A 141,857-nucleotide genomic window follows, 5' to 3' on the forward strand; every position below is an offset into this window, starting at 1 on the left:
CGAATCACGCTGCCACACGTGAGTCGTGTAATTTCCCCCCACGGAGGTCGCACGTTAGCGGCACCTATCCTTACCAAACTTGTACACACACACACACACACCTTGCCCTGGTTGGCTGGCGAGTCAATACTGCAATGTAATTTCATATCGGTATGGGCGGTTTGTTGCTACGAGACTCGCGCACGGCAGAAGGTGAAAAACTGCTATTCCAAATACGCCAAAACACTACGCGGCCCGCAGGGGCCAAATGATTTGCTGGCGTGTGTAGCTGTGGCGAGCGTGATGGCTATCGATCAGGGTAAAAGCTGGGCGGTTTGAGGCGGTGGGCAGATGGGAGATCCGGTGCTACCGGATCCTGGCAAGGAGCAAGGCGTTGTGTGAGGAGTAGCTGCTGTTTTTATTTCGCTCTGTACGCGCACGTGAACTAACGATTCAAAGTTCATTAGCCATTTTATATTCAGGAACGCGGTCGGTTCCTCATCGATGGTCCTGATCCCCCATCCTCACTTTCTCGCCCCTTTCTACCAATTTTATGTAATGAGGTGATGTGTAGTGCTTGGTGTAAGGGAACCTCATGCTTCCTGGGGGGACTGGCAGCTTGAAATTATGGGAATTTTCTCAATCAAATGGGTAGAACGTAATCGAGTAGTTCGGGTAGTAGATGCTTATTTTTTCCTTACACTACTTGGCTATTTGTAGAGGGCATGGAATGTACAGTAACGGGCAATGGAATAATACCACCTGAAATTGTAAAAGTAAGGTTATCGCACAGATGTACAACGAATCGATTAAGGTTTTTTTTAGTAAAAGATCTTAGAAAATTTCTCATTCTTTTTCCTAAGGATATCACTCAAGAAAGTGATCCCAACGATCACTCAAGAAGTGAAGAAGGGTCACTTCTCTATTATGCTTTAAAGCGGTTATAGTTGGTAAAACAAACCTTATTAGATGAGGTATATTACAAGTTACAATTTGTGCTTTAAAGTTCACAGCGGTAAAAAGAAGAAGGAGAAGAAGTACAAGAACAACCTAACCTGGATTTGGAATTGTAAAATCCTAACGATTCAATAAAAATCATTTAAATTTTTATCAAAGAGGGAAAAACTCACCCTAAAACAAGATATTACTTTTTTCCTATTCAACCATCCATCCACATGATACGAAGCTAATTTGAAGCCAGAACATCCGCCTTCCTGTAGTGTTTATTCATGTAAATTATGTGTGAAATAAAAGTGAAGCAATTTTTGTCACGTCATAGATACCCAATTTACCGTGCTGATAGCTTTTCGGTTTTCCCCGATGCACGATCGAAAACGTGTTTGTCGAGTATATGTGTGTGTGTGCGTGTGTGAGTATTTTCCTATTCCCCTTTCCTATTGCCATGGGGTACATCATTAGGAAACATTACAGACAATTAGAAGGCTCCAACCCAGAAGGTATCCTCTACTGCTCGTCGGCGCATATACGGTTTATGCTCACCGAAGGCTCCAACCAAAATCATGGGCAACCAACCTAACCTGTGCTTGATGATGGTACGCGACCCGTCCAGCTCGTTGGTCGAATCATGCCAAGTTGCCTCGCCATAACCGCATAATGGTATTGATTTAATAAAATAATCATACTCTCTACTGCAATCGCTACTCGTGAAGGGAGGGCAATGTTTTTTCAAGTTTTTTTTCCTGAAGCACACGGAGGGCTCCGAGGCATTCCATCGATGGGTGAAAATGTAAGGTTACGCTCATGCGGATTTTGTACGGAAGGTGCAGGAAAGGAAAGCTGATGGATGCAGGTGCAGCTTTGGTGCGGTCAGTCGTCTAATGCCGTTTTTCCTGCTCAAATATTCAAGTAGAATTTGTGTCTTACACTGTGGATTAGGAGCAGATTTTAATACACCTTAGCTAGGCTAGTAATTGAGAGGCGGTGCCGTTAAATTCAATTAGAAATATTATATACAGTGAACAATGCTATTCTCAAGATTCAATAAAATAAATAATCTTTCTGAATTTTTTTGAATGATATACGCGCGGTTCAGGCAAAGGCTTTATCGTGGAGACGGGCAATATCATTTAAAAGAATCTCTTATGAAAATTAAATTTAACCGTCGGTTTGGTTATTTAAAATAGCTGTAGGGTCTGAAATTTTATGCTTTGATGCCTTTTCGAAGAACAAATTCGAGTAATACATGCTGCTCAATTCAAATCAACAATTTTCTCTTTAAATTAGATAATTTTAAGTTAAATTACGCAACGAGTCTGCATTCGTTCCTGTTAGCATCAATGGGAGCAGTTTTCGAGCAGTTTTAACGCAACTGTGAAAATGGGTGAAATATTTCATGCAATTTCACGAAATCTTTCATTTCAAATTCTTTAACGCTTTTTGTTTATTGTTCTGAACTATGGGTGATTGTTGTTTTCTATTGAAATTATTTTTCATGTCCTTTTAATAATTTTTAGTTGATTATTTTAACTGATTATTGTAATAAATACGGGAACAAATCTTTATAATTTATAATTTTGTCAGTTTTTACCTGCGCTTAATTGCCGAATTCAATTAAAAATGTTAAAAATGCTGTTAAATAATTTAAAAATCTATATCAATAGATGATTAAAGCGAAGCTTATCTCATCGGACCGTAATACTCAATAAATAAATAAATAAGATGATTAAAGCGAAGCGATTTGAATAAAACTACCACGTGTAAGCAACTCCAACATCTCTTCAAAAACCAGGTTTTCCGTATCGTATAAGCCCGTAAGTGCTAATTGTAAGCGCTATCATCGTTATGCGCAATACGTAGGGGGGCCCGGAAACGGGCGTAAAATCGATTAGCAATAAATCTCCGGTTATGCATCGAGCTGGACAGACACATTTATTCGTAAAATAAATAAGGAGATTTGCGAAAGGTGCTGGCGCGTGGTGTAGAAAAGGGATCCAAGCTGAATAAGTACCACCAGCTGTGGGTTTTTTTTTTCTGGCTGATCGACGAATTTCCTGATTGCGTTGTCCCGTTCGTGGGTTTTCAAACTAATGTTAAGCAATGTGGGTGCAAAGCATAACGAATTATTTATGTTTGCTGAGCATTAACACTTTTTACTGCCATTACTAGAGAGTACGATCGCGAATAAGCAATTTCACAGCGTGGTTAATTCGTAGCACAGTAAATCAATAAGGAAAGTTTGTGCTGGTGATTAGCATGAGTTAGGTAGAATTGAGGCCATAAAGCTGACATCCAACTGGTTTAGGAACTGGGAAAAAGGCTTGTAAAAAAGCCTCACAGTTACGGCAAACTTCTGGATTATTCCTAACTTTTACTTTACCTAAAATAGTTTTTTCCTAGGAAAGAAGAACTATTTTTTAGAAGAAAACAATTTGAATAGATGTTTTTAAATTGTTTTATGAAAATTTCAGAGCAGAATGCAATCAAATGTCTACAGTCTAGCTAATAGGTCTACAGTCGCTAGAGCTAAAACAGGTCGCTTCATATTCGTCCTTTTATCGGGCATCCGGCAACTCGCTGGGTTGATTAAGTAATCAATCATACCTGCGCTGGTTAAATATTCACCTTTACCTCAACCAAACGATCCACTGAAACCGTTCAATGCACTCTGGTTGATTTCACAGAGAAGTTTTTCTAACACACAAAGACCAAACGAGTCATAAATCCAGCTCCCAAATTTTCGATGCCATTTTTTCGGGTTTTGGGGTAGGCCTGTAGCACTCCCCCAGCACGTCTTAAAAAACGTGTCAACAAGCACCAACGCGTTTGAGAAAGTGCGCTGTCGAGTTATTGTGGCGAGCGTGAGCGTCGGCTCGCAACCCTGCGACGGAGAGTGGCCAGTGATAACGCGATCTCGAAAGAGCGATTTAATGCGCTCGCGTATATGATGGTCGCGGCCGCCCGATGGTCAGTTCATTGTTGCGCGATCGCGCCAGGTGATCGGTTCGGAGTGGCGATCGTGCGTGTGGCGTTTTTTTGTGCCAAAAAGTGATCGTGAACAGCAGTCCAATATTTAAAGTATTAATGTGAGGTGGATGTGATCTTCAGTTATACAATTTAATGGTGAAGAAAAAGGAAACAGCCTGCTAGTGGTGTTTTGTTGTGTACTAGGAAGAAATTTTAATACCCAAGAGTACTTAAACGAATCTACGGTGTGGTGAATCGAGTGCGCTTCAAGTGATCACCGAGTGGTGTACCCAATCCCGCGAGGTTGGTGCGGCTCAGTGTGTGAGGCAGTAAAGCATACGCGGTTACTTAACAAACATCCGCCATTGTTGGCCAAACAGTAACATAATAACAGTGCACGGTCGTCGGCGCACTTGGTCGGCGGCGGCCTCCACAATTTTCTTGGTGCGTTGCGGAATGTCTTGCAACAAGCTTCAACGGGGTGGTACTCCGCACCGGTGGTAGTGCGTTCGCGCGTGGCCAAAAAGTGACCTCGTACAGGAAGTTGTGATACAGTAAGTTGTGTGTTGTGTGTGCAGACAAAAACAAAAGCGTGAGAGTGTAAGCGAGAGCGACGACAAGATTTTGATGTTAACCTTCAAAAAGCGTGGATGCATTTGCACACGCATTATGTGCATCCCAAGTGCAACGTGAGTGTGTGAGAAGCGAAAGGGATCGATCGGACAGCTGATGCAGTGGTGAAACAATCTAGTAGCCTTTAAACTAAAATCGCTATCGGGTAAGCAGCAGTTTAAGGGAAGATCGTTCGTTACCATAGTTACCTTTGAAGCCGGCGATGCAACGTGTGATGAAGAAACCCGGCCCATTTAGCGAAACAAGGAAATGGGAGAAAGAGAGAAAGAGAGAGGAAAAGCAACTTTTATTTTCGTTTGGTTGGCTTTTTTCGGCACCTTCGTGCTTCTTCGGGTGACCTCATTTCTTTCCCAAACGGGACAACGATTTCGGTGTTACGTTAAGCGACGAACCGGACTTATTGTATGGGGGTTGGTGGAATCACATGGAATCAATCGTGGGCTACGTGTGCTTTGGGACCGTTTGCGTTTATGGTTGGGGATTGTATGAAGGAATATTGCATATTTGGGTGCGATGGGTTTCTTTTTTGTTCATCTTGAATTTGATGCAAAAAGATGCGGAAATGATTTTACGAGAGAAAAGTGTGATTTTTGGTTTAGCGTTTTATTGCTTCACTTTCTTGTCAAATTATATTAAAAAAACGATCACCACTGGATCTTACAATCTCTAAAAGTGATCATGAGTCTTTTAAAATCTTTTTAGTCCCATCACTTTCATGCACATAATACAAGAACTGCGTACGTTTGCTTCTCCTCCTAATTAGAATCGTTAAGTAGAAGCAAATGCAAATGTTTAACGTACGCTTGTTTCGTAAATGGTTTGGCTAATGATAGCCCAGCAAAAGCAAAATGCAGATTGAAGTGGATAGCTTGGTGGTTTTGTGGGTTCCGTCTGACGGTTGCCCTTTTAGACGGAAATGCTGTCCGTGAAATGAATATTAGGCAAATGAGTTGTGACATCTCTTGCTTGGGCAGGCGATTTCCATTTCCAGGTTGCCGCGTGCTGCATTCTAAATGTGATCAATTATTTTAATCACAACCACAAGTATAAGATCATTTAGAGCTGCAGAGGAAAGCAAGGGAAGCTGAACGTAGCTAGGGAAAGTGTAGTTAATTTGTTTTTAACTGCACGACTGTTTCTATTCTAAATACTAAACTGCACTGGCGAATTGAATTTAAATTAATAAGTCATAAGATTTCAGCCAAACGTATAAGAGAAGGAAAATAAAAATAAATATAAAGTTAGATGAAGATGAACCTGCTCTTCAGAATTTCAATCCTTTGACCTTCGCACTGGTGGGTCATTCAACTGTTTGCGTTGGAATAAAATCATCGAGAGTCTGGAGTAGATAATTTTAAACTCATGATACATCTAATGCATAACATCATTAGGTCAGAGAATAATTATAGATCGATTCACGCATTTATACGATGGAGCTGCGTATGACATTGTGTGAAGTTTTTTTTAAGTTTCAAGTTTCGGAAAAAAGATGTTTTGTTAATCATATATGCGGCTCAGTAGTGTAGAAGCCAACTTGATTGGAAGTAATTGGTCGAATGGTCTAGAGAAGATGTCGAGTCAGGGTTCCCTTATAAGCGAATCTAATTTTTTATACTACTTTTGCAATGTTGAGACTTGCATTGTCATGATGAAACAGGTAGCTTGTAGTTTTTGGTACTTTGCATGTTTTCCAATGAGTCCAATGCTTCTCAAAGGCTGTTCATGCTTCTCAAAGGCTACATTTGCTTTGGGAGATCATAATGCATGTTATTCAAATTGGGCCATAATTAAAATGGATGGAGTCTACTTATTGAAATGAACATAACATTATTTACGTATGAGATGTAGACATTTTTCAGCATTAATCTGCTTCCTAGTCGGCGTTAGTTAATTTTGAAATTTTAATTATGTTCTTAATTATAGAATTCACTGGTGCTGAGCAATCTTAAGGTTATTTTCTGACGCTTTGTCCATAGCATATTCAAAATATTTGCCTTTTTTATCTTTCACTTAGCCTAAGCGATCAGTTGATACTTCGTCTTCGATAAAGTATGATTAGATCTTGAATGCTTCAAGATTATGCTGAGGTCAGATCGAATGAAGACGCACCCATCATCTGAAGATATTTTTCTCTAGCATCGAAATCCACTCATTCTGAGAGCTTATCAGTGACGGACTGCATCGTCTGTTTATAAAAATGTTCATCCAGTCTATGACGTTTATCCCCATTTTGACGGATTTTATAATCGCTGAATCTAAATTTTACGAAGAATTTAAATAATCAAATAGTTAATGCTTTATCGGACCGTCATAATCTTTGGTTACCTGTTAAATTCCTGCAAAATTAGTAGGCTCTTGAAACCCTGTAGGGTGGTCGATACTGTCCTTATAGATTCATTATTAGGGACGGCCTGGCCGTATTGCTAGATCAGCACTTTATAGATTTAGAATTCAATTTAATCACTCTAGCTGAGCTCTTCATGAAGTAACAATTCCCACGCCGAATCAAGATCATGATTCACAAATCGTCGTTTCCGAACAATCCTCCTGTCTGATTGATTGTTTGACCCATATAAACCACCACTTGTTTGTGGCAGTGGGTGCGCACTCTCCGCGAACGCAAAACACGTCGCAGCGTCACCTTATCGCTCTACCCTTTAAGAGTCATTGACTTTGCGCTGGTACGCTGGTTACGAGCAATTAAACATGCAACGCTTATCAAATGTGGGCCAAACAATCTCGCGACTAATCCAGGCATTCTTATCTCGCATTTGGAACTAACGCTCCACTTCCTTGCCTTTCGGATCTCCCCAGAATTAGCCATTTATCAACACCCTCGGCAGCAAGATGATCATCAAGAAGCCACCGGCGACGGACGACGCTTTCATCGAGAGCAATGTTGTTAAACGCTTTTCTCCGCTTGCGCGTCAGGTGAGTGTGTAAACCGGGCTATTGCCGGGGTTATTTATGGCGGGGTCTCAGACTTGAAGTCAAACAAACGGGAGCTAACGTGCAAGATGTTGACCTAATTCTTTCCCATCTTTTTCCCCTGCTGCCCCAGGTACTGGCCGCCTCGGGTCCCATCATCAGCAGTGCAGCAGCCGGCATGACGAACGGTTTCTCCGCCATTCTACTGCCACAGCTACAACAACCCGGCAGCAAGCTATCGATTACCGAAGATCAAGCATCATGGATCGCGTCCATGGCACCGCTGCCGATGGCACTCGGCTGCATTCTCGGCGGTCTGCTGATGGAACGCTGTGGGCGGAAGTCTGCTCACCTGCTACTTAACATTTCCTTCGCCATTGGTTGGTGTGTCCTGTCGATGGCTGGCAGTTACGCACAGATACTTGCTGGACGCTTCATCACTGGGCTCAGCTGTGGCCTGGTTGGACCACCGGCGTCCGTGTACATTGCGGAAACGAGTGATCCTCGCTATCGTGGCATTCTGCTGGCCGGTGTTACGTTTGCCGTGTCGGGTGGAATTCTTCTTGCCCATCTGTTCGGTACATTCTTCCGGTGGCAAACGGCCGCACTGCTCTGCTCGCTGTTCATGATCGTTGCCTATCTGCTGATGGTTGTGTCACCGGAAAGTCCGGCCTGGTTGCTGGCACGGGGAGCTCGTTCCGAGGCTGAAGCATCGTTCCGCTGGTTGCGTGGCTTTGATCCGGCCAGTCGACAGGAGTTTGATGCGATGGTGGCGAGAACGGACAAGACTGTGAATAGTGGCAAAGCTAGCGAAGGACAAGCGGATGGCACTTCCGATCAGAACCGATCGCCCTATAAGCGACGCGAATTTCTTATGCCACTGGCAACGCTGCTTGTGTTCTTCGCCACGATGCAGTTTTCGGGCGTGAACATCGTTGCGTTCTACTCGATCGCGCTCATGAAGACTACGATCGGAAGCGATAGTTTGAACGAGTATCTTGCCATGCTGATTGTGGATCTGGTGCGCGTGGTGACATCACTCGTGGCCTGTATCCTTCTCCGTTCCGTCGGGCGTCGTCCACTGGCTATGGCGAGTGGTGTCGGCACGACCGTATCGCTGATCGGGCTATCGATCTTCCTCTACTTCCAAACGAGCATCCCACTGTACCGGAACTATTCCTGGCTGTCGCTCATCTTTCTCATCAGCTACATCGTGTTTGTTGGGATCGGTCTCTTCCCATTGCCCTGGTGTATGACTGGCGAAATATTCCCGGTCGCGACGCGTGGTCTTGGTTCCGGGCTGACGTCATCGTTTAATTTCGTGTGCTTCTTTGCTGTCATCAAAACGGGACCGACACTGTTCGCCACGGTGGGCATTAATGGCACGTTTCTGGTGTACGGTGTAATATCGCTGCTCGGCACACTGCTGCTGTACGTGATACTGCCGGAAACGAAAAACCGTACGCTGCAGGAGATCGAGGAACAGTTCCGACGGGGGCGAAGGAAAGCGAAGGACGCGGAAGCGTCGGCGGGAGAGGAAGGTCCTTCGGTAGCGCCAGCCAGAATTGCAACAATCTCTTAAGTGTTATTAAGTTAAATAATTACTTAGGACCCACTGTGGGCTCAGTTAGGAAGGAGTTTTATAAATCGTTGCATGGAAATAGGATTGTTGCGTCGTTACTATTATCTCTAGAAAATGTTGCGTTTTGTTGTTTGTTAAGTAGTTTTAAAGTAAGATTACTTTAGCTGTCGTGTTGTGTTCAGTGTTCAGTAATATAAATAATACGTTAATAAATCCACTTGTTGCTTAAAAATTAAACCTTGGCGATTAAAATTCTCATACATGAACAAGCTATGTAGGTATTATGGGAATAAATTATTATTAGTTGGTGATTTTAAGGCCTTGTGACTAATATTCTGGATAAGCTTAAAATTTATTGGATTTGTATCCAATGATTTGCACGAGGGTTTTCTTGTGGGCTCACAGAATTGGATTGAGGATCAATGCGATGGAGAGGAAGTAACTGCTTGCCAGAAGCTCTGATTGCAATAGAGTTAAATTGTCTTCCGTTCCCAGGAATTTTGCCTAGTATTGGCCCCAGCAACACCAAATCTAAAGCCAGGCTACATGATGCGAGATGCCAAAAAGGGGGGTTTATGCGAAATCTATCCGTCAAAAAGTTTTCACCTCCTCGAGCTGAAATCTCGGAAAGATTTCGCTTCTCTCTAGCCCTCTCTGTCACTTTCCATGCGTTGCCATGGTAGTTTTCGGTTGAAGAGAGAGATAGCATGAATTGCTCTAAACAACGCGGGTAGATGAACCGAGAGGATTTTGACGGAAAATTTTCGCAAATCCCCCCCTTTTTAGCGAAATCTTTTTGGCATCTCGCATCATGTAGCCTTGCTTTAAAATACATATTTCGGGGAGCCCGAGCGGAATGGCAGTTGACCCCCTCATAGTGACTCGTTTGTGAGTAAGATCAACAGGATTTCCCTCGTCGATGAGGCCCCCCTAACCGATGAGGCCCCCCTAACCGATGAGGCCCCCTTTCCGATGAGGCCCCGAGCGGTCAATACAAAGTTCCAACTCTTTGACTACAACCTCTTGCTAACATCCTGTATGAGATATCTCAGAGGAAAACGGATTGCAGTGGACAGTTGATAGCAGAGCTGTCACTTCTACTTTCGTCTCTTTCTTATTTACATACAATTCGCCCCTATCCACACCGGGATTGGCCTTCCAGGAATCAGTACACTCCAGCAGGTCGCCAGTACACTTGACCTTGTCATTCGGAGTTTACGATGGCAGCACACTCGTTCCAATGAAATGGAACACTATCGTTCTCATTCCTCACCCTTGACTCCTCTACTTAATAGCGCCTTATTTATAGCTAATGTAACAGTTAGTTGTAACATTAACATAATTGTAAAACCAGTTGGATTTGTAAGGGGCAGTTCGGTCTCGGTCAGACGGCAGGACCGAGGTTCAAAGTTCACCCATCCAAAACGCAATCCCGTTTTCAGGGTTGACTTCTTTGATGTACTAAAATTGAAAATCGTCCACGTCCACAGGTAGCTCTACGGACCATAACCATGTTTAGAGGGGACGCAGCTTCTGTTTGAAGAGATATCCTTATGAGGATCCCCACTAGATAGAGCTCGTTGGTTAGATCACGCAGAGTTGAACCTGCCTGATATCGGATGGTTCCTCGGTTGGAGGAATGCAGTCCTGGAGCGAATTTCTTGAAAAAAAGATGAGTGACTTGGGCATGTTTCGACGATGTGCTTAACCCCTAGAATGTCAGGACTTTCTTAGCATGGAGGATGCCTGTATTGGTTGTGCCGGATATGAAAATCGCTCATTGTTTTAATCGTGGAGACACTTGCTTTATCAACCGAGAAACACTCTACTTTACTTTATTTAGAGCTACAATTTAATTCATACTCACCTAAACTCAACGCAACTCACCACAAAACTCCCATACGAAGGGTGTTCTTTTTTTTGGTTTTTTATTATTTCAATCAAAAAATCGTTTATTTAGGATCATAAAATTAAAAACATAACGTGACGTACAACATTTTGCGTTTTCTTTTCCTCTGGGGCCGCACTTTTTGGTTTTTGTTTGTTTGCTTTGTTTTGCTTTGTTTTGTCTTGCTTTGTCCTCAACTTCCACTTGCCGCCTTTTTTTTTGTCTGCCTTTGCGTCCTCTTCCGTATATATATATATATATAGATATACCGTTTATGTATATGTATATTTTGTGTATATATATATAATTTTTCGTTTTCTCGTTTCTTTGCTTCCACCGCTTTGCTACTGCTGTTCCGTTTTTCCTTCCTTTCACCATCTGTCTCATCTCTCTCTTGCTTTTAAGTTCCATTTTTCCCTCATTAAACATTAAATGTTTTCTTCTTCTACTTCTAGAACCCATCGGTTTTCCTTTCTCCCAGGTCAAAGTTTTGTTTGTTCTGCCTTCGCTATACACTGTAGCGCACTTATAGAAACGTTTGCATTTTTAAGTTGTGTTTTTTTTCTTGCTTCCTTTTGCCAATTGGTTTGTTGCTGTTGCTTATGCGCTTACTTGCCTTTTTTTTCTTGCATCATGCTTGTTCAGCTTAGTGCTACTACGTTGGTTTGTATTTGTTTTGTTTTAATTTTACTTTCGCTTTGTATTAAGTTTCGTAACTGCTTTGCAATTGCTATATCGATATCATGCTTACGCGCCGCTCGTCGTCACTCACAGCAACGGTAACGCGCTCATTACTCGCTATCCTTACACCGGGTTGCTTGAGTTCCGTTTGTTCTTCCAGCTAGTCAGTTTACAGTGTGCTTTTTTTAGTGTTTCGATAAATGGTAGTAAAAATGTTGCTGTCAAAAAGTTTAAGCGGCCTAAACTTATCCAATAATAACCAAACACAGTCATCGCTGCGGACGATCGCAAAACTGATTGTGTGGATTGAACGTGGTTTTTTCGGTTTGTTGTTTCAGGCTGACGAGTCGATCGGTTGTGGGGTTTTTGCTTTGTCACGGGGTGGTTTTCTCTTCTTTTTTTGTTGTTGTAAATATGTGTAAGTGGTGTGTATCACATTGTAAAAGGAGTAAAAGATCGTGCGTTCTGATCAGGTCCAGGTTTCATTTGTAGTTGTTAAGAAACGGTAGTACAACAAGAGTGATAAAAAAGCGATCAAAAGTAGTCGAAAGAGCACACAAGAGAAGGCAATGAAATAGATAAAAGGAGGAGAAAAAATCCGTGTGTTTTTAAGATTAAATTACTTTACAACTTAGTGAACTGTGCACGAGAAGCGACCTATTTCTTTACTGCAAAATTGTGTTGTTATGTTTTCTTCTTCTGTTCGGCACACTTTTAGTGTGGTTTTGCATAGCGTCACCCTTCTTCTAGTCATTGTGGAGAGATTTGTTTTTGTTTTACATTTTTGTTACTAACTGTGCAGACAAAAGCCTTCTCTTTCACTCCCTTTTTCCGGATGCTTGGCTTGTGTTATTGCAATTTTCCTTTGCCTGCTGTGTTCCTAAACCAAGCCTAAACCGGCCCGAAAAGGGAGGGTTTTGAACAGGTAATTACACTATGATATAGGTATGTATATGTGTACATATACATATATATTGGTGTGTATATATATATATTTTATGTATAAAAAAATCATAGCACGCGATCGCTAGTAAGAGTAGGAGCTGACGGCATTTAGTTTTGTTTTCTATTTCCCTTGTTTTGCGTTTTCAACCTGACCTGGAGTTCTGCTGTGTACTTTAGCTTGTGATTTGTTCTTGCCCTTGTTTCTTACTTTTTCTTTTTACATCTTGTTGTGTGGTATGATTTGCAAAGTTTTGTATGCCTTTTATGTGTTTGTGTGTTTTCTTCTTTGTTGCTTTTGCTCTGTTCTTTGCTTATGCAAGCATTAATTTGTTAATTTATCCTTTTTCTTGTGTTTTTCTTTCACTTGTTTTCCTTTTCAATCCTATTTTTCCTGTGTATGTGCTTAGGTTTTGAAGCTTAGCTCTTTTGTTTCCTCTGCTGTTTGCTTTCGTTTCCCTTTTTCCTTAGTGTTGCGTTTTAATTGCGTTATTTTTTGTGTTTTTTCTCTTCTTGTTTTTCTCCTTCCTAAGCTTGTTTGTTGTATGTTTCTACATAGCAAAGTTTTATTTGTTTCTTTTTCTTTCCTCTTTTGCGTTATAATTGGTTGTTCCCACCCTCCACTTCCCCTTGTTACAAAAAAGAAACCCCCTTCCCCCCCTCCCCCCTACAACTTCTCTGGTTTACTTTGCGTTTGCGTTTAAAGATACGGCGCGCTTGCTGCGTACGGCGTCGCACCCATCTACGCACACTTACTTATTACCCATATTGTTCGAACGTTAGTTGTTTTTTGTTAGTACATTTTCATTGTGTGTTGTGTATGTGTAGGTGTGTGTGTGTGTGAAGGTGTTAGAATTATGGCTTTGTAATTGATTCTGATTTGCCCCACCCTTCCGGGACATTAAATGGTGCATTAAACTAGCAAAATCGATTCTTATTTGAAGTTTCTTGGTGTGTGTGTGTATAAATTTGTGATTAGTGTCGTTTTGAGGGTTTGGAAATGTATGGCTTTACCTACGCGAAATTGTTGCACACACACTCGCATGTTGCATCCGAAGCAGTATCGATGTGGCACGTGTCGCTTGCATTTCAACTTGTTGCAACGATGCGCAACGTGATGCGTGATGCGCTTCAACCATTAGCTACTACTTCTACTTCGACTACTACACTATTAACAACTCTTTTGCTCTGTTGCCGTTAGAAACAGCTTGAGCGTTTTTTGTTTTGCCTTATTTCGGGTTACCCTTTACTAAACTGTACAACTGGTAGTAATATGCGGTAACGGGATGCGTGGATTTTGTGTGTGTTCGCTGTTTGCCCGTCTGCAGAATTTGACTGTTTTGTTCGTAATTTCGTATAAAACCTTTTACCCTGAATTGCTTTTAAATTTGTTCGTTTTTTTTCTTGTTGTCTGTCTGTCAGCCGATTCGCTCAAAATGTATCTTAGCCGTTTGTGCTTATGTTTTATCTGAAGCAAATTTGAGAAAATAAATTAAAATATGAGCAAAATTTTGAAAAGAAGGGAAATTTCTTCTGTTTTCTTATTACTTTCATCTTTTGCACTGGCAAAGAAATGATGATTTATCTAATTTCCGTTAAATAAAGAAATTTAAATTAAAGCAAAGCCTACTGGGAAACAATCTACTGTGTGTTGCTTTGCTTTGCTTTACACACTCCAGTAGTTTGATCTATCATTTTAAGTTACTTTTCTTGCTGTGTTGCTTTTTTTTCTCTTCCCCTCTCTCTCTCTCTTTGCTTTCCGCCTGTCTGTTTTGCTCAATTGTATTAAATTTTACCACCAGCAGTTTCCGTTTCTGTCTTGCTAATTTTATGCAATTAATTTATCTATTTCATGACATGAGGCTGGCTGGCTGCTGACGGTTCAACGTTTTCACACCACGCCCGATTGCTTGCTTTTTTTGTTTGTTTTGTTTTCTTTGGTTGGGGTTTGAAAGCCGCCGGCTTCCACTAGTTAACGTTCAAAGCCGCGCGTTGCTCGATGTTGCACGACAGTCACTATAGCAGTCGCACCCGCACGCTGCATCGTCTCGAGGGGTCGTCGTCAACGTATTTTGGTAAATCACAATCTTAGCTGAGCTGTTTGTTTTTTTTTGTTTCGTTTACTATATTCATTAGTTAAACCGTATGCTTGTACAGGATGGTTTTTGTTTTGCTTATGGGAGTTTGGTTTTTTTTCCTCTTTCGACTGGATGTGTTTCTTTGTGTTTGTGGTGTGCACTGCTGTCGGGGTTAGAGAGCGCTTTTTCTTAACCATAGTGAAAGAAAAGGGAAGCAAAGTTTTTTGTAAAAAAGCGAATCGGAAAATGGGAAAGAAAAGGAAAGGAAAACTTGAGAGGGAGAGAGAGAGAGAGAGAGAAAAAAACGTTAAGTAGCTTAAACAAGAAGTATTCTAGTGAACGATCGAGCAGAGTAAAGTAAGTGATTTTAAATTTAATTTGGGGGTAGAGTTTTCCAGTGTGTCTTGTGTGCAACACGTGTGTGTTTGTGTGACTTAACGTGTGTGTGTTAGAAGGAGTAGTGTTACATACTTATGATAAACTTTAAAAAATATACCTCCTCTCCCTTCAACCATCCGTTTCGAAGATCGGATGCGGCATTAGTTTCGTAGCTCTTCCGACTCTGCATTAAATACTTTTTACATACGTACAGTAATTGTTCAAATGTTGGTTTCGAGTGTGTGTGTGTGTTTCCCTATATTTATATCTATATATATGTATGCATAAGCATTATTATTCGTTAATGTCTTTTTGGGTTTGGTTTTTCGAACTCGCTTTTGCTTTGGACTTGCTTTTTCATCTCATGGAAAGTAGGTGAGGTTGGATGTAGTAAATGTGGTGTTTTTTTAAACGTAATTTAACAGCAAGACAACAATTTCCTCGATGGAAAATTGCCTCAACTGTATTTACCATCCGTTTTTTCTTCCTTCTCCTTATCTCTGTTGCTAAAACTAGTCGCGTGTGGTTGTGTGACAGTGTTTAGAATTAGTTTAGAATAGTTACGTTCACTAGGCGTACTTTACGGCGTGTAAGACAACAACTAGTAGTGAGAGACAATGATGAATTTTACTCGTTGAGCAGACGGTGAGTGTTTTAAATGAATCTCTCATTGCAATCATGATGGGACAGACGATCGTACCTGATCGTGCATCGTGGCCTTTCTTATGCTTCCATGTACATCTTCCATGTACAACACCACCACCACCACTGTAGTTATGAATTATTACGATAGGTTTGAAAGGCATTCAAGCGATAGATTGTTTTAGAGTGGCGTTCAGTAGTAGTTGCTGTTTTTCTTTATACTCTTCCTTTTTTGTTTGTTCTTCTTGCTTAGTTTGTTTAGCTAATTTGTTAATATCTTTGCTCGGATTTTAATGTTTTAAACATTCCTTTCCGTTTTTACCACCTTTTCACCTTCCATTTGTTTGTTTGTTTGTTTGTTTTGTTGGTTGGTTTACCAATTTCACTAGCATTTTCATTCTCTGGCGTCCGCTGCTTCACTACGTTTTTGATATGTCAAATGATGCAAAATAAGCACTTGGTTTCAGCGTTTTTAGGTTAGTGTTCATTACATTCATAGATTGGTTTTGCGTGTTCTTTACGGGTTTTAATGGTTTCTTTCTTCTGTTTTTTTCCTTTTCCTTCTATTTTATTTCCTTTTCCCTTTTCTTCACTTACTTTCAGTAGGAATGAGTTGTTGAGTGTTTTGGTGCTTTGTGAAAGAATTTCTAAAAACCATCCTATTGAGGGCTAGAAATAATAGTAGCAAAATATCCTACGGTTGAGCGTTTTCCATCCCCCAATTTGGTTTTTGCTTTGCTTGTTCTTGCTACCGACTTTCAGACTTTCCGCTCGATGTTTGTACCACGCTTCGCTTAATGTTGCATTTTATGTGAGCTATTTTGAAGGTGCAGTTGGCAAATTTAAATCTCCCTGCTTGAGGGTCCTATAAGCCTATAAGAATTATGAAATCCGAAACGAAATCATGATACTATTCACACTAGCTACTGGAGTATAACATCGAAAACTTCACACCACCCATCACGATCGGTGCTTTGGTGATGCTGGAAAGCGACGGATGGGGCGAAGTGAGAAAACGGAAGTAAATTAAAAGCACGCGTGGAACGTTTGCTACTGCACTCGTTTTAAGGCCAAAAGTGATCGTTTCATCGTCCAGTAACGCAAAAAAAAACACACACAAAAACTCCTAACCGTGCTATCTAGCTGGCTTATTTGCGTGATGGAAGCAGCGACTTAAACTAACTTTGGTCCGAACGTCCGAATTATCGAAGGCAGAATCTTGCATTAAAACCCCTTCCCTCGGTGCTTGTACTCCACCGTAGGGGTTTTTTGCTTTGAAAAAGTGTAATAGACAATTCGGGAAATTGATTGCGATTTCCTTCCGGTTTCTAGGTGTGGCATAAAAAAGCTGTGGAAATTTGAGTGCGTGTGTGTGTGTGTGTGTGTGTGTCTTCGGTAATGAAATAATGCTCTTCACTAGGTTAACGAGATCACAGAATAGCCTCAGCATTAGAAGGGAAAGGATCACTCGGATCCCCGATCCTGATCCCAGTCGAAAGGAATCCATCCTTCTGTTCTCCGATCCGTAAAGCTGCCAGTTTGAAACGAGAGGCGCAAATAGGCGTGTAAGAGTGTTGTGTGTGAGTTTGGTTGGTCGTTTAGCAAGGAACTTTGGTACATTACATTACACTGCTGCTGCTCACTGTGCTCGTGTTTGAACGTAGTGAAACTATTACGATGCATTGAATTGCCTTCTGTGGTATTATCATTTTCTAACCTAGCCTAATGTTCTTCTTTACGCATCAAACCTTGAATGAAATATTGCGCCCATTGTTGATAATTATTTAAATTACCCTACTTATTACAGTGAGATTGCATACGGTGTGTATTTAATGTGTGTGTGTTTGAGGATGTTTTTTTTTCTCCTGTTAGCTTTTCTCGTGATGAATATTGCTATTGGCATTTAATTCGTTACGTTGATAGCTTGCTCTCTCTCTCCGCTTTTCTGTTTAGAGAAATAGATGATTTAGTTTAAAGATGGCCTTGTTTTTTTTTGCATCGGAACTGTCTACATCCAGCTGAGCTATTTCGCCCGTACTTCCGTCCGCTATCGCATTTGTGCTTGTGTAAGATTAAACTGGCTGGGCGCCAGTCGCGTTTCGCTCCAAACGGACAATTATCTTCCAGCGCTATTCATCGTTGAATTGGGAGAAATCGTAAGCCATTCCACTCAACTTCTAATCCTTGCCCAAGGATGATGGTTGCGATGGAGGATTTCCGTATGAGTTGTACGTATGCCGCACAGACAGCTTTTCGCTCGTATCACAAATCAATCGAATCGGCTTGCTGCATCCGGTGTGCAGCTCGAATTTATGAAAAAAGGCAGTATCCGTTTGGTTTGATTCAGCCGCTTGCAGTTGATCGTGGGGCCTTCAGAGTTTGGGGTGATTTAAATGATGTGCGATGCTTTTGAAGCTTACCGAGCCCGTGTGCCGAGGACTTTGTCCCCTGCGAGGTGAAAAAAGCGCACGAGATGAGTGTCGGTTTTGGTGAACGTGTTGATGTGGCATCCGAAGCATCCGAGTTATGGTTTTAGGAACATCGGCCGCGTTTCCTCACATCGGAACATCGGCGTGCTAGTAGTGGTTGCTCGGTAGCTGGATAGCGTTGCAGGCTCGCTCACCCCAGGTGGGAGCGATGTTCTCTAGCAGGTGTGATTTTATGTGGTTTTCATGTGTTGCTTTAAGGTCGTCAACTGGTACCGATACCGTACAGTCGGATCCTTCATCACCATCGCACATACTCTGCGTGCCAACAACAACTCGCGCGGCACTGGACGCCGCGTGCCCACCGCCGCCGTCGGGACACCCTCCGTTACAGCAGGTTGTTGGTGTAGATCTTGTGGATGAGTGACTTCTGGATCGTATTCTAGGAGAATCCTTTGTAGTGGATGAAGAAAAATATCAAAAACACCGCGTACGCCGACGGGAAGGTGATGCGCGCGATCACGTCGATCGTTTTCGCGACGCGTATCGGATGCGGCGGTTCCTTTTTGCGCACTTGCACGAAGCACGTCTGGGTGAGGGGGGGCGTTCAAATGTGTGTGTTTGGGGGAAAAAAAGAAAAAAAGAGGAAGGGAATTAGTTTTATAGATACAATTTGCGTAAATATTAAACAGAAACCACATGTGCTAAACAAATTGCATAACTTCAGGCGCTTGTTGCCTGTTGTTCGTTTATGATTTCCTCGTGAAATCCGGGGTGCCTCAATAATGTAGATGACCACAAACTCCCTAAGGAATCGACGTGCACATTCTTTCAGCTTAGGACCTTCAAGGGGTTTGATCCGCCATTGCATCTGTTATTAATATCTCTTTCAAAACTCTCTCGATCTCTTTCAAGATATTTTTACTTATTGAGGATCAAAGCTTTAATTTTAAATAAATTCTAGAAATTGATTAAGCTGAGTAAGTTGTAGGCTTCCTCTTACATTATAATGGGTGTGTGTCAGTATACACATGCATACTTCGTGTCGCAAATAAAAGCGCCTGAATGTATGCAAACTTTTAAAGAAAGTTTCTGGGTTTGAAAATTTTCCTATTGAACTTGGCAATAAGGTACCAAGTTATGTTAAAATGTTGCTCTTACAATTTTCTTTCACCTTTTTGAAGAGTCTTCATTGAAAAATATTTGTAATAGGATACTTTCAGGCGTAACAGGCTAATACTCTATGATTATGTCCTATCAAATTTTGCCTCTTAATTCAAGTAATACTACTCAACATTTTTCCTAATTCAAACGTTACTAAAACTTAATCTCTGCTTACCTCTGTTGCACAGCCATTGTTCGCCGAGTGTGTGCAGGGGCTCGTGCCGCCCGCACAACTGGTACACGCGACGATCTCGTTCGGTCCGCCGGATTCCCGCTTCTTGACACCCTGTCAAAGGGAGCACCATTAGTGGAGTTTAGGGAGTAAATTGTAAAAAGCGGCGCAGCTCAAGTAAAAAAAAAACCAAAACAGCATAAAATCAAACTCATTTGCTTTGAGCGTTGTTAAGTGTTTAACGACGTTAGATAGTAGTAAAATCAAGTTCGAAAAAAAACTCAAAGCATTTAAACTCAAACCAAAAACGGATTAGGAAAACCGAATGTTAAACGGAAGGGAAGAATTGTGTTTAAATAGAATCAAATCACAACCACTATATTCTCTGTTTTTTTTCGGGGGGCGGTGGAGTTTTTCTGAGGTTCACGCGTGGAAGTTTGGAAGATTATGCTTGAAATGGTTGGGTGAGTGTGATCGTGCGTACTGGTACGAGGGATCGGTAACGCGCAAACGATCAACGACACAAACAGTTGCACTCAAAACACGGACAACAGACACAAGATAGCGTAGGGAAGAGAGGTAGAGTTGCAGAAAAAAACCATGTGTCACAGGGCAGGTCACAACACTCGGTCAATCAAAATTGGTTGAAAACACACGTTGCTCTCAGAACACAGAACGCAATCACTCAAAACGGAGTGGAAAGCCTTTACACACGTGTACGCCTTCTCAAACACACAACAAATCGCGCGGACACTAACTTTGCTTGTGCATCGAACAAGCAGTTGCACGCGGCAAGCGGTTCTAGGATATGGCTAAGGCTACATAACATCCTAGTGAGGTTATGGGTACAAACAACTTGTCAAGAAGGGTATGTGTGTGTGTGTATCTAACCGGAGGAGTGTACAGGGAACTAGTTTCCCCGTTTTGGGCAAAGGGGATTTCATTTCAATCTTCATTTCTCTAGATGCAGGCATAGAGTACACAGCAGGGAGAGAAATAGAGATAGAGCGAGAGAGAGAGAGAGAGAGAGAGAGAGACAGAGAGGCAGATAGAATAGGTGACAGAGAATTGCTAGTAGTAGGGACATTCATAGTGACGTGCACGGAGTACATTCATGGAGTACAGGGTGCGCTAGGTTCTATTTAAATTTTGATCGTCTAAATTGTTTGCAAACTCAAAATTTAACGAAACGTAACTTGACAATACACAACACAAATGGAAAAGTTAACAAACAGTCTAAGATATAAGCGTGTGTTGAGTAGTGTGTATGTAGTGGTGCCAGTTATTCACACAGTTGTTTTAAATTCTATGTACAGTTGGTTTATGTCGTTATGTGTTGTGTGTTTATTATTAGTAAAGCAGATTTTTTTATAAGTTTCTTTCTCATTTTTAGCCTAGAGTACCTCAAACCGAATTCTGAACAGCTTAAAGTTGTCAATTTTCGGGATTTTGTGGAAGATTTTCTTAACCAAGGATTGGACAATCATAATTATTTCTCGACCCGTAAATTTGCCCCAAAATATTCTGAAAACAACGAATTCAAACTAGGCTTTTAGCTTTGCCGGAAAGTGAAACAGAGTGAAAGAAATCCGATATTTGCTAGCCGAACGGAAAATCTGACGGCTGAAATCTGAACTATGTGTTCATATTCGTCAGATATTAATTATTTAAAAATGGACTAAAATTACTATCAAGCTTCTATGGGCTTTGAAAGAAGATTTTGATTATATTAGAATAATTTTTACAGAGTTTTTTTCAAATTTAACATGTTTTAGTCGTCTGAACTCTTTCTGGTTTATTTGTTGTTGGTTTGAGTATTTTTAAGAGATGATGGCAATGTCAGTTCCCAAACAAAGACATAAATTTATAACACAAGGCTGGAAAGATCTTTTGGTAAGATCATTTACGCAGGATTACGGTCCTAGCACAATGGAATGTTCTGGGATACCCTGAATTTCTAGATCATTATTCAAATTTGGTTAGAATGTTAGATTTTAGAATAAGTTAGAATAGATATAGAAGTAATCTTTTTGTATCGACCGTATGCTAATAACAAGCTATTCGCTATTAGGATTTTTAGTGTTAGGCTTTCAATAATAGATGCTTGTCTTGAAATATTTTCCTTTATTTTGAGCCTCACGGTTTTTTTTCTATTGTTTAAAGGAGTCCTTGTCACGTATTGTTTAATTGCGTATAAACCTCTGAATAAAAAAAGGTGAATAATTTTTGTTGCATTTTAAATTACTTTATGATTACGATTGTCCAGCCCTAAGGTAAACAAAAATGTCTTCAAAGACAAAGAAATGTTTGAGGCACTGTATTTCAATCTCTTTACTGTTGTACCTTCTCTCAGGTTGAATTAAGTTTCCCATAAACCTTCAACATATAAAATAACGCATAAGCATCCCGAAGGTGTTTTTTGGATTATCGTGTCACCTTTAAAAGTTCATCCACTTAACACAACCGACACCAAGCACCATCGCCGCTGTGTTCCCTCCCCGGATGAAGGTACTAAACCCTCACATCCCGTCCGATAAATTACACATTCTAGTGGCATGCTAAAACTGTCCTCCTTTTGATTGGTGCCCCTGGCGTGTGTTAACCCCACCCCAACCAAAAAGGGGTGATAATACAATGCACCGGAGTCGTACATTGAATATAAAATTGCCACCCAGGTACGGGAAAAAAAGAGAGAGGACCGGGCCTGTCCTTCTTTCCAGGTGGTAATCATTCATACCGGTTGACGGTATTTCAATTATGCTAGCAGCACGAGCATGTGGATGGGGAATGCGAATGGGAGACTGAGACACTTGAACTACACTCACGCCCAAGACAGGGTTCGGGCAATGTTATCTTAATGTTCAGTCTCGCATCGTTCGTTCGGCTGTGGCGGTTCGCTTTTATCGGAATCTGAACCCGGGAGCGGTGTCGTTGGCATTTAGTGTGCTTGTCCTGGTGGATGTGTGTGTGTATGGGTGTGTATGTGTGAAGTCTTTAATTTTATTCCGTTAAGCTCTTAGTAGTGGACGGTTCGTTTCGGGTGGATAACAGGACACACTTACCGGCTACGATAGGTGAAAGGCATTTCCACGAAGCATTAGAGCAGGAATGATTGGAGCAGTTTTGAGGCGATGGTAGAGGTGTGTGCGTGTGTCAGGGGGAAAAAAGCATCCATGTTGACCATCCATGCCGGAGTTTGAGAGGCAGTGTGTGTGAAGGGGATTTTTTTTCGGGTTTAAATTTTCACACCGGCCAAAGAAACGTGTTAGCCACGGGAGAGATGGTTTTTAGGGATAACGGGGATAAACACACACACATATTCACACACACACACACACAGATAGGCGCATACATAGACGGCGAGCGGGTTAGTTAGAACGGGTACGGGAAGAGAATAGAACATGAAACTAATTATTACACACGTTCCGGGCTGGCGGACGACGACAGACAGGCAGAACGCTCGTTAGAGGGGCTGTTAAAGGCGTCGTTTAACAGCTAGCACGTTAGGTGGCGCATCTAGGACGAGGATACATTTTTCTTTCCCTTGTTGCTTCAGCACCATATTGCATTTGTGAAGAACAATTCAACAGGGAAAAGCATAATTTAATCAATCCAAAGGTGTGCCTGCAAACTGAAGCACAATGGTTTGCTTTTGTTCGAAAGAAAAATCTGCTCATTGCATACATTTAGGAGCAACGGGTTTTAGTACAAAATTTAGCTTCTCTTCAATGTATCCTCGCCGTCGCTTTGACCTTTCTAATAGCAGAAGTATAGTGATGTGCAGAATGCTCTTCTATCTAGCTAGATTATGAGTAGTTGTAGTGGTAGTAGTGGTAGTAGTATGTGCACATGGAATTGATAACGACTGCAGGGGGGACAGAGAGAGAGAGAGAGAGAGAGAGAGAGAGAGAAAAGATACAGACGGGAAACGTTTGGGGTGGAAAGAAAATGGAAATAGAACAGAAAAGGAAAAGCATGGAGCTGGATGATTCGGTATCGCGTTCTTTGTACGCTTCCTCGTAAGTCGATTTGCGACCAGCTCAGAACGACTACTCATTTACAGCAATGCAATTAGCTAACTATCCGTCAACCAACCGCCGGCACCAAGTGGAGCACATTTTAGTACACAGCACGGGTACGAGCAACAAGGTTTGAGCGGTGCTCCGAAAAAGTGGTTCCCGTCGACGAGTTGACTGATGGTGACAAAAAAGAAAAAATAAGAGAGAGAAGGAAGGATATGGGGAGAGAGTGGGGAAGTTGGGGTAGCTGTTTTGTTCCGCAAATATTTCAGGGTAGGTAAGATGGCTTCCGTAAAGCTTGCTTAAAAATGGGCGAAAAAGCACAACTTAGAAGCACGTTTGGTTTTTGAATTTGTTCTGGTGAAGGTAAAACACAAGCGTATATTTACATTTGTTGGGAGGTTTTAAGATACTTGTTTTCTGTTTGGTTTTGTATAATTGGTTATTTTTGTTGAGTGTTTTTCTAATGTAGTGTTTAAAAAACATTATGGAGCACCAGGCGTCTCCATTGTGTGTTTGGAGAGTCCTTGAAAATGTAATAGTTTACTACATTTTATTCTATACACTTTTCAAATAGACCAAAATGGAATAAAATGCTTTTCTTTTGCCAAATCTTATTGCTCAAAAATAATTTGAGACTGACGTTTCGATTTGGCACAGTTAGTTTAAATCCACTTCCAGGTTTATTTCTGATTTTCTTTTGCTCAATCGAACCACCTCCACCTCCCTACAGTTACTTTTAGATTTTATTGTGCTTTAGGAATTTAATTTAAACCAGCAACAAAATCCCTTCTTTCCCACGGTTCATGGGATATGATTAATGTGCCCGGGTGTAGCTCCCTAACCTTGTCACCGTTTGCAAAGCTTGCACTCCATCTAGAGCAGCACCCTAGGGTTGGTCGCCTCGCCCGGCAATATTTCCGGTGAATGGTAATCATCAAAGTTTTGGGCAATGTCGTTAGCTGTAGAGTTTGCAGACAGGAATTTACACGGCCAGCCGTGCCTTGGCGAGAGAAAGAGAGAGCCTACCCGAAAACAAACACGGCCAGGCACAATAAAGATGATGAACGATTGTTTGTCGGTTGAAAATGGTTTCACCGACTGGTTGAGATTGTGAATAGAGAGAGAAAAAAAGGGAAACAAAATGGCAAGATAGATCGGATTTGACTGTATCGTAATTTCATCACTTGAACCAACCGTACCGTCCTCTCCCATGAGGGACACCGTCCAAAGTTGACAATAGAACCAGAAACAATGGGCACCGAAAATTCCATAATCAACTTCCGTACCGATCATATTTTCTCGCTAAAGGCTCGTTCAATGTTTGGCGTGGTTTGGCATCCATCCAAGCTTTGCGAGCGTGGAACATAAACAAGGATGGCACCATTTGCAAGGGGGAACAGAACAAGCACTTCCGGCAGGGGGATGTGGGCACCATTTGTCCGCCTGGCCGATAATTTTACCCGTGTTGATTGGAAAGGTACGTCGAGCAGCCCGTCGACAGCAGTATCATCGACAAGCAGCAAACCACGACGAGCTGGCGACTGGCAAATAAACTCGGTCCAGGCCCAGCATTGGTTTAGATTATGAAGGCCACGAGTGGTGTGTCGGAAAGGGCGGCCGGCGAACAGTCGTACGCCGTGGCTTGATTGAAGCTGTGAGCTGTTGCATGTTGCCGTGTGTTCTGTCGAGAGCTTTGCGGAATTTAAGGTCCGTCCGGGTGAAATGTACCGTGAGAATGCGAGAGAGCTTGATTTGAGTGTACGACGATCGACCCAAGCGTGTGTGTGTCTGTACACGCCGGCCTTGCATTGGAAATGCTGAAGATAATTGCAGTGATCTGCGCTGCTGTACGGATGCAAATTTTATCCTTGTTCTGGTTCTGGTTCGAGTTAGGCATGGCGCACGCTGCAGCACACGAGCGATGATGTTGTACAGCTGTTACAACAAAACCCAACAGTATCGAATTGTAGCTGGGCACTACTACGGGGATGTACATGTTGGGAATTCTTATCGGGGAATGCCTGCACTGAATATTCGAGAATAAATCGAACAAATATATAGATTGCGGGGAATTTTAATCAACCAATATAAATGGATAAGGATGCGTTCTTATTGGATTCCTTAAGAAAAATCAGCATCAAGTACCAGGCGTCTCCATCGGGATAAGGACGTCTGGAAAATATTTTAAATTATTCTATTTCAATTTAAACATTTGTGTACAAAGTTTAAATTCGATTTCGTTAAAAATTGTTTTGAAATATTTAAGGCTTAATAAAAAAAATATTTCAAGTGCCTTCACACAAAGTAGCTTAGTAAGCAATTATTCGTGTAAGAGATCCGGATGCAATTTTGTGTGCTGATTTCACTCCGATTACAATTGAAACACAAACATTGATGCATGATGCAAAGTTAATACCGTACTGCCGTTGCAACACACGGGGTTGGTTGAGAACAGCACTGACTAAGTAATCGATCGGTCGCAAACGGCACTAATGGCGAAATAATCCGTCCACGAGTCCAATCGCCACAGCTCAGCTGGATTCATTTTTAACTGTAAGCCACTACAAAAGGTTGGTTAGTGATTTGGTACTGTGGTGCTTTCTACAGTACCATTTGCGCTATGAATTTTTCATCAGCTGTATCGGCAACCGTTTTGCGGCAGCTGGCATCGTTCCGCAGCATAAACGGATTAGCATAAACAAAAAATCGGTTCAGTTAGTCACACAACATATCGACAAAAAAAAAGCACACAAACACACACAGACAAACAAACAGCACGATTGGTTAGTCCCGATGCCCCGTGGATCCACAGTCCCAGGTTTTGGGGCGATTCGCGTGTTCCGATACGCGGTTTGTCGATTCGCGCATTCGCAAAAACCACCCTGTTCAACTTACAAAGCTCGTTTCCATCAGGCCAGCCTCGTTAAGCTTCGTCTCGACCGTGGGACGTCGGCGGGTTAGACCGGGCTCGGGCGCATCCGTCCCATCCGGTGCGTTGGAAAGTCCTTCCTCGCACAGCAGCACCGTGGCTTGGGCCGGTCGCTGACCGGCCGGGCCAGAAGCGGCTGCGGTTGTTGCGGCGGGTGTGGCTGGCTGTACATTGCGATGCGGTTGCGTAGGCGCAAGGCGACCGGCGGTTGCGGCGGTAGCAGCGGAGGCCGTGCCGGCAGCGGCTGTGCCGGGAGTTGTCTTCTCCGCGGCAATGGCGGTGTGAAACTCGCGGTCAATTGTTTCCTGCTCGGTTTAGACAATGTTTGGAGTTTACCAGTGAGGAAGGTTGAGTTAAAACTTCAGTATCGACTTCTGGTTACGCGGTTTTTACGGTTAGTTTGAGGCGAACGTCGTTAGTGTTGTACACGAGCTGGGTACAGAGCGGAGCGAGCTTGGTTAAAAGATGCCGTGGGGGTTGTTGTTGTGAGGTTTTAGCTGGATGTTTCATGGAACTCAGAGTTCGATACAACGGACAAATGAGTCGTTGTGTAAACGAGCCGATCGAAAGCTCACATGTAAAATGTTTCAAAATTTAGACCCCTGTGTGTTATTCCCATCGGTTTATGATCGTGTTGAATAGTTTATGCTGAGTTTGGTATTAAAAAAATCTTTTAGAATGACATTTGTTTACGATGTTTAAAGAAACTCGAAAATGCTGTAACACAATTTGAATGTTTATGTATGGAATGTTTCGTGTGTACTTGTAAAATATGCTGTACGTAATGAGAAAATTAATGTTGTTTTTTGTAATCGTTTTTCTACAGCCATACGACAATGTTCTTCTAAACTCTACAAAAAAAGCTTTTACATTGTACTATTAAAGCTCCAACTATGCATACATCTATTCACAAGGTTTCAACCATTAATCATACAAAGTTTGATGTTAAGTATAAACCAACAAGGTTCCAGATCACCAAAAATCAGTCATAAGCATGCATTTGACGCTCAATTACACTTCTTAATTGATACAGTATTCTAATTAGTTTAAAAACGTTCCCGGGCAATTTTTTGTACAGGAGCATAAGAAAGTTGATTTAAGAATTAATTTTGCCTCCGATTTCTCGTTGGCTGAATGGAACATGACTCAGGAAAATATGTTACCGTACAATGCTTTCTTAGAATGTTGAGAGTTAGTCAAGTTAGTTTTTTCCAGTAGTTCGTTTCGGTTAAATTACTTATAAAATCTTAAACTTTATACCGTTGTAAGCACCATTTGTATTTTAAACTTACAGTAGAACTAGACACAACAAACTGTACAACCAGCAGTAAAGCTACCTACGCTACTAAGGCAGGCCGAACGGAACACTATCTATGCAGGGGGCCATAACGAACGAAAACACGGACAAGCGTCAACCAAGAACACAAACAAACAACATGAGTCCAGCAAGAGATAGAGATAGAGCGAGAGAGAGAGAGTGAGCAAGAGACAGCGCAACGAAAAGGATGAATGTAAGTTAGAAAAGAAAAGCATAGAACAGAGGCGGCGATGGCAATAGGCGCGTGATCGTGACAATTACAGCGTACTCAACAACGACGCTCAGAGAACGTTAACCGAAACTAGTGTAACAGGAAAGGAAACCGATCTAAGTGAAACTATCGATTTTCTATACAGAAAGAAGCATGTTTTTTTTGGCTTATGTTTGTTGAGGATATTACCGAAAAGAGTCTCGAGGACTGGTTGGGCATCGAGAGATTGGAGCACGTGGCATGTTCGTAAATCGGAGCGAGCGTAATGTTTGAAGAAAAGTGGGTAGGGGTGTTGTGTTTTTTGAAGGCGTTTGTTTTATATTATTTTAATTTAAAAGAGATTGATCGTTTTATATTTAAAATTCGTTTGTTTAACCGATCAGTTAACGTTTAACATGCCATTTAGAGGAGGGTGTTTTAATTAATTTTTGTTTTATTTTACAGAAAACGAATTGCACGTTTCAATGGCGTTTAGTAATGTAGCGGACAGTGGAAGAGAATAAGAAGAAATAGAAAGAAGAAGAAGGAGAAGGAGAATAAGAAGAAAGTAATGAGAGAAGAGCAAGTACTTGCCAAATGAGTGGTATAATGAAGTTAAAAATTTAGAAGACGTAGAGCGATCGTACAATTTGCCCTCACTGACAGATTCGTTCCAATGGGATGAGATAATGGAGTTTGAAATAACACTTAGTAAAGCAATGGGTTGGAAAAGAAAATCAAGCGATGATACTGATCGAAAAAAGGAGCTTCCCAAACTCAAAGGGGAATTCTTTCCCTGCTCAAGGATTAGTTCCTTTTATATTTTACAAATCAGCATTATTAGGAGCTGAAAACTGTTACAAATTTTGGAGCTGAGCTCCCTTTAATGCGAACATAAGTAGAAGCGAAAACTAAGAAAGGGTTAGAGAAACGAATATCTGGGACGTTAGATAGCCTTCGGGGTAGCAATGCCCTGCATTCAGTAAGAACAGAACAGGTATATCCATCAAATCGAACACAGGCTGAAAGGCTGTACAGGGGATGATTGAAGGAGGAAAAACAAGGAACCTTAGGGAGGGACTTTAGCCATAGATGGATCGCTCTATCAGCAAATCAGCGGGCAGCAGTACAGCAAGACAGCGGGCGCTCAGCAGACAATCAGAGCAAGAGCCACCGAGTGTGGTTAAGGATGCGCTAGCCAGACACCGGCAGGCCACTACAGATACACTGGTACAGGTTCTATACGCGGTACTGTAAAAAGGCGTTAGGACAATAGCACTAGGCCTGCCCTTGCACTAGCTTATATCGTGGGATAGGGTGGGGGTAGAAAACCAGGAGTTCAAACAGGCAGGTATGGATGAATGAAACCGAAAGCCGAAACGAAAAATCGAACAACAACAGAATGAAGGAATTAAAGGTTGAGCCCTGCTTCTGGTCAGTAGAATGGTAGCGATGGGTTTTGGGGGGTGATCTTTGCGAGAGGGTTAACGGAGAAGGGGGTGGGAGTCAGTGGGGAAGTCGGCAATAGGGCGGGGTAGAGTGGGCGGGTTTTGTTGTAAGTAGTTTGAAGTGGTTGAATAAATAAGATAGCTTACCAGGGGACTAGCGAGAATTATTCCGATCCTGCTTAGGACAGCTGGAAGACGCTGGAAAATGACATTACACAAATTGGTTGATACGAAAAAGAAAACAATACACAGTACAACGGTACAGCGGCGCTATGCTCGTCGCTAGAATCGTCTAACGGGGAGAGAAAGGAAGTGATCGGGGGTTGGAAAAACGGGGAAATCAAAACACAACGAAACGCAAGATACAACTAGAACCAGACGAAACCAAAACAGAGTTTGAAACGAGATGGTTTAATTGTACGCTACTTGGGGGTTTCGGGCTGGATTTGTATGATGGTATGTAAAGCTAGCAGAACGTATCGAGGGGTAATATTTGATTTGTTTGAACTTGTTTATCATAATTAATAACAGTATTTCAGCTCGAATTTATCTCATGAGAATTGCTGCTAGCAGTAGGGAATGTTTTTAGAATGTTTTTAGAATGTTTTTGTTGTTGTGTGTATTATAAACAGTTAGCTACGCGGGTCGTTTGAAGCGTTCGACTGTGTACTTTGCTGTGTAGCGGTGAGGGAAAAAGTGGGAGGCCTTTTTGCAAGTTGCCTGTAACTGTGTACGATAGCTTAAACAATACGAAGGTTGAAAACAAAGCCACAATGAAGCGTAAGTGAAAAAAGTTTGGTGAAGAAAGAAAGCGAACAAGGTAAAGCGAAACAACCGAAAGTAAGCGGTAGGAAGTAAAAGCGCGGTGGCTGTTGTTAGTGAGAGGATACAGATAAAACGAACGAACGGAAAGTATAGGAAAACAAAAATAATCGAGTTTGAAGGAAGGCTTAAATGGAATGAGAAGAAACGGATAAATAAATTCAAACTTCGATGTTTTAATGATAAGATCGCTTGAAGGGCTTGTGAAGGCAAGGGAAAATGTTGTCCGATGATTTTTATTTAATTTAAAGGATGAATCATTTTAGCCAGCAATTTATTGGATTATTATTTTAAAAAATTATAGAAAGAAATCAGACTGATCAAATCAAATTAAAAAAGTCAGATCACAACACAGTGGGTGGATCGTTGATTGAATGGACGCCATGCTCGGCTATAAAAGACCAACAGCCGATTGGTATAGAACCGTATCGTAGCTGACCTACGACAAGTTCTACATATGTTCTAGTAGTTGTAGCACAGTTGCATAACTTTAAAATGAATAAAAAACGTTTCACTATAATACTTCAACAAATACCAAAATTTTTAATCGAGTTCAAAAATTTCTCACAACGTTTACTTTCCTCGAAGGATACTGGGCCAGAAGCAATGTTCTGTTGGTTGGAACTGCTTGTTAGATTTTTTTCCCATCCCATATGCAGCCATTTATGGTTTTTCAACCATATGTTTATATTTTAGAGAAAACTCAAAATTATTTTACGATTGACCAAATTTGACATGTTTTCTCAGAGCAGCTCCATAGCATCATCATAGGTTTGTTCTTGTCGTTAGTCATATATGACAGACTCTATGATAGTGGTTTAGGAACAACATATGGCACTCTTGTCGATGGTCAAAAACACAAACGACACCATAGAGATACTAGAAAATGATTATCGGGATACAAAGCCCAAGATGATCCCATGATGGTCGCTCTCAGTACGGTCTTCAATCGCCAAGATCCGATCGCAGCGATCATTTAAAAGCAGCTCACTTCTCTGAATGGTGGAAATCATTCTTGCGATAATTTTGCGTCAAATCAGGCGTGCTTTTTAATTATTAAGAGTTCATTTGAAGTGAAAGTCGAACGAATTTTGCTGATTGAGGTTCATGCTGAGGGATATTAGACATGTTTGTTTTTGCCCAAATTTTGTGCCTAAATATTTGCCCAAAGTGCTGTATCAAAAGCTTTCTAAAATCCTTAAAAGTGTTTCTGTCTATGTGTTAAAAATTAACTTTTTTCTACTTAACTTGACTAAACTTGTAAGTACAAAACAACAGTAATAAACCACCATCGCGTGAAGTATGCAAATTTGCAACGAGTATTCATACAAACTCCCCATCAATCATGGTGGCATGATTACAGTGATTTAAATCACTCTTTGTGCTGGCACAAAAAACAACCGATAAAACTCCGCGACACGCTCACAACAGGTGCAATATGCAAATATCTGCATGCGAAAACCGCATATCGTGCAGCATGCGCCTGGTTTCGAAAAATGCTTTACCCAACGAATCAATCAAAGGACGCCGCAAGCGATCCACAAAGAAGCAACGAAACGAAACAAGTCACATCGCACCACCAACCAACCTTCATTTCTGCCCACTCGTTTCGATTTAGCATATTTAACGATTTGTTTCGAATATTGTAAAAACACACCCTTCGGCGGAGATGAGTAAACTTTTCTCCCGAAACATTGCTACGACCGAAAAAAAGCGACCGAAAGGCACAATAAACCCAAGAAGCTGACCTAGCCGTGCTTGTTTTGATTGGCTTTTGTTTGCCGTGGGGTGTATTGGGGCGTCTCGGTGCCACTCGGTGCTGTCTTCGTACCCTCGAATGCCGATCGATCGTTTATTTTCACCTGTTCCATATTACACCACAACAGCAACAAAAGCTTCACAAGCTCGTGCTCTAAAGCTTTGATTATACCTGCTGGGAGCTCGTTGGCAGCAGCAACAAAATAAGGAGGGAAGGATATTGATAAGAATGACGCAGACGTTTGAGACCAAGCGGTGAGTTCTTTCCCGTTGTGGGAGAAGATGGCGGGGAAAAGAAGGTGAGTGGTGCACCCGGTCTGCCGTGTCCCATCTCGGAGGGTGAATGTTGTTTGGTGCAGATTTGTTGCACGAAACGGCTGCCCGCTTGCCAACCGGTGCCAATGTATGCGCCTTTGTGTGGCTTTGGTGCTTCAGTTTTGTGCTCGACCGTTTGTGCTCGCGGGTGGCCTTTGCAGTTGGAGCATGAATGATTTTCTTCTGCTCGCCTCGTCACGGCTGAAGTTTATTGGCTTTTACAAGGTGAGGGAGGCAGGGCACGAGGGCAAGAATGATGTTTAATAGTGCCAAAGGCTATACGGACGGAGAATGTTGATAGCTGTGCAACTAGAACCGAAACGATGCGCGACCGATGGGCAAAAAGCTTATGGCACCGTGCTGCTGTGAAGCTGACATCAATAAAACATAATAAATATCGACCCAGCCAGCACAGCGAAACCACAGTGACGGTGAACGTCTCCGGGATGGTAGTAGTAAGCGGACGGATAGCGTAATGGACGCGTTAGTGCACGGTTGGATTGGCAAGTTTGGTGAAAGATTGCAAACACGATTTGAGTGGAGCATTTGTACGACTGAGGTTTCTAGGAGATGAAAAAAGTTTTGTTTTTAAATTACATTTCTTGATCACTTGTTCATTCTAAGGGCTTTCTAGCTAAACAAAACCTCTTGGCCATTTGGCTGATAATGAATATTTCTGGGTAAATCATTATTCAACCGCTTTTCGTAGAGCAACTACCAATGCCTTAAAATCATTGAGATGACTATAGCATGGTTCCAATGATTTTGTAAAGCTGTTTGAAGTATGTTCATGAGTATCCTAATGAATTCTCTTAAAATACGTCCTTAATGAATACAAAAACAAATGAAGCCATCTTGCTTATATGGCCTGCATTACTATACTATTCTAGCATGACAAGAAAGCAATCGTTACAACAACAAAAATCGCAGAAAAATGAGAACCAGAGAACATTCTTCAATCTCGATACGTGCTACGCCAGATAAATAGAAAAAAGTTAATGCCAGTGTTGAGATGGACGGATGGGTGAATCATTAGAATCAAATTCAGTTTAATTAAGAACTGTATTGGCCTTAAGTTCCTGCTAAGAGTCCTGAAGTTTATATGCTCGAGCTTATGTAAAAAGAAGGCACGGAGCCATTTTTTGCCTATGTTGGAGCGATTCCAGTCCAAATAATTAGCACACTAACTGGGTTAGAATGGCGCCATGAGACCAAGCAAAAAAAAAATTAATAAAATTTGCTTATTGTTTGAACGAAAAAAATATTTGTTCTAATATTGGACAAGTTTAAGTAACGTTAATATTTATTCTAGCAATATGAGAATTAAGGTTGTTACTAAACAAATAATTGACAGCTTGGAAAATCTAAATATTTCTATGAAAAGGCCAAAAGTGGTTTCCAAGCTTTATAGTCAAGCTATTTCCTTTTTTTTAATTCTTGATTGGCTGAAAAATTTTATCACAAAATGTTTCAAAACTTATGCTTGAGAACGAACACCGATATGGGCTCATCGGAAGCTAATACAATAAACAGGCATTTATTAGCTTCGTATTTGTATCATACGTGAGGAACGATCATCATACGAGACCAAGAGCGGCTTTTTATTGATGTTGCGGGACAAGCTTTGCCGTACAACTGTTACTTATATTCATCATGTTGGATGTTTTTCAAGCATAAAAATAGATATAAAACATCCCAGAGCTGCTTTTAACATCAATCTAGAAAAAATATGAAATCAACGGAAAAAGTCCTCAAAAACAATAATTTAACAAGACGGAAGGGCAGGCAAGATTTTTCTCCATTACGCTCCATCTTTTACCAAGTCCAAGTCAATCCAAAATCGATTTTGACCGAGAAAGACAAACTCGGATCGGAAATGTGGTCGGTGAACCACACGGAATCATTCGCTTTCCGCTCACTGTTCTATGCCAACATCCAACATGAACTGCACATCTCATGAAGCCGCATCGATCTGTCGTGTGACCGATACGATTGAATGGTTAGTCGAAAAGCGGAAATCCCATCATCGGCTGCAGTAAAGATGGTGGGTGGGTGGTGGGCTTGCCTTTGAGGTCATTCTCCCCGAATCTCCGGTGCAGCGATGGCAGAAGAAAATAGGAGTGCGCCTCTCTCTCGCTCGCTCAGCCTGAATGCTGCCACTTTTTCTCAGCCTGATACGTGCTGACATGTGTCAGCAGCGGAACATCTGAAGGTATGCTACGATGCACCGGTTGTATGGCGTTTGAAGGGTTGGAAGATTAAATGCACGAGAAAGCATTTCACCGGGACTGGGACAGTTTCTCGTTAGGCTGTCGATGACATTTCACCGTTTGCAGAAAGTTGACATGAGACCTTTCGTTACGGTAGAATTTTTCAAAGAAAATAGCTACTTAAAATTACACTTTAGAAGGACGATTTTACTAGAAATGAAGCTGGCGTGTTGAGAAACAGTTTTGCGTTTGCGTTTAATGAGTAGCTTAGCGCGGTTGCTGGCATGTTGCATCCAAAATTCATATCACGTTTCGTGTAAATTGACAATGTAATACAGATGAGCATGGAAGCATGTTCGTGGCCATTCACCATAAGGATAATTAGTCGTTTGTGTACGTGAAATATGATTACTTGCAGTCAGGCACACTTAATCCGGTCCCTGCATTGCAACCCTTCACACATGACGCATGATTAATATCCACAGCAAAAAAAAGCTTCTCAAAATGCGATTTTAATCTTTATGCTTTACAACGCAAACTACCGACAACCGGATCGTAGTTACAATTAATTTCCACAAATTTACGTATCATCCCAAATCCAACGCGAGGTTTGTCACTGTGCAGCAATAATTAACTATGCCGTGCCGCTAAGCTTCAACGATCAGCAATCAATTTTTGATTGACCCATGAGGGCGAAGTGTTGATGGGCGGGTAGGTGGGTGCAATACGACGCATGTAAACTAGGTCGGCTTAAAAGGCGAATGATGCAGGCGAATGGCACCTGGAATCGAAATGCCTGGCGTGTGTTTGTGGCCATGTAAACCGGTCGGCCACCGATATGCGATGGATTAATTATTGAAATGGATTTCATTTTTGTAATCATGCGGAAGGAATTGCCGTGAGCGATGGAAAGCTTTCCGTTCCTCCATCGGGCTACCGATTGCGTCTCTGTTTGCCCCACCGAAAGGTTCAGTGAACTGTGAACTGGATCGATACGGTGCTTTTGCTCGGTGAGTGTTTGTGGTATGGTATGGATTTTAATATTCATAACACGTTTAGCCGATGGATCGATGATTGTTGCGAACGATTGAATTGATGCATCGGTTTTTGTATTGAGATTTATGAAGGAAATAATTTGAAAGATCATTTGGCGCAATTGGACAATGTTTTGCAACAATTCGCTAGAGAACACAAACACACGACACGATAATGGTAGGGTGATTGCACTAAAACAGAATAGAAAAGAAAAGGAAAAAAAACCAACGAGCCACAACAAATCCACTCACAACAACAAACAAGCATCACAACGAGAAGGTGCAGGGAAAAAAGATTTTCAGAATGGAAAGCGAAGATAGGATTGAAGAAAGCAGAAAACCTGTTACCGGTTGAACGAAACAGGATAGAATTAGAAAGGGAAAATAACAGCCGAAAGAAGAGAAAAGAGTGTGCAACGAGTAAAGCGTATAGAGAAGAAAAGGTGAAGATAGGAACAAACATGGAACAGAAGTTTGTGTTCGAAATGCGCTCGAAATGGGTTGTTTTTGTAATTAAATAAACTTGTTTAAAGTAATAAGTAGAGATGATTTTGTTAATAATGGAGAATATCAATTACATGTACGAAGAATGGGAACAATTTCATTGTTGAGTTGCATGGATTAGGGCTTAAAGTCTAAATTTTGTTCGGGTTCAAATCGCTGAAACAGGTTTGAAATAGGTTTGCCAAAGTGAATATGTGGTAGTTGGTTAGTTTGCCTTTCACAAAGTGAATCTGCGAAATTGTTTAACTTCAATTTGGTCGTAAAAAAGGGAAAAGAAAACATGTAAGTGATAGTAAATGCCAATAAAAGTATAAAATTTTACGAAACAAAAGTAGAAAAAAAGTAAAATGAAAACAAAATAAAGGGAAGATAGAGCAAAAGTGGGAAACATAACAGAGCAAAAAAAAAAATCAAGTCAATAAAACAAAACAAAATCTAAACACAAGACTAAGCTAAGAAACAAACGGTTTCAACAAACGTAAGTGCATTTCGACTAATCGCATGTTAGGGACAACTCAAAACGACACAAAAGCAAACAGGGGGGAAAAATACTACCAAACAAAGTTTCTGTCTGTGTGTGTGTTTGAGTGTGTGCAATGCGGTGAACTTCAGTGAAGGGACAGTATCGCTAGTAGTTGGTCCGCTCGCCACCAGGAAGGCTTGACGGTGACGGTGAAGAAAAGCTATCGAGTGGTGTGCGGATGTGCGGAATAGACCACAAGGAGCCGTAAGTGTAGGGGGTGTTTTGTGGGGTAAAAGGAAGGATGTGTTTTCTAATTCAATGGAAAAACAAAACAAAATGGTACACAAAACATAACGCGAGTCGTTTTCGCTCCATTCTATAAGCACTTCGGTGATGTTGATCTTGGGGTACTGGGCGTTGAGCCTGTTTTAGCTTCTTTTCGGGATAAGTGACTGGGTGTGAGTGTATGAGCTAAAGTTTGATTTTTTCTGGGGTTGAAGTTTTTCTTTTTTACTGGTGAAGATATTGGGCCAAAGAACGGGCACGAATAGGGTGGAAAGGAATAGAACGAGAATGTGTTTCCCATTCTCTTTTGTTTTGCGCTACGTTCGCGGACAGAGAGATAATCCGAATTGTTTTCATTTGCCTTTCGTTTTTGTTTGTTTGTTGGTATTTGGTTGGTAAGGAAAGTGGCACGGTTTTCTGTTTTTTTCTAACGCTTAAAACCATTACATTACCTGAGTAACTGGATTCTCTCCAGGTCTATATACAACGTTGTGCAACGGTCGCTTCCGGCCGACATAGTTGACGCAGACGAACTCCAGCAGCGAGGCGTAGATGAAGCACATGCACACGCCGTCCCACACGTTCATCGCCGTCAGGTTCGACACGACCGGCAGCGTACTGCGGAAACCGTTTGAGGTGGTGAAAAAATTCAACATGGTCGTTACACCTGCAATCGGGTTCGGGACGATGATGATGAAGCGATGGAGGCGCCAGGTCGTCCACGGTTGATTTGAATCCACGGCGCGGCACGGCGTTCGGCACACGCACACATGAAGAGGGAATGGAGAACGAGAAAACCGGAATGAGAAAATGCATTTAGGAAAGTAGAAAAAAAAACAACAGCAAAATGGAAACAACGGTCAGCGCGAGATGCATTTTTAATGAGCATGTCGCATTTTTAATGAATCCAGTCCAGGGTAGGTCTCCGTGCTTGTCAATGCTGAACTTTTCGTGGCTAGCGTCGTTGTTCGTACAAGGTCCCAATGTCAACGGGTGCTTAAAGGTGGAACTGTGTGTGTATGTGTTCCCGGGTGTCCGTGTTTGTACAAGTAATTTGTGCATAACGCATGAAGCTGACGCAGTGATCCAGCGATGGGGCGATTCTTTCGTGTTCGATGTATGTTAAAATCACACAGACACACACACACACACGCACATTAACACGTTCGAAACGGGGTTCGCATGTTTTTACCGTGCTTTAATGATTGAAAGGCAAGAGCAGCAACAACATCAATGCATGGCTAGCAAATGGTGATGACGAACGACGATGGTGCAATGAATGAAATGGGTGATAGAACATAGAAATTATGGCGCAAACAATTAATGCATCACTGCACGGAAATGGCATGAATCATTGCAAGCCGATGGCCAGAGACCGATGAGAGCGCTTAGCGTGCCCGACCGGGTGGAAACTGTTCCGGGAAATGATGCGGTCGATTAAGCACGGGGTGCGTGTTAATGCTGTTGTTGATTTTTCCCCTCGCAAAGGACTACTTTTTCAATGATGATTTATTGGTAGAAAGGGCAGATTTACTGCGTTTTAAATGAATGTTTTGTATATTTTTTAAAAGCAGTTGAAAGAGTTTTAATTTAAACTTGTAATTTGAAACATACAACAATATTTAAATTTTAATCATTTTGAAATACTTCTTACAACCTAGTATCATTTATGCACTGTTATTAAATTATGTTTTCTTTTGATATAGCATTTCATTTTAACATAATTTTAATTTACTAATTCTCTTTTGAGTAGCAATTATGTATGTACCACTCACAGTAACGTTAATTGATACGAATTCTATGAATAAGTGACATCTATCGGGAAGATCTAAATTGATTTGACCGCTTAACCACATCCAATTAAAGCAAACATTGGCAGCAGTTACATTGGCTGTTCTGCCATCATTCACCATTGGCCCATGGGCCGCCAACATCCATCCAGCTCAAGATCCTTGACATAGTTCAGCAATAGAACGTCAGCACGTAACGGATCCAAAAGCCAACGGCCGAGCCGATTCGGAAATGGCTCTGCCCATTACAACCCACACTCCACTCGGTGGTTTTGGTCAGTAAAATGAAGTCACTATGTACGAGTGTGTGAGTGATTTTTGCCGTTGTTCATGTGATGGGCAGTTGAACCATTGGCGAAGGTCATCGAACGGCAATGAACGACTTTACACAGTCGAGACGTTCGATGAAGGGTTATTTTATGTATGTTATGAGTATTTTTACATCGGTTTTATTGAAGAATGAAGATCAAGCTTATACGTTGAATTAGTATGTGCAGAGAACATCATATTATTAGGACCAGTTTTGATATGGTTTTTTGGTCAAGTTTTGGTTAACTTGATGGGTTATTACAAAGGTTATATTACTCAAGCATTTACATAGTTTTATGAAGGAATTGTTTGTAGACCTGTAATCTATTACAAAGACCTTTAATAGGATAATTGCAAAACGGGGATTTTCTCTTCCGTTTTTGATTAGCTGCTCAGTACGCTTTTCGAGGACAACATCGACACAAAAGGGATGAAATGATTTTCTTTCTTAATTTTTTTTTTTTTGCAACCACAGATAAGCCAATGATAGTAAACGTCTGTACGAGCGGTGTGTAGAAGCGAGAGGTTAAGGATTACAAAACAAAAAACGAACAATGAAACACATCACACAAACGACACACAAAACACAGACGGGGGTGTAAGGGTGCGCTTGAAGACACAGAGCAGGTTCATTATGGGACAACGCAACAGTACTGCTGATGCACATTTCACACAATCGGCTCTTGACTCAAGAGCTTGAAGCACATGAAGAGCCTTTTTGAAGAAGGGGGTGAGTGTGTTAGAAAGAGAGAGAGAGAAGGTTGTCATAGGAGAGGAGAGTGGTTTCTTGCTGGTGGTGGTGGTGGTATTGCTGTGGGGTTTGATGTTCGCTTACCTATCATGACCCTTGCCGGGACCGCATTCCATTCGAGCCAGAACGTGATAAACGATGAGGTCACCAGTATGATGCCCGGTATAAAGACGGTCGTGAAATAGAAGGCTCGATCCCGCGTAAACATAAGATCTACCTTCAGGCAACTGTAATTACCTAGTGTTGTTGTTGGCGTTGGTTGGCACGGGTTGTTGAGCACGGGCATCATGGCAAGAGGGTTAAGTATTTTCGTTCCAGAAATGGTTCCAGAAAGGAGGAGGATGTTTTGTTTGTTTTTTTTTGAAGAATTCAACAATGGGAGCAGTATGTGGGGTTGGGGGCATTGTATATTCAGGGTTTGTCATTGAAGGGGGGATTTTGTTTAAGTGTTAGCATCGAAACAGTAACACAGTTTTGGAAAGTATTATCAGCAAGAGTAAGTGAGAGGAAAAAAATATACAAAGAAATAGTGGAATAGAAGAAGAGAAGAGAGAGAGAGAGAAAGAGAGAAAGAGAAGAGAATGGGGATGAAAACGAAAGTGTTAAGCAATGCATTTGGTTCGAATTAGTTTGTAAAAGTTGGTTTTAAATTGTATTAAGAAATTTTATCCCATTAATCCAATCAAATCAAGTGGCCAATATTTTATAAAAAATATAATAAAAATTGATTTTTTTTAACAAAAAAAAAAAAATTGTATAACAAGAGTACAACTGAAACGCACATAATGGAACATGAAATTATAAACCATAACAGTCTTAATTAACATCCTTACCAGCTAATAACGAGAGGACAGTAGCAGGGGAATAAAAACAACCCACGGATAAAAAAACACAAACGGGGAAGATATTCTTACCGTAGCCTGAAAGGCGGTACTGAGCAGAACGCGAGTTTTGTTTTGTTTTTAAGTTCCAATCATGTTTTAATCATACCCTTTTTGTACGACGATGAGAACAGGAACAAACGAAGACCACGTGCAGGTGCGCGACAAAAAAGAATGATGGAGACGCCTGGTACTTGGTAGAAACTGGCACAACACGTGGCGTATAATCATGCTTTACTGGTGGCGAGTGTATGTTTTGGTTTAATTTTTAAATAAAAAAATGCAGTGAAAATGGATCACAAAACTGTAAACTGTGATTAAGAACGGTCGCTAGTTTCCATAAGCATCGGAACGAGCAAAAAATCATAGCAGAATGGAAATAAGATCGAACTCGATCCATGCACGGTTGATGAAAAGGGTTTACAACCCTGTTTGCATGAATGGCGCAGCCTCTAGCGTCGATGAACGGGAATGGGAATGTGTGTGGCTCCATGTGTTGTGTACGAAAAAAAAGGATTGAAATGTGTTTTAATTGATTGGCACAGCGTGGCCGCGACTCGTGTCGTGTCGAGTTTAGAGGCCCTGTTAAGCGCCCCGAACCGGGTAGCAGCGCATCACGTAGGGGGCTGTTTGTTTGCTTGTTAGCAAACTAGTTTAGTGTATTTGTCAGCCTATCGATCCGGCCCGTTAGGGGTGGGCCAGTGGACCGTGCGTCAGTCAGTGCTTGGTCTAACGATCGATTCGCAGTCCTGGTATCGGTAGATGCAGTATGGAGCGTTTTGAATTCGTTTTTTTGTTTTTGCGCTTGTTCACTTGAAAGGCCTTGAACAGCCTTTTTTGCAACCAACATTTACCTATCATCGAGCGGGCTGGGACGGCGTTCCATTCGAGCCAGAAGGTGATGAACGATGAGGTCACCAGTATGATGCCCGGTATAAAGACGGTCGTGAAATAGAACGCTCGATCTCTTGTAAATATTAAATCCACCTTCAGACAACTGTAATTTCCTACGCACACGCACAAAACAATCACACACACACACGTACGCACAAAGATATAGATACGTATGTACAGGCAGCAGCAACAACGGAACAACGCGGTCAGGGGAAGACAGGGAAAGAAAAAAGAAAGAAAGAGAGAGAGAGAGAAAGAGAGAAAGAAAGAGGTTTCTTTACGGTCAACCAGTTTTGCTTTTGCATGTCGCTACGGCGCTGCATTATGAGAGGTTGTTTTTGTTTTCAACATTGATTAATGATGGTTTTTGTATTGCAAAATTGCGGATGCAATTATTCGCCTTTTTTTGTTATATTGCACTACGAGGGATTACGCTAGAGAGGAAAGTAGAACACAGCACATTACAGAACAGAGTGAAACGGGGCGAGCCATTAGGTACGACATAGAGGACATAGAGAAATTGAAGCAATCTATGGGAGGGATTGTTGAAAGGTTCGGTTACGCAAAGAGGTTCAATAACACGCATTCGAATACAAAGAATAAATTATAAAACTCAAAGTAAATCAAATCTTATTAAATTATGAAAGAATTTTCTATTAAGATAAGAAATTTTGTTCAGCCATGCACAGGAAGAAAAAGAGAGGAAAGTCGGAGCTAGAAACCGATTCAGATACTAGTAGAGGCACGCTGGAAACTTTGTAGACATGCATAGACAATTTTGGACAAACTTTCATTCATTCAATCTTCTGAAAACGATAAATGAAGGAGGATTTTACTTCAGTATTGGTGATTGTACAGCAAAATGATACATTAAATGGAAGGAGCTTGTGGTTTTCGCTTTTGAAGGTGATTTTCTAAGAGGAAATTCATTAAATTCTGGAGACTTTTGTCTTTCGTTTTTCAAAAGTATTTAATAGTTACACAAATCCAAATAAACGAATAAACAAACGCACGAAGTTAGAGGAACAAATAGAAGATAAGAGAGTTTGATACAGAATGCGTCTTTTTTCATCGCAACCATACTATTGATCTTCAGTGCAGACGTATGTAAAACAAAAACAATAACAAATTCTTTATTTTAAATCATGTACGCAAACTAAATATTAAATTTAAAGGCCCATTTATAAGAAGAAGCAGTGCAGTTTGTGCAAGGTTCAGTTTCCAGACTCATCCATAGAAAGAGTGAAGTAGAAACGAAGCTAGATAGAGTAGCGTTTGAGTAGAGAACAAAATCTAAACAGATAAAAACATAATTCAACAAAAACAAAACTCAAATAAACCAGACCGAAACACAATAAGTGTAAACACAGGAACGAAAAAAAAGATAAAATCTACTACGGGAATCTAGCGAGAAGAGAGAAAAGAAAAACGCAAAATACGGGCAGGAACGAGTGTGTTTGGGCCAGGGGAGAGGGCATTGTGTACGGGCATACGCATCGAGGGGGGGTAGGGGAGTGTGGTAAAGGGGTGTGAAGGGGCTTAATGGCAACAAGGGGGAAACGAGGAAAGAAATAGTTTTGAATGCTTGTATGTACCTTGCTCCTCAAATCGTCTCTGACATAAATTACAAAGAAACTCTTCGTCTTCTACCGACAACGTTTGTCCTTCGGCTGATGAAGAAAATGTTTGCACGTGCATTATGTCATTGTGGGTTGGTTCACAGATAATTTGAAAGTTGCGTAAGTATTGTGGGGGACCAACAGGGGGTGGTTGGTGTTTGGAATGGGGCGGGTTTTGGGAGCTTGGAGTGTTGATTTAGGACACAAATCACCACCTGCGGTTGGTTGTGGTTTCCGGATAAGAGGGATTAAATAAGAGGGAGTTTGCTTTCGAAATTAAATAATGAAGAAAGTAAAAGGTTATTAAAAGTATTTCACGTTTTAATTTAAATCGGAATACGGTATTGATGCTCGTTGAAGAGAAGTAATTGTTTGGTTTTTGTTTTATTTAAGCAAAGCAGAAATGAGTTTAAACCGTGTAGTGGGATTTTACAGGATTGTGCAGAATTATTTTTAATTAGTTTTGGTTTGAGTAAAATTGTTAAAGGAAGAAGGAACAAAAATAAAATCTTAAAAAAAACACTTAAAAAACCGAGAACAAAACGAATAAAAGCAAAACCATGTTCAAAAATAAACAAATCACGTTTGCAAATTGCACTCAGCGCTTTATCTTATCAGAGTCATTTCAAGCCATCAGCAGACTCGACGTAGTTAAAACAAAAAATTAAAGTAAATTGAAAAGACCCTAGCCGCCATTCCAATGCATCCGAAGGAATGCTTTGACCCACGCAATGTTTCAATTTCCCACCGGCAACCTGGGTTAGTCACTTGCCTAGTGGCAAGCATTCTACTTAATCACATTAATTAATTAATGAAAAACACTGCACGTTATGGGGTGCGAATAATTTAATCGAAGAAAGAACAGAAAAGAAAACAAACCAAAAAAGCCCAGTGGTAATCCCAACAGTCTGCCGCGCATGCCATGACCTCCGTAAGATAATAATAAAATAACAGAAGCACACAATAAACAATTAAATAAATGAACTGGTGCTGCTGTTTTTCACGGCTTGATGTGAGGCAGCACTTCACGCCAAGTGGTTGGAAGAGGGCAAAAAAAAAAAAAACAGTCCGGGAAGCGTAAAGAGCCACTTGATTTACATCCCACTCCTTCGGGATCTCTGACGAGCGCTCGGCGTTGCTGCAAGTGCTGTTTTAATTGTGATCGAGCAGTCCTCGACATGGCACGCGTCCAACTCATGCTGCTGGATGGGTGCTGCAATAATTTGCAATTTTCACCCGATTACTTTAATGGCACGCTGGGCGTAGCTAACGCACGCTCCGGTTCAACGAGGTGTTAAAGGAAGTGTGGGCAAAAGAATCTTAAGGCTGCAGGTCCTGCTGCCTACGGCAAGCTCCTTCCGACCTTTCGATGCAGTCAGGTTCAGGGTCACATTGGTTACAAAACAAAAGTTTAATGGCAAAAATGGAACTAACAGAGGAAGAGTTAATTGAATGTTAGGTGTGAAGTATTATGAAGAAAATGGGGTTAATAAAAAAAGAATTAGGAAAACTTTTCTTAGGAAAAACCGGGATTAAACTTAATCCAAAGTATTGTGGTACTTGTGCCATTTAAGTAGTTAATTTTTATATTGGAAAAGAGGACAATCATGATCTAGAGGTATTTTTTTTTCATAAAACGATATCAGAATAATAAAGGGATTTTAAAGAAAATCTAACACACGACTCGATGGTTTTAATAAATACAATATTGGATATAACACACTCAAACAGTCTGTTTAACGAAAATATTTTTACAACAAACCGATGTGCTTAATAATATAAATTGTAACAAAAATATGCAATATCATTTCCATAAAAAAGAATTACCAATACCATCGCAAAAACGTGGAAAGGAAAATCATTACTCAAGTAGATTAAACTTATCATCACAAACCAAGATTCAATAGAATCCCAAATAGAATCAAAAGCAAAAGAAAGGTCCCTGCTCTTCATTCCCATCGAAGTTTATCCATAAGGCCCCCCCTGACTTTCACTATATCAGCTCACCGTCCCCCCGTCACCCAGAAGAGTCACACTTACCTCTCCAGCTCGCTTTGATGGGGCAGGCAATGGTTTGGTTCTGTATCAAGTACGCATTCAGTGTCGTCAGCGAAGGACTCTTCCGGAGCGTATCCTCATCGTTCTTCCACACGTACGTTATTGCCGACTGTTCGTACGATACTGGTGCACAGCACAGCATACACACAAAGAGTAAGGAGGTAAACAACGATAAAGTGTGGAGCGTTGTGGAGCAACGGCTGCATCGTGTACTTACTGCTTTCTAGCGCAAAGGAACACAGCGGATCATCGAACGGGAATATGTTTAACCGTCCCTGGCAGGACAGTATGAGATGCCTCCTGGAAATGATCACAACAAGGGAAGCGATATCAATATAGGGATACTGTTTATCCTGCGCCTGTTTGCCGTACCTCATTAGATAATTAATAGTTCCATTGCGGTATATCCGGAGCGCAAAGTGCATCGGTATGATCGGATCCTTAAAGTCGCCGTGCATGATGAAGTACGTATCCGGTAACCAGATATCCTCGTGGTGGTGTATCGCGTTCAGATACTCGTACTGGGACTGGTTGGCGTACCGGAGCCGCGGATCGAACCACTGCTGCTGCAGCAGAAATTCCACCTCGTATTTCTGTTGAGCCGGCGAGATAAAAATATTTGAGAATTTCAATATGTTTTCCAAGAGAGAAAGAAGAAGTTCACCTACCAAACTAGATTCGTCGGGTGACGCTAAGCTTAATAGTAAAACGCTAACGTTCACAGTCAATGTACCTGGAACGAGAATGAAGCGCAGGGTGAATAAATGGGTTTTTTCGGGTAAGTATATCGCAAGGGCGTGAATTATCACTGCAGTTTTGACAGGTCGTAACGTCAGAACGTTCACGTGAAGGTGGGAGAAAAAAAAAGAATTCAAAAAAGTTTGTAAAAAAACTGCATCGTCCGCGTGCAATTAGCATGAACGTTGCACAAGATCTACTGGCTACGTTTGCGGTTAAGAAATACGATACAGGAATAAGAACAAAACAAAAACTTTACAAAACTTAATCATTAGTTTTCAAGAACGAAGAAAATGATAATGAGAACCCATGAAGAAAATTGGACGATTAAAAAAAAATAACAGCCGAGGACGCTTAACGCTTCAATCTACCGACAAAAATTGACAGCATATTATCGAACGGTGCTCGTAAACTTGACGAGAGATAGGTGCTTGAGAAAATAAGTTGATTGAGGAACCTTTTAATAACGGTCATGAATAATCGATTATAAATCTTTTAAAAATAAATAATAATAAACAAAAACTCATAAGTCGGTGCAATTAACCCTGTAGAGAAGTGCATTGAAGTAGAGTGAAACAAAATCTAATTTAATGAGGTTAAATTAAATTAAATCGATCGTGACGAACCATGCTCGGCAATGGGACACATAAGAGTTAAGCAAGCAAATGAATGAAAAGGGAACCAAAACGCAACACTGAAGACACACACACGCACACACAAACAAAACGAACTCAACAGATGACCCACAACACAGAGCAACACATCCGGCTTCCGGGGCATGTGGCAACACAACATATAAAAACATCCATTTCCGGTCGCATTTGCGAAAGGGCGCTTATGCGCGGAACACGTACTAATGCATGTGAGGGAACGCACAACGAAAGAAAAAACCAACAAAAACCCAACAACAAAAAAACCAAAGCACATCGAGGAAAACCGATAAACATAAATCAAACCAAAAAAAACGAACAATGTACGCCAAAATCGAAACCAGGGGGGTGGTTGAACGGGTGAAAGGAATGAGGAACAAAGTAGTAGTAGTAGTGGTAGCGGACGAAACTTGGTAGCAGACAAAATTAAGGGCACAAGGGAAAGCAAACGGACCACGATTCTGGGGTCGTCCTGGAACACGCATATCCGGTATGTGTTTAGCCATTTCCGGCGTGTGCATGCCACAGCAAAAATCCGCATCTGCAAAGAGGAAGAGAGATAAGAAGAAGAAGCAAAACACGACACTACTAGCCTTTGGAAATGGTTGAAAAGGGGGGTTGGGGGATGGGGGGAAGTGGGGGTCGAGTATACGTATCTTGCTAGAGATTGGTTTGGAGCAATCAAATTTTTCGACCTATGTATTTGTGTCCCTTCTTCCTAGCTATCATGCCTCTGTGTGTGTGATCGCTATCCTTGCTTCTATGTAAGTGTGCGTGTGTGGAATACAATGATTGTTTGAAGAAATTGTTTCATAGTTTCCCTTGCAGGGTAGTTGCTTTCTGTTGGATTCCTTTTTCTCTGAAGTCTTACTCAAATGTGTGTTGTGTGGAAGAAATGTCGAGGAGAGACAGATAGAGAGAGAGAGAGAGTGAGAGATTGAGAGTGGAAGACATTGCTCGTTTCGTCGTCGTCCAGGCGACAGTTGAGTGAACGTTACACACTTTGTCACCATCCGAACTCGAAGGTTGATGTGGTTGATGTAGCAAAGGAGCTGGACGGTAGTAGATAATAGTTGAAAGTTGTATGCAAAACTACTGGATGAGACAAGCACTATGCGAGCAGGATGTACTGCACTGAGGATACGTATGAACCATTGCAAAACCGTGACATTGAAGTGAGTGCCGAAACGCGGGGAAAAACAATATGCGCTGGGTAAGCTGGCGTGACGAACGGAAAAGGGGAAGCGGAGCAAACACAAGCAGAAAAATAGTGATCACTGTCCTATTTTCTTAATTTTGTACAGGACTTTCCATTATTTTTCCATAAAAAAACTGCATGCATGTAATAATTCGGAATAATTCAAATAAAATCAAAGATCAAATTAATGCAGCAGATAATCCTTACAGAATGAGCAAAGAAGAGATGACTATAAACAGTGAAAAGGATGGTTTAGTAAAGCTTAAAAGGGAAACACAAAGCAAGACACAATATAAAACAATTAGAAAAGGAGATATTGATGAACGAAAATGAAGCATAAAATGGACCAAACCCAATGAGTGAATAATACAAAATGAGCTTATATCTAAGTCGCATGTACGAATGAAAATTCTATAAATGATTTTAAAACTACTAAAAAAATTATCATTTATTTAAAAAATCAACCAACAAAATATTCTGAACTATATAAAATCGTCTAGTAATAGAAGCAAGCATCTTCTCTATTCGATAAAAATCAAAACTTGCTGTAGTTTTTTTTTTCTAAATTTTCTTTGTGTTCGTTACGATAGACAGCTAGTTGTCATAATCAGCAAATAGTAAAAAATGAAAGGAATTTAAAAATTATTCATTAAAAAAGGGGGAAAAAGAAAGTTCAACACACTTACCGTCCACTGGTGGTAGCAAACGCTTATCGTAACGGGAGTTTTTTAACAGATGATCTAAAATTTCCTTATCCGACTTTCCTTCGGCGAATCTGCGTGGAGCGAGTGACGGACGAGAAAGGAAGAAGAAGAACACATTATTTTTTAAACGAATTTTAACAAGTAGAATTTTGTGTGAATACTTAATATAAAAATAAAACATAAAATAACACTTGAACACATGCATTAAAATGCTAAATGTAGAAACGATTGGTTGACGAAAGGATAGAGAAGGTTACAGTAGAACCAACTTTCACTTCCTGGTCACAGGTACGCTCTGGTAGCAGCTGAAGTAGTAAGTCCTGTGTTTGACTGTCTGCTATACATATGCACGTGTGGATAGACCCACCAAGTGTAAGGTAAAAAAAACCGGCTCTACTACATTGGGTTTTGAAAAAAACTGTTTCGTGATTTTAGTAGTCCTAGTTTAGTGATGCGAATAAAAACGGCGTTGCGTCTTTCGGTTGCGTGAATAAGTTCTAGACAGTTTAGGGGTATTTACCGAACTCTTCCTCTTCTGCTAGGGTTAAGTCGAAAGGGGGAGTTGAATATGGAGAAACAGAATGTGATGGTTAGAACAGTTGTGGAGATGTTTGTCAGTACTGTTGTACCCAACTTGGTAATGGTAAACAATTTTAGAATCAGCGCAATTGCTTGATAGCGAGCCTAGCGTACTCTATTAGTATCATTCGAATGTTCAGCAGTAGCTATGGGTATGATATGAGCATTTGATCCTTTAGCTTCTACTTCAAAGGTTTAGGTTATGGAGAGAGTTTGTTAAGAAAGACTAGCGTTAGAGCGCAAATATCAGTAATAATAGAGAATGAAAGCTGGCAGAGAGAATAATTAGCTGTAAGGTAAGTTAAACGATTGGACATCTAGAAAATGAATGAAAGTAGAACAAATAATGGATGAATAATGAGGCCTTTATACAGTATTCAACATAACTATATGGATAATTGTTTTAGGGAGCGAACAAAGAGAGGATTTATAGGAAAATCTTCCATTTTTAAAGCATATCTTTGGTGTTTGCATATTTTAGGAATATTTTTTGATAGGACAATACAAAAATTATCCTCGCTCCATGATTATATTTATGAACCTACTTCTGGTGGGGGACATTTTTAAGTATAGTTATGTTACACACTGCAGTATTGCCCGGCTTAAATTCAGAGCAAAACTCTTCACTTCACCAAGCTATTAAACAACGAACGAGATCCCAGAAAGGTTGTGAGCAAAACCGAAAAGCGAATGGAAGGTAAGATTGACAAGATGACACCACCAAAAATGACAGATGAGACAGCGAACGTAGCTAAGCATTCGCCGACCGCCGACGGTACTTACATGGGGTGTGCTGTGTCTGAGGCAACTGTTGGTATCGTTAGATAACATAACGCTAGTAGTACACTAGAGGCTGCGTATAAACAAAGTGAATGTCTTACAAGATGGTGACTGGTACTGGCGGCGGGCCGGCCACCGACCGTTCCCGCTCCGTCCCGCTGCGTACCGCGGGCCTGGAATTGCGCTGGATCCGCGTGGCGTTGCGCGTCAACAGTTCGCACCTCGCTGCGGCAGGGTTCGTCATCGTGCCTTCGGGTTGCTGCTCCGGTCGCCGGACTGCTGTTGCTGCTGCTGCTGCTGTTGGACGGTGTGGCGCGCGTCATTGGACTGGTAGCGCTTGTGGACGAGGATGCGGGTGGGGAAGCGAAGGGAGCGAGTGGAACGGTGGCATGGTGGTGGGTGCGACCACCGGTCACTGCTACATGGCGGCTGATGAAGCGGGACAGCTTTTCGAGCACGATCGTCGAGTACCCGTCGAACACGGCCGACGGGCGCAGCAGGCTGAAGGAGCCGGTCGGCCACCGGTGTGGAATGGTGGCGAGCGGCGCAGGATCGGTGGGGGTTAGACTTCGTCGCCGTTTCTTAAGCGTGGCCAGCGTCCTTTCCGGGGCCGGCTCTGTTGCGCACCGGTTGCTGGAGAAACTTTCCGGCGGTGAGATCCTTGCGGTGATGTCGGCCGTCGTCGTCGGCACCCGGGAAGGGTGGAGCGTGGTGGAGGAAGGTGGCTGGAAGGGGCAGGGCCGTGAGCGGTTGCTGTGGTTGGTTGCGGTTGTGGTTAGTGGTTGACGGATGTCACCGGTGGTCGGTCTGGTGTCCAGCTGCAGTGGCTCGGTTGACCAACTTCGCTGGTTGCGGTCCGATCGTACTGGTCGATACTGTAGATGCGCACTTTCGCACGAGTAACCCATATTATGACATCTGCAACGGTACGTGATGTACCAGTGGAAGGAAAAACATGAAAGAGAGAGAGAGAGAGAGAGAGAGAGAGAGAAAAGTATGTAAGAAAGTGATGTATTTTAAGCAGCCAGTGGTCGTCTTATAATCAAATGGTAAATAATGGAGATAAATACATCGAGCAAAAATTCCCCGAAAGTCACAGCTGGGTCATACTAACGTGTTTGCAAGTGTTGAATTTATGAGGTCGATTTTATGGAAAAATCTACGTTTTGCTTCTGTAATTCGGTTTTCATTTAGCGAAGTTATTTTTCCTACAAAATATTATAAATGCTTCCTTGTACTTATCGATGGAGGCGCCCAGTTCTTCATTAAGTGTACGAAAAATCCTAAATAAAGTAAGCATTATTCTTTCAAAAGGTTATTTAAACAATCGATAAATCGTTGTAAGGTTATTTAAATAATCAATCGAAGAATAATCAATACAATATACAATATCAATGCCAAGAAAAACGTTCCTGCTTGCCCCATAGTGAGGTGGAAACATGATTTTTCCCTCCTGGCTCAAACCCATCGCTAGGTCAACAAACAACCATTAGAAGGGCACAAATCGATATCATTAATTCCAAATTAATACCGATTCGATTACGCGATTCGCAAAATTTCGGTTTGGATTTTTTAATGCTGGGTTTGCTTTTTTGTGCCATCGTTCGGTATCGTCGTTAACGAATAAAGCAAATGCTAACAACTCAAAGCAATGATGCTAAGACGATGATGATGTTCATTAACGATTACGACGAGAAACGCGTTTGGAGCATGGTCCGGAACAAGAATGAATAATGGTTGGAGCATGGAGCACGAGTAATGTTTTTTCTTCATTGAAAGTGAGATTAAGAGACGACGACGGATGGTTTTGATACGGTGGTCTATTTCATGTTTGATTTCTATTTATAATTTTTTAAATTTTGGTAAATTGTATTTAGAGAGCTAATAGAATAAATGATAGTCATAAGGTCGATTATTAAGGTTAAGAAAAATTGGTTTTTAAATGAGAAGTCGTTAAACAAAGCTGACAAAGAAGCGTAGAAATTCTCCTCAAAATTTAACTCCCTCTCAAAGCTCTTCCTTGGAAACTTTACAACCAACTTCACATTAACTCTCCTCCGTTGCATCTATTCCATTCCAAATTGTTAGGGTACGATCGATACCGATAAACATTCCTGCCTTTGCTTGCCTTTGCACCGACGATTCGCATCAGAACAAAAAAGTGCTAAACCAGCCATTTAAGCTGTGGCTTTATGATCGATTGGAGTGGCTGGCTTGAAAATGCTCCCTTATTGGCGGTGGGTTTGCTGTTTGATCGAACGAATCGTAAAAGCTGCACTGTTGGTTGAGACGAGTGTTTTGCATGCTTCAGTTGTTGTTCTCGGTTGCCCAAGAAAAAGTGCCTCTGTGGGTTCTTTTGCGTTGGAAGAATGGTGTAAGTAAGTTCTACTTTGAAGCGATTCAACAGATAACATCTTTAATTTGTTGCTTAAAACTTATGTCCCTATTCTTTCCTGACTCTCAAGAGCCATTCTTTGATGAAAGCAACCCGGAAAGAAGCAGTAATTACACTGTAATTACAGTTTTTATTACAATCATGGATTCCTTATAATGCCCTGCAGGGTAATCGACCAGAAGCGATGTGTCGGTGACTCGACAGGAGCTAGTAGATACAAAAACCAATCGAACAGACCCCAACACTAATCGGGATAGCCCAGGGGGCGAAAAAGTGCTTCTAATGCAAATGACGTCCTTCGAATAGAAGAAGACACCGGCGTCGGCATGGTACGGCAATTTCAATCTAATTAATTTTATCGTTGCGATCCGATCCGGCAAATCGGTGTCGGATGTCCGTGGTAGATACGGCTGCCTGCACCGACCGGGGTGGGTCAGCAAGATTTATGATGAGAGATTGTCCATCGTCAAGTTCTCGGCCCGCAGGGCAAGTGACGTTTTCTTTCCATCGTGCCGGATTGATCTGACCGATACTGATCGGGGATGGAGCATGTCCCGGAAGAGCCATACACACACTCGCATCAATTTGTCGCACGAGATGGGGAGTCGTTTTGTAAGCTCGCAACATTCAAAACGACATGCGCACGGTTTCGTGTAAAGTTTGCACTGTCATCGTGCATGTGCGGGACTGAAATTATAGACGCCACCGGCAAATACAGACCCATTAATCAAACGATTAATTTGTAATATGGTCCAATGGTGATGGTGACGGTGGTCTGCAGCACACATTCGGAACTGCGGGCTGAGTGCGCAGGATGGACGTTCTGTACGTTTGTTGCGTGGTGTTAGCGTAATGAAATTAGTGGTGAAATTAATTATCGACCAGACGATAGCACCACCCGAGCTAGACACGGTAGCCGGCGAAGGTATCTCATTTCGAAGAGTGCTATTTTTGGGGGTTTCAGGGGGGGTAAAATATTGTCCATGAATAATCGGTAATGCGCATTCGGTTTGCCGTTTTATTGCAGTTGTGATATGTTTTAAATAATTTTGCCACATTTTTCGCCGATTAAAAATTCAAATCAAACAGCCAAATGAAAACCCAAAGCATAGTTTGGTGCGTGCCTAATTTTCTGATTTATTTGCTTGGTTGGCCACACAAAAAAGGGGTCATAGTGATTCATCGCCCAAACTCCCTAATTATGTGAGTGACCCTAACATGAAATTCATTGAATTGTTTGTACCCGTTTATCGGATGATCAAAAACCAATGATCAACACAACGGCAAATATGTGATGATGTTATTCAATTTTAATTATGGCATTACCATATTGCAATCGAGAAATTATGCAGTTCGTCGGCGGCTGCTCGTCATGCAGCCGAAAATCAATCTGGCGGGGAGTACGGTGTGGAAAACTGGTGCGAAGTGGGTGCAAAGGAGGATAATTGTATCTGCCACTGACGTTCGGTTTGACATGGCGCACATGGTCTTAAGGACGTAAGGCGCTCTGCAAGTGACAGTAGTAAGGCGCCTGGTGGCTGGTTTGAATTTTCGTTACTCGGTTTTTGACACTGATGGCACTTGACATGGTGATGGATCGTTGTGGTAGTAAGGATGGATAACGTGTGTCTTACGCTTGAAAGTGAAACATTGAACTATTGGAGTGCAATGGAAGGTGTTGTTAAAGAGCGTCATCGCGAGCAGGAATTGATTTTATCGAAACAGTTTAAACCACTTTATAATTTTCGCTCTTTAAAGTTTTTCGGCATTTGGGTAGTAATTATTTCATTTTAACAGAGGATTTTAATGAATCTTGTTATGAATATTCAACTCGGTCAAATGTGAGCATAAACAACGAAGTCTTTTTAATGACTAATTTATTCTACTATTGCCTAAGATACCATACGTTTTTTTTGTAAGGTAATGTGTTAAAAGGGTAAGGGGCCGGTCTTCATACGGCAGGACCGGGGTTCAAATCCCCTTCACACCACCTCCTCATACGCAGGGCTGACTACTTTGCTACGGGTAAAACTAAGTCACAGAAAACCAGAAATGGCAGGCCGAGACCTCTCGAGGTTGTAGTGCCAAGGAAGAAGAATAAGACAGTTTGACATCAACTCAGAGTTCTGAAATATCCTGAGCACTTAGGTTAGAAATGCTCAAGAGAAAATTGACAGCCAATTTTGAATCATATAAAGTTTCATTTAAGTTTCTTTCCGGCCCTAATTCTTTAGCTGAAGCTGTGTTGGAGAATTATAATTTAATTTTAAGTAATACAGCTCAAGCAATACGACCTGGCCGTTCCTTGAGAATAAAAAATGGTAGGCCACCTCGAAGCCGTATTAGCAGCAACTTTATTAATTGTTTTCTCATGAAATCGTTGATGATAAATTTCGTCGAAAATTTCAACTCATAATAGTTATTCTCGGACAGTCCGGTGGTAGATGCAATAAACCATTATTGGCCGGTCTTCAAACGGCAGGACCGAGGAACAAATCCCATAGAGACCGCGTCTCCCGTAGTAAGGACTGGCTTTCCAACTACAAAGTAATTAAGTCTAGTAAGCCAGAAAAAATAGAACTTCTTGATCGCCAGTTCTAGTTTACTTGAAATCAAATGTTATTTGAATATTTGGAAGAATTCAATGGAAATATTTTGTCACCAGAAAAAAAAAAGTACAATTCGTTTGCCTCAGAATATCAATAGCACTCCTCATACTTAATACCGTATTGCGACAAGAAATTAAAGCTTTCACTCTCGTTCGCGAACAAGAACTCATTCAACCATCCTCTTGTACTGGAGTTACGTTCCGATGCGATGTCAAATACTTCCCCGAAAGCCGAATGAATAATGTATATTGTTCCCCGTAGCGCCGACTTTGGATAATGTAATGTTTTATTTATCGGAATGCCTCCAGGCACATTCATTTGTGCGACGAGTGGAGATGGATTTGGTTGGTTTGGTTTTTTTTTGCTAATTTAGCACACCACAGGCTCCCGTGACCCGTGCAGGGCAAAGACCTTCGCACCCACCACGGGGAAGAAGATGTCTGGAACGCGTGTACACGCTTTTCCACCGGGTACGCACGGTTGAAGACGAGCTTGCTAGCTCTGTTTGCTTAGCCGATGCTGGATGTTGCGTTGTGACAGCAAAAGGATACATTTTGACAGCTGCGTTTAGGCACGCTGAGATTTGCTGCTCAGCACGGTGGGTTGTGTTTGAACAGAATAAAATATAAGCCAGTGACAGAAGCCGAAGCCGCTACCGCTAAATCGCTGAAATGAAATAAATCTTCAAAATCAACGAACCAAGCTTAGAAACGCAACTGCCAAACCTGTCGCGCGAGTGCTTATTTCGTTATGAATTTATTGAATCCGTGGCGCTTTACCGATCGGGCTGACAGTGACACAGCGAATTGCTTTATTAGTGTGACTGGCTTCACAGTCGTATCGCTCCTTCCACGCAAGCTAAATGTTGACCACGGGAATTAAGACTCCAGGCGTTGGTAAGTTTTTGCTGCAAAAATACAAAGACGAACGCTCGAGGTAGTGCAAAGAATCAGAGCAATTCTATGACAGCAATTTGAGCGGAAAGCCTTTTTTTTTGCTCCAGACCACGTAAAGATGCTGGCGAACGGTGGAGCACCGGAAACAAAAACACCATTCGGAGTGAGCTGTCCCGTGGAAGAAGTTTGCGTCAACTGGAACTTGGCTTTTTCCTGCTTACCAATTCAAATTGGTACAAAACCCGAGGCGGCGAGAAAGTTTTGCATCGTAAATATTTCTACCAGTCTCGGTGGTGGTAACGGTAGTCGTTGGAAATGGAAATGTCTGCTCGTGTTTCTTTGTGTTGTTTTCCATGGCAGGTAAGTTTAGATTTCAGAGGGGTTTTTTTTGTTGGTTGGTTTTTGCGAGCAAAGAAAGGGGTTTTAGGTAGCGTCAATTGAAATTAAAGTTTTTGTTTACATCCGTACCTTTGGTTAAATGAATTAAAATGGTTCCGAGGGTGGAATTTCTTATGTGTTTTTGTTCACCTGCAAAGTTTCCGCAAGCTTTAGTTATAAAGTTGTAGAAAAAAGGTATCTTTTTCAGTTGATTTTTATTTAATTTGGCCTCGTCAAATTAATCAAAAGTAAGAAAATTAAATAAGTAAATAAAGTATTTAGAAGTAAATTTTTGGTACATTTATCAACAAGATTGCTTTTAATTTAAATAAGTATTTAAAGACTGACTTCTGCAATATTATTTACATTGATCAGCTAGATCATGGCTTCTTTTAGAGCTTCCAAAAATTGATTTCTGTTTCTGTTCGTTTCTATTGTATGTGAAGTACAAACGATGATTTTTTGAATTCATTTTCATTTATTATCGTCATGCTTTTATTGTATTTTTATCCTTTCGCCTAAGCTTTTTCAGTGTTTCTTTTTTTTACGCATTTGTTAAGTTTTTTTTTTATAAAGTTCATTGTTTCGTTTCTTGTTACACTCGTGTTTAATTTTTTTTCTGTTCGGTTTGTCATATGACACTTATTCTTTATTGTACCATTTTGTAGTTTCATTCTTAATTTTTCATTTTTTTGTATGTTTTATTCCTTATTTACAGTTGATTGATTTCATCCATTTTTCCTAAAAATTTGTATTTTTGTCCAATTTATAAACAAATAAGACGGCTTTTACGTAAATTTTTCATCCACTTGAGCTCGACCCAAGTCGATTCCTTCATTTATCTTTGCGTTTAAGGAGCCCATCGAATTCCATTTCAAAATACCTTCACATTGATTGCAAGGAGGCACAAAATCTATTTTCCCAACCATTCCAAACGCAAAGAGCATGTTCCAGATATAAATATGCTTCATCCTCAAGAAAATGTTTTACTCGGTGAATCATCTCACCGTCACATTCACAATCCCGAGAACAGATAAGTTGATGACTTTTAGTACGAAACGGAAAACGGTAGAGCTACAACGAGCCGAGAGGCTTTCGGGGTCAGTATCGAATTCCGGTCACGTAATACATCACTCTTGAGCGGAACTAGAAGAGGTGACTAGATGCAGCACGCTGAACCTCGGGAAGCGGGGTAACGACGTCCGAAGACATTACGACCGTGGCAATTATCCTTTTATCCATCGATATCGAATGTCCATCAGTCACCGCAGTCTGGGTGGACCGGGTAGAAGGGGCAAGAATAGGCAAGGAAGGATTATTTAGTTACACAGTGGCACACTAATCCGTCATCTAACCGGCCGGTACCGGGCGGTGCGGTTTGGATCATCCCCGGAGTAAGTGTGATTAGGCATCGGCTTAAGCGGTATTAATTGACTGTATCCAGTTGCGGATGGCCGGACTGGCTTATTAGGCATTCCTTTAATCACTAAAGCAGCCGGCTTAAAGCCATCCCGAGTATCCGTGGGAAGAACACGTCGAAGTAATGTGTGAAAGAATGGCTCGTTATATCTGTAACGCCAACAAGCAACGGAAGATGGAACAAAAACATAGTGCCGGCGTTTTGAACGAAATGCAGCTAAAATTTTGTTATCGTTGAAAGTAAATTATCTAATTACTCGCAATGAGGTAATTCAATTTTATTGCACTTGCCCACTTGCACCAGAAAGCTTGCGCCGAACCAGGTTACCGAGCGAAAACCATTTAGCTAAAAGTTGAATGGCTTACATTGTCCGCCGGTAACCTGTTTGGGGCGGGGAGAAAACAAATTGAACAAACTCAAATCGTAGTGTTTGCACTATTTTCATGGCTTTCTCTTGATTTTTTTTTCGGTGCTGGACAATTCTTGTTTGAAGAGAAGCTTTTCCACCTTAAAAAATGAGAAAAAAATTAAATAAGAACATTGACTATCTTAAGAATGGAATTCAAGCAGAACGGAACGACTTGTCGTAGTTTTCACAATCAACAAACTTCGGGCAGCTGGGAGTACCCAGGTCGGGCAAGGAGGTACAGCGTAAATAGAGCGTAGCGAGAGATGTAACAACGCGCACGGAGAGAGAAAACGCGAACAAACCCGAAAGCAAACCAGCAAAGGAAAAACTTTTCACTTTAATGATGATTATGGTAACGAATTTTCTGCTTTTCTGGCTGACGGTGCTGCTGCTGGTGCTGCTGCTGGCAAATGCTTGGAGCATCATAAATTTAGCATTATCTCCGGCGAGGCAATAAATTTTCGGCATCTTCGGCAACGATTCCGCGGCTCACGAACCACGCCGCTTGTTAAGGGCGCTGTGAAAGTGGTGCTTGAGTCCCTTTGGGAAACACGGAAAGCTAATGCGCTACTGGGAGGTGGAAGAAAGCATGTGGAAGCCGAAATGTTGAAGCATCCTTTAAATTTGAGATCATTCTTACCACTCGTATGTTTTTTTCGTCAGCAGTGTCTTTGCACAGGACCGCACAGAAGATGGGAAGCAAATAAATAAACCTTACAATAATAATCATGTGCATGATGGTTATAAATAAAAGGACAAAAAAACAAGAGAAAAACCGAAACGTCGTCCATCGCAGGATAAGTTAAGGATGAATGGAGGACACAACAAGGTGTGTCTTATTTCCATGTAGAAAGCCACGGAAGGTAAGAAATAGTTGTTATATAAATTACAGTTTACTTTCTTAGAATTTTGAAAAGGATACTTTTTTAATGAAATTTATTAGGTTTAAATTCTTTTAAATAAATGTTACAAAGTTTTCTGCATTTACCCGACTTTACAACTTTTTTCATACCTCCACAATGAAGAACGCAGCCATTACGCAGTGTGGTTATTCTGGTTTGCTTCTCCGAAAAACGCAAAATATACCACCAAACTCCACCCGGTCAGCAAGGCTAATTGGGAAAGACAACGAAAATATTGTTGGTGAAGAAGAAACTTTCTGCTCGGATGTTGACGTTTAGAAAATGGATTCCCTTTTGGCTGCCAATCGGCTCCTTAGTTTGCTGCTTTCCCGGAAAAGGGGACTCGAGCGAACCGAGGGCAACCAAGCTAAGCAGAAATGTTTACACATTGAAAACTGGTATTCGCTTACAGCCACCGTTAATCAAGATCAACGAAACGGTGGGTCGTTGGTGGGACACTTCGTCCTAAACATTATTCCTCCCGCTGAATTCAGCTGGCGGGAATTCAACTCGTAGGCTGGAAAATAGCTCAATTCGTGATTAAATTAACCAAGGTTAAATTTGTTTGATTTCGGTGTACGGATCGATATCGGGCACTGTTTCGTGCTAGAGCGTTAACACAAGTTTGCCAGCCAGAGCAGTTACCAATTACTGGTTGTTGTTGTTTTTCCATTCACTTTTCGGTAAAACTTTTGTGACAAACAACTGCGGTGATGGTTGTGATGTGAAACCGAATTAAATTAGGCTGCACATAAGTAGGGGTAGCGAATTTGTAAGTCTATACCGTCGCTTTTGGGATGTACAGCAATGGAAGTTTAAATTTAGGAACTGTTAGCCTGTGAGTTTTGTGACGGCTGTAATGAAGCATTAAATATAGAAGTGTGTGTGGCCTCAATTTGAAGAAAATATTATACCAAATCCGGGTTTCCGTACGAATCCGGATATAGAGCTTATGGAATCAAATTTTGTAGATTTTTGTATCAAACAGTTATACAGAGGAGATATTAAACACATAATTCTAGAGGAATTAAAAGAGGACATGTAAGTTTTGGGAGGCTTGAAGTTATTAAAAAAAATCCACTTTCTTATTGAGTATGAAGGTAACTTTTAGGATCGTCTCAAGGATATGCTTTTTATCGTAAAAAATCCTCCATTCCCCCTGCCATCTGTAACAAGAATTTTGCCCCACATTCTGAACATCCTAATCCTAATCTCAAAACTGTCTTCCATTGCAAACAAAATGCAATGAGCAAACAACGTCTCATTGGCGCCTAAGCTCTTAACACGTGCCGTGTCTGTCTGCCAAACGAAAAAAAAATGCAAAAGAAAACCCTCGAATGTATGGAACAGTGGAACCATCTCCGCATCCTCTTAACCCAGCCGTCAACTTCATTTTCCATCGTTCGATTTTAGCAGGAAGCGACAAATCGCATATCAAACACGACGGTCCCATTCATGCTACGAAGCATCAAAGCCGGTCCGTTCGATTCCGAGAGGAGGGAGGATGGCCAAAACCGGGGCCAAAAGATGCAGGAAACTTTTTGTGTTACGAAGCAAAAAGAAACATAGGAAAAACGAGTGACAAGCGGCGGAAGATTGTTTCAACAGTGCCACTACCCGAACCAGCGAAAGGAAATGTTTGACTGGCAAATGGCAATTCATAACGAAATGTCTTCCGCGTAAGGTTCGATGGAAAATAACACACACACACACATACCAGCAGCACTCAATACTGCTTTATCACACACCACCACTAGCGACCAAGCCATCGTGTGTTCTGATGTTTGTATAAAAGCTTAAATCAGCGTAGCGAATGGTAGAAAAAGTGACGGCGGAAGGAAGCGAACCGAAAGCTCGCACGAACAAATATTATCATTCGTTACTTATGGGGGTCGGGAACTGGTTGATTGAGGGGAATGGTTTGCGAGGGGCCGGAAAATTCTAGTGTAGTGGAAAAGTGGGATTTGTAATTTATGCCTTCCTGCCGCTCGTTTTGTAGAGGTTCGGATGGGCTGGTCGGAAGACGATGGGATGGAATTTATCCCAAAGTTGGACAGCAGCAAGTGACACGAGCAAAGTTTCAATACACTTAGGTTGGGTTAAGGTAGGAGCACGGGAGTTGAGATTCTTAAAGGCGATAAGAAAGGAAGATGATAGCGGAAGTTACTATGTCGGACGGTTCTGACAACGTTTGTGCGGAGTTTAAAGTATTTGGGCAAATAAGTAAAAATTGTAGTTTGTTTTCCCCAAAATCTGTAATGCATTCCACAATCACATCCTGCTCTGCCAAAAAATTACCCTCATTTATAAACACGGGGTAATCTGCTCCATGAACACGCTCCAACTCTCCATACTGCAGTGCATGTGCAGTAATTACATAAAAACACACACCAAATTCGATTAAAACAATGATTAATCATTCGAACGGGCGGTAAATAAATTGAGTTTGACTTTTTCACTCACGGGCAGGACATCCTCGCTACAGCTCCCCCAACTTCTTTTCCCCACATACCTCAACTTGATTGACTTCATGTCAAAAGTTGCAGGATTTGCGGTCTCCGTTCGTTTGTGTTGGAATACGAGCAGCAGACGCCGAGCTGAACATGTACGCTTGCTGCTGCTGCTGCTGTTGACCGAAATGTGAAACGATGCAAGTTGATCGTTATAGTTTGGGGGAAAATTAATGTTCCAGCGTCGGTTGGTTGCAGTTCGCTGTCGTACGAAAAGTTCGTCCGACGAACAGCACTATGGGGTGTGATGGGAAATAAGTTGTGGTCAAAATTATGGGATAAATTTCAATTTCAGTTTAATCCTTATTAAATGACAAATCCTATTTAATTTTAAGAACGAAAAAGGTTTAACCTAAATGGTATTCAATAGCAGATAATCTCATGATCGCAAACATCTACCAAGTACTGGGCGCCTCCATCAAGAATCGTCGTACACGAAACAGGATAAATTTTATAGCAGTGAACTTGTAGATTGAAAGGAATCGAAATATCCTCTTGTAATTTTCAAAAAAAAGGGAAGTAAAAATTGAAACAAAAAATAAAAAAAAATCCTACTGTGTTATTAAATTTTTGTTATTATTTTGACCATTTTCCCTGCCCTTCATGGGGTCAAGCTGAGAAACTACTAAAACCGTGTGTGGCTAGAAAAAAACACACTCCAAGCGAAGCCTGAAGGATGTGGTTTGATTGCTGTGCAACATTAATCATGATAAGTTGTGATTTTGGTACGTGTGACAGAACACAGCCAACACACGTACTCAAACGAGCGCCGTAGTAGTTGAAGCTTTGATTACTCTAAATTAATTGAAGGATGTTTGCAGGTTCAAAAAGAGGAACTCGCTTCCAGAAGATAAATGAAATTCCAATTAAATTGTTTACCACACATGGAAAATGAAAACCAAATAAATAATGTGTTTTCCAAACCAGGCAAAGGTACCGACGTCTGGATTGGGATGTGCATTTTAGCAAATCGAATTAGTCTTACATCGTGCTATTCTTCTGTAGCTTTTACCTAAATCCAGAATTCTCTCCTATTTTTCATTCAAACCCGGCTAGATTTCCACCGAAGACAACTTTCCAGACGGACCATTAGAACCGTTCGTGCATTAAGCCCTCGATGCCCTCGGGTGGGTCAAAAGAATTGCCTTCTGCTCGTAACTCTTATCTCGAGCAGTCGAGCATGCCACTCTCCCGCTAACCACCCTCTCGCTCTCTCTCTCTCTCTCTCTTTTGCCCCTTTTCATTCATTTCCACACCTAACGGGTGACCGTTTTGAACAGGTGTAGCTGTGTAGCGCACCGTACAAATTGATGGAACTCGCATGCAAAAAGCTAACAACGTTCCTCCATTTGTACTGCCACCCGCCGGAGTCCGGAAGCAACATGTGCAACACAGCACACCGCATCAACCGAAATGGTACAAAAGCATGCAGCAAAAGTGTGCTACTGCAGCCCCTCAAGGCAAGACGGAATGGAAAGGAGCAAAAAAAGAAAAAAAAAATAGGCGGACAGAAGAAAAACCCCCCTTGGTGAAAATGGAAACGCTCGTTTCGGATGGCAGATGCTAAAAAGGACCAACCGTGTCAACCCATTGGCAGGCATTGCTCCTACCGGGGTTCCCCTTTTTCTGCAGGGCACACTTGGCAGCTCGAACCGGGCAGAACGGTCGGTCTTTTAAGTGGGGGGGATAGACGAGAAACACGACCACGGTTCGCCCGGTAATTAGTACCGGAAGGATTATCTCATGCTTGTTGGCAATATGCCGGGCTGGGTGGTGGTCCCGAACGGGAATGGGAGTCAAGGAACGACAAAAACAACCAAAACCATGAAGGGATGGGATTCCATTTTTCCCACCTTTTGCTGTACCGTGGGGTCAATCTTGCGTTGGTCCCTTTTTGTTGGATGGGAATGATTATTTCTATTACGCGCCAGGTTTCCCTATCTCTCTCTCGGTGCTAGAGGTCTCTCAAACACACGGTCACCCTCACAACCAGCTAAACAGGGTTCAGGGTCGTACGGTATCATGTCGTAATTATTGCACGTTTTCCTTAATCAGCATTATTAATTCATAGATGGCTTCGGGGCGATGAACACTAGCTGGCTGGCTGGCTGGCTGGTACTTTCTCGGGGCGCACCGGCCAAATACCGATGTTCTTTTCACTTCTGGGACTGGGCTCGTATGCTCAGACCATGTTTTGAGCACACAAACAAACGTCCCGCTCACAGCAGGTGGAGAAAATCGATGCAGGAAACTGTCACCCATTTGTGAGACAATGGAAACCGGATGGAGAAAAATTAGCAACGGCAGACAATGCTGAGTCGCCGTCCGAATGGCGACCACTTCCTGCAAAACGGACATCACCCGGGTGTCACCCTCTCCGATGGAGCTTCCAGATGGTGTCCGAGATCGAATGGAGCAATCGGCAACGATAGCAACCCCCGAACGCCCAGGAATAATGGTATCTCCCGTACACAAAAGCAACGGAGCGTAATTGAATTACCTTTCATTACTTTTCGGAAACCATTTCCAATTGCTTTTTACAGAAGCTGTTCGTGCGAGGAGAGTGAAACTGTGGCGGGATCCTTTTAGCAGGGACGCGATCGGTAGAATGGAGAAGGTTTCCGAAGGAGAAGAAAAAGAAGTCTGTTGGAGTAAAGTGTACTAGATGCGTAAACAGAATGCTTCGGTAAGAGCCATCGCATGTCACGAGCTTGAAAGCTTCCGTTGGGGGACTTTGGGAGTCGTCGGAGAAGCAAATTATCGAGAGGACGTGTTTTTGTTTTTTAAATTCATTTTAACAAAATTAATTCCAACAGCGTACTCTCGGGGAATTTATAATTTTGAGACGGAGAAAAACATGTAAAAATGACTCTCAAAATTCGACGAACTTCATTGAACACTGCATTCTGACGAAAGTGGCACTCCTTATAGTAAAACAAACTTGAAAATGTTGGAGAAGCATTGTAGAATAACAATCGAGGGAAGCCAACTGAGCCATTTGAGGAAAATATTTTGCTTAAAATAATTAGCGATATGCTCTATTCGGGGTCCAAATCTAGAAAAGTAGAGCAAATTAAAATAATAAAAACATGCTATTGAATACATATACAGTTCATTAAAGATTCGTCAACTGTCTCAGCGAAATGTGAACAAGGAATAACAAGTGAATAGAGCAGAGATTTAGAGCAATTACTGGCAGGCAAATGCATTAAAAGGTATCAAAATCATAACATTTTTCATCGCCGTGGAAAAGTTTACATAAAATAAAGCTTTATCCCTCGCGAAATTTATTTTCCTTGAAAAAAAAAACGAATCAATGTTTTGTGACAGATAGGGCAATTTTGTTGGATTTAAATAAAAAAGGGACTGTCCTATCAAATGGGCTTATCCTTCATTAGTGCTTATGTTTGTTGGCAGGCAGATTTTGGGTAGATTTAGCCAGCATCCATAACAGCAAAGGCGTGCAGCAATGGTACAGTCCGAATAATGTCCAATTCATCTGAGTCAAGCTAAATCCACCAAATTGCCCTTAGTTCCGTCCAATTGAGGGATATTAAAGTGACCAACCACCTAGGCCAATGAACAGAGATTGATTGCTACAGAATTGGTGGAACATGCTGGTGAATCCTCGTGTCCTGAGAAGGTACTCGTTTGATGTTTGATAAATGTTTAGATTATATTTTCTTTTAAGCATTTCGGTGCAGATTTTTCTAACTTAAAGCCTTAACCAGTATGCTCTCTGCGGTTTAACGTTCTGCTCAAACAACAACCATAAGCTTATTGGCTGAAACACACTCACAAAAGGTCAAGCCAGAGTGACCAGAGAGGTAATCAATCCGCTGGCAAATCTCACTCCCAATTCCATCCCGAAAAGCCAATATGAAGTCAAACGCACGGACGTATAAACACACAAATAAGCAATCGGACGATCGTCAGAGATGATACGAAATGGTTTCGCAAATAAAGCCAACCATCGTCGAACGGCACAGGATAACGGCTGACTGGGCTTTCAGTTCGAGCCCGAGCCCGAGACCGGACCAAGAGAAATGAAATTTAATTTAGTTCATAGGTGGTAAATATTTGCACAACCTCGAAGCATCTCGGCTGGTCGTTTGGAGGGAGTTCGGGGGGAGTGTTCGATTCCGATCCGAGTGGTGAAAATTGCGTTCGATTCTGTGTGCCTGGTGCCGGCGACCGGAGAAAGCTTTATTGGTCTCGGTTGTTTATGAAATGTACGTCCGTGTCCATAGATTTCGACGCTGCGTTGCTAACGAAGGACTAAACCATAAACGAATTCAAGTTCTTGTTCTACATGGTTTACGGTCCAGCTTGGTGTCTTTGGAGCGGGAGTAAAAGCATAAAATAAACCAGATGACTCGAACGATCCAGCTATAGGCGGACAGCCCTTCCAACAGCCCTCATACCGTGCTCGGCTATCACTCGGCTGCACCGAGTTATGCCCTTTTGAAGACGTTTTGCAAATGCCGGTTCGCTGTATAAAGTCCGGCATTTGAACAATTCCTTTGTGCCGGTCGTCCCGTTCTCCGAACCAGAAGGTGAAGTCTGTGTACAGGGGAGTTTGGAGCAATTCGACTGCTCCAAAGAATCCTTGCTCCGGAAAGTAGCAATTTGTCACTGGTGTACGACCAGTTTCTTCACATGCACCCCGTACTCGGGATGCAAATACACACCACCCCACCCAGGATGGCATCAACAGCAAGGTTGATGATTTATTGTTTCCTTAATGCTTCGCATTGATGCATCCGACCCAGTGTGGTGAGGCTGGTGTGCGGAGAGAGGCAGAGCAGAGTGCTGATTGGAATCGGTTGGAATTATGAACGAAGCAAAATTATGACACATCGGCTGGGCGTAGTTGGTGGATGAAGGACCGGGCAGGGAACTGAGCTCCATGAATATGGATTATCGTTCAAACATAAACATGGACAGTTGCATACGGGTTGCAAAGGGATCGGTGCATTGGAATCGGTTGACGCTATTTGGTGTACGGATAAGTAGGTCCGTGACAAGTATCGGCAAGGTAATGTAAACGAGATAGGGTTGGGAATTATTTCTTGATACTTATCGGTTTGCAAATAGTAGAGGATTACAAGTGTGGGGATTACAATAAATTTTAAGTAAGTTTTTCCTTGCGTAGGGCGTGTAAGTTATTAATAAAAATCTACAAAGCTTGAAATTTCTCTACAAGAAACAAAATTTAATAATTCGGCTCCCTTTCCTTCAGCAAGGAGGAATCTTATGAAAGCTCTTGAATTTCTCAATCATAACCAGAACCGTCCTGCAGGCGTAAATCGTCGAGCCTGCATGATCCTTTGATCCTTATCCAAATCCACATTTGCCTTACTCTTTTCCTACCTTTCCTGCGGGAACGAAGAAAAAAAATAGAATCAAGAAACAAGCACCTTCATGACTCATCCATTCCATCCCCCCGTTTTTTTTGTTTCACTGCCACAAAAAAACGAACATCAAAAGGAATGTTTGTTTGAATTAATGCTTCCAGAGAGCCCAATCGTTCGAAAAATCGGGTCATTTGCTTTTGTCCGCTTTTGTGGCAAATTGAGGTGGCCAGGAAAATCTCCACCGAACCCCTCACATTTCACTGTATCTGGGCAGTTTTTAATGCTCCCGGGTTTGTTTTCCTTTTCTTCCCTTTTTTCCGGCTCCAGGGAAGAGAGAGAGAGGAGAGAGAGAGAGAGAGAAAAAAATCCCCCACATCGCATTCATCCGTTTGCAGTGAGTCATTTGATAACTTTCCATGGTTTTGTTGATGGCGCGGGAAGGAAGGAAATAAGCAGGGCGAACGGACAACGACAAACCATTCCGCCCGACAATCGGTCGCCACAGGGAGCAACGGGCATGGGCCTTTTTTCGGTTGATGATAAATCGTAGTATTTCTTTTCGCCTAACCCAGGAGGGGGGATCTTCCGGTTTTTTCTCGTGCCCCGGCCCGGGTGGCATATGGGAATCGCTTGTGGAGCAACAAGCTCGCCGGTTTCCAAGGAGCAGTTTTCCCATTCATAACGAATTTCCTCGATCGAGCCTGCCTGGGGTGTTGGATTGTTAATTCCGCGCTGCCTGTTTATGTTTGTAAGTGTGGCGCTGTTGTCGAGCGGATGTTGAATGTGCTTTTATGTTTGGCTCGTTTGGGTGGGAACCACTTTCCATGATTAAAGTCGCTTTACAGCACGAGCGAAACGATTTGACTGTGAGCTGATTTTCTACTGTTCGGGGTGTCTGCTTTACGATGCTTAATGGTTAAGCAGTATGGTTTGTTGTTAAAAAGGAGGAAGCTTTTGCCAAAAACAGGTGAAATGATGTGTGGAATAATCACCGCTCACAGACAAAAGGCAGCATGTGTTGAAGCGTGTTAAAGGGGATTTTAAATAAAAAAAACACCCCAATGGTTTGAAATGAGCGGGGAATTTAATTATGAAAAATTTTACCTTTCAAAACTTATCACTGATATATGAAGTGCAGTAAATTCATATTTGACGTCGGAGGTTCGTTCCAATTTAATAAATGACTTTCATCATGAATTTTAATCGATAACAGACTTAGATAGAGAATGGGAGCAATTGGTACACTACATTCCAATTCTGAAATCTGTCTAATTCGATTACCGAGTAAGTTGAGAACAGCCTGCACTTCCTCTGCCCATTAGTAGACCATATAAAATGTAAGCATTAACGCCGGAGTGCACCGGATAGCAATCAGCTATATAGTATTCGCCCCATTCCAACCTCATGAAGCTGCATTCCATTTTCCAGATATCTTCGCATTTAAACTCATTATACAGGCAGCAACGATTTCACATGCCACCGGTTTTGTTAGAATAATTAGCATCGGAAACGAAATGTTCCTCCCGCACCCCAGCTTGCATCAGTTCCATCATACTCTACTGCACTGGTTGGAACCTGCTGTATGCTGATGGCTGCATAAAATTCATGCTCCATATGCAGCTCACAATTTTCATCATCACATCCGTCAGAGCATCAGCATACTCAGCGGCGCACAGGAGCAGAGAAGCAGAGAGCCAGGGAAAGCAAGGCATAATATTCCTTGCCACAAAGATTGACATGCTAAGCATTTCAAATTCAGTCCCAACAGATGGTATGTGGCGAAAGTTTGGTCCGTGCGCCGTCGGAGAAGCTTCTTAGGTCCCACCGGAGCTGTGTCTTCTTTTGGAGGTGAGCATAAGATCTTCGCTTTAACGGTCTCATTAATAGTTTAACCACTGGTGCGACAGCTTGGTGAGCTGGTTTGATGGTTGGAAAGGATGACACACCGTGCAGATGACACGCAACCACGGCTAAAGTGCATTCGGAAAGCAGCATTCAGCCGGAATTGGTTGCATTTTCGCCAGTATGTCAACTTCACCGACATACTTGTGGATGGGTAAAGTCAACAACTGAGCACCACCGGGTACGTCGGGTGCATCGCTGCACCGAATAGCAAATGTGTGACGGTGCAATAAATCTTAGATAGCGAGGCCACAGTTGCTGGGCCGGCGAGCTGGTGTAATTGATGATGATATACAATCGTGTATGATTCATACTTTTTGGGGTGTTGTTGAAAAAGGATTCTGTAAATGTATTTGTGCTCAGATCAGTCGCATCACACAGTTGTTTAAAAGTTATCTTACACTTAGTTCTTAACCGATTGGAGAGAGTTTGATTGCCACTAGTTCCTTAACCGTGATGCTTACCCATATGCAGCACAAACTAGTACATCTGTCCCCGGTGGTCCTGTTCTCACATTATTTATGTTCAATTATGCACTACACAAAAACCGCTCCACACAAAGCCCGGCTCAATACACTGAAAGAAACAATCGAAAACGTGTTTTCGGCCCAGTCTCACCACCAGATGCACGTTTGTCATAGCGACGCGTCTGGTTTTGCAGGCCGGTGCAGCTTTTGCTCGCGAAATGCAGTCCGCGAATATGTTTGGCCTGAAGTGCTGACCGTACGTTTGGTGTTTTGGGTGGCCATGGTTTGCAGTTGTTTCGGCGTGGACAAACTGTGCTGTACATTTCGACATCGTTTGAAACTGCGCTTGCCTTGCAGCGCTGGTAACAAGCATCATCGGGCTGCCTTTGACAGCAGCTGCAACAGATGGAGGCCACTCCACCGTCAGGGAGCTCTCTGAGTAGTGTTTGGAGCGCAAATTGCAAACAACATGGCCGCCATTTGTTGAAGTGGATGGTAGAAATATTTATGAAGAAAGTTGTTGAAAGCAAGTTAGATTTGTACTGGAATCTGACGATTCATGTGTCGCAGTAGCTTTAAACTCAAAGTTCTTTTTGATGAGCTTCCGAACCACGGTGCTTTCTTGAATTTTATCTCTGGAGCAAACAGTTTATAGACTTTCGAGACGTCTTGCTATAGATTATCCTAATTCTTTTTTTAAAATTTATTATTTAAATTTGTGCGCAGATTGTAGTTAAATTTTATGGCAAGATTCCGAATATTACATGAGACATATAATGATGTAAATGGTTTTATCGATGAAATCAACATTTACTAGGCATTGAGGAACAATTTCCATTGAACAAATGACTTTAAACAATGGATATAAGTCTGAAGAGCTAGTGTATGTTTTTAAAGCCCTTGAAATAGCAACAAAATAACAAAGAGCTTAACGTTCACAAACAAGAAACGGCTTCTTCAGCATGCTTAAAGCTAAAATCCACCTGCTTAAATCACGAAACATGAAAACCAAATCAACCAGCTCACACCAACCAATGACCAATGTTCCACACATGCGATGGTGAAAAATAATTTTCCAACAACCACTAGGCTTTCCTGTGCCAGCACCAAACTCACATTTTTCGCTTCATAAAGGTTAAACAAAGGCCTGGAACGGCAAAGCTCACCAAACGGCTTCAAATCAGGTTCGCACGAGCTCAGCGTCCCCAAAGCGCACCGCACCGGCTCAAATTTTGAAGCTCCTTAGCCGACGGTCGCTCGCCTGCAGAAGGTGGAACGTGGTGTGAATCGAGGACAGAGGGCGGTGATAATGTGGATGTTAGTTTCGCTGAAAGGATTTCGCTTTTTAAGACCGCCGAGGGATTCCGTCTCACCACTCTTGGTGGTGGAACCGAGGTGAGAGTTTTTGTTGAAAAGTGAAGACGCTTAACATGACTTCCCGCGTGTGCTGCTGCTCCCTGGACGATGAACGTTCGTTCGAGGGCGAATGAGCTGGGGCGCGTGATGCTGATGGTTAAAATCATTATGATTCAGCCATTTTCAGCTACGAGCTCACACGCGAAAGCCAAGCGTTACGGGGGCAGGTGAACGCTCCAGTCACGTAAAGGAAGTAAACCTTTAATCAATCTTATCAGAGCTAATTTATTTCCATTTTTCACGGCGTTCGCACCGTGGATGGGAAAAACATGGGTGAATTAATGCGCTCACTGTACGCAATGCGGAACCGTAAACTGTCAAAATTGTGCAAAACAAATAAAATAATAAGAGAGAGAGAGAGAGAGAGAGAGGGAGAGAGAGAGAGAGAGAGGGAGAGAGAGAGAGAGTATGTGTGAAATGGTAAAAAGGGTGGGAAAAATTCAGCGAGACGGATAAGAGACATCCGTTGTGGCCATTAATCTGCCTAACTACATTTGCTTTTGAATTCACACGAAACCCAACACGGTTCATGTTGGATAATGATGGGCTGGCTTGTGCTGTAAGGAAAAAACCCCATCCCCTTTAACCTCAACCCCACGGCGTGTTGATCGGCCTCGGTGAAAGAAAAACGAATACAAAAAGTATTCTCTCCCCGAAGCTCAAGGACAACATATAGGTGGGGTTTTACACTTTCCCTGCTTCGGTGTAAACGGATTACAACCGACGCCTGCTGATTGATGGCGGAACAGGACCACCTCCTGTGCACCGTACCTGTGCTGGCGTTATCAGCGGGGGAAATGGCAGCGAAAGGGATGATATAATTAATATTCAGCACCTTTGCGTGAGCACCCTTCGGCTGGTAATGCCTCCCTCCGAGGCTTAGCTCGAACAAAACAAAAATCCCCCCAAAGAGGCTTTCTAAATCTTTGAGCTTACTCCAGAATCATTAAGGTGATTTGGTTGGAAAATGTAAGCGAGCGTGCGAGAGGTGAAGAGATTGAATGGCTTCAGTCCACGGTTTCGGGTAATTAACGACATTGCTTTGTGCTAATTAGCAAGGCGAAGCAAAGCTGCATTAGCATTTCTTGCCCGGTGCTTTAACTGATCCGGGTTTAATCAGTGCTCGGGAGGGGGCATACAGTTAATATTTTGGCAACTATTTAATGTGATGGAAATTGCTGGCTAAATTTATTTCGCTCTATATTATTACGGGCGGTTTTGGCTGGATCGGTAAGTGGTTGATAAAAGTAATGTTGGGGAAAATAGTTCTTTAATTGGTTGGTGAGGGAAGAAAGTGTCTCAAAAAATGGAATTAAATAATTCCATTACTCAAATCTACTCTGGTTCTTTCGCTCCATTAAATCGGTCTCTCCAAGCTGATGTAAAAGTCCGAAATAGATTATTATCCCTATAATTTTATGCTAGATGTGGCAATAGGTATTTTGTTATGGTAAATGTTCCAAACGAATTCAAGATTTCCTTTTTATCTTTTTTCCCAAAAGTAGTCTTTAAAATTTGGTTTAAGTTTATCAGTTACCATCCAATCAAAGTCATATTCGGTTCAAAATATTGAAACTCTCAGTTAGCCCGTTAATCGTTTGCTTGGCGCCAACAAGAGCTGTGTTATATTCAACAGTTATTTGAATGCTTTCTGCTACAATATCAGTTCTGTCGTGAGATTCGAAGAAAAGATTTTCATTGAACAGTAAACAGTTTACTTCCGTACCACATGACGGTTTTGTCTCTGTAGGATATCGCATCAAAGGATGTTTAAGAAATCGTTTGTTGAAAAGTTTTTTTTCTTAAGAGATGTGTGTTTAATTTTATTAGCAAGACGAAGAAAAGATACAAGTCGTTCAACACCGATGCTTGAGAATGACTCTTAAGAACGCCTGATTTCACTCCATCAGCCTCATATAATCGTTTTAAAGCAATCGGAATAAACAGACAGGAAGAAATCATCAACCAACGACCCTATATCATTACAGCCTCAAGACGTCTCGGCCTGCTATTTCTGGCTTTCTGTGACTTGAACATAGCTGAACAGTCAGTCCTGCGTACGGAGAGGAGCCGGTCTGGATGGGATTTGAGCCCCGGCCACGTCGTGTGAAGAACGGCGCCGTTATCGCCTCGGCCATCGGACCGTCCCATTCTATGGATATAGAGCCATAGAGCAATGGATATTCTCACATAAAACTAAGAAAGTTTAAATATTTTACTGCCTAAATGGATGAATAATAAAAACGCTAACAGCAACAGCTATTTGTTATAAAACAAGACAGACATTGAAGCTCTACCATTCGAGCGCGTATACCAAACAATAGATCATGCACATTCCTGCTGTCGATCAACCATTTAAGGAATCATCGATTCGCAACGAAAAAAAACCCACAAACGAAAAAGTAATTCTAATAAACACATACCATATTCACGTTGACAAGGAATCATTTTCCACGCTTTACCACGATTACGCATGGGCCATTAGCTCTTGGGGGCCTCACGGCATAGCACCGGCACGGCCGCGCTAACGATCGCCGGTCGGCACGTGGAAATGGTCGAATAATAATTTAAACAAACTTCTTGCTGCCCTGATAGCCTGTTTACGAGCCGCGTTACCGGCCGGAAGATGGTACAACTGAACCATAATTATATCTTCTTTATCATTCACAACAACGGGACACGGGGGCAGGCACGCACGAACGCACGGTGAAACATAATCTCGAAAACCACATTCGATTATGTTAATGGGCAATATAGGAGGCGAAATATTGACGTGATGTTCGATATCGTCCATTTGCAGGGTAGGATAAAAAGAAGAAGCTAAAGGAAAGAAAGCGAGAAAAGTGTCGTGTGGAAGTCACGCAGACATCAAGTCAATCGGCAAGATTCATGGTGGGAAGTGATAAAAGAAAACGGGAAAATCGAATAAAACAAGTAGAGGTGAGAGCAAGACTGCATGAAGCTCATTTCCTTGGTGATTGATCCGGGAGTGGGAGAGACCATCAAATCAGAATGGCACGGGAAACGAGTTTATCATAAAGGAGGACCAAATATTGGACCACCCCACCCTTCGACACCAACGACAATTTTCTAACCGCAAATCACACGCACCGATGGAACGGAGACGATAGTCGATCATCAAGCCCGTCAGACGCGCGCTGTGTCTCTACGCCACACATTTCTGTACGGAAATCACGCCCGATTCGTCTCCGGCCCAAGCGATGGCAATGTGGCGACTGTGCACAAAGTAATGTCTCTGCGAAAGCGTCACCGGATGTCTCTTGTCTTTCCGGGAATGGTCCCGGAGATTCTTTTGCACCACACGGTGGCGCTTCTCTTCGATGCGTCCAGGCAATCGTATTGCGCAGCATGCGGCGCCAGAAATAGGATATTCACGTAGATTTTCCTCTTGTTTCCCGACCGTTTGGATTTTTTTTTTGTGTTTTGGTTGGGTCGTCGATTGCTTTGTTTAATGTCTTTCGGAGGTCTACGGATGCGATGAAAGGAAGCTTATTTCATCCATTCGCCGGAAAGCATTGAACTGCTTTATCCTTCCGCCCTTAGAAACTGGTTGGTCGCCACAGTCGCTTGCTGGCGTCAGGGAATCGATCGTAAATCGAGGGGCGCAAGGAAAAAAAAATAATACGGGACACCGACAGCTTCCGACAGTGCGAATGGACGGGATGAGAAGAGGAAGAAGGAGTTACGGAAAGGTACGTCCGCTCGCTTCACTTGAATCTGCAGCATTTTCCCATCGAAGGGCAATTTATCTTTCTAAATGGCAGCGCGACCTCCATTCGAGTCAACATGTCGTCCAGGCAAAACACGCCGAGTTGGCTTGCGTTTCCTTTGCCACCACGGTGCAAGCAAAGCAAAGGCCGACAAGAAATGGCCCCCTTTTGTTTGAAGTGTACGGTCGGTGGAACAGAGGATCGTGTTTTTCCTCGGCGCTAATCTTACACCGTTTCAATTTCAAGCTCAAGCTTTCCTGGGGGACTTTCCTTCCTACCGGCGAAAGGGCATCTCACCAAGTAAACGTACACGCAACCATTGAGCGGCTGCCTTTTATAGGAATTGTTTTACGACCAGTGAACGCGGCGGCCCGGTTTCCCCTTTCTTGACCCCACAAAACGATCCCACGATTCACGATTAAGCCATCGGCCGATTTCAGCTCACCAGCCAGATACATCTTTTCCGGTATCGTTATCGTAATTTATTAGCCCACTCAGGGCCATCGAATGCATCCAGTGTGCGCGCATGGCGAAACATGTCGCCGGCCAACTTTCAAGGGTAATGGTCAGTGAAATTGTAATTGCCGTTTTCTTCCAGGCTCAGTTCCACCCTCGTCCACGTTTCGCTCGAACTTTAAGCCACAAGCGATGACGGCATGGCGATGCAAAAGGGACATGGGGGACGCCCAAGATGAGCTGTCACAAAGTGTGGTAAATGAGGCCGAATTAATTGTTGTGTTGTGCCCGTGTTTTCTGCACTGCAAGTCATCTTCAGTAGCGGCGCAGCCCAGGCGAAACGAAGCAATCACGCGTACGCGAATATGTATGTTTCCGGTAAGCGTTTCGTTTCGTGATGAAGGTAAACGAAACATGTAGTTTGTGGAAGATTTTTGTGTTGCTTACTTCTTCGGTGAATTTCGGTGTGTATGTGTCAACAGAAGATAATGAATTAGTACATTAGTTAGTTAATATTTTTTACGGCACCAATTACTTCTCGGTAGGCGCCTATTTGAGATCCTTTCAAGCTGGGTAATTGATAGACCGGGATGTTGCATGTTTATGTGCGAACATGAATGGAGAAGATAATTAATTATCCTCTATGTTTCGGGGTTTTTATTTGCGAGTGTGTGTGTTGCTGGAACCAACACGTAATAATTTCGGTTTTCAGTACGGGAGTAATGGATTTTCCCATAACCAATTACGAAATGATCTGGCGCGAGTTGATAAGGACACGAGTGAATTACGCATGGTGGCTCTTTCAATAAATTGTGTCATCACCAATCAATCAATCACCTTTGTATAGTTTAATATAAGCAGCCAGTGCGAGGCATATACTTTCAATTTCGAAGCTTTTTTTGTCATGGTTTCTGTGTCAAGTTTAGATATGAAAGATTTAACATTAATTCGTTAAGGAGTCATTGATTCTTCAGCACATGCGGTGCTGACAACACAGGCGCTTGCCATGATAATTCAAAAATAAATAAGTAAATAAAATCGTTAAGAAGTCATTGAAACTTGAATGGAGGTTGAAATAATAACCGTCTTTTTATGTTTAAGTGTTTCATCATATTTTAGGAATAATCTGCGAGCTATGGAATTTAAATTAGAAAATAATTGTTTCCCTTTTAAATATAGTTTCACCATCAGGCCATTTGATTGGCTCATAAGTAACATACAGGAAATAGACATTCTCTTTAGTATATTGGATGTATTCTGATGGAGGCGCCTGGTACTTCACGTATAATAATTTAGAAAAAAAATCAACAGGATCAAAGGCCATTTTGTGCATCGCTTTCAACTTCAGAACATTTTGTGATTTGCATTTATTGTTAGTAGTTAATAGTTATTAAAAATTATTCATTTTCTTATTTTCAAATTAATTCTCACATTCCAAGGAATGATCAGCATCCAGTGGATGCTAGTGGATTTCAATTTACGCTTTTTTTTGTTTCCTTTTCCTTTTGGTAATGATATTTTTCCAGATCATTTGATTTGCTCATAAATATCATTAGCGACAAGATATTCTTAATACTTTAACAGATGTATCATGATGGAGGCGCCTGGTACTTCACATCGATTAATTAGAAAACAGAAAAATTCCCTCCACGCAAAGACATTTTCAGCACCTTTTTTTATTCTTCAATAATGATTTTAGTACCTTTGTCGTGAAAGAGTCTGAATGGTAGATAATTGGCTCAATATTTTAAGCATAAAGCACAAATTTTATGTTATGATCCTATAATTCAAATCAAATAGAACGTGCCAGTTTCCTAAGAGCAAGAAATTTTTTACATTAAAAGAAAAACGATTTGTAGCCCCTAAGATGGCAGCAACAATTTCTCCCCTTTTTGTGCTAAATAGTATTTTTCTTTCCGTCCAATAAACCACTTTGTGTCTAACATTATTTTCAATACTTTCCGGCAACGGTTCCTACCTTCTCCTTCTGGCTTCCGATTAATTCCGTTCCCCAGCTTGTATTGTTATGTCGCTTGTCTTTTGTTCGCCCATTTGCTCACTTGTTTTTTTTTGTTGCTTTTCGCTTCCCCAACGAACAGCACTGTTGCTGTGCTTTTCGCTGTGGTTCGTTGAAACTTTTAAATTTGTATGACGTTCACGCACGACCATGTCTGAGAACCGAAACCGGGTCGCCATCTTGCCCGTCCCGTAATGATGTTTTATGACTGTTGGCTATCAAATTTATGCTTTTGTTCACACCCATCCATCCCGACGGCTGGACGGGTGGACGGGTGTTGACATGCATCCTGCCCGCCCTTTTCACTCCTCGATGACCCATCATCACCCTTGGACGGGGTGGGTCGGCTTGGCTACCATCGCCCTGATGATGATGGTCGAGCAAAAGTTTTCGGTGAGGGGTTTTGCCAAATTTTTTTATCAAGCTCTACAGCAGCATTCTGACGAACGTATCTAATGTGAGCTTCTGGTGTACGGTGGAACAGAATGGCGACCTATTGCACTGGCGCCCGCCTGTATTACGGTTCCGGCTTTGTTATGGTGTTTTCGAGTTTTGGGGTGTGTCTCGCACCGGCACGAACCGGCCAGACCCGGGACGGGTCAACAAAGAAGACGACAAACAACAAAAATCATGATATTAGAAAGACGTTTCGCAGACACGCCAGTGGCAGTGATAAATATCGTGGCTACAGGCGGCCACCGTGCTTGATAAAACGGTTCTTGTTATTAAATTTTAAAAGCACCCAAAGGAATTGGTGTTCAAATGAAAGTGTGCTGCATTCGAAGCTGCATGGCGTATGATTAACGTCTCGCGGAATAAATTAACTGATGGTCGCAAGGGTGATTGAATGAATTTAAAAAAATTATCATCAGCAAAGAAAGGAAAATAAATGTTCACAAAGGGCCTCTTTCGTTAAAACCCCGATTAAAAACAAAGAATAGGCTAGGCGACACTAAAACTTACCTTTTTCATACGGTTAATGAAACCTGAAACGAAAAACAACAGAAAGCTTTTAGTGTTTTCATCCAAAACGTGGTTAATATTTCATTGCCTGCACTATATCCCACCGAAAGCAATAAAGCACTCCGGTGGGAAATCATGATATTAAACAGTAAGATCATTCATTTGAAAGAAAAAAGAGCTAACAAAGGAATCGAAAGGCACCGTTGATAAACTGACACCCGGGGCAGTAGAAGCGTCGTAATTAAACCGCGTTGACAAACATCATAAAACGGGCACCAGAGTTCTATCCTCGGCACCGGGAGATAGTAACGCTATGATAACGCTCCCCGAGGCGTTATAAATTGGGCATACATAGTGTGTCAAATCGGGGGGAAAAAATAGAACCCCCTCAGCACAAAACCCCATTAGACGCCCAGTCTCATGTGCATCGACACCGGAATGGACCCTTTTCAATCCAGTTTTGGGTGAAATGTAGCTGGCAGGCAAAAAGGGAGAGGCCGAGCGAATAAAGCATCCGTTTGCGGTTGGGCGACGAGTCAAAAGTAACATAAATCTTTTGGAACTGAAAATCCTCTCGCCTTCTCTCATGCTTCTCCCCGTTGAGGAAACAAATACGTCATTGTGGGACAGAGCGCTCTCGCACTTCTAATCCTTTCTCTGCACACCACACGACACGAGCCTCCTGAAGAGCTTTTCACCCTGTTTTTTTGTTTTGTTTGTTTGTTATCAGCTGTTTAACGGAGCTCTACTGCTTCGTTTTAAATCTTGAAAGCTGCTCGGGATCAAGTGCGATAAGCAAACGGGACAGTGTGTGAAGCTTCCCAGTGGAAAAGAGTCGGGAAAGTGGCTGAATGGATGGCACTTCAGATGACAGTGAGTGGTAGTAGTTTGTTTATTCCTTTGTGCTTTTCACCGCCGTTTTCTCTCCCCGTGTTATCACGTGGGGCTGAGCTGGGAAAAGCAAACTTGTTGTTTTACTTGCCACACTCTTTTCATGACATTTCTTTGCAGACTCACTGTGCTGATTAACTCACGGTGGGATTTGCCTGAGACAGAAGTTACCTGTGCTACTGGTGTGTTTGTGTGTTCAACTGGGCTACAGATATTTTCCATCTTTATCAATCATATCAGCAGAGGGGGTATTTTCCACCGAGGCTCGCTTGTGTGAAAATGGAAGAGGATGGGAGATCTTACATCGTTCGTCTTTTTGTGGCTTTTCCATCCCCTGGTGGCGAGCTGCGGAATGGAAGTAAACATCCTTTTCTTTTCTCCTGGGAACGGAACGGAAAACGGGATTTCGAGAGCTATTTTCACCCCGAATACGAACGGAGCGATGAGATGTGAGGATTTCAGGTCAACCGTTGAGTGCTCTTGATAATGCGTTTTAATAAAAAGGACAGACCGCAGTAAGTATCACACCCCTGTTTTCTTGTTAGAAAACAAGTTCACTTGTTTAGCTAGTTTTAACAATTCACGTCAAGCAGGAAGAACTGGTTCTTTGCAACTAATTGTGTTTCCAACTTTGGAAAAAACATCCTCAGATAAGCAACAAAACCGATTAAAATGTCTACACCATAATCCAGCTTAAGCTCGCAATCTACGTGAAACGAATCGTGCCCGAGCCGCATCTCGCTTTCACTGCAGTAAGCCTGCAAGTACGCGTGACAAACCGTAGCTCCATTCCGTCAGACGCGTTCTGCGTCTGCGGCTTCGTGCACGTAGAAAATGATATTCTACGAATGCTCACACTGATAATCTTTTCCATCTTCGGTAGCCTCCGTCCGTTGGGTTTGGGCAGCCAACAGTTTGTACAAACTGCAGCGTCTCCAACCTTTGAAGACTATAAACACCGTCTGCAAGAGCGATGCTTTTGACCGATTACTGTCAACCGTCGGCTTAGCGACTAATGCGGCCGGCGATGCAAGCAAACGTTTTTCACTTTCATCAATCACACGCAAGCACACACACACATGGGAGCATGAACATGCATATGAGAGTGGTGAAAGCAAGTCGCAGCAGGAAAGATTATGCGGAGTAGCTACGGTAGAATTATGAATAATGAAATGTGTCTTAAGGTGTGACAGCCGAGAAGGATGAATTCTGTGTAACGGTGTGTTTTGAGCTGAAAATTCAACAGTTTTAATTATCTGTCTTACGTGAAACGAGTACAAGAGGGTGTTTTGAAAGGTGCGAGTAACAATGTCATTTGTTTTAATAATGTTGTAGTGAAAGAAGGGAAGAAATCCGTCGAAGTAAATATAAACAAGATTATAAAATAAACTTTCAGCGAGCTAGATGTTTAAAATATTTCAACCATAATAAACAAAATGAAAGACAACAAAATCATTGAAATATTCTAGTGGTCGAGGCGACAACGGCGCCTTCACACGACAGGACCGGGATTTAAATCCCATCCGAACCGATCCCCCGTAGTGAGAACTAATTAACTACGTGGTATGATTAAGTCTAGTAAGCCAGAAATGGCTGACATGACTTAAGAGGTTGTTAAACCAAGAAGAGGGTGAGTGTGTGTGAAAGAGAGAGAGAGAGAGAGAGAGAGAGAGAGAGAGAGAGAAAGAGAGACAAAATAAAAAAAAATAATTTAAAAAATCGATCACGATACAGGGTTTTTCAGTTGATAAGGCAACAGCATCCACTTTTATGGCAGGCTTCTTAGATGAAATGACAAACAAAGCTTGTTGATATGGAAACGGCTTCAGATGACGGGGAAATCAAATACCTTTTATTGTGATGTCCTCAGATGGTATATGTCATAGTAGCCGATGATTTTTGACACGACCTCCCAGCGTATCCGTAAGTGCGTACAATATCAACGACTACTATGACAATATCATCTGAGTACATTACAACAAAAGGTATTCGATTTACCTATAAATTTTGTATAAAAAACATAAACTTTAACTAGTTTTCAATCCAAAACCAAAAATCAAAAGACAATTAAGGTTTAAATAAGGGTTTTCCTCTTCTGATACATTAAAGCACCAGCCAGGAAACATCAATTAAAATTTCTACAATAAAAAGAAAACAAAGGTCAACTTTAATTACCCTCCAGCACTGCAGTCCAACAACGGACAAGTGGCTGATTAAAACTTTTCCGACAATAGCAACAAACGCCATCATCAATCTACCGGCCACACAGCAATCAGCCCGTTAACGAAGCAGCATTACGCTTATTATCTGCAATCACAACTTATCTCAACAAAATCTCTTGTCACAATTTGCTTCCGAAACCCACCCTCGGACCCAACCACCGACCGTTCGACTCCGTTATCGATGGGCACAGTTGTAATTTTGTCGCCAACTTGTGACGGCTTAACCACGCATCAACGGAGCGACCGATTTAATGGCGTCCCGTTCCGGGATTGGTGCGAAAAATAAAAAAATAAAATCATTTAATCTTCGATGCGGTAAAACTTTTCTGTTCCCTTTTCCCTGTTCTTTATGTGCCTTCCCTTATCGTGCCCAATGCAAAACTTTGGACGTGTGAACTTTTCGGTGAAAGTTTTGTATTTGACATCCGTATGCATTCATCGTCTCTCAAAGCGTCGGACTTCCTTCGAGTTTCCTTTCCTTTGGCAAAACATTGAGGTTCGAAACTTTACATGTTCGAACAAATAAGGCATGGGTCCACCAATCTATCCTTATCATTCGACGTTCTCATTCGAAGCATCCCTACGAGGTACGCTAAATTTGTAGCAGCTTAGTTACAACAACCCACACAAAAGGTTCAAAGTTTTGCTGTGCTTTCGGTTGAGATTGGTTAGAGGCTGGGCAGCATTAGTCGGCGTACATGTGCTGGTGCGGCCCATGTGCTTGAGTTGCATTTAAGTTTGGCAAAGTTCGGTGGTTCGATCCAGCCAGCGATGGATCAATAAGGGCCGAGAACTGAGACTTAATTTGTCGTACCAGTAGATTAAACTGAAGCTGCTCGGAATCTTTCGCCCGAAAAAGGAAGTGTTTGATGCTTGGGGTTTTCGATCTTGGGCAGCGTGTGTGGGGCGTAAAGTTTTCGTCCAGACTAAGATTACATGGTACGGTGTAAAGAACGGAATGGAACGACCAAAACGGATCGTTGCTCGAAAGGAAGTCCACTAATGAAATTCTTCTTGATACTGTGCTCGAACTTTTTTGCTTTTTAGGGGTGTTTTGAAAGCCGAGATCTTCTTTGGAACGTGTTTTTGGAGCTGTTTTTCAAGTCTGCTTCAGTCAATGCAAGCTTCAAGTGAAAGCTTCCTCTGCTCAAAAATCAATATGAGGCATGGATAGACATGGAGCAATGTTTCGTTAGAGAGCTTTAGCTTTTCTGCTTTTAACATGTTTTGTCTTGCAATTTTTTTAGCAACTTCTCTAATGATTTATATTTTCCTTACTTTCCCTTTCATAAATATTAACCTTCAAACTAATTTATTTTGAATTTTAATTCCACAACTTCTACACACTTCCATACAGCAAACAGCTACTCTTTGGTCTTTGTTGAACAGCAATTGAATATTGATTTTTCATCTGCCATCTGGGCAATATTCATGACCAGCGTTGTTTAATGTTTATCGAACATTGTTATACAACGGCGTCATGTATTTTAATGCTTTTCGCACAGCACCCATACGCTCTGCATCGAATCAAATAAATACTGGTACGATGCGCTACGTTTCTTCCACCATTTTGTTTCATATTTAATCTTGCCGCTGTGACTTTTCCGTGGCGTGGCGAACAAAAACAATAAAAAAAACAGGGAAGCAAAGGAAAAAAGCAAACTTTCCAACTCCAGGACGTTAGCCAGCAGTGCGCACATCAGCACCGGCCAGCACTGATTCAGTTACGCTTCATTTCCATTCGATGTGACTTAATTAATATTCATGAATCGTTACAAGTTTATTATTCCACCGATTCGCCTGCCACGTGCAAGCTGGATGAGTTCACCCCGAACGCTATCGACAAGGAAGTGGTCGGCCTGTTCCGAGTGGAATCTTTTTTTTTTCACGCTTCCACCCAGTTCAAGTAGAAGGTAAGGTATGAAGAAGGAAAAAAAACAGAAAAACGCACACAAAATGGCGATCGAGATAAGAAACATCCGTATGAGCGAGTTGGATTTTCTGCCCCACACACCGTACCGAGGGATACAGGATTCCGGAAGCATCCGTCCGGTATGCTCGTTGATTTGGAATCGAGATGGTTTTATTGAAACAAATTGTTTATGAGTTGAATTTTGATTGCTCGTCTCGCCTGACGAGCCGTGCGAGCAAAATGGCCCCCGAGCAGGCAACTGTCGGCATCCTGTTTGCAGGGTAAGCCTGCTATCGATGGGTGTGAAAAATGGATCCCAACTTTTCCTTTTTCCCAGATCGATTTTTCCGTTTTGGTTTTGCTGGAGCTTTGATAAGCGAAGCTTCAGATTTGGGTCGACCGGAAGCAATCCAACAAATAATTAGCTTGCCATAACTCATCGGTAAGGAAGACAAATTATGTCCATCAATCACACTGTACAAACGCGGCGAAATTTCGATTGGAGGTTTGTTTAAGGCAAGTGGAGCCATGAAAAATGCAATCAATTATCAAGTAATAAACTTGCACCGGTTGAATGGGTGCTATTGAATTTTTCGTTTTGTGATTTTTTTAGATTAAATTATTTGGCGGAAAGTCGATTCGAAAACGAAAGCTCATAAATGGCTCGTGTAGGTTTCACATAGGTGATTTACAAAAAAACGGATAGTAGTAAGTAGGTAGGTTAAACTCCTAGTCTAAAATAAAGCTTGATACAAAATTGAGAGCTATGAAAAAGATTAGCTGAATGAAAGGAATGGAAAATATAAAAATATGAACAAAATAAAATAAAATAAATAAATGCAAAAATATATAGAAGCAATTCAATAAGTGGCTAAGAAGAATCACAGAATGTAAGTAGAAGATGAAAAGAATAAATATCAAGAAAATGAGTTGAGTAGAAGAAAAGTGTAAGTATAAGTAAGTAAGAAATATGACAAAGTAGTATCGTATCCTTAAAAAACTCAACAATAAAATAATTAAAATGATGTCAGAAACGAACTTAATCGGTCTCGGAACAACTAATACTGAAAAACATCGAACAGTTTTTCATCACCATCCCACCAAGAATAATTGCATTTTGAGAAAATTCGATCGAAGCCAATCAACTTCCTTCCTTCCTTCCTTCCGCTATTTTTCGCCACTTGATTGGTTTAAAATCACATCGGGCTGGATGAATTAGCTGATTCGTCCATTTCAAATCCCCACATCGGTCCACAAGACATCGGTTCGGTTCGTTTTATTCTTCGACCACCATATGGTGGGATTTAATCGAAAAAAAGAGAAAACTCCTTCATCCTTCTTCTCCTGTGGGACTCGGACGACGACGACGACGTGGGCATTGCATGGGCCCGGACATTGGGGTTGAATATTTTATGTCATTTATCGATTCGCCGACCACCACCACTAGTGGCCGTTATATTTATCGACCTATTTCCAGCCAGCTATTTCCAGCTATTTTTTCGAAACGCACCGACCCACAAACCGAAGCCGAACCCAAACCTGCTGGTTGCTGTGCCTCCTTCGGAGTTCGGTGTTCCGTGGCCAAAATGGCTCGATCGGCCTGTTTTACGGTTCTGTTCCTTTAAACGGAGCGTCATGTGTTCACGGGTGGAAATGAATTGAAAATGACGGTGTTTGGAGCTGGAAGCGAGTGGTAAAAACAAAACGGGACATCACGACACGGCTCAATCACAAGGCTGTCTATTTTTATGGCCCTCCTAGTACTACTGTGTGTATGTCTTCGAGAAGGTAGAAAAACAGGAAAAAATCGAACGTTCTTTTGGTGATGATATTTTAGCCACAAAGTTTTACTTTTACGACGTCCAAAGGTAATGGGGAAACGCACCCTTAAAGCTTCCGCTAGAACAAGAATCATTTTTATTCTATTTTTTGTGTCTTTAAACCGCTTAAAAAAAAGAAAACCGCTCTATACAACAGAATTTTCTAGCATGGCTTGAGCTATGAAGCTCATCGGCACTAAATAAGAGACACCACTTGATGTACAACCGCTTTCTGAGTGTGTGTGTGTGTGTGCACGAACTTTCTCTTCACATTTAATATTCGTTTAGGAGTGTGTATGTGTGTATCTGTCACACGTGAGCATACCGGGGTTCGGAACGGGAACCGAACTCGTCATAAATAGCGCAGTAATTTATTCATGCTTCAAAAGGTGAGCAGCAAACGGAAGAGTATGTCATCCTGATCCCCCTTGTCGTATCGGTCGTCCCGTGTTTCGGACGCTCGATCGCTGAAGTGTCGCTTGATGTTTTGGGACCGGTTTGGATGGCCGACACGGTCAACCGTTAGTCGACGGTAAACTTTTGCCGAATACATTTTCCACATAAAAGCGAACGATCCGTAATGATCGATGTGAGGGGGTTGGGATGCCGGCTGTTGCTGTTCGAATGGATGATTCTCGCATTTGAAGTGTTTTACGAATGCGGACCAATATGGAACGGTCACTTTGTTCATAATTCAAACGCTCAACGGGGAAGGTTTTTGCTTTTGAAAGGAATGGCTTTCGTCGAGTGTGTTATGAATATGGTATATTGTTCTATTCGTTACGCTCTGCGCTAGCTGCTGTGAGGGGCGGACGGATAGGTGCAAAGGGGCCGTTAGCTGCAGCAAGAAACATGCAGCCGAGCATTAAAAATTCACTTTAAAGCACTATAAAATAATGACGATTTATGCTCGTCTTTTTCATGGTACAAGCGAAAAAGGGTCAGTTTGATGTAAATTCGATTGTAACGGTTCGTAACGCTTTCCTTTGATCTGTATGGCTTTTGAACTACCTAAGAGCTCGAAGGATAAGCTCGTTTGTTTGTAGATCCAAAGTTTAGTAATATTCCTTGAAAGTTGAATTTTTCACAACATTAGTTTGAAAATATATATTGAAAATCGGAGAAATGAAAAATACAAAAAGCAATTTTGGAGCATTTTCTTCGAAGTGAAATACTTTTGAACTTGTTTGTTGGATTGTATATAAAGCTTTATACAGTACGGACCTCTACTTTTGTCAACTCTTTTTGAGGGTCTTCATGTAACGCTATCCTTATTTATTATTTATGTATTTATTATTACGGACTGATGCCGTATTGTCACCACCGCGTGTGGTGACTGTGAATTAAATTCACGAAAACAAACAATGAAAGAAAATTGACTAGGCATTTCCTCCTAGTCATTTGCCATATCCCGGGCATGCTCGGTTTAACGCTATCCTGTTTGAAGATTTTTTTTAAGTTTCTATTGGTCGATTACAAATGCGAACCCCAACTTTATTTCATACAAGTATTATTTCGCAATATGGCTAGGCCTCCATGAATATCCCTGGTAATCGAATTTCGTAATATTCGAAAACCCGAGCGCCCAAAGCTTTCCGACGACTCCTGCCTTAGTATGCGTTTCTAAAACGATAAGTGCAGTCTGATCGCTTGTCACCTGCGTGGACACGTGGGAGAGAGCTGTCGCCGTGGATTCACCCTGCGATCCTTTGAGTGAAATTTCGGTAGCATCGTGCGTACGATCGACGGATCGATCGTTCTCTTATCACTGCGACCTTCAGCTCAAACGGATGTCGGTAAATATACCTGCTAGCAAATGCTTAGTGTTCTGCATCTGAAATGTAATACTGTTTGCTGGTGATTCCGCTTCGTGATACCAATCGGATGAAAGACAACTGCGTGAAGAAACGATCACAATGTAAATATTTTTCTTGAAGAGGCTGATCAAATTAAACCAGATTCACGTCAAGTCAAGAAAGCACAGTTGTTATTCTATTGAATTCTGTATTGGCTTTGTACTTTGTGGCTTCTGTACTGGAATTTGAAATAGATCATACAGTACTTCAACAGAAGTAATTACCATCCTAAAGTTCCATTCCAGCCCATTAAAGTCGTTAAGTCAGTCGCATTTAAGTCAAACTATAACTACAAATCCTCCGACATTCCAGTTACATCACTCCGAACGACCATTTCCACGCAATTCACCCCCGTTGTATTCGCTAACGCTCATGAACTCGGGAGAAATTGGCCATTCGGACAAAGCTCCCACCGGCTGCGAGACGTCTAGATGAAAGCAAAAGTTTGCTTTCTGGTGTTTGTGCTCATAAATCATTCATTTGTTTGGTGGTGGTTCGAATGGGCTGGGAAGGTGGGAAAGTCCACCTTCGTACCACCCAGCAAGAGAGATTGATGAAAGTGGTGCCCGGTTGCGAGCGAAGGAGGAGGTACATTAACAGCCTTGGTTGGTCGTTGGTTCTCCTGGGAGTTGCATGCAACATTCGGGACAGAAGTAATTACTTTCCAAAACAAAACCGAAAAAAATGGTGGCAGAAACAGGCCCCATATAAATACGCTTAAAGCATGTGCTAGAATGTGTTATAGAGAGATGTGTGTTGACGTACGGTACATTGAGGTAATAGGATTTTCTTGAACAATCCAGCAGGGCGCAAGATGTCATTGATCCGATCAATCGTTTTTTTGTGGTAGTGATGGTCTACGCAATAGGCGACGGACATCATAATCCAATATGACACACAAAACCGGACCAGCCGGCCAAGTAAGTACGCAAAGTGACAGAAATATTAACGAACGGCTTGCCGTACTAGAACTAGCTGCCCTTTGCTGGCCTTTCGAACTCGACCTCAAAACCCTTTTCTTCTTTCTTGCGACACAAAAAAAAGGTGACACCAAGCGAGTGTATTAATAGCCAGCTTACATGTGGTTTAGCGTACGTCAATGTGCCCTCGTCCGTCCAGGTCCGTAAAGTCTCGGTGGCCGTGTGTGACACGCTCACCACCGCAGCAATTCGCCATCGCAATGTCGTCACACACGCGCTTCCTTCTTCTTCAGCACTGTACCTCGTTTCATGCAGCAAATCGCTTTCTCCGACGGCGTGCATGAGTCATGCACGCTGGTACGGAAGCCTCACGAGTGACCTTCGGGCCACGGTTCACGGGCTGAAGTTCAGTGAAAAACTATTGACTGGTGTGCACTCCGCGGCGAAAAAGTGGGAACGAAACCGGATCCGTTTCGCCAAAGGAAGCACATGGGGAAGAATTTGAAGAATTTACACACACATATGCGCGCTCGTTGAGCTCTGGCGGAACCTTTTATCCTCCATCCATTGAGATCAGGTTCACTGGGGAGAGGAGGAAAGAAGCAGAGACAGAGAGGCCTCGAAGGGGTTTCGGAAGAGATAGCACCTGGTGAAGGAACAACATTTTCCACAACACCACCAAACCTCCAAACCTGTTTGCTTCATGTGTATGTATGGATGTGTGCGCGATTGTATGTAACCGTATCACATTTCCCCCGTGGTACTGTGGTAGTAGTTTCACCGATCGATTGAAATTCACCTGCCTGTCTGCCCGAGCGATAGGGAGGGAAAAAAGCTTTCACTTCTTTTCTTCCTTCGCCTTTGAGTTCTTTTCAGCGTCCTCTCATGTTTCAGACCCAACATTCCTGGCCCACCCGGCCTGGCGGAGGAAGGGCCGTCCTTTGATGACATATTTGCGTGCGATATCGAGCGAGAAGTTTGACATTATGCCCCGCTGGGTTTCTGTTTCGTTTCGTATGCTACCCAACTGTGTTCCGTGCTGTTTGCGGGTGTGTGATGGTGTTTTATTCTGCTTTCTGTTTTTTTTTCGCTTAAGAAAAAGGAAGAATGCGAAGGATGAAGGATTGTGTTGCTAGTGCTGGACGTTTTGCTGTAGTTTTGTAGCACACGGACCGGGTCACAAATCAATCAAAATCCATGATGGAGCAGTGTGCCGTGTAAATCAAACTTGAATTATTTCATTCACAAGACGGTGAACACTGAACGATGGAGGATAAAGTAGCGAACTTTAGGAAGCTTTTACTTTAGGAGAAGAATTAATTTTCTTTAGTTTAGTTTTCAGGAAAATTAGTAGGAAATTTTAAAATTGTTTAATGACAGATTTTAAATTCTTTACGTAAGTTACCAAGCGTCTCCATCGTGATCTAGTTTTTTTATTTATTTTATTTTACAATCAATTTTATAATTTGTGTTGTTATGTTCTATGACTAAAAATGCTATCCCTAGAGCTTTTTGTGAGAATGCGAATGCTGATGGTTGATATTTCATATTTCTAACAGGAAATTAGGAAAAATATTGAAACCGCTCCGCTTTCTGCAAACTTCTTTTCACATACTTCGACGGCCTGGACGTATTGCTCACAAGCCTCTTTCATTGCCATTACATATCTTAAATGTAATCTCAGGTAAATGTTTATTATAATCAATGCACTACACTAGTTCTGTTGAAGATTGTAGAAAACCTTGAGAGCTCTTGAATATCCTCATCGTCTTGAAGCTTAAAATTTAGCATGATACCTAAACACCCACTAAACTACTTCCAACTATTTCTGTGCGCACAAACACACACACACACACATACGGAGGAAGTACTTTCTTTCTTTTGCGTTCCTTTTCCACGATTGTCAAAATTCCATTCCATCACTCACTGTCATTCCACAGCAGTCGCACCAGGCGAGCTGGCAAGCTGTGTGGCACTAAAAACAGTCGTGCGAATTCTTTTTTTTCTGTATGTCCAGCGAAACGATATCGAAAGCAGTACAAAAAAAGGAACTCAGAACGTTTCGGCCATGTAAGGAGGGATGAAAATTCCGAACCTTGCCTCTCTGGCTTCCGGCAGGGAGAACGTAAGTAACACATTTGCAAGGAGTGTGGGTCGGTAGAGAACCTCCGTGGACCGCTGAGAACAACGCCATCTTTTCTGCCCGTGGCAAAATGGTCGATTTGCTGCCAGCCAATGGCCCTAGAGCCAGTCCATTGTGGCTGTATGTGTTCATGTGTACCAGCCGTGGTGGTACAGCAAATGATGAAGTGGCTGTCACGATCATCGTCGTCGTAGCAGGAAGCGGGACTGTGGCCATCGCAACGCTGCAGTTGAGCTTGCGTTTTCACGTTTTCGGAAAAGCCGACGTTAGGAAAGCGAACGGAAAATAGGGAGGCAAAAAGAATCAACTTCCTATTGGATTTTCCACCAAGCGACGTGAGCCTGCCATTCGAAAGTTGGACCTCCGAGCATTGACAAAACAGAAGGCAAATCGGAGTCAAACGGTTGACTGAATGGAAAATGAAAAACTAGTGCGCCCAGTCAGTGGCAGTTGCGAAAAGCTCGTACGCTGCGGAAAGCGCACTCCGGACGCTCCTGGAGTGTATTGACATTTACCATGGTACGTGTGCACGGGACAAGTTACGGTGCGTTCATGCCAAATGTGCCTGACATGCTCGATCCTTTTGAGTGTGTGTGTGTGTGTGTGTGTGTGTGTGCGAGTGGATGGTTAAATGGTCATGGAGAGTCGCAATGTGGACGAGAACAAAAACGGCCAAAAGGAACAAAATTGAATATTGACTTACAGCAAGGAAAAAGGATAGGAATTGGATTGAAATTTCATTTTTTCTTCATGTCGGTGTGCTTGTTATAGAGTTGTGAATGTATAAACAAAATGTTTGAAAGACGCCATGCATACATGTTTTATGTCCACCCGAAGCACAAAAGAAATCTTGGCTTTACTTAGCACCTCGCCCGTTAAGCTTCGCTAGAGATTTAATCGATTTCTTGCCCACCTCATCAAAGCTCCCTTGTATGGTTGGCTGAATAATTCAATGGATTGCTTCCATAAAACTTAATTGCCACCCGCTTCGGGTGCTTCATCCTGATGGTAACGACCAAAGTAGACCTAGCTAAGCGAAGAACACCTTCCACCTGATCATCATCATCACACACTGAATCTGAAGGACAAACTTAAAGTGTGTTCTCTAGCCACACACCGTACGAGCGCAAAGGCCCGAAGCATCTCGGCATGAAGTTTCAGCGTTTAAATTTACCTCAAAATTGCACCATCGTGTACAGGCTGTGTGTGAATGGAATGGGAGATGGGGCTTCTGGATCTGGAACTGACGCAGCGTTTCGAAAAAGGGAATTATCGATGTTTCGTTCATGAATAATCTAGCAAAGACTTTACCCTACATCCTGACCAGCTAACGATGGCCAGCAAGTATTAAGAACGCTCAATAATAGAATACACTATCGTGTTCCTAGGGTTGCCGGGGGCTTTTTCTGCAATTCGGATACATTTCTCATTTTCTTCTATCGATTGGAATCTTAAATTGTGGAGTCAAAATCGATTTTAAAAACCACAAAAAATCGACAAAAAATCTCTTCCTCATCAAACAATTAAACCACATCAATCTTTCGAGTCAAAATGGTATCTACTCAACTTTGAAGTACCGAACTAGTATCGCTTCTCGTACAAATTATCCAATTATTGAACTAAACAATCGAGCCAAAACATGATAAATTGACACCGACCCATACCCTATTCATCATGCCCCGGGGCGGTTTGCCTGTTCCAATGAAGCCACAACATTTGTCACTTTCGGTCTTGTCATGCGTGAAGATGATATTGGTGGAGACGCAGTGGTTGGAGAGTCTGTTTCAGTTCCAAAAACGGAAAGCTTCCGAACCGTTTCGAAGAAAGCTGTTACTCGTCTCGACCCACTCGTAGGCGCAGTCATGGTTGACTTATTGCTTCCTTACCATCAATCATGTGTCGAGATGCTGGCAGACACATCAGTTTGGAGGTGTGGCTAGCAAATGATGCGAAGGGGCAGGAAGCAGACATTGTTTGATCATTTTCGTGAAGGATTAGCATTGGTTCGGTTCGGACCATACTTTGTCGGCCGGTGATGCAAATTTGGGACGTGTGGGATGACAGCAACAGGTAGAAATGTCAGGAAGGTTGTGAAGCTTTAACGACTTTTGTGGTTTTGGTGATCGCCTAACAGGGTGGATGGTATGGTTAGAGAAAAAGCATTTTGATTGCGGTTTAAATTTATATGATGAAGCTGGAGAAGTCATTACAGCAACTAAGTTTCATATAAAAAAATCCTTTGCAAATCAAGACCTTATTAAATGGCTTTTGACGGATTTCCTAATGACTACACTATTCTTCAAAGTAAACCGAATCTTGAAACTTAATAAATATTGAGGAATAGGACTTCCAATGTTTTAAGTTTTGACGTTAAATAACAGACAACTGAACAATCAGCACTACCTAAAACCTGGCACGATAGTTGTAGGCATCCCTCCAGTCATGCCTGGTCAGTATTTAGTTGAAAGCACTTCACACGGCAGGACCGGACATTAAATACTTTCTGCACGGCCTCCCAGTACGAAGGTTTAACTATCCAGCTCCGGGTAAAATCAAATCATAGTCGAACAGCTGATTTATCCACATGGTTCCAATTTCATTCGAATTAAGATCGGTCAATCATTGCAAAGGTATACAAGATCGATCAAACAGTCTAGATGGAGATTAATTCAATCAACAATTCTAATGTACAAGCGCCCTCTGCATGTCAAACTTTTACCTCTCAATAATAGTTTTTGATCGGATTCAACACTATTCGAGACTGTACCGTGTGTTAATTGAAAGGATATACAGCTGTGACGAAATTACTTACAGTAAATAAAGTCCAAACAAGCGGATACACCGTCCACCATTTTCACTTATCCCGCTCTACCATCTGGTCTGGTAAACGCACGCAGTAAATTAGGTAATACCACAAAACTGCAGTGTTCTATTGTGCGAAACTACACAAAAACCACCGTTCTCCTTAAAAACGGTTTATGCAAATGATGTTCAAGCAAGCAGATCGGTAAACCCCCGGTTAGACAATGTGATAATAATTCACAAAAGTTTTGCAATTACAGCCGCGACAGCATTATTAAGCATGGCTTGCGAAACCTGAATCGAATAAATCCTACCAGTGCCACTATCCCTGCAGCTTTTGTCACCGTTGCCCACCGTTGCTTACCGAAACAACGCGCCTGCAACTACCGTGCATATCTGCAAAGAAAGATGGACGGAAAGAGAGAGAAAAAGAAAACCATCGTTAACGGAGTCGTGTTGTAAGGGTGGACCAGCTAAAATAAATCAGAAACACAAGAAACACAACGCAACGAAACAAAGTGAAGCGCACTCACGGCGGTGGTTAGTGTGAGATGTGTTGGTACGGATGAAAGAGAAAGCGAGGCAAGATAGGAAGATAGAAAAAGAGAGAAAGAGAGAGAGAGAGTGAGAGAGAGAGTGTAGAAAACGGGAGCTTCCTTTGGTAAGCGAAAAACGTTATCCCTCGGTGCACGACGTAACCCAATGTAAACACTGCCGGTAATTACTCTCGAAAAGTTGCTCTTAAGGAACGGGATGGATGCTTCATATCTGTGGGTGTGTGTGCACGTCGTCCTGTTGCTCAGGGAGGCCGGGTCCAACCACACGAGTAGGCTCGTAATTATGACTTCCAGCACAGACTGCACGAACCAACAAACACGAGCCAACGTCCAAATTGGAAGCGATTGTCCGAGGATGCGTCCTCGGAAGGCAGTGCTACAAGCAACCGAGCGACCGACCGACCGACAAACAGACACCAACCAAACCTCTTACGGGATGAAAATGTGCCTCATAATTATTTGCCCAGGCGTTGTGCGCCAGCTGAGCCAGGGCCTCGCCTACCGGTACGTACACCGGTGGTAATGGAATGTGGGATTTCGACGTGTTTTCTAACAATTCATCATTAAAAACCGAGCGATCCTGTATCCTTCTCCCGTGAGCGCCGGAGGTGGTAAGTGTGAATACTTGAAGAAGTTGTGCCTGATGGTCGGGAAAGTCATTTTTCCGTTCGACGTGATCCCCAAGGTAAGAGCGGGAGATCCGAAAATTCTGCCCGAAAGGACCGACCTTCTACCGTACACTTCCCCATACGCCCCGCTCCACGCCCAGAATCACGCCAAGCGTAACGGTAGCACGGGAGAGATAATAATGTTTGCACATTTAACTTTCATCTACCGACCACCGGCCATGAACCGTGGTGCGATCCCGGTGTCCTGCATCGGTGTCACATATTTTTGGGAGGAATGGAGTCGCATCCCACATTTATACGTAGCCCTGGCGATTCGTTAGGAAGCCGCACTACGCCTAGAACAATGGCGAACGGCTTCTGGAAGGCGGCCATTTTTGGGACAAGCTTTTTGACGACTTTTTTGGGAAGTTTTGTTGCAGGGGGAATGAGAAGCAGCGGAAGCACATCACTTGAGGACGTGCGGATTTTGATGCCCACTTTTCCTATGGAGACATGGTAAGCAAGACCTCTTGCTCGTCTAGCTCGTAATGTGTGCAATGTATACTAGCTTCTCAGTCTCACGTCTTCGGTAACGCAATTGGAAGACCCCCGCTCATAGTACCATAGTCTTGGTGCGCTTCATTCACCCTACAGAGGGGGGCCAAATCATCTTTTTGCCCTTCATCCAAGTTATGATCACTAGTCACCCCCGCCAGCCCTCATCGCTCGGGTGGACCGTTACTTTCTAGAACAAACAACAGTTCGCTTCTCATACCAACCAAATGATTGTTTGCTTTCGACGAAGGTTTTTAGTCGTCCGGGGCGAGACGATGGCATATCGGAACGAGATACCCGAGCAGCCAGCCGGAAGGTAAAGGTGCTAGGATGGTTAAAATATGAGTGAGGAAGCTTTTGTATATATTTCATTATATCGCTTCTTGTGAACGGATACGGGAGAGGGTAGGGTGTGTGAGAAGGAAAAGGATACATATTGTCTGTGGGATCTACCGTGTGTTGCATAGTGTGGCGCAGACACATTCAGATGAAGTTAGCCGAAAATAAAATCAGAAAATCTTTTTTGGGGTTTTTAAGAAATTTTGTGTTGTACTCATTGTGTCATAAAATTAAATTTTGGCTTAAAAAAGTGCTAATTATTAGTTTCCTAGCAAATTGGAAAAAAATGAGCCAATAAAAAAAATCCGATCAATAATAAAGCTATATAGTTGTATAGTTGAATGTATCTATCGAGTCCGTCAATAAATCGGAAACATCGATGGAGGCGCCCAGTACTTGATTCAAATCAGAAATGTTTTGTGTATTGTCTACTCGTTATAAGAAGTTTTGAAGCCACGTTTGCTTACTGCTGTAACATAACATGAAGAGATATTAAGATAATTATAGTTTACTTTTATGGTGAAATGAAGAAAATGCCTATTCCCTTTTACTAGCTCTAAATATTGAGAAAACCCGATCCTGAAAGCAGATTGGAGCAAAGGAACGATTGTAAAAGATGTAATACAAACATTCTTTAACTTTAAATAAAATTATGAAAATAAAAGGAAAACAGTGTTGCATTGCTTGGATAAATCTTCAACAAGAAGCATAAAAAGGTATGTTGACCACTGTTGCTACCACGCCTTCCCATAGTGATAAGGCGGATAAACAACAGCAGAACAGTTGATCCTGGTCCTGTGTTCATCATTCGCTTCGACTACGGGTGAGGACGGTACAAAATCTAATACCCGGTGCAAGAAAGGACTTTTATGTAGCACCACTCATTCGAGCACTTTCACCGTTCTGTTCCGTTCCCTTCCCTCTTTGTTTTGTCTTGTTATTTCCTCCCCCGGGCACGCCACATTTGGGTGTAAGCTAGCGTTTGTGTTTGGTATAAAAAATAATAATAATGAAATAAAATCTTTGCTGGAGCAGTACTTTGATGGATCAACCCCCAGTGTGCTGAATTATTCCTGTTTTTTGCTCTTTTTTATTTTTGCTTGCACCATCCTTACATTCAATCTAATGTCCATCCTTCTCTAGAAGCTCATCAGATCTTCGTTCTTCGCCCAAAAAAGATGTGCTGAGATGTGTCCTTGCGATTTTCTTTATTTTTTCGAAACGTTTGTTCTTAATTGTGGTTCCGCGTACCAGAATCAGCTTGGCTCTTTTCAGAAACCAGCTAACGAGCATCATGTTTGTACCTTGCTCTGCTTGAAAACTTCAATGACACTGGAAATTTTCTTTCGCAACCAGCGGCACAGGACAACACTTGAGACGAGAGAAAACTTTTCGGACACCGGAGAAGGTGTCGGGGAATGAAGAAAAAGTTTATGAATTAAGCTTAAGGTTGTAGTGATTCATCGACTTGGGTGAATGAAGATTGCTTAACCGAAAAAACTAAAAAAAAGATCATCTTTTAATCAACGTTTAGGTATGTGTAATGGTAAGTGCACAAGTTTTGGTTCAAGAAAATTTGTAGAAATGTTTAAGACGATCTAAATGAGAAATGCTTAGAAATAAACTCTTTAAATTAACACTTATTTTAGCAATCTTAGAATATCTCTTTTCGCTACAATATCTTAAGAAAAATGCTCCTTTCTGTCTTAATTCTTTCCCACGCCAGCATTACAAAGATGATGGATCGTCTCTGCAGCAGATCAGGCACGATGCATCGTACCGTGTGATGGGGTTGTAAAATTTTAACAACCCTCAGCGGACCGCAACCGGCCAAAACCCGGGGCCCGGGTGCCTTCTATAAGCCCATTGTAACACATTAAAATGGAAGAAATAAAGTACATCATCGTCTCGAAGTGGGCGTGCAAGGCGCAACGCAACGAAATTCATAACCATAATTCTAAGCAGCAGCAGCAGCAGCAGCAGCGAAACGTGGAAACCGACACATTGCCACCCTTAAATCCCTTCTCCCAGCGGGTTGGGAGTTATTTCTAGGATGCGGGCTCCGAAAAAGAAGGGCTCATACCGAGATGATGGATTCCGAAGCTCGCAAAAGCTCGTTACACTGTAGCTTTATAAGTTTTCTTAGTACCAGTTTGGGATTTGCCAGCCAAAAAACTTTTTCCCTGCAATTGTGTGTGCTCTTCTTGAGTAGACTTTTGGAGCATTATTCCGAAGAAAGAACAGCAGAAAAATTATAATTGTAATTTATTAAACAATTACATGCATGTTTAACATTGTGATGAAGTATATCAGATTCAGCGTGCGCATGGTATAAGCTAATAAAGGTTTGTACATGTCACCAATTCATTCGTGTCGCCTTTCTCGTCGTCGTTCAAAATTTGCCTGTTTGAGCTTTTTTTCGGGTCGAGGTCAGGGCAATCACGCAAAGTGCACCAGGCTAATGTTGCCAACTAGTTGTTTTTTATGTAGGCAGTGAGGCCATTTGAAGAAATTGCATGTGAAACGAAAGTAATAGTTCCTAGCCATTACGCTAGCCATAAATCGTGCGCCGGTGAGTATGTCAATGTCAAAGCTAATAATGGGTTTAAAATGACTAATTTGGCAACACTTTTTCATGACCTTTAAATGAGAGTAATTTTTTGAAAAATCAAAATTATAATAAAAGAAGTGAAGTATTTCGTTTAAGTAGGTTTTTCAGCAATAAAAAGGCTAACAATCTCGCTCTGGGGTCAACCGCATTGAACACACACAAATAAACGGATTCAAAATGTGGCACTATTTGAAGGCGCCATCGTTTTGTGTGGTATTGATTTTAGGGACCGTACTAAGAGCGACCGAACCGAACCGAACCTCTAGACGCTCGACAGCTGCAGAAGTTGGCTCCATCGAGTCGGATTGTCTTGCTGGTTCGGCTTGTGGCAGGCGAACCTTCTGCACGTACACCTCGCCGAGTCGAGTCGAGTAAAACGTTCCCTCTTTTCCCTTTTTCCCATTTTCTCAACCTCAGCTATGTCGTTAGGTACAAATCCTTCCACCAGGGTAAGAGAACAGCAGAACTAAACGAAGGAAAAAATACGCTCACCGTGGTGCATGTGTTTCAACGGCGCGTAATCCAGCCTAACCCTAACCTCAACCAGGATTCAATGTCCCCGTGTAGCCTGCATTCGTGCGGCCGAAAGGGTTTTACCTTGTCGGTGGGTTAAGGAATTATTATTACTCGGTGACTTTCCCACACACCGCACGAACTCTGACTGTGTCACGGTTGGTGAGCACCCAGAAGGATGGCGGGTTCTGTATTCCCTTACCACCAGCATCATGCCATGTTATTCTAATTCGGGGTCAGGCACGGTATAGCCTAGCTTAGCAGAACACTTGCAGCACAAGGAGGGTTTTTTGCTGTAGCACGGTGCAGCTACAATTTACGATTAGCTCGTGTTATCGTACCATAACAGAGTCAGAAAAGGAAGAAAGAATGTGCCACGAAACACATCCTCAGTTTTTTGCAATGAAAAACGAAAGCCTCGCTCTAGCCTCGATCTTTCGATTTCACCTTAGAGGGGGTTTGTACCGTGTCCTGTAGGAAGTCTATGGTAGACTGCCACCACATAAGTTGAGTTCTCGGAACGGTTGGGTAAAGCAAATGCGAGGTTGATCGAAATAATTCAATTTTTTCTACCTTAAGGAAGGGTGTACAGGAGTATGTGTGTGTGTGTGTACTTGCATGCGTTTAATCGTACGTTCCATGGTAAGATCCTATGATTATTCCAAGAATTGCATGACGGTCCGGAACAAGGACGACATTCATCGGAAAGAGTAAAAACAGCGGGACTTGAATGGACACTGTTATAGGTTTTGAAGATTTAGTTTGTTTTGATTTTAAATTTGAATAACTTCATTGGTAAAAGGTTGAATATATGAAAAATTATATGATTTTTCAATTATTTTATTTATCCATCTTCAAGGTAACACGATTTTCCCAGAAAATCTGAAATTTAGATATTTTTCACTTTGAATTGAAAAATATTTGTTATCAGCCGTTGTATCATTTTTTAAATATTTTTTATTTGATTTTCATAACAGTTTAAATAAGTATGGCGTTGTTGAAGCGGTTTTAACCCTTAAAATAGCACAAAGAGACATACAATTTTGGTTAGAATTGAGAACAACAAGAGAAGAAGAGACCTCTTTTAACTAAGAGATTTTACAGTGATATAATCGGGTCCAATCGTCCAAGACTCTACCAAGAGACCTTGTAGTCGGACACAGTTTTAAAATTTAACACCCAATATTCAACAGATTCCTGTAATGAGTGAGGAGAATGTCTTATACTACCAAAGACACTCGTCGTAAAACGGACTTTAACCGCCAATAGACCCCGTCTACCAACGAGCCTTTCTGACTAAGCCTCATCTACCAATGACAAGCTAGGCACAAGCTTCCAAGAAAGGCGTCGTTGCCAAAAAAACTCTTCATTGTCCTAGGACCGCCATCTTCCAACAGCCAAAAGAGTCAGACCCTTATGACTCATCGCCCAAAGGATCTCATTAACCAAGAGACATTAACGTCGAAGGGGTCTCATCATCCAAAGCGCTTTGTCGTGTCAGGAGTCTAGTTCTGGCTCTGTTGTAACTAAAACTATCTCTTTCTTCCTTCTCTAACGACCTCTTAAGATCAAGCCTGCCATTGTTGGATAACTAGACTCAATAATATCACGTAGTTGAATAGTCAGTTCTCACTTTGGGGGAACGGTTCGGATTGAATTTGAACCCCAACCCTGCCGTATGACACCCAGAGCCGTAATCGTAGTAACCAACAGACCTCCCTATGACGCTAACTAAACGTAGCTTAAATTGTGAAAATGATACTCAACATAAATCAAAACTTTTTTTTTTTTATTCATAAAGAACGGCCTGGCCGTATTGCTATAAATCAAAACTTTATTCACGTTGATAAAGACTAAATGATTTTCAAAACTAATCACCAGCTATTTGACCCACGCAGGTGACCACTGTGCTAGAAAACCTCTATAAGATGGAACTACATTCTCAAAACGGTGCACTCGATGATAGTGTTAAGACCAAGTGTGGACACCGTCTCGCACCCATTCTCTACCCACCTTGCCATAAATGCAAATTAACAAACGCACCACCCACCTGCCTGCCTGGCTTTTCAGCCCGAAGCGGTACTGCAGTGCTCGTAATCCAATCACAGAAATGCACCTCAACATTGTGAACGTGTAATTAATAATAAATATCGAATGGGGCATTCCGTTTCTCGGCCACGTAATAACATACGAGCGCCGGAATGCTACACGTACAACACACGTACATGTACATTAAGTGCGGTACAGAGCATAAGAATTCAACACGCGCTGCTTGGAGCCGTACTCTCCTGGCTCCAGTTGTGGGGCACTTTGACGGGCAAACTCAACTCGAATGCAGAATGACCTTTCGCAGTGGGTTAAAAATACTGTTCTATAAACCTTGAATTTGTGCATGGCATATAATTGCAAAAGAAGGAAAAAAAACACCTCCGTTTGACGATGGCCTTGCGGATAAACAATGTTCGAAATGAGCACACACACACTTGTGTGCTGGCTACTGTCAACCGGTAGCTAACACACACTCACCCGAGCGAAAAATGCAATCATTTTGCCTGTTCCTTGCAGTAGTTCGTGAGGAGGAAATTTATTTCCAACACGATATGATATGCATTTAATTTAATTGGACTAAACATTGTCCAGTTTTCTTGTCCAGCGCTGGATATACCGTTTTTTTGTGTGTGTGGTTCTTCAGGGAAAAAAGGGGGAACAAAAAAAAAAACAGTCACTTTTATGGTAATTGCCCTGATGCTTTTCTTTGTTGCTCGCCTTCCTTCTCTTTTTTGCTGCTCTCTTTGTTTTATCAAGGAAAGTAACACTCTCTCTCTCTTATCTTGCAGCGTACAGCAAGCCTCACTTTTGACATTTATGAGTGCAGCAAATGGAGACAATGTGGGGCAATTTATGTTATCCTCTCTTTTCATTGTGGCTTTGATGCGCTTGAGGTGGAATTAGGTGCATTTTGTGGATTGCTTTTTCATTTGAAAGTGTTCAAAGTGATTAAAAGAATTTAGAAGCTCTTAATTTCTATGTAAAACAGTCTTCTTTACTTACACAAAACTAAGCTGAGCCATTTTAGTTTGAGAAAAGTTCCTATTTTTGAGCTTAAACCCAAAGAAGAGTTCCCAAGAACATAAAGATAGACATCAAAGTCCATTTCTTCTCGCTTCAACATTTTCCACCGACCGAACCACAACCGTTGCGAAATTAACTTTAACCAGAATGCCTTAACCCGGTGCTCCCATGCCCTACGCCTGGGAATGAACAAGCTGACCACTATCCTATTTCGCTTGCTGGTCCTGCCGTACATACAAACGGTCGTACACCCAACATCATGAGAGATAATGAACAGCGTAATGTAGACGTTATACGATTCGAGGCGTTTCGCTTTGTTCGTCCACGGTGCCATGGTCATTTTCCGTTTTTGCCTCTCCATTACTGTGTTCTAACCACCAATACAGAACATTCTTACCAGACTCATTTAATCGCATCATTTTTTCTCATCGTCTTGCTCGGAGCCGGAAAGCCATTTCCACGGTCAATGGTCAGATAGAAAGAGAGAGAGAGAGCGACCGAAGTCGCACCGAGCTGCGCTACGAGAAAACTTTTCCACGGAAGTAGCCCTCCTTTTGCCAACCGACACCACGGTACCCTTCGCACCAAAGCTCCAACGTGATTCATGTTCACCCTATCGACCCTCGGCTTTTGTCCATCCGTCCATTTTGTGTCTGTTTTTTGCTCGCTTTTGAGGACAGGATTTTCCCCCCCAGAATGTCCTCATTAAGCGCTGCTCTCGGTGACAAATTTTCGGCTGATGGTGTGGTCATATTTTTCTGGATGACACTTGCCACTTGCTACACACCGGTTACACATGCTCCCGTGTGATTTATCCCGGTGAAGCACGTCACCGGGGCCACGCTGACAGGAGCTGATACGTAACGCTTCCGGTTGTCCATCCCAGCTCGGAATGTCTTTTCCGCTTCGGAAGCAACGGGAAGGACAGCGCTACTGTTGTCGGCTGGTGTCCTTTAACGGGCGTGTGTGAGTCTGTGCGTGTGTTTTTGTGATCCTTTGGGAGTTACACCTCGGGACTCGGACCGAACGGGACACACCTTTTACCCGACCCAAGAAGGGACAGGATATGTTTTATTCATGAAGAATGATTGAAAACATAACACCCTTGGTTTGCTCTGTGCTGAAGCGTCGGGGTCGGGACCAGGCAAGGCCAGGGAAAAACAAAGGTGAGTTTCACAAGAACAACAAGAACAAAAAAACGGACAGAAATGTTCACGCTCGTCAAACCAACCCGGCCCATGCAGCGTCGTGTGATGGGGCAATTTTCCTTAACGACGGTAAGTGTTTTGAATTATGTTTGTTTCTTTATTATGATGGCTTCTTTTCGGACCGAATCGAATGGATGGAAGGAATGGGTAACAGAAGCTTCGAGGGAATCTTTTTTGGCCATCAACAAGTTCGATATATGACGGCGCGAACAATAAAAGCATCTTTGTGCAACCAAAATGATCAGAAATGATAGAGGATAATGTTAGATTTAATAAAAAAGAAACAAATCGGAAAATTGGTTTTGGGTAGCTAAGTCCTAATATAAACATTATGTTTCTTCCTATACGCATATGCGCTGCGGAGAATTCAATTTAATCATCGAGTCAGAATAAGAACATCGTTGTCGTTAATACTCGTTAAAAATGGGCGATAAGCAGGACTTCAGAACAAGGAGATGGATAATTTATGCCTCGATTCTGAAGTCTCAAATGATATGAATTTTCTACCAAGCATGCTTCCCTACTTGTAACGAAGTAGAATATGAGTAGGTGATATGACTAAAATCTTTTTAATCTTAAGGTCCTGCCTGCCTTTCGTGGTTTATCGGACTTAATGATTTCACAAAGGTTGAAAGGCAATCCTTACTACGAGGGGACCGTCCGAAATGGAATTGACCCACGGTTCTCCCATGTAAAAACTGGCGGAGCAGTCACCTCCGTCGCTGAACCGCCAAAAACTGAGCAAAATATTAAAGGTCATTCAAGGTCCTTCAAAACTTCATTTAAAAAGAGATTAATTGTCTCTATTGAATTTAAAAATTTGAGGAAATAAAATATTATAATATTTTGATTCTATATCAGCAAAGCGGAGAAAATTTTAAAATTCTCACCCGTAAAAATTAAACCCAAACTAATGCACCTCGTTAGCGACTCTTATCAACCGGATCGGTAACTATCGACTTCAGCTTTAGTTCTGCATACCCTTTTTGCATGCACATGAGTAGTTTTGCAACTATTTATTTTAATGAGTGCAGAAAATGTTATTCCCTTCTCCAACTACTCCCAAAAGAAAAGAAAAAAGAAAAAGGACATTATCCATCGCGTATGACGAGCATCGGTACCATTAAAACCAATATTATGCCACTGTCACGTACACCCTCTCCCTGATTGATATAAATTTTCCACTCAAAGAGATAATTACGATTCATGTAGCAGCAGCAGCAGTAGTAGCAAAAGAAAGGAACACAACAAGCATCCGGGCTGCCGGATATTCCATTTATCTGCTCCGGATGCTGCTGTATGCAATCGAAAACAAAGCAAGCTTCAACAAAACGAAAAAAATATCCTCCCAAAACCTCAAAAATGCAAAAAAAGCCGCTCCGCAGGGATGAAAGCGATGCAATATTATTGCACCGTCATCACTCCACCCCGGGCGCAAATGAAAGGCGCACGCGAATGACACCGAACAAAAACCCAAAAAAAAAATACCACCCCACGTTAACCCATATTTGCGAATACATCCGAAAGGCATTCATTAATGAGTGCAGCGGCAGATTTGGGATTTCGTTGCATCGCGCGCGCATTCTAGGGTTTTTTTTTGTTTGGCAACCAACAGTGTCTCGCAAGCCGTTTTTTTTTCGTCACGGAGGTCCGCTTGTAATGATGTTTCATCTTGCGTTATTTCCCCCTTTTATTCTTTCGCTCAATTGTGTTTGTTTCTGTAACGGTGGTTCGGTATGGTTTCGGCGGACAGCAGTTTCATTAGCATTGGCCTGGTTTGGCTCTAGTCACCATTCGCCTGTTTTTTGCCTCGTGTTGCTGGGCATGTCCAACCTCCACCCCCCGTCAAAACTACCCTTCAGTTTGATCCCCATTTTTTCCGCCCAGTCTCGTGGCCACTTTCGCAGGCAGGTTGGTGATTTTAAATATTTCACACGCCAGCGTTGCACACACAATCGAGCGAGCAAGCAGGCAGCGTGTCATCAGCCGGTGTGCAAGTGTCGGCCGGACTGACCGGTGGTGGTGGTGGGATGGATTTATGCGACAGGGAACCGGAGGGTGGTGGCCACATCATGTACATGGCAATGCCGAGTACCCGAATAAACGAAACGTTACCCGACTACTTCAATAAAAACCCAGCGAGAAAAATGATCAAAATTACAAACACATGTGCGCGAAACATGTGGGGAATGGTAGATGTCTGGCCGTGGGGAGGCAGGATGAAATTTAAATATAAATTTTTGCGACACTTCTATCCTCACTCACACACACACACACACACACACTTTCCCACCGTTTTCCCCGCGATCGTCACGCGAATGATGTTGGCCCAGATGCGCATGACCTACAGTTTGAGTGTTGTTTCTAAAATATTTTCTTTTCACTTTTAGCGTCACCTGACCAGTGGGATGGGATTACCTTTATTTTCCCCGTCTCGCTCATTCTGTATACATTTTTGGGTAGTTTTGCTATTTCGTGCAGTTGCAGAAAAAAAATGTTACATTTGACTCTAAAATTGATGAGCAATTAAAACAAGCTCCAACAGCAATTTCCATTCGGCCACGCCACGCAGAGCTATTGGAAAAAAAATTGGAAACCCCTTTTCACTACCGGACGGCAAATGTGCTCGTGCCGGAACGATATGATCGCGTTCGCGTGGACATCATCATCAACCGAGCTGATGCCCCATCGCCATCCATAAATGAAGAAGGCGTGAAAACCTTCTCGAAAACGTACACCTCCCGCAACGTGGAGCACCAAAAGGGAAAGCTGTCAAAGAAAATGAGGGGGGGCGAGTTGACGAGGCCGGTCGAAGAAAAACACATGTCAACAAGCTAGTTTTGCCGGCTCCAAAATAGACAAGAACCGAGCAAAAGGAAAAACGGTGAACTACGGACACAACCGCTCCATGTTGGAGGCCGTCTATGATTGATTGAGCGAATCAATTTTCTGTCGCCGAACGCGTTTCCTTTTTTTTAACAGGGTTCGATTTGAAGTACCGACACCTTCTTCGGTATCGTGTAGAGGAGATTTTTTTTTTCTCCGGTGAATTGCGACCTTGTTGGAGTTATTTTAAGGTGCAACAGAGGCGGTATGGCTGGAATGAAAGTGGTTCGTTCGAAGAATTAAGTACGAGTATGAGAGGCTTCTGTTTTGTAGCTTGTTCTACAAACTGACAGCTAGCAGAGGTTATTAAATCGATGTCCAACACGATTTGTTTTGTGTGTTTTTTTGGGAAGGAAAGATGATATAGAGCAAAAGCGTTCCTTGGCGTTTGAAATGTGAAAACATGTTTGAAGCTAACCGCTTACAAACTTGTATTTTTGGTTAAATATACTCTCTCAAGCATTCATTATAATGCTGCTTCAAGCCATGCATGTGGCTGCCACACTGAAAAAGAGGAAAACAGAAGGCCATCCGCATCGAATGTTATTATTTTTTCAGCGCAACAAAGTGCAACACAACAATCCATGGCCACTTAAAAACAATACAACGCTACAATAACGGGAAAACAATAATAAAAAAAACTTCCACAGAAAGGCAGAAACACTTGGAAAATAAATACATCTGCAGGAAAACAAAACAAGTCGAAACAAGGAAACCGGGCCCAACCCACCGGCACGGTAAGAAAGAAAAACAATATTGTGTAGCAATTGTGAAAAATGTGCTTCGAACGGACTGTGTTGGGTTGTACCTTTTTTGCTTTCTTTTTTTCTATAATTTTACCAAACGAATGGAAAAGAGAAAAAAATACATGACCATCGCGCCGAAGGGACAGCACAGCAAAGTTACGTGAGATGTAACAATCCGTAATGGAGGCGCATGGTGTTTCGTAGTGGGCTGAGCGATGCGAAAGTATTTTAATTTACAAAAACACTGTATTTTTTGACTGGTGGAGAAGAATATATTTTCAAACAAAATTTTAATAAACACATTAACAAAAAATATTTTTTTCGAATTTATTCTATTACTTTTCTTATACAAGCACTTTCCCGATCACGATCAGTGAGCATACTATTCTTGTGTTTCAGTAAGAAATCACCTTTTCCTAGTACAATCTCTCGATTGCAACAATCAACTACGAACAACATGGATTTTTTACCTCATTTTGAAAGCTTAAGTTATCTAACCATTTAATTGACCACAAAGAACTTTTTTTTCTTCGCTTTTCTCCTCTGAATCATACATCACTTCATTCATTTTTATGTCTTGTTTAATGAAAGAAATGGAGAGAGTATTTGTTCTTATTTTTCTATCACTTCTTTAACAAGCGTTCTTTGAGAAGAACAACACTCATCCGTTCGTTTACTCGCCCAAGGATAAAGTTTCACTCGCACACGTGCCAAAATCACACACACACACACCGAAGCACCGAACCATCGAAGCAGCGAATAAAACATTCACCAAACCGGAATACCGGTAGTTGAAGCCGCGCAAAACACGTAAAACGCAGCATAATTTGTACATAATCCAAGACATCCTTTAAAATGCCGCTCCTCGTGCGCACCCATTTCCACGACTGTTTTCCACACACACACACACACACACACACACACACACACACACACACACACACACACACACACACACACACACACAGATAAGCTTGCTTGGGAAACAGATACACATCCATCCAATTTGCACGCATCGCACAAACGAGTAGCACCCGTGTGCACTCCCCTCGCCCCCCTCCAAGCCAGTCGGCCAACCCCCTTGAGGGATGAAAGATAATTTATGGAAAAAAGGTATCTACCGAGAGCATAAACTCCATTTATGCCGTTCCGCTCGGTGGGCCTTTTAATCAACATTCACCGACTCTGGTGAACCGGCGTATGCGGGGCGGATGGGATGCATAAGAAGCAAGATTGGAATTATCCCACCAGAAGCCTGGTGGGCTGGTGGTGGGTGGGGGGTTTGGTGTTTATTTTTCTCCACACCGACTGACTGGTTTGCTGCTTGCCAGGGCTTTCTGATCGTGCTACTCTTCTATCGGCGTGTGGATGCTGTCTGTCTGTCTGTCTGCCGGCTGCCGATAAGAGAATTGAGCAGTCCGGGAGCTAACTTTATCGGACGAGTTTATCTTTCCGAAGCGGCAAACGACTTTATCCAACAGTTGAAACAAAAACCAGCACCAGGTTATCGGGATCGGCATCTAAATGTGTACTTGGTAAGTGTAAAAGCTCTCTCATTGTTTTGATTCGTTACAAAATAAAGAACGGAAAGTAACGATTAAGGAACTTTGAAGTTCGTATTTGTAACCGTGTTCGTAAATTTAATGATAAATTGAATGCTAATGAATTTTTAACTTGTTCATCTTGAACATGGATTAAACTTCCCGCGAAAGATCATATCCCCAAAAGGAAACGATTTTTAAGCTGCAAATTGTTGCAAATCGTTTCAATCTAATCAAACCGCTTGCCCTTCACCCTACCATCCAGCACACCACCAATCTAATCAGCGCTGGTACGGACGACAAACTCACACCAAAACCCCAGATGCATCGGCAATTACCAATCCGTGAAACGAGCAAGATAATCGAAATTGATTTTTCACTAGCCCGTTTTTTTCGACAAGTTTCGTGATGCCCTGCTCGTAGATGGATGTTTTGAAAAATGCAACCAAAATCATCCTCTGCACGTGGCGAGGTTTTTTTTCCCGCTCTCTCCCTAGTACTATCAACGCGCTTGATGCAATTTCCTGTGCTCGAGAGATTCATGATGCTCGCTATCGATTTCTCAAGCATCATTCGAATCATTGGAAACGGTCGCACACAGCCACATACGCAGGCAAGCCTTTTTGGTCGGAATCCGCCGGAATGGCAACGAGTTTCGCACCCAGTAATCGCTAATCAATAACGCATAAAAACTAATGCGCCCATTAAATTTTCAATAGCAATTTTCCGGTTACTCGTACAACCTTTGGCGGGGCATCAATGTCCCTCCTTTTACTTCACCTGCTACTACTGCTCCTGCTGCTGCTAACATATTGGTATTTAAAAAGGAGCAAAAGCAACTTGTGACACGAGTGTGCACGTGTGGAATAAAACGCCAATACAAAGAAGGAGCAGCAGCAGCAGCAGCAGCTAGCAGCACACCGCAGGACACAAGTGGTATAAAATCGAATCCGCAAGCCGTTTACACACGTCAAACTACTGCATTACATTTTGAGGCTAACGCGAACGATAGCGGCACATAACGATGTCGTAAAACGGGGGAAAATTAAAATTACACAAGCATACACGCCACACACGCACTTGTATACATCTTTGCAAAGGGAGAAAGTCGGCATTCCGAAGCAGGTTTTTGTCATTTGCGCAGATGAGTTTTAATATTTGGCATTTCCATCGGAGAAAGTTAACTGACGATGGTAAAATTGATCGCATTTTTAATGAATGAATCATGGCGTAATTCAATTACAATAAAGTAAGCTTCAATTGAATCGATAAAAATATTTTCGAACAGTATTTAAAGTAATGTATGTATGATTTAGAGTATGTAGAGTAAATAAATGTTTTGTCAAAATTGCTTTTTCTGTTGTTATATCCTTAACTGCATAATGTTTGAAGCGAGTAAACGTTTGCTGATTAATTCAAAATAGCCCAGCGATTGGCTGCTGCCAAAATTTATGGTTCATAACCGAACTTGTTTAGGATTTTTTTTAAACAGAATTCATTATTTATTTTGTATTGCCTCGTTATAGGCTAAGCCAAAGTAACTAGACCCAAACAGTACAATATTTTTATTTATTTATTTTGTTTATTTATTATTTAGTAAGATGCCTCGTGGGGCGCCAGTCTTCAAAAGGCAGGACCGGGGCTCAAATACCACCCAGACCGTCTCCCCATATGCAGAGCTGACTACTTTGCTACGGGTAAAATCAAATCACAGAAAGCCAGAAATGGTAGACCGAGACCTCTCGTGGTTTTAGTGCCAAAGAAGAAGATGACTCGCAACCACATTATCCGCATCTCTTATGCTGATTGCCGTAGGATAAGCACTGCACATTCGGACTTATGTGTAAGTTCGGGCTTATGTGAAGTACACTGGTCACACGAGAAACGACTCAAAATTTTAACCATATTGAAGCAACCAATAATCCGATAAAAAAAAGAAAATTGGATCAGGTCCCCAACCAGCAGTAAAGCAGAAAAGGCCACCATATAGAATGCTTTGAGGTAACTTATTTTTATGTTCTTATGTTTTAATGGGCAAAATTCCCCGAAGAATTTTTTGCAGAAATGCTTCACACTCATATGAAAACTAAAATATTCAAAAAAAAACGCTTTTCTCAATATCATCATATTTTTTAATCTCATTTCAGCTTCTCAGAAATAGAAACCCTCACAATCAACCGTGTCATTTTTCGCACCAACCTTCCTTTATCTCATCATAATCAGTTCAGGGTTAAGTGGGCTAAGCTTTCACCACACAAAAGAAAACTTTCGGTGCTTTGTTTCATCAGCGGCACCGAGCCTGTTCTCTGTTCCCGAAAACTCCGGCCGATTGGCTTGCTGATTCGTTGACTGATAAATGCACCCCGGAAAGCTGAAACCCTCTTTGTTCAAATAATTTCTCCATCCATCCATCCATCCATCCAACCTGCTACCGGAGCACTAAACCATTTCCACATACTCAGACGATACGGATACGAGGGTTTGTGTGAGTGTGCAACAAGCAACGTTCACCATTGAAAAGGGTGATGAGGAAAGGGAGGGTCGAAAGTATGTGGCCGAAAATTCCCAACAACTATCCTGGACCGGACTGCAGAAACGGACTGAACCCGTGATGGAGTTGTACAACAGATAGCGCTGCACGCTAAACCATGAGTCATCCCTTTTAATACGGGGGACGGTTGGATACCGGGTGTGGAACGGGTTCGAGATTTAATGCTCTTTGTTCTACCGTGGGCGGCAAGCTTTCACGTCACCCACTGGCAACCGTTTGGCAACTCAATCTCCAAAGTTGGTGATGGAATTTTATAGAGTATATTCTCTCACAATATCCCACCGCTTGGGGATGAAGTGCACCACCGTGTTGTTGGTGGTTTTCCACACTGCCGTCCACCGTCGGTCCGTCCGTCCGTGCGTCCTTCGTTCGGACACAATGAAACGCTGGACGGTTACAACTACCGAGCACCAGCACGAGAGTATTTGGTCGCGACCAGCCACTCAGCGTGCCACACGGTTCACAGCACACTGTTACGCAAGCGATTCCTTCGAAAATGGACACATTTCGCTTTGTTTCCTTTGTTACCACTCGCATTTTAGAATGCAAACTACCGAAACGAATTCTCGGGGGCTCGTTTTCGATGCCGAGGAATGTACGCTCGTGTGTAGGTAACTCGATTGACTATATCACACACTGCCACATTCGTAAGAGAAGTAGAAAAAAAAAACGATATTGAATTTCGGATAGAGCTGGCTGTGTATGAGTGTGCACGGGCGAAGGACTGCCAGACTACATAAACATGTAAACTGTTATGTTTCAGCTCGATTTTATTCAAATGCACAGTTCAAGTTCGGCTCTACCAGCTCGAGCGAACGGTTTTGCACATTTGATCTCAAGGATAAAACACTGTCAGTCAAACGACGTTTTGTTTTCCTCTTCTTTACATAGGAATTGATGAAAATCGTCTGACTGGTTCCCGTGTGTGAGTTATTCGTTTATTCCACTCCTGCAAGTAAAACGGATTTTGGAGGTGCGTTTCCGGTTCAGTATATTAAATGTCAATTATGCAAATGGCTTCCGAATAACGAAGATGCGAAAAACCTTTCCTTCTTTTTACTATCATTGTGTATTCCTTATCGAGATGATCTACTTTCGTATAAAAGAGGGTCTCATTAAACTCGATTCTTGTATAATAATCTAAAATAACTTTTCAGTAATGGTTAAAATATGTTAAAAAATTGTTTAATATTCTCTTCACATGAACAACGTTACAATAACAACATTTAAATGACCCCGGTAAGATCGCTGCTATACAATTTTTCCTTCTCCCTTATGCTTCATTCAACTACCGAAACGAACACATTGCCAACCTCTCCCTTTTGCCCAAAATACCCCCTTCTCGGGCATCAAACGGACCGAGACGGGTCGTTGTGTTTTACGGTACGTCTCGAAATCATTATTTTTCGCCACACATTTCATCCACAAACGGCTCGACCGGCCGGGTGGCTGCGGTTGGAATTGCACCGAAAATAAGTATCATTATCGATGAATTATGATTACACCGGGTCTCGAAGTCGCCTCCGTCAGCAAAACATATCCTCTGTCATGGGTGAGCACGGTCTCCGGCGGAAAACCCATCCTTCCAACCGCGTGGATCCGCTCACACCCGTAAAGTACCAGGCGTCTCCATCGGTTCACTGCCAGAAGCACCAAGCATGCGTCTCCATTAGAATAAATGTTTCATTTACCCACCGCGCTTACACAGCTCACTCGGCGAACAAATTGACTCACTTTTTTTTCTACCATCCCCGTCGCAAGTAAGAGAAGGAAAACGCGAGAGCGAGCGCAAGAGCTAGCCAGCTAATAAAAACAACGTGGAGCGCGAAACGAACGTGTATATAAAAATAAATCTAAGCCTTGTTTCGTACCGTACGCTGGTGTCAGTGTCCGAAATAGATGCAAAAAGGTAGGCAAAAAACAAACAAAACGAAAAAGACCGGCCAAAAATTCATATCGGCCAACGGTTGCGCCAACCACTACACAGCCAAGATCAAATGGGTTTAGCGAAATGGTCAAACAAACGGAAATATGTCAACATCAAGCCGATGATTTCGATTGCCACCATACCGGGCAGTGCCGTTATTCAGATAACGGTGTTGTCTGCTCTGGTCGCTTGGATACGGAATATTTTAACGCATTTTTCTGTGCGCATACCAGCCCACGGGGAACAGAGCGAAGCGTGTCTGTATTGGTTGAATTATTAGCACGGTTTTTTTGTGTGTTCTAGAGCAGCTGAAGGTGTCCAACATGAAGAGGAATGTATCTAAAACAACCGCCGTTCTGCTTGTGATCCGATTTCTTATGCTTGAAATCAACTCGGTGGATTATGTTAATGGATTCCGCTTCGATTATCCTACCGCAACTTAAGCAGGGATCTTCTCTTTTATCCTTATCGATTGAACAATTCTATACATTAAATAATTAAAAATTGCTTCCAAAAGTTTTTAATTACAAATTATACAAATTAATTTAAACTCGAATTCGGGTACCATCCGAAATAAAACAGGGAGCAAATATTCATATAGTTTTCCCGAATTTGTGCTCTGGGATTAAAACATTCACCAACCACAACAACCACCGAAACTTGCGCTAAAGCGTGTTTGCTTTAGGAACGAACGAAGGCCATTCGGCGTCTCCCGATTTTCCTTCGGAAACCACTTCGAACGCCGTACTATACATACCTTTACCATGCCCCATTTAAATGCATAAAAGGATCCTGTTGTGCGTTTCGAAAGCGGTTGTGATTTCAGCAAACTCATGCTACGAAAAAAGAAGGAATCTCCTTTTCGACCGTTGACTCACTTGTAAAAGCGATTCGGATCGGCTGGCGACAAAGGACTATTTTATCCTGCCTCTTACTCCCTTTACGCTCGTTTTCCGACACGCAATACAGAGCACTATCCCATCCTTCCAAGTCCAGGCACACCGACTCAGTGGAAGCTGCAGCAGCAAAATCCGCTTAATGGTGTAAACATTCTGAGACGTTTGGCCACCGTACCAACCGAACGCCAGACGAGCGACTTACGTCTTTGAATATTTCATACGGTCGCAGCTGTATGCCCGGCAACAAAACGACAGCCCCACGTCTACGGCGGAGGGGACAATCAACGCGCCACACTGATTTTGGCTTCACGGTGGCCTCCTAGATGCGTATCGGCCGCTCCGAAAAAAAAACATGCAAAGCATCGCGTTTCAAAAGCTTTTCCACTCGAAAATTTGATCCCATTCCGTTTTCTCGGTCCAGAGCAAGCTTTTCGGGATGGAACCAATGAAACCCATGTGTGTAGAGAGTGTGTCTGTTTTTCCGCTGAACTTTGTTATTGCCATTTGGATGCGAAATTTGAACTGTGTTGTTGGCGTTCTGAATGTGTCCCAAGACATTCGGCGCACGAGAGCAAACATTCGACGGGGTACATAAACTATCAAACGCTCGTACGGATTATTGTGAGATGGAGAGAAATAAAGTGTTTGAATAATAGTACCTTTTGCGGGTGTTTGTGAGCATGTGAGCATTGTATGTAAAGTGCTGCAAAGAGGATCTTTTTCCTGAGTGAAACTGTGTGTGTGTGTGTGTGTGTGTGTGTGTGTGTGCTGCGCTCATGTTTGGTGAAAGAGGCACTTCTTTTGACAATGCATTTGATTATGTCTTAAATAATAAATATTTGCGTGGAACTAAAGCAAGACGGCTATTTTTGATTTTTTCATAAGAATACAGGCGTTCTTTTGCTTCTGAATTGCGCATGATTAACGTATTTAAGTATTTTTAAGATAATTTTGAGCGACCGCCATTCAATCGAGATTTCTTACAAAACATTAATTTTTATTTTGGCTACTTCTTATTCGTTTTTTTAATTTTAAACGAACTGGCCATACTGCACACTGCTTTCTTGTTCAATTGTCAATATTTTTATTACAGTTATATGTACAAAAAATTTCAATCAAATTTGACAGAGTACATAATAAGATCTATTGCATTTTATAATGCACTTTTCTGATAAAAACTCGTATCACTGCATCACGCACAGGTAACATTATCAAACAAAACCCATGCATTTTGTACCATGCCATTATGCGCCCTATTTTAATTAAATCAAATTCCCGGCTATCCCTTCGCTGCTTTTCATGCTTCTAATCCCCCGCATGCATTGTCCTTCACCCGAAAAACAAATTCGTCTACCAGGCGTCTCCATTTTTCGATCGCCTTGGCATCGAAAACGGTGTACCGTCTAACAGTGTTGTAATCTCTTCCTACCGGGCACGGTCCTTTGGCGAGCACACCGAGCACACTGTTTCGAAATGTACTTTCTTTCCGCTACCATACCTTCGCTTTCGTATCGGATGACCGTGAAAGCGAACGAGACAGTGAGAGAGAGAGAGGAAAAAAATGAACCTTAAAATTCTTGCCCACCTTACAGCGGAACTTGCCCTTGATAGTTTCGACACAGGGCGTGTTGGGTGCATGCATGCAAAAATAGTGTGCAATAGGTGCAACAGCAACCAAATGCACACACACACACACACACACACACACACACACACACACACACACACATGCCAAAGCCCTATGTGGGTAACAATAAAGGCGTCGTCCGTTGGGGTACGGTCTGTCGTTTGTGCCAGGGCCGGCGTTAGTTGCGTGGTTAAAATAAACATAAATAACTGTTGCGTTGCGTTGGTGCCATCTCTCGCGGCCACGGCAACTGTTGCTGAACCACTGCCAAAAAAAGAGCCCAGCAATCGCCCTTAGGCCCGGGCAAGATGGAGGGCGATGACGCCCGTGCACATGCAAAGGGGAAAGCTTTTTCCATTACATTAGATAAATCCGCTTCTGACTACGGAATCATAAATAAGCCCAAAATCCCTTGCGGTGTCGATGATCAATGAAGGAAATTGACTTGCCCTGCGTCTTCCCTCCTTTTACCCTTCTTTGCTCCGATCTCTGCCTCCCAGGACGAGGGGCAGTTCTTGGCAACCCACCACCGACGGTAGGCTAAGTGCACAGTTGAACGATTTAATTCAATTGCATCCAAGCCGACCTGATCCGTAAGATAAGACGCGTGTAAGACTCTTTCATAAATCACCTGGAACTAATCCGATTTGTGAAGGTGAAAGCATGCCCACCCTTGCCACGTGCCCTATCGAACCCCTTGTTTCTTGCCGCACGCCCGAGACGGTGGCCGGCACGGAGCTACTGCAACTGAACAGGTGCAGCCGACAACTAAATGCAGTTAAATCGATACAATGTTTAATCCCTGCGGGATACCGAAAACGGCAACTGTTGTCCTACGGTATTTGTGTAAAACGTCTTCATTGGTAAGGCTTCAACTGGGTTTAGTGGGATTTGCTTAAAGGGTGTAGTGAGCAAGTGTTCATGTTAAGCTGTTTTGGTATTGCTGTTCGTTTTCAAACATCTTTAAGCGTTAAGGCGGCTTTAAAACAGGAAAATTACGTTCAAATAAAGCCCATTTTCGCTTTAACAGAATGGTTTCCTAACCATCTAAAACAACGATGCCATCCTCCTCACACAAACACGCTTGGAATTGGTTAGCTGCACCCTAATGCACACAGTGCTGTCAATTTTTGAAGCCAACCAAACACTCACACTCACCCATGTATCCACCAGCATATTCGCCCAAAAAAAAATATATATACCAGACCCGAACTTCCAAAACTCGACAAATCGGATTAAGTGTATGAGTTAATTTGATTTTATTTATTTTCCGTCAGCTAGCTTGCTCTGCTACCTTTCTTCCCGTTCGCTACGGAAAATGTTGAAATACTCCGTCCGCCCCACTCTTCCCAGAGAAATTCGCACATTCTGTTTGAATGGTGGTGTGTACTGTGCTATCCACATGCAAAGGATACAACCATTGCACGCTGGTTGTACGTTATTTTAGCTGTACCTTGTTTTTTGGTTGGTTTGGTTGGTTGTTGTTTTAATTATTGACATTCACATGTGTGCGGTGCCACACGCAAAGAAGCTGCGATGCGACATTTTAACGGCGTACGGCTTCGCAACACCGTCACACACAGCGGTGGGGCTAACTGACTGGCTGGTCGCTGTTTTCATTACATGCTCGGGCTTCTGAATGTGAATATGATTTTTTTCTGGGGCAGAGCTGGGGAAGGTTTCGGTGGGGCATGGGAAACGATTGGCGGTGATAGAGTAGGGGAAGCTAAATGTCACCCATTCTTATTTTATTGTGATGTTTAAATACCTGCCTGATGGGTGTACTTTTTGGGGAAAGTGTGCGTGAGGTTCGATGGTACAACTTGATCATTTGCAGAAGTGCTTGTATATACAATATTTGGTTGTATATACAATATTTGGTATTGTTTCAGTAATTTTTTTAATATTTCAGCTTTGAAATTTAACTGGATAAACATAAACCTAGCTTATGCAACAAAATGTACGCATTAATCAACTCTGTGTTTTGTTTTCTTTTAAATATTAGTTTTTTGAGAAAAACTATAAAAAACGAATCAAAATTTTAAAATAAATTCTCATTTCACAAACAGGAGCTACAAGATTTCAACTATATAAAGTTTCTGTGTGAAAATTGTTAGCAATCGGTTGGTTCTTACTTTGGCTTGTCATTTCTGCCTTTTTTTACTTAAAATATTACCCGAACAGAATAATAAGTCCTCGCTACAGGGGAACCGTTCTATTGGGATTTGATACAAGTTTCTATCGTTTGAAAGAGTGACTCCACTAATCAGAGACTTTTCAGATCACCTGTAATCACCATTGCAGACAATTTTTATGTTGATTGTTTTTCCATTTGTAGAATTCATTAATCATCAAACACCAGGCGTCTCCATCGAGAATCCTTCTTTCCTTTGACCCAGGTTATCATGTGCTTCCTAGTCATATGGTATCTTTTGAGCACATTTCAAGTGCAGAATTAAATTATGTTTAGCCAAATGTTACTAGTTAAGAAAGTCAATAACTGACATAATAGATGAAGATGAAAATATCGTCTGATGAAATGTTTCGACGCAACGTTTTCAAATTGTTATATCCAATCTAATGTATGCAATATCAAAAAACCATTTAGATCATGATGCATGTATAAATGCTTAAATTTTCAACGATAAAGAAAATTGTGACCATTCTGTCAAAATAAAACGCTACGCAAAATACTTAAAACATTGACAATATTTTTTTGTCTTCAGAAGTTTTCTCTCACTTTCACCTTTTTAAATGTTAGTGTAAGCTTTCAAATTGAGTTTTTTAATTGAGTTTCATTGAAACTCAAATTGTTCAAATTGAGTTAACATATGGTCGAACAAAACATGTGCATCATTAATGGAACACTTAATTCATACTACAAGTGTACAATACTTACGTGTTCTGCATTCGATCGGACGTCCAACTTGGTCCCCGGTTGGTCCTGTGCTAGAGCGCCACAGTTCGTTACCCCCGTCCTGTCAGCCGTATCTTCCGTCTCAAAACGGTTGTCACTCTTCTTCGTCTACCGACGTTTCACTCAACGGTCAACCTTCTGGCCTCTAACAAACACTAAACCGCACACATAAATGACTCCATCCGGAAATGGAACCTTCCACGCAGCAGGCACACACAAAAAGCACAAAACACTTTCCACTAGGAAAAGAAACCACTCCGGTCTCGCGAGGACAGCACACCACGCCGAAAAACTCCACTCTTTCACTAGCTGCACATCGGCAATGCTCGAAAAACTGCAATCCTAGCGGCTTCTATCGCTCACTCGTTCTCTCTTGCGCTCTAACTTGCACACAAATATGTTCCACACACTCACACCAGCCGTCGTTGATGCTGCTGTTGAGTTGAAAACTTTCAAAACTTTTTCGTGAGCGGAATCGGTTTCGCCTTCTCGCTTACACACACCCGAGGACGGGCATCCACTGGTAGCCGTATCGATTTCTTCCGGATGCTCTTGCTCGTATCCTTTCGTTCTAAGTACGTTTTTACTTAGAATATGTTTCACTCGCTTCACTTTAACACACACGCGATCGTTAACGGGTCAGAACGGTGTTTTCATGCTATTTTGTTCGTGATCTTGCGGGAACAGCGAAACATAATATTTTCACGCTTTTCTAAAGAACTTCAACTTTACTCGTCCCGGCTCTTCGATTGGGGAATCGTCCTTTCGCACAGCTCGTGGACCTTGACGCTTTCTGTTGTGATGAACTTTTTCGGCTTCCGATACTGAACCAAACGGCGAAAAATTCACTACACCGAAGCCTTACACAACAAAATTACCCCTTGCGGAAGTAGAGACGGGAAAGCACACGCACGCACACACTCAAACACACACAAACACACCAGTCGTTGGCCCATCTAGAACTCCGCTGTTTCGAAACGAACCTACACATATGCACCGAGCACACACCGAGCACACTTGCTGACAAGCACACAAACTCGCGGATGCACACGCACACACACACACAAACACTCACATGCACAAAGGTCGTCACGACACACTAGTCGCCGGTAACTGCCGAAAATTTGACTCGAGGTTGCACCGCTGGTTTTTTTTCTCTTTCTCTCTCTCTCTCTCTCTCGCTCTTCTGGTACTAAGAAAATCAACACAAGGAAAACTTCGACCGCAGCGGTTTTGCGGCTTTTCAATTGTGAGTCGGGGTTTTCCGCTTCTTGCCGTTGTTGATGCTGCTGTTCGGTTGGGCTTTTATTGGTGCACATACACACACACAGAAGCACAGACGGACAGTTTCGAAGGTCCTTGTGACAGAACTGTCTGGCTGGAAATTTAACCACACTTCACGATCCTTGACGAATGCCACAGCGAGGGTTGATCAACTGTAAATGCACGCATGAGGTCATTAGTTTGAACAAGGCTAAACTAAATGAGGATGAGCTTAATTTTGCCTTAAATTTGCATATAAATTTAGAGAAGATACTTCCCATGCACAAAAGATATTGTTAAAACGTAGAAAACACTTCAAACAAATCAATATCTAATGTAACGTAATCGTATCGTAAACTGTTCAAAGGAAACGTTTAATACTGTCTCGCTCAATATCAAAACAATTGCCAAAGGTTAGGAAGAAAATATACTCTCACTTCTAATTGAGCTGCTTGACCCAATCTTATCGAACAAAAGAAAAGTTTAGCTATTTAGTAACCAATTCCATTATAAATTGAAGCACAGTTGAACAGTAAAACAAAATCATTTTGAATACCCTTATCCGATCATTCAGCACTGAAATGTTCCGATCTATTGATCGCTAATAGCAAATTTGAAGGTTCATTAGAAAAGCTTTTAAAGGTACAAGACATTCCCAGAATGTTTCCTAGTATCTAATTATTCTTTTTATAAAAGTTTAAAAAATTGCATTTGCAAAATAAAAACAAGGAAGCAAGGAAGTAAATTGTGAATAACTTATTTAAAATCACATTTAAACAATCGTCGCTCCCTTAATTATTCCTTGCGATTTCTAATAAACTTCAAAGCATTTTTAATAACAAAAAATGTTCCTACTTCGTCTCTCACTACTGTCTCGAGTATCGAATTGCAGCTATCGGCGTCTCGTTCACACATCTTGCAGCAAATTATGTAATTCTTGAACCTCGTTTACACTCGCAACACACTGAGACACAAAAAAAAACCCGTGAAAAATAACTGTTTCGATTATGGTTGAAGTTACGCTCGATCGTCATCAGCACTCAGGCTTTGTAATGTGTGTCTGCCTGCGATGAAAATTAATTGCCACTTTTATAGCACATTCAAAATTGCTTCCTATAACACTTTGTTAACACTGGTTCTCTTTGTATCCTTGGAGAGATATATTTTTTTTTTCGTGTGTGCACTTAGGTTCCTTAAACTCCACTTCAAAAAACACCACAACAACGCATACTAAACGTTCTGGATCGGTAGAGATCTTTGTTCTCGCTCTTTTTCCTTCCCATATACACACACACACACACACAAATACACAAGCACACGTACACGTTCTTCACTGTTCCGGCTGTAGGACACGTTGCCTACCGTTTGTTGCGCATACTACGAACGCCTGCAACGAGTTCCTTCGGCCGACTGAGCGAGTGCCGGTCAGTAACGAGCCAGTAACGTCGAATGCGGGCTACGTTTGTGTGTGACAATCCTCCCCGTTCGGGTCCTTTTTGCGCTCGGGTTTCCCCTAAACAAAAGCACGACACGGAGCCGACGGTAACCCACAGCCAAACCCGGAGGATGGTAAGGATGTTGATGGAGGGCTAGCAGATCGTGGTGTATGGGAAAGGAACATAACCGATGCAACACTATGATACACTAGGAGCTATTTTCCTTTTTTAAAACGTTCACTAAGTAAATTGAGAAATAATTTCAAACGTTTAAAAGAAAAAGGCTTAATCGAATATCTTATTCACTCTCGTACACGCTCGACCCCAAAACTACCGCACCGAACGTAGTACCGAGCGTGTCGATGTTTTTCCGGTGAAAATCCGCAACGCACTGAGCGTAACGTCGAATGCGCTAGCAAGTAACTGCACAAAAAATCGGCGACGAGATCACGAACGTGAGTACTGCCCGTTCGCTATGCGGCGCTCGATCGAGATGAGTGTCCGCTCACAAACGCTTCCCCTAGCTTCAGCCGAGCTGAGTGCCACGTGGTGAGTGTAGTAGCGGCATGCAAAAAGGGGGAAAGAAAAAAATTTTTGATTAGAGAAACAAAAATAAAACTGTGTCGCAAAATTACCTTCACGCGAGCATTTGCTATGCTGTGATGGTTCGTTTAGCAGCCCACAGGGGGCGCTGCGTTCGGTGGAGAGAAATACACTTCAAACTGCTTTCTTCACTCTCTGATCACCCCTGGGCTGTGGTGGTAAAGCGAAACAAAGGGTAACTCAGCATGGGAGTCGTGAGCTCCACCATGAAGGAGAAAGTGAGCTCCAACGGTCTCTCTCTCACTCGTTAGGGATAGAAAAAAGTCACTCACTATTGACATTACAGCACGCGCCGTCGGAAAAATGCGAATTGCGACAACATGGCGCATGCACCCCAGAGCGTGATGATGACCCCCTCGGTTCAAGTTCTCCGGTTCTTCTGCTTTTGCTTTCCTGCCATAGGTTTTCCACGCACGGGATGGTCAAGGGTTAAGTGGTGAGCAGCAGCAGCACAAACGAACCGATCTGCCGCATATGATTGCTGCCGAAAGCGAACCGAAAACCGGCATTCCCGGTGCACAGTTCGGAAAACTCCCGTGGCGATACGGCTTGTTGATTGTTGTCCGTTCCCGCACGCCGAAGAACGGTGACTTTGGATGGAAAGTTAAGGAAAAGCTTTTCCCAACCGCAAAGCTTTTTGCACGGGGTGTGTTTGTGTGCGTTGCGCCTGTACTTTGTTTTTACCGGCACGAGGTTTGGTTTGTCTTTTTTGTAGCGCAGCGATAAAATATTAACGATTCACAGCGGAGCGATAGAAAAACAATCGCGAAGAGGAAAATGGAGTGAAAAAATTGGAAGGATAAAAAAAAACAACAACTCCTTCTTTCACACAGTTGCATTTTCTACAATCGATTCAATAAAAACAGATAGTGGTATGGGATGTGCATGCGAAGCGAACACATAAACGGAAACCTTTCGCGAATCGGACCTGCCGTTGTAAGCTCAGGGTGTGCCGGGGTTTGAGTTGGGTGTAGAAAAAACTATTGAAAAGTAACACAAACTATCAACGCCTGTCCTGGCTCTGTGTAAAGGGTGTAACAAACCGGGCGAGTGGGCTCACTTTTATCGCTCACCATCGTATCCTTTCACCGGGAGGGAAATGGTTTCCTTCTTTGCTGTAGACGAGAAATTGATTGGAAAGTTGAAACAAGAAGCAGAACAACTTTGACGTTCGTAACGTTTGTAATGCCTCCCTTAAAGCGCGTTGCTCTTCCAAGTTTTGTCGGGGATTTTTTTCACTGTATGTGTGTGCTACCATCTGTCAATTTTACTACATTTCGTTTTCAAAATTTGTCAGCTTTTCTTTTGTGAAAGTTAAGTAGAAGAGGGCTTGATTTGGATTTAAAGGTTTCCAGATGTCGATTAGAAGTTCTTTGTTATAGACGTTAAGTACAGTATTCATGTTCAACTTTCAATTTAAATTGGAAATTTTCACTATTGTCTTAACAAAATGTCCCCACAGTAAGTAAAAAAATAAAAATAAGAATATAAGCATTGAAAACACTACACTCAACAACAACAAAATCCATTACATTAGTTGATACTCATGCGAATGAAATACATTTGAAGCGATACACTGCGTGGTATAGTTATAAGAATATACATATTTATACTATTAAACCATTCAACTATAAGACCATTTATATCGTGTTCAACACTTGTAACCGGACACCCCCAAGATAAGACAACATCCAAGGAGAAAATGCCTAGGAAATTAAAAAAATATAAGCCCAAAATGTCCCGAAAATACAGCGTCGTCATTCTTCATAATAAATAAATAAAAATTGAAATTTATATTTTCACTAATGCAACAACTAAACCTAAATTAAAGTTGAAACCTATGTGATAGAATGAGGCAAAACTATCACATAAACTGGGTTTGCGTTCGACAATTTTCAGATTATGTCTTTGTGTACAGGACTGAACATCCATTAGCAGATAAGTACTATAATTAAGGAAGTTATCAGTGCAAAGTGCTAGGCCTGCTCTCGAAGAAGCAGTTTTATAGCAGAACAGCATTTAGAAAAAATTAATATCCTTTATTCATTTGGGACGGCCTGAACAAAGAAATATTTAAAATAAGCCTTCAATTTTGTGCGAAAAAAAAATAAACAAATTCGCAAGGCCATTATTTATACTTAAAATTTTAAATATGTAAAGCATATCAACAGTCACCCCAAAGGATTCTGTTAAAAAAAATCTAATAATTATGTGTCGCACTGTATAGCAACAGACCATTTTTGCCAGAAATTCTAAAATAGTTGCCTCATTTTCCACATTCCTTTATAAAAAAAAAAAAAAAAAAACAACGTGTCCCAGGTTGTGAGCACTGGCATGAAAGTTTTCGTTTCCATAACCAATAATTTACACCTCAGGGCGCAACACGACAGCAGTACTATTGATTAATCTATTATCCACCGGTTAGCACCGAGCTTCTGCTAACCTTTACTCAAACAGAGTGATGGATAAAATTGCTGTGTGTGGTTGAGGGTGTGAGGGTTTTCATTATTTTCCTAAGGCTATTAACGCATTGAAAATATTAATAGTCGAGAGAACCTGTACACGTAGAAAACTGAATTAGAAATTTACATCCCAAATAAACATTCTGTACACTTTTGTTACCAGTCCGTAATAAATGGAAATGATAAAACACACGAGTATAAAGCTTCGAGCTACCTGCGTCACCTGTGCAAACCGGAGACGAATGTGATCGTGAACGGTTGGATCTATCTTTAAATAAATCCGAAAGGGAAAAAAACACATCCTGGCCACATCTCCTAATCCGATCCCACCAGCACTCGGAGAGCTTTCGTACCGATGGAAGCAGCAGGCAACGAACGAACACTGTTCCCGAAATAAATATCGATTTTGACGATGTTGGGACTTTTAATTGCTTTCGAGCGTTCCCAACCCCCCTACAGGCGACACGGGGGTGGTACAGGCGGCACGGGCAGCCACACACTACGGTGAATGTTAACGTGTCTTATTAAATTAAGCCTCCGCTCTCACCGATTGGGCACCGGTAACGGAACACGGTACGGAACCAGTTTCTTGATTGCCATACATCCTACTAGTCTCGATTTTGTTCGAAACAGGAAAAAGGATACGAATGATAAAATCCACATGTACAGTTGAAGCAACAGTGCGCACAAAAGAAACAAAAAAAAACGATGAAAATGAAGTTGGGCACGATAGTCGGAACCCAGTTTTGCAATGGCCACACGGTAAATGGGGCACGTAGCAAAATGCTGGAACGACGGGCTTCCGGATGATAAAGTGTGTGTGTGTGTGGGTGTCGCCGATGCTGTGTCGGGCGAGTCGATCGACGCGAATGGGTATTGTTATCCGCTGGGTGTTATTGTAAATGGTTAACGCCAGCGATTAAGGTAATTGCTATCCGTCCGTGTGTGTTTAGTTTCGTTTGGGATGTTGGGAAGTTTAAGTTCAGTGTGTGTGTGTGTGTGTGTGAGAGAGAGAGCGTTTTACTGTGAGCTGATGTGAAAATCGCATTCCTTGATTTATTACATTACAATTTATTTCGTGAGAGATGACGTACGGTTGTGATTATGCGATAGAAACTAGGTCAAATGATTAAATGACTGTTGGATATATTTTGCTTCTATGTTGGTACACACACAAACTGTTTATTATTTTAATGCAGAATCAGAAGTATCTTCCTTGGCTAGTAAACCGCTGGGAAAGTGTTTCCCATAGAGCACTGGGGCAATTGTCTTGACAAAATACTGACTCTGGGCAGATCCACAACTTCGCAACAGCTGAGGATACAACGGCACCGGTCTTCACACGGCTGAACTGGAGTTTAAAACCCATCCAGACTACCTCCCCGTGCATCTAAGGTTGAACCTTATGCTCCGTGAAATCAAGTCACCAAAAGGCCAGGACCTTTCGAGGTTGTAGTATCCACCACGTCATTGAAGAAGCCTCGCTCCCACCACGTAAACTCAATAGTCAGTAGGTCGAGGAAGACTGTAGGCTGAGTGAACCGTATAGCTACAGAAAATCGCCTCTAGTGTCCAAAGGACGTTCTTCTTATTATTTGTAAGGTTTACTGAAGTCACTTTAGCAAGTGATATTGATCGCATCGACCAGTTCAGGAGGTCTTTTACTATAATAACCAGAAACAACCTTGGCAATCTACTCTGCTCCTTCTTACACGATCAGATGTCGTATGCTTGGCCTTGTAACTCTCGTTCAACGTGTTGCCCTCGTTGTCGCCCTTCTTGATCGTCTAACGAGTATTAGTCCAATTCTTTTCATCATATGCCCCCATCGGTGACCTAGAGCAGCTAAGCTCACTGACTCCAAAACTTGTTAAATGATCGTCCCCAGGAAGAGCTGACAAGTCTCAAAGTTAAGATGATATCTAGATAAGTATTGCCTATTTCGGCTCCCGACAGGCCAAAAAAGCAAAGGTTATTTTGCAAGAATCCTAACCCAAACTATCATCGAAGGCATCAAGCAGAAATAGACAATGTAATTACCTTCTCTACATTGTGGCTATATTCATATGTGATCGTCTGAATCACATATGATCTATCAATTTAGCTGTAGTTTCATTATAAACATTAGAACGACAGACGATAATCATATGAATCCGATGCACCTTTTTCAGTGCAAAACCTTTTTTTTTCATCTCGCTATCATCTTTAGAGTACAACATTTGCTGTACTCTAAACTGTAACTAAACCAGACAGTATATTAATGTTGAAATTAAACCATCTTCACATAATCAACAGCATTAAAAATATAATTCTTACTCAATTGAATCGGAAGAGACGTTATTTTAATGAATCAAACCCCAAATAGCACCAATTAATGGTGCATTTTTCCAATTTCCTTATTCACACACTAGCATAAAGTTCCCATTTTTTCCCTCTATTCCCCAACCACTGCAATCCTAACACTCCGATGCATAAGCTATTTATTTTGCACTGATTGATTTATAAGGCACACCCCGAGTTGCTGCATACTGCCGCCGCATTAAATGTAGTCCCGTATAACCCTACACCAATAGGAGAAAACTATTTGCACGAACCACCGAACCACCGAACCATTTAGCTTTCTGATTGGCAGGCAGTCAAATTTAATTCCCAACCAATTTGTATGACAGCACCGATAACCGGGTACGGATATTGAAAGCTTGTAAAATTTGCACCGACCGTCCTTCGCTGCACGATGAACCGGGGTCTGAAAACTGTTGCTGGTGTTTTATTTTTAAGGTGCAATGGAAAAAAGCGGAGAAAAATGGTTATAATTTTAACCAGTTGCAAACAAAAAAAAGAGGAAAATATGTTAAAAGAGGCGTCAATAGCAAGCTAGAACGAACAGAGAGCGCAAGGTTTAGAGAATGCCACGGAATAAGATGCAACCCATTGGGAAAGTATGACCTATTGCTGGTGGTTCTTTCCTTTAACCTCTCTCTCTCTCTCATTCCTTTGTTCATCCGATTAGAAGAGAAAATCTGGCCTCCTTTTTCCTTGCCGTATTGACTCAATTGATGCATTCAAAAACGGGCGACTGAATGGCGCTCGGTAGGAAAAATCGTTACTAACTAAACGCAACCCTACGTCAGCTGTTAGCTTTTCCACCAGACGGATAGACTATCGTCTCTCCTTCTCGGAGACTATTTGTCTAAAATACCTTTACCCTGGTGTGGTAGCACAATCGGTGTGTCATGTATGATTTTTTTTATTACTTTTCTTTTGGAACGAATTTTTAAATTACTGTTGCACCACCAGTGACTGCTGCAGCAACAATTTTCCATATTTGCGCTCAAGGCCAACCACAGAAGGAAATACACCATCCATCGCATTTTCCCTTAACACCTTGCCCGACTGGTGGTGGCCATTCTTATCCACACGCGTTCTCTTTTGAAGCAGCAGCGATTTTCTGGACCACCGAGAACCGAACCGATTGGCGTGCGTTAGGCTCGTTACACACACCGTTTTTCGTTCGCATGTTGAGCAAAATATAATTTTTCCCATTCCACCTCGAGGGCCGATGACGAATCGTGCCAGCGAAACGGAACAAGATACCTGTAAACCTTGACCCTTTCCTGGGCTGGGAAGTGTATGAAGAAGCGGGAGAATAACAAGAGTCCAAGCACCAACACACACACAGTACGGCCCAAAAGACCTAGCATCATAACGAGGAAGGAACGTAGGTCGTGCTAGATCGTGAATATCCATTCGAAAACACGGGGTTAGGGGGGCCATTTATGGTAAGCGCCAAACAACGTCCATTCGACCACGTCCTTTGGGTTGGTGTTTTTTTCTCTCTCTCCCCCCCCCCCCCCATTCTTCTCTCGGCTTCCGTTTACTGACACACCGCAAGGATATTGGGACTGGGGCGAACGAAATGTGATTATAATTCATCCAAAAACCGTTGAACTTCGGGTACGGGTTTCATGTCGCCCTGCTGGCTTCGGGCATGATTCGGTATTTCATTAGGTTCCGATAACGGGGGTTGGACCTTTTCATTTCCGGGTTACGTATGCAACGAACCCCGCATCCATTAGCCATTGGTAAGCAAATGACAAAGTTGGCCAGCGGTTGTTTGGGTTGGTGGCAGTGGGTAGGCAAGCGAAGGTTTGGCCTGTTAAAAGGAAAGGGTTTACATGGAACACGAACTGTTTACTGTTTAATATCGCGCAGTAAATCAAATGGTAAGGGCCGTTTGGAGCCAAGTATCAGATGTTTTGAATTTTTTTAATAAAGTTGAATAATTGGTAGACTTAAATCACTATTTAAAAAATGGTGGGAGATTGTAGCAAAACATTAGCTAAACAATTATTTAGATAAATATGTCCCATTTCCAGTCCAATTTCAGACTCAAAATTTTCAGATCTTACTTACTTACTTATCAGGCGCTACAACCGCTTTGCGGTCTTGGCCTGCTGCAACAATCCTCGTTACCGCTCACAGATCAGCGCCGTCGTCTGCCAATCCGTTAGCCAATTTTCAGATCACCAACAAGTATTTTCTACAGTGATAAGAGCTTTCTCAGTGTGGCTTTGTACACATGCTTTTTGGAGTTATTTTTGAACAGGTTCGTGAAGCTTCTCATTTCTACTTCTATGCTATTTACCTTACAGATATATTGTAGATCATTTAAGTCTAAAGTAAAACAAATAAATTGACTTTACTACTTCTATTCAATTTTCAAATTCTTCGATTATAAAATATTCTACAAAAAAATATTGCTATCCTTTCCTGGAAGGCTTTGTTTGGATCAGTTGCTCTTCTATTTTGAGCATAGATTGGAAAAAAAATTCCGATAAATTCTCTTATTCGCTGGCGAAGTCAGATTCGAGAGGTCTTTGCTGCTGGCTCTACAACTTCGAGAGGCCTTGGCCTGCCATTTCTGGCTTTCTGTGCCTGGTTTTACCCGTGTAGCTGGATAGTCAGTCCTGTGACCGGGAAGACGATCTGGATGTGGTTTTGATCGCAGGTCCCTCCGGATTGCCCTCCAGAGTGATTATGAGGTGAGTTCCTCCACCGTAAGGAATATTGCTTGAACGACTTCATTTGATACTGCTAGTAAGTTTTGAATAGTAACGTTTATCTTGTCTACGAAATTTATCACCCCTTCAATGGAAGGGGTCAATCATCTGAATCCAATTATCACAGCTATAAAGTTAATAAATCCTCCTCAGCTAATACAGTACAATCTCCAGTAAGTAAGGTTTTGGTTTCTAATTAAATATCTCCTGCATCACTAGATCATGAGGTGGTTTCTTATCATCGAATTCGAATTCAGCTAACCATTTTGTGCTGTTTTGAAAAAAAAATTAATTAAAAATGTTATTGATTGTTAGATGTTCATCAAATAGCCATGATCGCATTTTTGTCATGGCTAAAAAAAAATAAGAACACATTTTTAAGAGCTACATTATAGTAACAAACACATTACCTGTTTTTTTTTAACCTTTACCACACTTAACATCTCCACCCAATTCAGTGAGCCCAAACGAATGCAATAAGTCAGCAGCCGTTCGTGTTATGGGTACAATTTCGCGCAGAATAAATTCTTATTTGTTGCACCCCGTATGATCCCCATTGCATACTGATATTGCTACAAAATGAAAATAAATATGCTACAACACCCAACACGAGTGGCCGGGCGAGTAGAACGAGGAGACAGCGAAGCAGGCAAAACCAACATGCTCATACTCCCAACCGAGCACCAAAAACCATAAGCCGGTGGTTTGTTGTTGGCCCTCCTCCTCCAATCCAATGGAATCCAATGGGCCTCAAGCCTCAACCAACAACAAAAAAGGCTCCTCATCCTTCCTTGAATATTCTGCAACGTCCGGCTCGTGTCCCAATCATTCGGCACCGTTCCGCTCGATATAGGCTTCAATTTTGCCGACCGGGACCTGTTATATCGTCACCCCTTTGCACTCCGATTTGCTGTGGGGCAAGAAAGGTTGAAGCTTAAGACCCGTTCGACCGGGATCGTAGGGCAGGCGAACGGGACGACAAGGGATGGGGTTGGAATTACCATCGGTTGCTCGCCCAGGGCAGGGCACAACCGACAACTGGCTCAACCGTGGCCAAACACTATAAAAAGGGAAGTCGATAATCGATATCTTTCCGGAAACACACATACCGATAGATATGTGCCTGTACACACACACACACACACACACACACACACACACACACACACACACACACACACACACACACACACACACACACACACACACACACACACACACCTCAGTCAGCAATCAACGGACGCAAACGGTGTAGCAAAGGAATCTGACAGGCAGCTCAGGGAATCAATCGATCGGCCGAAACGAAACGGAAGCAAAACTCAATCACAGCACCTCGGATTTGGTTACATAATCGGGCCAGCATGCCTCCTACTTTGGCCCGTGGGAAGCCACATTTGATTTTATTCGGGTTTTTTTTTGTGTGTATGTATTGATATTCATGCCCTACAACAAATGAAGAGTCCTTACACTATACACAAGAATGATGAACGACGCTAGAAGAATGACGATTGACGAAAAGCAGTATGGAATTGGCTTGATTTTTTGTTGTGCTGGAGCAGCTCCAGGTGTGTTTATCGTTCGTTCGAAGAGCCTTTCACACTACGGCACGCGGAGAAGTTATGCACGAATTAGCGCAATTTCCTAACTAAATAATAAAGAATATTGTAATTAATTCATAAATTTTCACTAAAACTGAACGATGACACTGGAATAAATTTCGAAAAACGAGTAAAATAAAATAAAAGTGAAAACAAAAGCCAAACAAAACAATGCTAACCCTTCACCAAATATGCCAAGAAGAACAGTACAGAATGAAAAGTATTGAAATCCACTTAAATGTATTTTTCGTAAATCTTCACAAAAAGAGTTGAGATAAATTGATTTTTGAAACAATATTGTAATTTGGAGCCAATAGATAAACTGATTGCATTATAAAATTTCAAACTTTTCGAGACTTTCAACTTCTGTCCATATTATTTTGTTTGAAGGGTAGTGAAAAATAATCATAAATTTTTAATACTTTATTTATTGATAAATTGCGAAAAGGAAATTTAAGGAATATAATCAAAATGACTTTTTCTCTTAATTTAAATATTGTTGCATCGGTTAATTTGGCAAATTTCCACACCGTTTCACAAGAATAAAAAAATTGGCCATTAGTTTTTTGAACAGAAAAGTTTAACAACATCTAACTCACAATTTTTTTTTTGTCAAGAATTATTCAGAGAAACCTGTAACCCAGAACCAACTCGGGTGTTTTGGGGTTTTCATTGACATTGTTTGTGCAGAAAATAAGATAAAAATTGTTTTCGCACTAAATTTGAAATATTTGTTACCGGAACAATTCTGCACTACAGGGTTTCGATCCATATAATGAACCTTTTGAAATACTCAAGGAAATGATTCACCTTAATAATGGAATATTATAAAATCAGAGTCATACGGCAAACGGTTCCGACACGATGGAGTAAGGAAAGATTTATAGCACGACTGTGGAATCAGGAATTGCAGTCAACTGTTGATTTTCTAATTCACATAGTTTGATTCAACTCCGTCAGACTGTTAAATTACAAAATTTCATTGGAGCGTCTGTTTAAATTTCCAACACCGTATCATTCGAACGGACTTGCAGTTAAAATTATTCCGAAATGTTGTTTTAATTACCACAAATTCTACTGAAGCATTGCAACGTTTACAAAATTCCATTACATGATTACTAACCTCCACAGCGGACTTACAATATTCCACTGCTCATTTAAAGTGGATCGAACCCCTGTTCTTCGTTGTGCTGTTCTATACTTGTATCTGGGAGGGAATGTATAACCCTGAGCGCCCTTCAATTCTTTTCAAATCATCGGAAAAATACATTTTTCTAAACCAAATCATGCGGGGCCATATGATCATTACTCTAAAACTAGATTCCATGTTTTACGATCTTCAATTTCAAGGGTAAAGCTAATTATCGACAAATTTGTTAACCTTCATTTCCTACAAAAAAAAGACCCCGTTCGTACAATTAGATATGCAACGAAATCGGTGGCACATCTTGACTACCATTCCAGCAAAAAGCAGTTAAAGAACGCATCGAACAATATTTGATTGCCGAACGGCGTACTTGAGGCAATTCGTACCCCCATCAACCCACCCGATCTCCAACTCTGCCATGCGGGAGCAATTCGATGTCGCGACCCAATCCGTAGCAGTGCATTCGACAATCCGCAAATGTGCAATTGCGCAAAAACCCAAGCTGCCTCAAGGAGAAGGTTAGCGGGCGTTAATGGCGGACGGTGGTTGCTTGGCGTGCCGCGGGTACAATTAAAGCGCCCTCGGCATTTCCCGCCGATAAGGCAGCAGCATCGGTCGCCATGCATTTGTCATTTGTGTCAACGATTAAGTTCACGGCTTTACCGTTCCGGCCCGATAAGGACCGACCGATCGAGCGAAATCGTAATGGCAGAATGATGCCTATTGGCAGTCGCAAATGGGAAACCCCTTCGGATGTGAGGTAACGTTTGCGAGAAGCGTAGTCTCTCGGTAGTTTGTTTGCTAGCAGTTCGGGGGCATTTGAGCCCAATTTGAATTGCCATTGAGAGTATCGGGGAGGCAATTAGCTTAATGGCATGAAGAAAAAGAGTAGGTTCTTTGGAATAGGACATTATTTTGTACAGCAAATGCTTTTCGTTGAACGAGGTACAAGAACGAGAGATAAAATATATTTCACTAAGCTTTAAATTTAAATTTCAAGTTCCTTCTACTGTTCTACATACTGGAGAGCACCGCAAATAGAGCTCGTCTGCCGTAAAACTCAAAACCCCATTGTTTAAATCAGGCCAATCATCATCTATCGTGCTACGAATTGTGCACCATTACCGAAGATAAATCGAACAATCGTGCATATTTTTCTTGCGGTAAGAAAGCACTCCAGCACTCCTGCCCGTCAGTCTATCATTAAATCTATTACGTATTTCAATCACGTCCAACCGACCATTCGGTGGACGACCAAAGTCATCCATTATCTGCTTTCGGGTGGTTTCGGTTCGTTACAGCTGGCGAAATAAAATTCCACTGCGAGCTCGGTTCAAAAATTCATTTTTCTTATAAAGCAACAATGAATTACTTCCACAGTACTGGAATGAACTCCGCACCAATCCGGGGTACGCTTTTTACGACTCTCCAATAAAAAACGAAACTAAATTTCTATGCACCAACCAAGGATTTTTTCTTCTCAGTAAAAAAAATGCGCCAACCGACGTCGGAACGTCGGATTTATAGTTCCGGCAAAGTGAGCTTTCCGAATACAGAATACAGAGAGCTTAAAAATGGGATGGCAGGAATCAGTCAGAACTATTATGTTGGTTGCATCGAACATGGAAACACATTTTCCAGTGGTAATAAAATAAAAGCGAAGAATTTCACTCTCTTGCACACACAAACACGCAGCTGGAGCTCTGCTTCGAAACCATCGAAAACGGAAATCAAAATTGAAATAAATTCATACGGCTTATGGAGTGGATGGTGATCGACATCGTCACCGAGCCGAGTCATAAAGTTCGATGATTTGGCTTAGGTTTCTGTAGTTCGCTTTCACTCGACAAAAAAAAACCAACCGAGCGTTCACAGCACGGCAAAACCCAATCACCCAGGTCAAAGGATCGCTTTGACGCAGTCCTCCCGACGTCCTCTGACGAGTTGTTCCACGTTAAAGTGAACGCATCGATCCCGATGACTTTCCTTCCCATTTTCTTGCCATGTTTTGAGCGTTCGCGGGGTTTCCTCGAATGCCAGCGATACGAAACGAAACACACATAAACTGTATATTTAATCAATTTCTTTACCGGTATTCGTACGGCGTTATGCTCACGAGTGTACCACACAGGATACTCACCATGTTGGGAGGTCCAAGTGGGAGAGGTCACGAACAATGTGGAAACATCGTGGCACGCTTTTGTGCAGGATGGTTTTAGGTAAATAACGCCTTTTTCTTTCCGCAATGGTAGAGTTAAGGAAGGACAACTAAGTAAAGTGTTTTGGGTTGTTTGTTACATTGAGAAAAGGAGAGCAAAATATGTTCCAAAAAATAATGCAAAAGATATTAAAATCCATTTTTAAAAATGGAAAAAACAAATCAATCGAATTGTTGCACGTCGATCGTATCAATATCCTGGCTATTCGCAGTGTAGGATACAAATATTCAAGGAAAAAGCCGTTCAAGTTCTTGTGTTTGTATGAGCTAAAAGAACATGCTACTATCATTCAATGGTTTAACGCCTAAAACAAACCATAAGGAATTTTATTACGATTTAGGCATTAGTTTCGGCAGGTTACTTCTGAGAATGTTCATTGTGTAAGTCAACCTGACGAAGTAGATCGTTCAACCTAAGTGAGAAAAAATATCTCTTGAAATCTCGTCTAGCTTCATCAGAAGTTTGATTGATTCCCGGAACTTCGGATGTATGAATTAAGTCGATGAGTATTCTATCTAATTATCTCTCATTAGCGTAGCTAGTATTAAGTGAGGTGTGTAGCTCTGGTAAGATAGTCACAGCTGAAGATCGTAAATCTTTTCTCAAGGTTTTAATCCAAAAGTGTAGACAAGAGCAGATAAGCATAAGAATGCTATCTGAAATTATATTCCTCATCAATCCAGCTGAAGGGAAACAGTTTTCACAGGTGTGGTAGTAAATGTTCATTAATCTGAAACGTTGGTACACCTTCTCTATCTCTAATTTTGAAGACGGTCCTAAAATTCGAATCAAATATCTATGAAACGCTTCTTAAGTACTTCCATTCAAAATACGTAAATTCTTATGCGTGCTCAAATATTTCGATCAAATCTTTAAGAAACTACTTCTTTCAGTGGTGAAAATTAAGCTGCGTCTGCAATACATGGGGCAGAATCCTCATTACGTGAATCTAAAAATTACGTAAAACATTCAGTTATATACTACAGAAAGAGGTGGCCTTACTATTGACGCTTTGTTGATTGCTCTATCCAGGGGTGGATCATCTATTCTTCTTCTTCTTTTTTTCTTCTTCTTCTTCTTCTTCTTCTTCTCTTCTTCTTCTTCTTCTCCTTCTTCTATCGCAGCTCTTAGGTCATGTCTGCCAGTTTTGGCTTACTAGACTTATTGATACCGTATAGTTGGATAGTCAGTCCACGCTACGGGGGAACGATCTGGATGGGATTTGAGCCCCGGTCCTGCCGTATGAAAAGCGGCACGTAACAGGTAGGACTAAGGATTAAGGAGGGGAAGATAATAGTATCAGCAAATAAAGCAGATACTTGAGGCTCCGAACTTTCAACAGGCTCCGTTCAGTTCGACAACGGCGTATCTTTCTACAGATAGGCTGTATGGTCCTGGGAAACTCGATCATTTGGAACCCCGAACTCTATAAGCGGGCTCCTATAATATCTCTGATTGAATTTTGACTCTGTCAGAAGATGTTATGTGTAAGTGGCCTTTCATTTCCATTCTTCTAAGCACCTCCAAGCTCCAAGCTTAATCCACCATAGCTTATAATGACAAAGACTCTTGGCATAAGTCGCATCAACCTTGCCGTTAATTTCAAATCTTGTTTTGACTGTTAAACAGTTGAAAGTTCCCTTCTTGAGGCCTTTTTAAGCTTAGGTCTTAGATTCCAATTAAGATTTGGAAACTTTTGAACATCCATGACTCTTATTTGTGTAATCACATTTTTTTCAAAAACACCTTGGATAAGGTTGGTACCGTCACATGCACTTTCAAGCTACTACTCGCTATACTAAACCTAAATTAGGAATATGATTTATTTTTGCATATTCTACCGTGTTCTTTGTAATCTCTGATGACTCTGTAAGCACGTGCAAACAATTATGCAAACAAACAAAACACCCTCCTTCTTTCCAAACCACTGCCCATCAAACGACGACCGTCGCTTCTAACCTCGTGACATGCTACAACAGCTTGTTGTCACCTTCCATCAACCTTCCCAGGAAAGCCTGGAAGTTTTCTCCGTAGTTCGCGCATCGCCACCGTCGAACACTGATGTTTTATCGATAACTAAGTGCTTTTTTCGTCACACGAAAACAAACCATAAACCCCGCGAAACAATTGCACCGCATCGAACCCATCAAAACCCATCACTAGTGAAATGTTTGGAGTTTATTGAAAACAAATGCAACTTAACTCATCGACTTGTTATTAGAAAGGGGGGAGTGATCGAAGAAAAACCTTCAAAGCGAATGTGAAACCGATGTGCAGTTTGGTTGGCGGCGAAAAACTGCAGTAATTCGTGCTGCCGAGTAATGCGTGGGTCGGGTAATGGCGCGTTCTGACTTGGAAATGTCTCTCTATTTTTAGCGCTTTCCCCGCGTGTTTGGCCCTGCCTGACCTACCGCATCCGTTCCCCTTGAGGCCGGCTTTTGCTGTGTGGCTTTAGAATAAACAGTTCCGGGGTGGAAATTTTAAACCAGAGAGATGACCACTCGTACAGTCTAGCCGTTTTCGCTCGAATTTGCTGCTCCCTTCAACGGGACGTGTCCATTGTGGGCAAGAAATAAATCTTTGCCGAAGAAGCATAGTTTCACGTACGTGGAAGCTCAAATCATGAAACTCCAAATTAAACAGTAGCCGATAGGGGGAACCATTGCTGGTAGTAGTAGGTCGAGGTTGAAGACAGCCGTGACTATTTTTAGCCCATCCGAAATACTAACAACTCAGGGGCTCTTTTCTGGATGCCGCCTCGTATGCCGGCGTCAGGTGGGTCAGGAGATTTTTATTTACACATTCACTGCCGCAAAACAAACAAACCATTCTCGGATAATGGGTGGGGATCAGTTTGGGGTCGGTCGGTCGAAAGCTGAATGGAAATTTCTGAAACGATTTCGTCACTGCTGACTGATTACTGCCTCAGGCAGATGGAACTGAAGCTGTGCGTAAAGACTGGGCAATAAAACGATATTGAGTAGACAGAGTAATGAGGGTTGTTATGAAGTAAAGAGTAGCTTAATACAGCTTTGTTGGGCTCGAATTACAAGAATATCTAAGATTACATAAAGAACATGGAATTTATTTTTGAGAGATCCTAGTAGAAACCCAATCCATAGCAATCACAATTTACGATAAACATATCCGCCAAGATTCATTGATGCAATTTCGATCTTAATCGACGACCTTACCGTCTATTGTTTTGAATTTAAATAGTAAACCAAAATAAACCATTTATCCCCTCCCCCCCTTCGTTCGCAAATTGCCTTGTTTAACCGTCCCATTCGTCATACTCAGCCACCAGAAAGGAAGCGTAAATCAACAAACTAATGAGAGCACCATTGCACGCCTTTCGTAGCATTGGCTTCACTTTATTGCCCATTCAGAACGGATACGGTACCTAAATGAGATGTTTTGCAACGTAAATAAATTGGTCGTTCGTGTGCTAAATATTTTGGTCACAATAAATTGTGCATCCGCCGTGCCCCGGTGCTCCGGTGTGAAACGGCGCGCTCCAAACGCACTCATCGGAATGGCATGGATTCGGAGCACGGCACCACCGGCCAAGCCAGTACGCCAGATGGAGGAGTGGCACACACATAAATTAACACATCTTTAAATGTGACGATGCGTACACAGCGCGCTCGTAAGCTGAACCGGGAAGGTGTTTATGTGTGTTTGCTGCTGGTGAAAATGTGTGTGTGTTTTTAATATTCATGCCAGCACAAGTGCAAGGGACGATAAACCAATGGGGAAATACAACCGAGGAAGTAATAGAAGTATAGAATAGTTTTACAGTTAAGTTTTCGGTAACTTTTGCTTGGTAAAATTTGTTTGCTTGGTTTCTAAAATTAATATTGTAAATCAGTCTTGATAAATCTCTACGATGAATTGAATTTTGTAACTATAAATTTAAGCTAAGCTTGTATTAAGCATTAAACTTATGAAACTCCATGGTAGAAATATCATGCAAAATTTATGTTTTTGAATTTTTTATGTCAGGAAATAAAAAATTGTCTAAAACTAGTAATGCTACATATGTTCCACAAAAACAAGTACTCTATTTCCAACTGTACGTAATGTCGTGTCCATAAATATACATAACAAATGATATTCCTGTCATTATTATTGCCTGCCATTCGACGATGCTTGGCATAAACATTCATCAGTGTGACAATGGGTGGAATTTGTAGTGAACATTTTCGTTTGCCAAGGGACAACAATGTCATTCGAATAGAAACTGTTGTGCATATAATCATTCAAATGTAAAAGTTTTTGAAATTTAGTTTATTTTTTTATTAAAAAAATGCTCATAAAGATCCCCTTTCTTTGCGGTATATTTTATTGGGGATGAAATGTATACTTAGAAGAGCAGATACATCATGAGAATGGAGTAGAGTATCGTAACCAATAAATAATAAAGTATTCAACCAAATTTTAAAATTAAAAATGAAAGAAATACAGATTTGCAAATAAGAGGAATCAGATGAAAAATCAATTCTAGGCAATTGACGTAACATTGAGAAAACATGTTGTAATGTCTCTAATAATCACAGAGCTTTAAGCATATCGATTAGATTGAAATTTGTAAATATAAAAATAAATAATAATAAATAAAATAATTTGTACTTTGAAGAGCTCAGAGTATCAATATTAAAACTAAGCACGAATGACAAACGATTCAGAGTTATAACAATATTAAACCACAAAGGACTAAAACAGAAACACGAAGATATCAATATAATCAAGAAAACCCTTTGTCTTGCGAATGAAATGATAAATCTTGAATATCATGAAATAAATTAATTGCCATGATAAGACATCTTCTTCTTCTTCTTCTTTGGCACTACAACCTCGAGAGGTCTCAGCCTGCCATTTTTGGCTTTCTGTGACTTAATTTTACCCGTAGAAAAGTAGTCAGCCTTACGTACGGGCCAAGATAAGACATATAGGAATATATTGTTCAAAATATAGCATAATTTACGATTTAAATACATAATTTACTTTAAATTATTATAAATAAAAATAAAAATGTTGATTAAGAATGAAAATTGAAGATGCTCAAAAAAACAAAAACGCCAGCACCAGCACTGGATTTTCAAGCACATTTTTTAATTTAGAAACACAAATAAAATAATTAAGCTAAGCACTTCTTCTTCTTCCTTGGCACTACAACCTCGAGGTCTTGGCCTGCAATTTCTGGCTTTCTGTGACTTGATTTTACCCGTAACAAAGTAGTCAACTGCTGTGTAAGGGAAGACGGTCTGGATGGGATTTGAATCCCGGTCAAGCCGTGTGAAGACCGGCGCCGTTATCGCCTCGGCCACCGGACCGCCCTAAGCTAAGTACAACACGGTAAAAATCTCATGTTGATGTAATAGCCCATCATTTTCTTATAAAACTAGCAATTTTTGTTGAGGCAAAACAATTGTCATCCATAAGATTTTTACGCATTTCGACCACATACACCTCTCACTCTCACTCTTCAGTGCTTTAAACACAAACGAAAACGACACACGAAAAGAACAATTGTACCGTCCACCACTGTCTGGTACTAGGAAGGGTCCATGCATCGGATCATTTGCAGCGGACAGCGGCAATACACTCAACTCGCTCCAGCGATTCAACACTACAACAACATCACTGTTCTCGCTGCTCTTTTCCCGCCGTACCGTAACACAGAGGGAAAGAGTCTGTGGATGTTGCTTGTATTTGATCTTTAGAATGGGGATGTACTGTTTCTCCAAACACCTGTACCGCGCATCTGCATCCTGCTGCCGCGCCGGTAGCCGATCGGCTGAAGCGATCGTCTGTAGCAGCTCATCTGTGGTGGAGAAATGCAAACAGAATTGTTTCACCTCTAGACTTTTAATACTTGCTCTATCTAATGCACGCAGCTTGTCCAAGGCAACATCGGTGCTGTGCAGTACGAAGCGTACGAAGCGAACTGTGCACTGTCGATATTAATGTAAGTCGGAAGTAAAGGGCCAATGTTGGATGGTTTTTGGCCGACGGACAAACGGTAAGATTCGATTAATTTTACAGCATTATTGAGCGCAAAGTTACTGCACACGATAACGATGAGAAGAAAACTGCCCCAAAACTGTCTAAGCGCTCCGGCGGTTGATGACATTTCCGAAAGAGCTCGCACTAAGCTGGTATGGTACGAGTACGGTAGCTTTTAACCATGCTTGCAACACTTTCCAAACTTCCCAGTCATTCTGGTGTATTTCTGCTAGACAGTTTAGGGGGGGTGGGGGAGGGATGAGTGTGCAATCAGAAGGGCTAGTCAGCAATTGTCCTTAATGATTTGGGGAAAAGTTTTCTCATGATTGCAAGCAAGTCATTTGTCGTATCGATCCTCAATGGCACATCTTCACCTTCATTCTTCATTATGCGATGTACCACAGAGTGAAGTGATTTGATAGAAACAAAAACTCATCCCTCAACTTGAAAAATTGAGGAAGGAAAGGCCTTCTTTATTTGACAGCTGATGGGGCTCTCACCAATGACAGCTTTTATCCACCAATAGACAGAGCAGATGGACCGGATCTATTAAAACATTTTAGCTCGCAAGTAAAACCTCTTTAGATGGAGTTCGGATGGTTTCAAATGTTGTAAGTCTTATTTGCAGAGATAGTTCTCTGTCATGCTGACCATGTTGGACTCAGTTGCGAGATAATTGAGGATTTATTGTAGTTCCTCGGCGATCTCTCGTTGTCTCTGCCCTTTTGCAATATCGTCAGTCTTTCAAAAATTTTTATTTCTTATAGAATAATGAAGCTACTGCTACTTCCACTCCCATTCAGAAGAAGAGAAAAGCTGTTTGTCTTCTGGCTTAAGCTTGATCTATTATTGCAACAAAACAACTATCCAAAACAGTAGTCCACATTTTGACAGCAAGTACGTTGTCGCACCACTATCGCTCAGGAACGGTCTAAAAAATATTGTAAACGATACGCGAAACGCACATAGGCTCCGTTCAATGGGCACGTGCGCATGGACCGGATCTTGTTCGTGGTGTACCAGCCGCACACTCAGCTCAGCCCAACTCTCCAGCGCAACAATCACATCCCGGCTCGCGGTACTGTTTGCCTGCCGTATCCTCACCCAAATGTACAGTGGTCGAGGACTTTGCAAATACTGTATCGTAAACACGACGATGTCGGAATGCATCTCACAGTCGCTGGTCACGTTTACACTGGATGGCGGCGGAAGGATCGATTTGGTGGCAGCGGCATACATCTTGCTCAGCGCTCCCGCGATCGTGGCATTCAGGCAGAATATTTTCACCGTCAGGTAATCCACGTTCGCGGTTGTATATGCATCCAGTAGTGTATGCAGTTCATCGGTACCATATTGGCTCAGCGTAGCAAACGATGTGAAGCGTGTGCTGTCTAAGTGAATGTATTTCGCTGTAGTTTCGGTGGCGGTAGGTTTTCTCCCCGTAAACACATGGCACGACTCTATCGTTAGCATTTCGCCGTATAGCCCGATGGTATCGCACACGCAGCTGAGAAGCAGAAAGCATTCTAAAAGCATTACCGATCGAGTCAGCGCCATCTCCGACGCGGAGCTGAATTCTGAGAACTGTCAAATGCAAACTGGATTGCGGGCATCTTGGTAGGGTTGCTTTTATACACGCTTGCAACACTTTCAGAACTTCGCAGACAGTGTGTTCCACTTTTCTCCAGACTGTTCTGCGAACGAAGGTTACACCATTTCAAGCATGCGGAGGTCTCGCAATCAACTTTCTTTGATGGCTTAATGAAAGGATTGAAGGATTGCTCAGTTTCGGAGTTTAATACCTTTTTCAACACTGAAAAACGTACGTTTCGTACGGCCATATTGTTTATTTCACCTGTTGGAACCATTGCATAAAAAGCCTCCATGAAAAATTCACAACTAAACATCAGAAGATGTCATTGTGATCAAAGCAGCGAAGATAGCTCAACCAGAACCTATCCTTACAAGGAAACGAGAAATGAGAAGAATGTGGACTCTATCCGTTATGGGGAAAAAAAGCCCCAAACAGCAAAGAGAAAGCGTCCTCTTTTTTCCTGATGATAAATATTGTCGATCATGTCCGATTCTCAATAGTAATATGGAGCAGCTAGCATTCTTTCCTCTGCATTAAAGTCTGCACAAAACTGACAACGATTGCCTTTGCTCGATAGCAATGGGAGGGATAAGAGATAAATATTACTTCTATGACTATAGAAGAAACCTTCAGTATAAACCAAATGATGCTGAAGATCGACAAAGAACGCATCGAAAACAGCAAGCAGAAGAAATGGAGACATCAACCTCATATTATCTGAGCCACCGATCATTATTACGTTGAATAAACTCCTGGCATCTTACACCACAAGAACCAACATTTAAAGATTAACAGACTTCAGACATTTAGAAAAGGCGTTATTCAGACACGCCAACAAGTCATCTTCTTCTTCTTCCTTGGCACTACAACCTCGAAAGGCCCTCGGCCTGCCATTTCTGGCTTTCTATGACTTAATTTTACCCATAGTAAAGTAGTCAGTCATCTTCCATCTCATCTGTCTCAACATCTGTCTGCTCAGTCTAGGATCAATATCTTGTTTAGCACATCGTACCCCAATGACGACATCTGTCTGCTCAGGCTATTAGATTGTGATGCAACTGCCTTGTCAACCGACCTGTAGCCTAATGACCCCCCTAACTTTGCCTCTTCATAGCCATATAAAATCCTCCTGCCAGATGTTCAGCCGTGGTCAAAAAGTCCGTAAATCTTTAAAGATGTATAATCATTCGTGGCAATGTCTTCTTGCTCTTGTTCTTTCCAGTGTATGCTGTGACGGCAAGGAAGCGAACGCAGGCCTGGGACACTCGTGTGCCCTGCTCAACTGGGATGATGAACCGATTAACACGAAACTAGACATACATGGTAGACTCAAATACTTTCGTCACAACAGTACCCTCTACACACCGTTCAGTGCATTCAATGCGACCAATCAAGGGTTCGGCTGCGTCGGTGCGCACGTTACATTCTACCAAACGCGTCTAAATGTTACTCTAACCTGTTTGAATGCTTCCATGCCAATTCAAACCAGAGACCTGGTGCCGAATGATCCGATTTTTGAGGAGCTAACCGAGTTGTGGAATGACTGCCGCAAGACATCGTACCGTATCCACATGGACAGAAGGGATGGATCGCTGTACTTGTTGGTGACCCCTTCGTATAGAGCAGGAACGGATGCAAGCATATTTCTGGCCCTAAATCAGATGGCTGATTTAGAGGTACAAAATATGGATAGAAACTACCAGCGCAGATATTCGTACATTGCCGGGAAAAATTGTAGCTGCAGTTACAGGTTGAAAATGTCGCTCTCGATAGAAGTGCCGAAAAATGGCGATCGCATCTCGGTGTTACACTGGATGAGTATGTACATTTCATTTGTTGTGATGCTTGG

At 42.0% G+C, this 141,857-nt stretch overlaps 2 protein-coding genes across 42 annotated transcripts; one reads left to right on the forward strand and one right to left on the reverse strand.

Annotated features, from left to right (window-relative positions):
* The first annotated feature begins 3,782 nt into the window (after window positions 1-3,782).
* On the forward strand, window positions 3,783-9,280 carry LOC118512825 (facilitated trehalose transporter Tret1-like). Of its 2 annotated transcripts, none has more exons than XM_036057804.1 (3): window positions 3,783-4,457; window positions 7,351-7,467; window positions 7,598-9,280. In XM_036057804.1, the coding sequence occupies exons 2-3, from the start codon at window positions 7,384-7,386 to the stop codon at window positions 9,044-9,046; spliced, it is 1,533 nt and encodes a 510-aa protein (XP_035913697.1). In that variant the 5' UTR covers window positions 3,783-4,457; window positions 7,351-7,383; the 3' UTR covers window positions 9,047-9,280. The 2 variants fall into 2 exon arrangements, with proteins under 2 accessions (XP_035913697.1, XP_035913696.1); XM_036057803.1 differs by having other exon boundaries at window positions 3,790-4,681.
* A 1,680-nt stretch (window positions 9,281-10,960) lies between these two features.
* On the reverse strand, window positions 10,961-119,703 carry LOC118512827 (glutamate-gated chloride channel). 40 transcript variants are annotated; one of them, XM_036057842.1, is made up of 20 exons: window positions 119,204-119,301; window positions 116,600-118,053; window positions 92,425-92,456; window positions 77,495-77,517; window positions 49,670-50,584; window positions 48,828-48,842; window positions 48,290-48,378; window positions 46,860-46,946; window positions 45,686-45,750; window positions 45,390-45,610; window positions 45,235-45,317; window positions 45,000-45,140; window positions 42,936-43,010; window positions 41,301-41,453; window positions 37,168-37,382; window positions 29,472-29,522; window positions 28,087-28,104; window positions 22,480-22,482; window positions 19,421-19,522; window positions 10,961-18,670 (listed from the first exon to the last, which is right to left on the reverse strand). In XM_036057842.1, exons 5-20 carry the CDS (start codon window positions 50,572-50,574, stop codon window positions 18,524-18,526), a joined length of 2,370 nt encoding a protein of 789 aa, XP_035913735.1. In that variant the 5' UTR covers window positions 50,575-50,584; window positions 77,495-77,517; window positions 92,425-92,456; window positions 116,600-118,053; window positions 119,204-119,301; the 3' UTR covers window positions 10,961-18,523. The 40 variants fall into 40 exon arrangements, with proteins under 40 accessions (XP_035913735.1, XP_035913734.1, XP_035913716.1 ...); XM_036057841.1 differs by having other exon boundaries at window positions 19,421-19,531; XM_036057823.1 differs by lacking the exons at window positions 22,480-22,482; window positions 28,087-28,104; window positions 119,204-119,301 and adding exons at window positions 26,335-26,673; window positions 119,668-119,703 and having other exon boundaries at window positions 19,421-19,531.
* Window positions 119,704-141,857: the final 22,154 nt, after the last annotated feature.

Source organism: Anopheles stephensi, chromosome 3 (assembly GCF_013141755.1).
Source record: "Anopheles stephensi strain Indian chromosome 3, UCI_ANSTEP_V1.0, whole genome shotgun sequence".
In the NCBI taxonomy this organism is placed as follows: domain Eukaryota; kingdom Metazoa; phylum Arthropoda; class Insecta; order Diptera; family Culicidae; genus Anopheles; species Anopheles stephensi.

Excerpts from the sequence above, each read along its gene's own strand:
- LOC118512825 (XM_036057804.1), top strand. The coding sequence starts at position 7,384 with ATGATCATCAAGAAGCCACCGGCGACGGACGACGCTTTCATCGAGAGC. Across the intron at positions 7,468-7,597 it reads TTTCTCCGCTTGCGCGTCAG|GTACTGGCCGCCTCGGGTCC; the intron begins GTGAGTGTGTAA and ends CTGCTGCCCCAG.
- LOC118512827 (XM_036057823.1), bottom strand. The coding sequence starts at position 50,574 with ATGGGTTACTCGTGCGAAAGTGCGCATCTACAGTATCGACCAGTACGA. Across the intron at positions 41,454-42,935 it reads GAGACGATTTGAGGAGCAAG|GAAATTACAGTTGTCTGAAG; the intron begins GTACATACAAGC and ends GCGTGTGCGTAG. Across the intron at positions 18,671-19,420 it reads ACAATGGCTGTGCAACAGAG|ACGTGCTTCGTGCAAGTGCG; the intron begins GTAAGCAGAGAT and ends CCCCTCACCCAG.